At 40.6% G+C, this 131,107-nt stretch overlaps 5 protein-coding genes across 20 annotated transcripts; 3 read left to right on the top strand and 2 right to left on the bottom strand.

The window, feature by feature from the left end:
- Nucleotides 1-11,086: 11,086 nt before the first annotated feature.
- On the bottom strand, nucleotides 11,087-40,060 carry SH3BGR (SH3 domain binding glutamate rich protein). Of its 4 annotated transcripts, none has more exons than XM_053386745.1 (8): nucleotides 39,807-40,060; nucleotides 32,043-32,228; nucleotides 27,663-27,743; nucleotides 23,265-23,339; nucleotides 22,436-22,528; nucleotides 20,507-20,536; nucleotides 17,823-17,950; nucleotides 11,087-13,495 (listed from the first exon to the last, which is right to left on the bottom strand). In XM_053386745.1, the coding sequence occupies exons 1-7, from the start codon at nucleotides 39,882-39,884 to the stop codon at nucleotides 17,864-17,866; spliced, it is 630 nt and encodes a 209-aa protein (XP_053242720.1). In that variant the 5' UTR covers nucleotides 39,885-40,060; the 3' UTR covers nucleotides 11,087-13,495; nucleotides 17,823-17,863. The 4 variants fall into 4 exon arrangements, with proteins under 4 accessions (XP_053242720.1, XP_053242722.1, XP_053242723.1 ...); XM_053386747.1 differs by having other exon boundaries at nucleotides 11,087-13,488; XM_053386748.1 differs by having other exon boundaries at nucleotides 39,840-40,056.
- A 2,061-nt stretch (nucleotides 40,061-42,121) lies between these two features.
- LCA5L (lebercilin LCA5 like) lies at nucleotides 42,122-59,382 on the top strand. 8 transcript variants are annotated; one of them, XM_053386739.1, is made up of 8 exons: nucleotides 42,122-42,252; nucleotides 43,059-43,814; nucleotides 47,824-48,350; nucleotides 49,839-49,976; nucleotides 51,288-51,381; nucleotides 54,421-54,521; nucleotides 56,573-56,702; nucleotides 57,159-59,382. In XM_053386739.1, exons 2-8 carry the CDS (start codon nucleotides 43,391-43,393, stop codon nucleotides 57,911-57,913), a joined length of 2,169 nt encoding a protein of 722 aa, XP_053242714.1. In that variant the 5' UTR covers nucleotides 42,122-42,252; nucleotides 43,059-43,390; the 3' UTR covers nucleotides 57,914-59,382. The 8 variants fall into 8 exon arrangements, with proteins under 8 accessions (XP_053242714.1, XP_053242715.1, XP_053242713.1 ...); XM_053386740.1 differs by having other exon boundaries at nucleotides 42,122-42,339; XM_053386738.1 differs by having other exon boundaries at nucleotides 42,122-42,368.
- On the bottom strand, nucleotides 58,740-67,818 carry GET1 (guided entry of tail-anchored proteins factor 1). Its single transcript, XM_053386750.1, has 5 exons — nucleotides 67,309-67,818; nucleotides 65,254-65,419; nucleotides 62,115-62,182; nucleotides 60,797-60,911; nucleotides 58,740-60,300 (listed from the first exon to the last, which is right to left on the bottom strand). The coding sequence occupies exons 1-5, from the start codon at nucleotides 67,429-67,431 to the stop codon at nucleotides 60,227-60,229; spliced, it is 546 nt and encodes a 181-aa protein (XP_053242725.1). The 5' UTR covers nucleotides 67,432-67,818; the 3' UTR covers nucleotides 58,740-60,226.
- Nucleotides 67,819-68,062: 244 nt separating this feature from the next.
- HMGN1 (high mobility group nucleosome binding domain 1) lies at nucleotides 68,063-73,438 on the top strand. The gene is made up of 6 exons (XM_053386735.1): nucleotides 68,063-68,274; nucleotides 68,807-68,827; nucleotides 68,929-68,958; nucleotides 69,055-69,105; nucleotides 70,832-70,963; nucleotides 72,304-73,438. Exons 1-6 carry the CDS (start codon nucleotides 68,260-68,262, stop codon nucleotides 72,349-72,351), a joined length of 297 nt encoding a protein of 98 aa, XP_053242710.1. The 5' UTR covers nucleotides 68,063-68,259; the 3' UTR covers nucleotides 72,352-73,438.
- A 5,821-nt stretch (nucleotides 73,439-79,259) lies between these two features.
- BRWD1 (bromodomain and WD repeat domain containing 1) lies at nucleotides 79,260-126,782 on the top strand. 6 transcript variants are annotated; one of them, XM_053386728.1, is made up of 42 exons: nucleotides 79,277-79,584; nucleotides 79,804-79,862; nucleotides 80,031-80,060; nucleotides 80,259-80,318; nucleotides 84,152-84,302; nucleotides 85,753-85,851; nucleotides 87,531-87,691; nucleotides 88,501-88,722; nucleotides 90,245-90,345; nucleotides 90,658-90,728; nucleotides 91,168-91,268; nucleotides 92,770-92,810; nucleotides 94,664-94,762; nucleotides 96,599-96,749; nucleotides 96,898-97,032; nucleotides 97,719-97,847; nucleotides 99,014-99,239; nucleotides 100,380-100,565; nucleotides 100,996-101,179; nucleotides 101,695-101,788; nucleotides 102,781-102,921; nucleotides 103,245-103,330; nucleotides 104,158-104,350; nucleotides 105,323-105,421; nucleotides 106,020-106,127; nucleotides 107,443-107,567; nucleotides 107,657-107,739; nucleotides 108,797-108,908; nucleotides 109,513-109,574; nucleotides 110,806-110,961; nucleotides 111,191-111,311; nucleotides 112,375-112,500; nucleotides 113,584-113,659; nucleotides 114,734-114,775; nucleotides 114,955-115,089; nucleotides 117,507-117,659; nucleotides 118,064-118,233; nucleotides 118,943-119,172; nucleotides 120,075-120,239; nucleotides 120,755-121,630; nucleotides 122,309-123,193; nucleotides 124,313-126,782. In XM_053386728.1, the coding sequence occupies exons 1-42, from the start codon at nucleotides 79,428-79,430 to the stop codon at nucleotides 125,350-125,352; spliced, it is 7,641 nt and encodes a 2,546-aa protein (XP_053242703.1). In that variant the 5' UTR covers nucleotides 79,277-79,427; the 3' UTR covers nucleotides 125,353-126,782. The 6 variants fall into 6 exon arrangements, with proteins under 6 accessions (XP_053242707.1, XP_053242703.1, XP_053242702.1 ...); XM_053386727.1 differs by having other exon boundaries at nucleotides 79,278-79,584; nucleotides 120,746-121,630; XM_053386729.1 differs by lacking the exon at nucleotides 114,734-114,775 and having other exon boundaries at nucleotides 79,278-79,584; nucleotides 120,746-121,630.
- The last annotated feature ends 4,325 nt before the right edge of the window (nucleotides 126,783-131,107 follow it).

Raw genomic sequence — 131,107 nt, 5'->3', positions numbered from 1 at the left:
CCTTTGCACCCCATTGTTACCTGCATGTTAGTATTGACACTTATTCTAGTTTCATATAACATGGCATTCCTTACAATTCCACAGGTCAAGTAACGTGCCCCCAGAACCTTCACACAACTGTTGAGGAATCAGCTTGGAGATAATGGCGTTCGACCACAAGATTTATTTAATGTCATGTCAATTGTTCTCTTTACCTTGAATCAACTGTTTCCTTTCCTAATAATTTTTCTCCTATGAAATGCCATTGTAGGAAAGAGGTATCCCTGGAACGCCCTCTAGTGACGTACCAGCAGCTCCCCAACCCACAGTGAGAGGGACCTGTTCCTTTGATTACCTGTTCCTTTAATTACCTAGGGGCAAGATGCCCTATTGTTCTTACTTCCTCAGGTCCTGTGTGGATTCCAGGTCGCTGTATCCATCCCTATTGGCCAAGACTTGCGCTGACACCAAGGCCTGCAGAATCCCCTTCCAGACTTTGCAAGGACCATGACCCTGATTCCGCCTCTACAGGCTCAGCAGCCCCGTGCGAAAGTCTATTGCACCCGTCCTCATCCTCGAAAGGCTGAGGGATGCCCGAAGGCGACATGGGGAATGCTGAAGACCTTGACCTCTGATGCCAGAACTCAATTTCAGCATCATGATGTTCCAGAAGAATCAGAGACTTTTTTAGTAGCTCTAATTACTCAGCTACATATGAACTCTATGCTGATTTTATATGTATATTATTTGTCTTTTTTATACCTATTACTCAATGTATCTATCTTCCCGCTGACATTTATTCTAGTCATAGCTATAATATGTGAATGCGTTTAGCTAGTTCCTACTGTCTCATTTTTATTTTTATTTTGAGTGAAACATATGATATACACACTGACTTAGGAAATTGTATGATTCCAGTTAGTACACAGCTTTTCACATGGCACATGCCACACACATGGGAAAGTGGTTTTCTAAATGGATTTCTAAAGGTATCATTAGTTATACCAATCTCCATGATTGGGGAACAGTGACACAAAAGTTACTCCTGAATGCAATCTCGTTATACACACCTAGAGTTGCAGCACCGCCAGACACCTCTTGTGCTCAGATTGTGAATTGCAGTAAGAAAGCAACTCACTATCTGGACACAGGAAGGTCAACTTGGAGTTGTTCACGTGTTCAGCAGATTGCTTTTAATTATGCTCATGTACGCTTACCAGATAGCTGGGTTTTCACGTGTAATCAAATAAGTTATAACTACATTTCCGCAAATTTATCTGATGCTCAATGCTGCCTCAACAGACTAACATGGGTTATGCCTAGTCGCTCACTTTTAGAACAAAACAGGCAGCAGCACTCAAAGCGCCCTCAACATCATGCAGAAAGATTAACAGACATGTGTGACTCCAATCTACAGCTTTTTTCCAAAGCAGAGTATACTTCCTTGGCTGCTTTCTTAGTGGGAGTCCCTGCTTTGGCTATATACAATGCTCGCATGGGTGCTCACCTGGCCAGTTCTTTGACAAAATCTCTAAATCATACCTCACGTGCTTTAGCTCTTTTAAATCAAGAACAGAAGATTTTAAGAGAAGCTGTTATTACACTGAAAGTTTCTGCAGACTGTCTCTTGCTACGCCAGCATCTAGGATGTCAAGTTGTGTCTAATCTTTGCTGTTTTAATTTGACTGATAATAGTTACCATGTGCAAACTCAAATTGATCAGTTGCAAGCACTAGTACACAACATCACACAGGATGTTCTTTCCTCCTGGTGGGACGCTTTGTGGTCTTGGTTACCACAGATTGGGTGGTTTCGAACCTGGCTCATGTATGGTTTGCTAATCATTGTTGCCTTAATTGGAACTTGTTGTTTTTTACAATGTATCCCTTGCTTATTCTCCCTCTGCACTACATTTTTTCCACGCCTTCCTTCAGGAATGTCTGCTAGAGATCTTTATGTGATACAGAAACACATGCAGGCAGATGATGATGATACAATGCCTCTCCTCTCTTAAGCCTTGCTGCACACAAATAATAAATAAATAAATAAGGGTGAGATGTAGGGGTCAGATGGGATTACCATGAGGAATTATAAAAGATACATCAAGCCATCGTGTCCACGATGAAAGCATTGTATTGACTGGGTTTGATATATTGACGATAATTTCTGATTAAATCCCATAAGATTCTACATTTGTGCCCTTTTCATGCCCTTTTGACTCTACTGCCCATTTATCTCTCCTCACGTCACGTACACAGCAGTACACAGCAGTTGCTTCGCCAGGCAGGCATCCTGTGCCATAAAGATAGTGGGCAAGTTACTTTGATGTAGTTTCTTATATATAAAATCTTAAAATGTTAATCTTGGAGCCAGGAAACAGATCTCACATGAAGGGGATAGTGATCTGGTCTTTCTGGCCATCCTTCTTATCATGTTTATTTCTCAGCTCTGGGGTTGCCAGATGCACCCCTTTCTAGTTCTCAACTTATTTACCACAAAATATATGCATGCTAATTAGTGTTGTAGTGTAACTTTTTCACCACGTGGGGTATGATGAAATGCTCAGAGGAAATATGATTGGTTCTTACGAGCACTGTGTAAAAGATTATTTTGCTAATAAAATGGCCTGGTGAGGGGTGTGGTTTACGCCCTTTCTCCGAGAGCCTTGCTGGTCAAAGCCTCGTGTCTTGTTTTTAATCAGGGTCCAACCCTTCCTTTACTTTGCGAACGCAACAATTATGTACATGTTTTACAGTGCATCAGAAATTTAGATCACAGAAAGGACAATGGAAATAAGAGCAAAAAATAATCATTTTTTTCTTCTGTGATTCCATAGAATTAGGGTTCAGCACCTCAATGGAATACAAGGGGAAAGCCTGTAATTCTCTTGAAATTAATTTGTAATTAGTTTGAAGACTGGACATTTATTATGAGGTTGATGTGAAGCTGACAAGAGAAGGGTCAGAGATCAGCTTTGCCTGAATGAAGTCTCAACTTCAGTCTCTAGCATCTCAAGTTAGGGCTGAGGGAGGCACCTGTTGAAACCCTGGCATGCTGCGGTCAGTCAGTGCACTGCTGTCTACACCAGGGATGAGGAACCTGTCTGTGGTCTTCCAAAATATGGCTGTCTTCTTGCCAGTCCAGCCTGTATGGCCAACTGTCAGGGATGACTGGCATTTGAGTCTAGCAATGTTTGGAGGGCCCCATACCTGTTGAAGCAGCTCTCCATGCTTTCAGCTAGATAGACTAATGGTAGGTTTGATATAAGGCACTTTCTTACGTTCCTGTGGTATTGTTCACTTTGCACATTTTTAAATTTTTTTTTTAATTTTTAGTTTACAGTGGTACCTCGGGTTAAGTACTGAATTCGTTCCTGATGTGTAACCTGAAGCACCACTTTAGCTAATGGGGCCTCCTGCTGCTGCTGCGCTGCTGGAGCACAATTTCTGTTCTCATCCTGAAGCAAAGTTCTTAACCTGAAGCACTATTTCTGGGTTAGCGGAGTCTGTAACCTGAAGCGTATGTAACCTGAAGCGTATGTAACCCGAGGTACCACTGTACAAAAATATGTGCATTATCTCCTTTAAAGTTGTGTTTTCTACAGATCAGTTTCATTTGTTGTGAGACATTAGTGTTGCATACAGTGTTAGATTAGGAAGAAAAGAGGGGAGGGGAATGGTGAGTGGGCTGGAGTCGGGTGGCCCTGCTTCTATTCTTCTACTTAGTGTATCTATGGGGTTTTGTGTCAGCATCACGTGTGGGTTCTCTTGTTATTCACTTGTTGTACAGTCATACCTCGGGTTACAGCTGCTTCAGGTTGCGTTTTTGCGGGTTACGGACCGCTGAAACCCAGAAGTACCGGAACGGGTAACTTCTGGGTTTCGGCGGTCGTGCATGCGCAGAAGCGCTAAATCACACTTTGTGCATGCCCAGAAGTGCCAAGTTGCAACTCACACATGCGCAGACACGGGTTGCGAATTCTGCGGGATGCGAACGTGCATCCCACGCGGATCACGTTCGCAACCTGAGCGTCCATTGTATTTCCTTGGTGGTGAGAGAGGTTGGGGGTGGCCTAGGGTATGGTTGTTTATTTTTAATGCAACAGTCACCAGGGTGTCAAACCAAGGCCTTTGCCTGAGGCAAAGGATAAAATGGTGTGTCATCCTAATTCTATCAGTCTTGGAACTAACTGGTGTGACAGTTGCACTAATCACTTGAGTGAAAATATTAACAAACAATCTGCAACTGGCTAAATGAAGAAAATATACCGTAACTATCATATTGTCACAGATTGGCACAGATTTATTTTTTATGCAAGCAAAGATGAAATGCAGAACATAGACATCTACCAGAAGCATGAAAAACCTTTTGGGTGCTATAACCATTGTGGACTTGAATTTTGGTATTTCCTGATGAGTTGTACCAACAGATTTATGATTTTGGTTCGTGCATTGGATTGGGGGGGGGCAGTCAATTGATTCCATATTAAATCTAAATAAGAAATGCCTGAAACAGCCGCATCCTGGAAGGTTGGAAACCAGAAATTAATAATGTGGTCAACTTTTGATGAGAGTATCAGGGAAACTGCAGAACTGTTTTGGTAAGTTAATCGCTCAGACACGTTCTATTTAATTTGAACACTATTTTATTGTTCTTTCGCAAGAGTTCTGAGAAAATAAGAAATAAGGTTAGGTAAGCATTCAGTTTATTTACCTTAGGCACAGGTACCCATTTGCAAATGCCAAACCAGCAGAGATAGAAGGAAAAAGAATCCATCTACTTTTAAAATGTCTGCTTTTAAAGCATCTAGCTAGAGATGAAGAACAGAAGAATATAAACAGCTGGGGTAGAATGGTCAGACAAATGTGTGTTTTTTGCCACAATGGAAGCAAATGTATTTGAATACATTCAATTTATTTTTTTCCATGCCCATGTTAGTTTTTATTAAGTTGTTTGAAACAAAAATATGCATGGCTGCTTATTAGAATTTTTCCATGCCAAAGATGAATGTTTCCTGGTGGTTCTTAGGCTACAGAAGTGGACTTTCAGCAAGCTTTTAACCTAAGATTCCTGGGTAAGCTTAACAGTCATGGAATAAGAGGAGAGGTCTTCTTGTAGATTAGGAATTTATTAAATAGCAGGAAGTAGGAATAAGTGGACAGTTCTCCAAATGGAGCGATGTCAAAAGTTGAGACCCCCGCTGCCAAAGGATCAGTATGGGACCTGTAGTTTTTAACTTGTTCATAAACAATCTAGAGTTAGGGGTGAGCAGTGAGGTGGTCAGGTTTGCTGGTGATTATAAACTGTTCAGGGCATTAAAACAAGAGATTGCAAAGAGTTCCATCACTGTGTGCAGTGATGGGTGGTAAACCAGTGAATGCAGTTCAATGGAAACAAGTGTAAAGTGATGCATGTCAGTGCAAAAAGATCTCAGTTTCATGTATGTGCTCATGGATTCTGAACTGGCAGTGACTGTCTCCCCCAACCTGCTAGCCTCAGATGTTTTGAGCTTTAAATCCCATCAACCATCCAGCATGGCCAGGGTGGCTGGGACTGATGAGAGCCATAGTCCAAATTAGCTGGATGGACCTTCAGTGATATAGACCTTCAGTGTCCTTGTTTTGGTTTTGAACAGGGAGTTGTTTCTAAAACACATTTGAAAGTGAAGTTCCGCAGTTTACCTTCTGTTTTGGACACATGGAAATTGCCTCTGAGAATCTCAGGCAGTCTGTTGAGCTCTTGTTCCATGTAAATAACAGTTTGATTGTGCCCGTTTAAATCATTCTTGATCCTAAAATAATACCAGGTAGAGACAGTTGCCACTTTCAGATGCTCAGAAGGGAGAGGTCTGAAAGTGTCTTGGAGAGGGACAGCAGGTTCTGCTTCCGTCCTTTGCATTCCATCACATGTCTACAACGTATATGCAAGTGGAGGCACAGAGCTGGTGTATGGTGGAGCAAAAGAGTGTGGTGGAACTTATGACCATGATTCTGCCCTGCCATATTTATTGAACACCCAGAGCCCAACCCAAAAAGGACTGCTGTGGTGGAGTAGTTAGATTGGGCAAAGAGGATAATCCCTTGGATGCCACTCTGCATGTCCGGTGTGCCCTGCAAGGCATATAGCTTTACATGGAACAGTTCTAGGATCAACCTGTATTCCACGCTGGGGTTCCTTGAGGACATGGTGGTATGCAAACTTAATAAAGGCACACATTTTTAATGAAAGCTCCATTTGTCTAGCTAATGCCTAGCTAGACAGAATTTTCTCGCTAACACCCTGTGAGAGTAATTAAGCGTGTCAAGGCACACAATTTCCTTGAGTCGTCAGGCTCAAGATATGCCAGTGCTAATATTGCACAGAAAAGCCTTTGTTGCACAGATTAAAACTCCTGGGATGGAAGCCTCTTGGATAGTGGGAACTGCTTTCCTTGCGACAAAGTAGTTTTCATAGTAACCAAGCTCATCAAGCATGCTTGCTTCATAATAAAGGCATAAAGGAGAACCGTGAGGAAGCAAGCCAAGTTGTTGAAAGCAAAACTAAATACTAGATAAATGTCACACCAAGAGGAAGTGATTGCAAGAACAAGCAATTATAAGTGTGTGTGAATAGTGACTTATTTTTTAAAATGAATATTAACTTATTTTTGAAATGATGAAAAGCTGTTCTGCCCATTTTTGCATTGTATTGCATTGTCCATTAATTGCTACGGACACACATGGTCACAGATAGTCTCAGAACTATCACCTAGAGTACCTTTTAAGTACCCCCAGCTCTCCAGCAGTTAACTGTGCCTGGCAATATATAATTAGCCATGTTGAACAAAGATCACAGTATTTGCGGATGGAACCTCTCCAAGCATATCAACCTCAGTCTCAACTGGAAATAACTGGAAATTAAATAGCAGTAGTGATAAGACTGGACACATCTTGTACTGTTTCCAAGGGGTAATCTAAATGTACCCTCCATACATTTAAAGCACATGGCTTTCCCAAAGAATCATGGAAACTATAGTTTACCCCTCAGTGAGCTACAGTTCCCACCACCCTTAACAAAAAAACAGTCCCCAGATTTCTTTGGGTGAAGGTATAAGCTTTAAATGTGCCTTGAAAACAAGGCCTGCTGAGAACAGAGAAGATACTTAAATTTTGCCAGGGATTTCTTTATTTCATACCATTTCCTGGAAAGAAGCTTTGCAATTAGCAGAAAGATATATTATAACAGAAAAGGTTAGTTTGACCTCAAAGCTGGTGGTTCTGTCACTGCCCAGAGAATGGGGATGGCAATTTCTGTGCATTTGTAAGTAGTAACTTGAAATAACTTTGACATGTGAATGAGGTAGTAAATCAAAGGGTAAGCGCCAGGCATGCTAATGAGATTATAAAAATTGCAAAGCAAGAATGACGGCAAAGGAGTGTGTGGGGTCTTGTGTAATGAACAAAACTTTTTTCCCCAAGAGGCCATAGGCCACTAGAAAAAGGAGCTCTGAAAATGAATCTCATAGTAACATTTCCCTCCTCACAACTTTATCTTTGCATTACTTGCAGGAGATATCCACTCCACCTCCCAGTCCTTTGGTTCTTGGCAAAAATCCCTGCAGTTTTTGGTAATAACATATTTAAAGGAACAAGCCTCAATATAACTGTTGTGATTCTAACTTTTGTGAACCAATGCGCAAAATACTAGGAAGCCTTTTCAAACTGGGTGGTGGCTTTTGGCGGGTGAGGTTTATTTCCACCAGCATACATGGTATAGTGTACTTCCTGCTTCTACATTTGTTTTTTGTTCGTGTTTTTTTTTTAAAAAACACACCACAAAAACTCAGGGACTTTCCAATAAATAAACAAGACAGACCCTCCTCTCGGGCTTACAGTCCAGAAGAACTGACACAAAAGGAAAAGGGGGTTGGGAGCATGGAGGGGGAAAAGCAAACTCAGTAATCAATACCTAAGGTCACAGTTGGGATGGAAAGAGTTCAGGTAGCCTGACCTGGAATGACAGCTGAAGGAGAGAGCAAAAGGCTGCTGGCCAATAGAATGTTGTCGCTTCTCTTTTCTGCCTCTGTGCTCCACCGTGATGGAATGGGTGTTGGTAAATATATCCTTTGCTGTGCAGGCATCGGTCTCCCCTCCTTTTGCTATGATTACAGAATCATAGAATTGCAGAGTTGGAAGGGACCCTTACGATCATCAAATCCAACCTCTTGCAATGCAGGAATCTCAACTAAAGCATCCATGAAAGATGGCCATCCAACCTCTGCTTAAAACCCTCCAAGGAAGGAGGGTTGACTACTTTCCGAGAGAGTCCTTTGCACTCTCAAACAGCTCTTACTGTCAGAAAGTTCTTCCTGATGTTCAGTTGGAATCTTTCTTGTAACTTGGGATACATTGGTTTGGATCCTACCATCCAGAGCAGGAGAAAACAAACTTGCTTCATCTTCCCTGTGACATCCCTTTAGATATTTGAAGATAGCTACCGTATCTCCTCTCAGTCTCCTCTTTGCCAGACTAAACATACCAGCTCCCTCAACCGTTCCTCATAAGGCTTGGTTCCCAGACCCTTGATCATCTTGATTGCCCTTCTCTGCACATGTTCCAGCTTGTATATCTCACTGAGCCCATGGAAAACAGGCAAGTCAATGGGCTGTATGTAACTAGGTTCTGCTCAGAGAAGGCCCATTTAAGTTAACTGAGCTATGCTAGTTCTGTTTGTTAATTTCAAGGGATCTGCTAAGTATGACTAACACTGTCTACAATCCACGATGACCCAAAGAAGCAGAAGACCTTGGAACTTTCAAGGATGATAGAGCCATCAGACCAAAGGTCTTGGGACAGGAATGCAGAATTTGTTTGAAGCATTACTAAAGACCATCTGTGTGATATTTCTGTTGGTATATGTCAGTACGAGGCTGCATGGCTGGCAAATATTCAGACAAGTAGGTGTTTGCATGACTTATGAATGATGTTTCTGGTGTTCTGGACAATGATACAGTGCTGTTTTATGATGTCTGGCACCCTAAGGCATTTTCATAAGGGGGAAAGAATAACAAGAACGGTCCCACAGCCCCCAATTCCACCGTGGCCAAGATCCAAATAACAATAGCATTTGTTCTGTGTGCCTAAGAGGGTCTTGGGCTTGTACTCATTGAATAGTAACCATTCATGCCACATGCAAAGGCACTTTTGGCCCTAGAAGGACTTTCTAGGACAGTTTCATATGCATTCCAAATGCAGGATGGAGGGGGTCTGCCCTTCAAAGAAAAACTTCACAAATCAAGCTTGCCCAAAGTAATTTTTAGCTATTCCAGGCCAGGTGTATAGCTTTATTGAAAACATTTGGAGTCTACATATACTTCCTGCCTTACTTCTTGTGTTAGCGTGCATATCTAATAATAAAAGGTAAAATAAAATAAAAGGTAAAATATCTAATAATAGTGGGTTTTTTGTTTCATTTTGATGTAATAATCATAAATAAATAAGAATAAAAATGTACACCCCCACCACTGAGACCATTCCACTGTAACTATCCAACCTCCCAAAATTTGGACACCTCTTGCAATGGTTTGACTCCTTTCCATTTTAACAAAACAACTATCTTCAATATCTCCTCAAAATCATTTCTCCTGTGTATTCCCCATCTTACCTTAATGACACATGTTAATTTATCATTAATAGCTATATTCCACACCTTTTTATACCATTCTTCCATTTTATATTCTGCTTTCCCCTTCCACTTCCTAGCTATCATAATTCGTGCAGCTGTCAATAAGTTTGTGAGCAAGTCCTTCATAGCCTGCGAACCTTCCACCCCATTGTAAATTGATAATAATGTTACCTCTGGACTTCTGGTCAGCTTTAACCCAGAGATTTTTGTTATCTCCTTGAACACCTTTTGCCACCACACGTGAACATAATTCCTGGTTTCCTGGAATCTCCTCCAACATAACACCAAATATTCCTCATTTATTTGATTTAATCTGACTGGTGTTAAATACCATCTCCAAACTGATTTATAATAATTTTTATTCTTTTATATTGTTTTAAAGCTGCTCATGACAGCAGTTATAGACCACACAGCAAGGCTCTCTTTCCTCCATACATAAAGTTTTTGAGTTGTGAGGTTTTTATCTTTATGGCATCCGTGCACCTGTTGTTTATGAATTGATTCTGTTGAGTCTGTAAAAAGCCAAGGTCACAGATCTGAGATATAGCTGGGCTTCCAGGCAGTTTTTCATTCATCTTTCTTCATTCGTCTTTTGTTGTTCTTCAGTTATGCCTCTACGTTTTGAAGCTTTTGACTGTCACTGGGGACCCAGTGATGCAGTAACTATGTTCTTAAGCAGCTGAACCTCAGTAAACAACAACTGATGAACTTTGCTGCTTCTTTTGTGTGTTTGATTGGACACAGCACTGGATTTTCTTCGCCTACTGTCCATGTCTGGGTACTCTGTTGTTTTTTCATGCCCATAAACTGGAGGTGTTTACCCAGGCATGGAGCCAAGGTGGTAACTGGATTTTGCACCAGCCCAGACACGTCATATCTGAGCAGATATTTCACTGCTATTATTGAAAAGTGGATAGGTGCAAGAAAAGTGAGATTTCAAGGGGGAGGGGGGAATAGACCTGTGCTTTTTAACTTGTTTATAAATGACCTAGAGTTAGGGGTAAGCTGTGAGGTGGCCAGGTTTCCTGTTCATACTAAATTGTTCAGGGTCTAAAAGAGACTGTGAAGAGTTCCAAAAGGAACTCTCCAAACTGAGTGAATGGGCAGTAAAATGGCAAATGCTGATCGATGTAAACAAGTGTAAAGTGATGCACCTTAGCTCCATTTTCAGCCATTGACATCTCCAGGTAGGTCTGGGACTCTCCTGTTTGAAACCCTGGAGAGTTGCAGGGCTGCCAGTGTGGACAGTAGTGAGCAAGATGGACCAATGGTCTGGTCTGCCTGTAAGGCAGCTTCTTGTCTTCTTCAACTTTCTCAAAGCAAACATAATGTAATTCTCTTCAACAGAGAAAGAATTCCCTTGAGATTTTCCCAAAGTAATTTCAATTACGAGTGAATGTTTCTTTCTTTGTCACGTGAAAATAAATGAAAACACAGACAGGAGGATAGAAAAAGGTTTTGTTTTTTTTAAGTACACTGAAGTCTCCATCAGCTCTTACACTAACACAAAGGCACTGTGGGAGGAATAAACAAAATAACACAGAGTGCAGTCATTACAGACAATGTGGTTGCCAATGTGGTTTGGCACCTGTATGCTGCTAGTAGCTCAAGTCAAAGGCAGGCAAATGTGTGTAACAAAAAAGGGAAAAGGCTAGAACACCGTCACACTTGGTCTACCAAGTCTTTAAGTCCTGGGCCTTAAAGTGTATAGCCAAGATTATTATTTTTTTAAAAAATGTTCAATGTTGCCCCCACATTTTACAATTCAAGCTGATTATAGACAGTGTACAGCCCATGATAAACTTGTGCCAACCCAACCCCTGCTACTGGCAGTGACAATTGCTTTTGTTTTTGCCAAAATAATACTCTCCGGCACTGGAAGTTAACACATAGCGACTGTATACTTGAGGGCTATAATGACTCCCAATGACCAGGACAGATAGAACTATCCATCGGAAAGCAGGAACTTGCAATATCACCAACTGATGCAAAACAAGAATAAAATGTTTATTTGGAGGAGTTAAGCAGAGCTAATGTAAACCAAGGCTGTCCTAGCACCTCTAGGATAAATTATGCAATGCTTTTGCCATAGGTTGTTCAATGAAAGTGCTTAATGCTTCACCATTAGAGAAAGAATTAAAGCTTTCCTTTGGCCACAATCCACTTATTGTAACGGAATCTCATTTGATTCCAGTGAGACTATCCTAGAGTAAATGGACTGTTGAGCTATAAGCCAGGTTTGTATTGTGGTCTTTATTAAAAGCATAAGTATTCCTAAACAAGGCTTTGGCACTTCAATAACTAGTATTTAAAAACAAACATACGCCAGCTATAACTGCACGAAAACTGCCTTGCTAGAGAGCTGTCAGGTTTTGCCCCCGATTCACAAATATAAGCCACGTGTCCAACTATCATAATCATCTAGGCCAAGCTAGAGACGACTGCCAAGGTCTAATGGCGCCTGGAAATTCAACAGGAGAATCCAGAATCAGGGACAAACTAAATGTGATGAGTAGGAACTCCTACGTTTTTGAAGTGTTAGCAGCAGTTGCAGTGGCCCAATTTGGATCAGAGCCACTACACTGGGAAGTATTTCAAACCCTTTCCCCCATCCTATTTTTCCAGTTAAAACCCCCATCCCACATAACTGGGCAAAGCATACAGGCAGCATGTGTGAATCTGTACATTTTGCCCAGGAGGGCTAATTGTGGTAGAGGGGGGAAATCAGAAAAACTGCACAAAAGAAATGTGCTTTTTTTAATCCCATGGTCTCAATCCAATCCCTCCTTGCTGCAATTGTAATTGTTTTTAATTGGGAGATCCTATGCAAACGTCTCATGCATCTTGTCTAATTTCCTTGCTGTTCCCATCTGTAGCTGCCAACATAAATCAATCTGCAATAAAGCATATGCGGTATTTTGATGCTTGCTCTGTATACACTCTTACCATAATGCTAGAACGAGCTTTTTGACGGCGCCTGTTAATTTCCTTAGGGTTCCCACAAAAGAATTTCCCAATGGAGTGCAAGTTTCTCGCAGCCTACTGCAGTTTTCAAAATAATTGCAAGAGAATTAAAAAATTGCCCTGCATCTACTGATTAGTTGCAGTTCTTGTCCAAATATACATCACAAGGAGAGCTGAAAATAGCTTTTCAGTGGCACAAGGGGTGGGTGGGAGATAAGTAAGCAAATATCCTCAGAGTCTGTTGAAAAGCTCTCTACATCCATGAACAATGAAATAATGAAAATAAAATCTAATACTGTACAGGGCTATCGCAAAAATACAGACTCAGGAAGGCAATCAGTCACAGAGAACTTTTTCTTAAGTGAAGGCACCATGCAGGCTACAAGCATAACTTTGAGTTTTCTTATTTACTATGATAAATTAATGCCTGCAGGGAATAAGCAGATAGTCAACATGAAATGTGCTTTATTTCAGTTGCTGTACATTAAAAAGAATACTGACTTCAAAGGCTAGTTTAGAAACAAGCAGGTCATTATGGTACATACAGGTGGAGCTTCCTTGCAGGTTCCAGTTCCGTTCCGCCTTGCCATCACCTCTGAGCCTTGTCAGCATGTGCCTGGCAGGGCACTAACATGGAGAGAGAAACAATCCCTGCCCACAGAAACCTACACCCTAAAGTCAGACCCACAGTGTTCCTTGGCCATCAAGTTCTGAAGATCTGAAGACCCATTTGACACAACATATAAAGATTTTCCTGCGGGGCTGCTTGATATCTCAGTGACATCTATGCCGATATCTGGAGTTGGAGAGTAAAGCCAATGGTGTTTTCGTGGAGGGGAAGTGATTGCTTTTATCTTCACACTGCAGTGATGCCATGGGCTTCTGTTTCCTGTGGGGGCAAAAAAACCCCCCAAATTTAATATGTTGCCAAGGGTTCTCCCTAGCGAAAAGAATGCACGCGGCAGATAGCTAGCTCTTTATTGTGAAAGCTGACACTTTTACAGTAGTTTCCATGGCTATGAATACTGCTCCCTCCACCGCATGTACACCAACCTAGTGTCTCTGCAGCTATTCCCAAGTCTGCACTCTATAGAGCAGTTGCAGCAACAAGGACGCATGTCCCTTCCACCAGCTTATGTATCTTCCTCCTGTGGGCTGTGCACATGCAGTCAGAGACTATGCCTGCTTGGAAGCTGCCTCTGCTCTTCTCATTTCAGTTCTCTCCTGGTTCTGGGAGACAGTGGTGCAGGAGAGGGCGGGGAAGCACCCGGCCCTTTCACTTGCCTGACCTGCCTCTTCCTCCAGTGCCCTACCCTCCAGCTCTGAAGCTTCCCCTGCCTCTGAACTCTTGCCCCCTGGCTGGTACAGTTCCCCACAAATCACTGTCCCCCTCTCCCAAGTCAGACTCCAGCCCCCTTCCCCTGCTGCACACACATCAGTGTCCTGCCAGTCCCTGACATATATTTGATGCAATACATCCAACATCAGCTTTATGCACAAAAGGACCAACTCAGCTCCAAACAATCAAGTCCAGGAGGTGGGGAGATGGCTTGTTTGAGATGGGGCTGTGTTTCCCTGGAAGGAGAAGGTTCCTAGCTTGGTAGTCCTCCTAGATTCAACACTAGGGAACTGGAAGCTCAGGTGGCCTCAGGGGCTAGGAGTGCCTTTTACCCAGCTATGGCTGGTTTGCCAGCTACAAACCCTGTTAGTCATGGGTCAAATGACGATCTAACATCAGGTTACCAGATTTTTTTCAATGAATCCGGGGACACTTCATTGAAATGAGTCGGAATGATAGGATTTTGTCAGGGGACTGATCTGTAAACCTGGGAACTGCCCCCGGGAAATGGGGACGTCTGGTAACCTTAATCTAACAGCACTGCTGGAAATTAATTTTAAAATGGTATCTGATCATAAAAAGAAGTCAACAGGCAGTGCAGACCGTATTATGTTTACACAATCAGAATGACTTTCCTGTCATTGACCAAGTTCTTTTTTGAGAGCTGACTTAATATTTCTGTAAAATATTAACCTGATGTTCCAGGCGTGTGTGCCAGGCAGTGTCAAAAGTGTGCTTCGCTGGACCACCTGCTTGCTTTTACAACCTCATTTTAAAACACTAGATGGCATTAGTCTGCCAAAGGACTGTTTTGATTGGCAACACAATAAAAAAAATGCACACGCCACAAACACCCAATGACAGCATATATTGTGCTTAAGTGCACAAAAGTAACTGCAAGGAGGAAGTATACCTTCTGTTTATTTATATTAAGTCTTTGGGTGACCTGACACTAATTCTGTCACATCAGGGCTTCAGTGTAAATTAAGATAACAAAGATGTTGCAATTCTGGGTGGCAACCATGTGAGATTCAACCATGACATTTATGTACAAAATTAAGACTGATATGACACATACATAAAGTCTTATTGATTGCAAAGAACTAGGACTTGGGAGAACCAGGTTCAAATCCCCACTCCATCATGAACCTCAGTGAGTTACCTCGGGCCCATCCCTCTCTCAGCCTCAACTACCCTCTCTCAGCCTTAACTACCTCACAGGGTTGTTGTGAGAAAAGGTAATATATAAATGTAATCAAGAAATAAATAGAAAATTATTTGAAAATGCAGTTCTTCCAGTATATCCATGAACTGGGTGCAGGTTGAAGGAGTATATTGATTAATGTTGAGTAGCTGGACAGAAAGTCATTGGGATCCATGGATTACTTCAGTGTAAATGGTTGCAGAATGTATTCATCAGAGTACGAATATGGAGCTTCTTTGCTGATTTAAAAAAGTACATTCTGTCTCAAAACGCCCCTCAAACTTGATTCATACAATTCTACAAAAACTCTCTTGTTTAAAACTATGGAAACAAAATGCTGTTAAAAAAAAAAAGCCAGGGAAGCAAGGAAAAAAGAAATTTTGGGTGCTATATCAAAGAAAGAAAATGAATTAGGAAAAAACCCCAAATAAACAATCAATGAAACAGGCAATCAAATTATTACAATCACAGTATTCAATGATAATCAATGAAGAAATAACATGGAAAGTTAAAAAAATGAAACAGAAATTCTTTGAGCATGCAAACAAACCTGGAAAATTGTTAGCATTGCAATTAAGGAGAAATCAACAGAAGAATGATATAGGTAAAATTAATTCCAATGGGATAGTTTTAGATAAAACAAAAGAAATAAGGGAAGTCTTTTAAAAATATTTTCAGAATTTATACAAAAGAAGAAATGAAAATGCAATCAACATACAGGAATATATAAAAAAGAGTCATCTGCCAAAGATAAAACAAGAAGAGATAATATTTTTAAATACACAAATAACAGATCAAGAAATCGCCGAGGCAGTAAATCAAATAAAGGTGGACAAATCACCAGGACCAGATGGATTATAAGCAAAGTATTATAAAAAAATTTAAAGAACAGCTTGTAAATCCAATGAAAGACATAATGAATGAAGTATTAACAGACAGGGAAATTCCAGAAACATGGAAGGAAGCTTATATTACTTTGATTCCAAAACAAGATACAGATTTGACCTTGGTCAAAAACTATAGACCCATTTCATTATTGAACAATGATTATAAGATATTTGCTAATATTTTAGCTAATAGATTGAAAAAGGTCTTAAATGTTTATATACATCCAGACCAAGTGGGATTCCTTCCAGGTAGGCAGATGAAAGATAATATAAGAAATATCTTAAATGTAATAGAGTATTTAGAAGTAAGAAATGAGAAAAAAGCAGCAATAATGTTTATAGATGCAGAAAAAGCATTTGATAATATATCTTGGGATTTTATAAAGAAAGTGATGGAAGAAATGGAATATGGAGAAAATATTATAAAAGGGATAGAAGCTGTATATACAGAACAGAGTGCAAAACTAATTATTAACCAGGTGATAACGAACCAATTCAAAATAGAAAAAGGAACGAGACAAGGATGTCCGTTATCACCTTTATTATTCATTCTGGTCCTGGAGGTTTTGAGCAGAAACATAAGAGCAGACAAGCAGATTGTGGGAATAAAAATGGGGGGGAAATGAATTTAAGTTGAAAGCATTTGCAGATGACTTGGTAATCACAGTTGAGGAACCAAAACTATGTCTCCCTAAGGCTTTAGAAAAAATACAAGAGTTTGGGCGAGTGGCAGGATTTAAATTAAATAAAGGAAAGACAAAAATACTAACAAAAAATATGACAGAACTGGAAAAAGGGAATTGCAGGAGATTATAAAAGTAGAAATTTACAAAAAAGTCAAATATTTAGGAATCTGGCTTACTAATAAAAACTTAAATTTATATAAAGACAACTATGAGAAAGTTTGGAATGAGATTAAGAAAGATTTGGAAATTTGGAATAGAATGAATCTCTCCTTGATGGGAAGGATAGCAGAAATAAAGATGAATGTACTACCAGCGGCAATAATTATATTGGCACAAACTTGGAAGACAGAAGAAATACGAACGAAAGAACAATGGCAAGGGAAACTTATGTAATATGCAGAACTGGCAAAACTAACAGAAAAAGTACATGAAAAGGACAACAAAGGCTATAAAAGAGAATGGGAACCATTTACAACATATATGAAGAGACAACATAAAGAAATGGACTCATTGGCAGGGTTTGAGTAAACAATCACAACTGTATACAACAAAAAATAAGACTATATGTATTGGGGAAATTTTGGGGAAACAATACATAGGGTATAAACAATACATGGAAATAAAACAAAATGTGAGTATGAGGGAAGTCCAGGGGAGAAGGGTAGAAATATGAAAATTGTTAAAGATATATTGTTAGAAGAAGTATACATGGAAAAATCAATAAAAAATAATTATAAAAAACCCTATGGAAACAATCCAGATAAATAACCCAGTTGTTTACACTTTTAGCCCCATCAGTTTCAACAAGAGAGGAATATACGTGTTTCTCTGCCACTAGGAATGATGGAACAAAAGTGGATTAAATTAATTGGCTCATGCTCTAGTTATCACCCATTAATGCTATATAAATCCCACCCAATGTTGGAAAAATAAATGAAGGCATGTAAGCAGATTGTACACCTACTGTTGTCTGCTTAAAACAAGCAGGGAAAATATTATCTATTCCCCCTTTGAGACAAATTAAGGTTTTGGTGGCAGGGATTGAAACTATCAGGATTTTCAGGTAAAGGCTGAAATGAGGCAGCTGTCAGCAAACTTACCTGAACAGTCTTCTGAAGGAAAAAGTCATAATAGAATTGTACTAAGATTCTTCTTCTTCCTCCTCCCCCTCCTCTTCTTCTTCCTCTTCTTCTTCTGCCTCTTCCTCCTCCTGTGCTGCCTCTGTTTCCTTATTTATATAAAGGAGAGAACATTCAAATATGGGAAGGGAAGGAAGCAACTACTGAAACAGTAGATTAAATGTGAGATGCATATTGCTCCCTCAAAAAATGGGAGAAAGCACCTTATACTGCAATGCAAAGTCTGCTACAATTTTAAAGGTGCGTGGGCAGAACGTAGTCTCCTGCTCACAGATCCTTCTATAAAAGGTGGGCTATTTTTCTGACATAAATCATGTGTAATTCTCCGAGAAGGAAAAGCTCAATTTGGAGGTGGGGTGCATACTCCATTTGCAGCCATACTGTGTTGCTAGAACATTTCATTTTTCTAAATAGAAATACAAGCTTTTATAAAAGCTTAATGCAGCTGAATGTTGAATTCTTTACTACATTAACGCATGCAGACAAGCCACATTAGATTTAATGATTAATGATCAAAGAGCAGAAGCATAATTCAGCCAAACTAATAAACTCAACAGTTTATGCCTTCTTTCTCTAGTGTCTGGGTGTGTGTGAGAGAGAAAGAGTGTATACATCTTAGTGAGTGTATGTGGCTACAAATCAGAATAATATTGTTCAAGTTAGATTCTGATCTACTGTTTTTTTTCTTATCTGTTAGAAGGAAACAATAGCAAAAGCTATTCTAGAGTAAGGTTACCAGATATTTTTCAATGAATCCAGGGACACTTTTCAACTTCCTACTAAACAGATGGATTTTGTCGGGGGACTGATTTGTAAATCCAGGGACTGTCCCCGGGAAACGGGGACGCATGGTAACTTTATTCTAGAACCTACTTTCCCTATTCAGAAGGCAGTATTTGACTATTATCTACACACCACACATAATCTAGCCTACATGTCTTTGTTCTTCCATCACCTAGCAAATTAATGAAAAGGGCAAGTTGTGCTATTGTGTTGCTCCTATTCATTTCCACAGCATTCACATAGATTAATGCATGGGCATTTGTGGTAGATTCTGCCCCATAGTGCACTGGTAGTCCTAGCATGAAATATCACTGAGGCATTGTCTACATCAGAGTGTCCTGCATACTCAATGTGCTGCTGAAGCACACATCTGAAAGGGAACCAGTTTACCCAATTTACCCTGCCTCCATTTTCTCCCCTTTCCTCTGTTGTTTTATTACACAGTTTTTTCTAGATTGTAAACCATTTTAGACAGGGACGCATTCTCTCATTCTTTATAAAGTTTCATGTGCATGGATGGTGTTATATAAATAAGAATGACCATAATGAGGAAAGAGCAGAGTATTACCGTATTTTTCGCTCTATAACACGCACCCGACCATAACACGCACATAGTTTTTAGAGGAGGAAAATCCGTAGGCATGCCACCCGTAGGCATTCCCTCCATAACACGCACAGACATTTCCCCTTACTTTTTAGGAGGAAAAAAGTGGGTGTTATGGTGCAAAAAATACGGTAAATTGTGTGGCACCTTCTGCATTTTTCCACCAAGAGAATTCCATCATCCCCACAGTGATATAAGAATAGGATGCACCAAAACATTGTTATTCAAGTTATGTGTCCAAACTCACAAGCAGTTTTTGTGGCCCAATCTAAGGTTATGTCCCATGAAGAGTACAGCCAATACCAACATATGACAATATTCCACGTAGGAAGGCTGGGCATGTATGCCCTCATCTCCCTCCCCAGTTTAAGCCCTTCCTCTTGTCACACCATTTCTCTGCTCTAAATTCCTTCCTCTGGAAGCAATTTTGGTTTGAAAAGAAGAGAAGATGAAGAAGTAGGTCACTGTTGCTTGCATTATAGCACAGAACTTGCAGGGTGCCCCTAACAATGTCGTTAGCAATCCTCTTGCACCAACCCTAGAATACCAATTTTATCTTAACAGCAGCATTAAGTCTGCAGTGGACTTGTACTAGGAGGAAAAAATGAATCCAGAAAGTAAAAAAAGGCAGAAGATGCATGCAGATGCATTGCCTAGGTATAAAACAATATTTGATTTTCACAAAAAAATTATGGTTAAGATTTGTAACGAAAACCCCAGGAAATAACCTCAATTGGTTTTAATAGTAAACACATACAACACACAAGGCAGGAGTTGGCTGAGAAGCTCCAAGCCAGAGGTCTGTTCCTTTAAGGAAAGTCTGGCGCAATAGGGATAAAAGGTCTCCACTGAGCTTCAGGCCCAGCAGGTTGTCTGTTTGGAGCTATCCAAGGTCCTTCAATTTAGCCTAAAGCTACCTGCTACCTGACTGATTGACAAAGCTACACCTATGTCTCTGATGTGCCCTGTGCAGGTGTGTGCAAGCAGGCATGAATGTCCACATAGTTACATAGGTGCACCAAGTGCTGCCTGGGTACATCAGTTCAAGCGCATGCCATTTTGCTCTGAGAAAATGGTTAGAATGAATTCCTTGGTCCCAGAAGTTAAACAGGCCCAGACATAAATATTCTTTGCTAGATGCCAGTCATAACTTGGTTTTGTGATTCAGCTTGGGGGAAGAGGGTTGTCAAGCAATGCTTTACATTAGTCAGCAAGCAGACAAATCAAAGTGCAGACTACAAGAAGTTTTTGAGCGTACTTCTGTCACTGGCTGTTCTTCGCCTTCTTCCTGCAACTGAGAAAAACCATCCCTTAAAACAGACTAATAAAAAAGATCAGATAGCAACCAATGACAAAAAAAATTCTATTGAGAAAGACTAGGATCTATTATACAGGAGGGTCTATACATGTTTGTTCAGAAGAAAGTCATACTACTAGAAAGTCATACTACTAAAGAACGCTGCAAGGCATAATGTTCCTTTCCCCCCTTTATCTTAAGCACACAAAGCAGGGCTGAATCAAAAATTAACTGAAGATAACCTTCTGGCACTTTTTTTTCAGCTGCTCCTGATCTGTTGGGGAATTCCAGTCCTCCCCTAGAAAACGCTTGGCAAATATTTGACCATTTCACTCTCCATGGATTTTGGGTGCAACTATAAATCAAGCTAATATACTGTTCAGTGTCATTTTAACACTGTTACGAAGGAAGAAATTGGCTTTGACCTTATTCCTTCCCATTCTCCTTTCTTCACCCAACAATATAAACAAACAACATAATTTTATTCAACATTGAGTGAGCCAAAAATCTCCCAGAATAGTATTCTGTGAGGGGGGGAAATGTGTTGGAGAATTTCAACACCCCCCCCCCTGGACATTTGGCAAAACTCCCTTACCTGCCCAATTTTGCCTCCCCCAAATAGCCCATTTTGGTTCACCCCCAAAATAAAAGTTAGAAGAGGAATGGCAGGGGAATGACAGCAAAGCAGAATTTTTTCACCTCTCTCGATGGCCCTCACAAAACAGTGAAGTGCCCAGCTCTTGCAGAATTCTTTTTCCACCAATGAGAAGAAGGTCTGGGCAGCATGAAAACACCACATAATAAATGCCCAACGTCTTAATGAAAACACTTATATTCAGTGGTGTCTGTATCAATAATCACCAATGGCTGTGAAAAGGATAGATGTTTAAGAAACCTTTAAGATCTGACTGCCCAGTGAATAACTTTACATCCAGAAAAAAGCACCTGTCTGGGACTTTGGGATTTTGTTGCTGGCAAAAGATACAGAACATCTGTGACAGCCATTCAAAGAAGACAGGTGCAACTGAGAATACTGACACACACACACACAACCCCAGATCCCTCCTTCTGCATACATGTGCATCATAACCATTTTGACTCTGCATTTATCCATTCCATGGCCCCTGCAGGGTCAAACCATCAAAAAGAGTTCTTTTACAAGTCTGTTAATATGCAGAATCATCCTTTTCACTCGCAGAAATTACATGTTTGCTGCATTTCTATTGCAGTGGAATTCAGAGTCATCTCCATGTTGTCTTATTTCTCTAATGAGGTAGCAGCTGCTGCTCATAGTTTTCATTCCTCTCCAAGCATGCGGGCAGATACACTGAAAGCGACACTTCAGAATCAGCTGCTGGTGCCTGACTATAAACGTTTCTGTGAGGGGAAGCCGATTGTTACTCAGCAGAAAAGCAGCTGTGGATGGTTAAGCAGCAGGAGAATGCCGCTGATGCCCTGCTGGGGAACCTGTCGCCCTCCAGCTGTTGGTCCTCACAGCCACCCGAATGAATGCAATCCTTATGCAAAATTTAGAAGTGTAGAAGTGCAACCTGCAACAAAATGTTATAGTGTTTCCTCTTCAGGATTCCAACCACTCCATTCCATTACTCCCTCCCCACTAAGGTTTTCTCTTCTGCCCTCACCCCCAGGAGTGAGTCAATGGTCCCTGGCTACTGAGCATTGCGCTGTTCCCCCCCTCCTCATGATTTTAGGAAAACTTTTGCAAATCTCAGAGCTCACCCCATAAGCTTGCCAATACCTCCCTCTCACATGTTGGTAGTGCTGCTTTGGCTGCAAAAGCAACGGATGGCACTCAGAGCCTGGATATCAGAGATGTGAAGGACGCTTTGAACAAAAATGGCAAGCAGGAAAAAAAGAAAAGGAAATGACCTGTTCTTCTGTTGGCACTTCAGCAGAATCAGCTTCTGCATCCTCTTCAGCGTTTGCCTCATTCTCCTCAGTTCCTTCTGTCTTTTCAATCTCCTGGCAACGGAGCAAAAAAGAAAAACACAAGTAACATCGCAGAAGAGAAAATCAATTTAAACCAAAGAAATCTAGGGTGGTATTCAACCAACATGTCCTGCCAGTGCAAGGATTTCTGGTCCTGCAGTTAGATTTCCCCCACTGCTCCCTTCATGTACACCCTCCCCAAATCTGCTTCAGATGTTTGGGAGAACCCCCAGAACAGATTTAAGGGGTGTGCAGGGGCAGGAGGGGGAATATTCTGTTGCACATGCAGAAATCCTTCCTGATGGAAAATTCACATACTGCTACTCCAGATTCATTCTTCACCTCTGAAATGCATTTGGCAAATCTCATGTAATTGTGCTCGCTGGATCATTGTTAACTTTCTCTTTTAAAAGTCAAGCTATTTTCCTGCGTTTTTTTAAGCAGAAATGTTGCGGCAAGTTCAAAACGTTTAGCTCTCATGGGTCATGCTGTTCCTTCCGTATTAGGGATGGGGATGCTGCAGCCACCCAGATGTTGTTGGACTCCAAGATGGCCAAGGGTCATGATGGGAGCTGCAGTCCAACAACATCTGCAGGGCACTGAGTTGGCAAAGGCTGATGCGATGGCCAGCCAGGCAATCTGAGTCATGCTGGGGAATTGTTGGCACTCACACAGAGTTTCTGGGAGATGGCAACATGGCTTCCAAAAAAGCACTTAAGTGATTGTTGTTATACAGAAAGGTATTTTTTTTTAAAAAAAAATGCATTACTTCTTCAGTTTTCTGCTCTTCTCCTGAAACTTCACCATTTGGCACAGTCGGTATCTCCTCGGTAATCCTTCCCTCCTGTGATAAAGAATTCAAACAATATTCAGAAGTGGAGAGGGCAAGTACTCTGTTTGAATGTTTCACTTAGGGCTTATGTATTGTTGCTTACTTTGAATGTCATTATCTGTCTAGGTTTGTCAGGGTCTTGTGTCATAGCCATGTGAGTTGTTGATTGAGGAACTGAGACTGACATGGGAGAGGCTGCAGAGTGGTTTATTGAGCTTGCATATTTGATTTTGGTGTGTTCACTAGGTAACAGTGTGTTTGAGTAGACCTGAGTGGAAAGTATTTTAGCTGTAAATAAACTGTTAATTGTGTTGGTGATTACATAGTGGGCTGAGAATATAACTATATTTGTTTCTTTTTCATTGTATGAGTGACTGGGAATGTTGTAGGGTGGGAAAAGTGAATTTCCGCCCTCTTTTCCTTAGCTGACAATTGCGTGTTTAAAAATTGAGGAAATAATATTTTTATTTTGTTTTGTAATTTTATTCTACTGCTTAGATTATATTTTGTTAATTATGTTTTGAATGTGTAATTTTCATTGTAATTCTGTAATTGATTGTCATGTGTAATATTTTATTCTGATACTTAAAAGGATGCCCTGTACTGTTGTCAATTGTGCCCTAGTATTTTCTGTATTTGATCGTTATTGATGAAGCTGTTTTAAACTGTTTAGAGATTCTGCCCCACTCCAAATACATGGTATATAAATTGTCTAAATATAAGTAAATAAACAAACCATGTAATGTGCATTTATACACACACTTGCATGTTTAAATTCTGTTTCTTTTTGTTTCTTGAAAAGTCATATAAAAACATAATAGGATGCTTTCAATTCCATCAACACTGAAAAGCATCAAAGGTAGGCAGCAGTGGTTAAGAGCAAATATCTATGCCTAAATTATTTTAATAAAGCATATTTATTGAGTAGATTGTTTCATTAAGTGAAATGATTGCTCATTTCTTTCAGTTTCATATTAGAAGAACAGAGTATGATCATTAACTGGCAAGGTACTCTGTTTTCTAATTCATTCAGTATAATCAAATCAAAGGGTTGTATCCAAAGCTAGTCATACCCAGAGTAGACTCAGTGAAATTAATCAACATAACTAACTTAGCTACATTCATTTCATTGGGTTTACTCTGAGTAGAACTTGGTGTATGGATACAACCCAAAGCAAAGGTTTCTGCATTGGCATGCAAGTATTTTTCAGTACTGTATCATTTTCTGAGCAGAAAAGTAGAAGCAAACAAAACAAGTAAGTTGTTTGGGGGTGGGTTAGTGTAGGCATGATCTTTAGGGTCCCCTCCCAGCCCATGATTTCATACCTCTCAAGTGGGATTCTGCAGAAAAAGCAGGCTTCTAAAGTGGTTCAATAATTTAATGACTTTGGCCAAGTCTGTTAACTATCGGTTGTAAACAAAGACATTTATTACAAAGACACCACGAGCCTCTAGCAACAGCGGCACATGACAGGGAGCAACAACAGCACCATCATTGTGTCCACCAGCAGGGGGGCAAGGCAAGGGGAGCTCTAGGTTGGTGGTTTCACACACCTGCAGGCCACCAGAAACCCCGCTGACCTCACCAACACCTCACCATATCCCTGTCCTGGTAAGTGGCAGAGCCAGTCTGCTTCTCCCCTCATGTACCCCTGCTGGCCTCTACTGACCTTTGCTCCAAGGAAGTCATATGCAAAGTACACACTGAGATCTCTTGCTGCTTGGAGATTGGTGTGCTTCCATATGCTGTTATTTTCTACCATAATGAATATATCTTTCTTAAAAATAATAATCATAAAGCTGATTATAAGCAAGTACAGTGGTACCTCGGGTTAAGTACTTAATTCGTTCCGGAGGTCCGTTCTTAACCTGAAACTGTTCTTAACCTGAAGCACTACTTTAGCTAATGGGGCCTCCTGCTGCTGCTGCGCCGCCGGAGCATGATTTCTGTTCTCATCCTGAAGCAAAGTTCTTAACCCAAGGTATTATTTCTGGGTTAGCGGAGTCTATAACCTGAAGCGTATGTAACCTGAAGCGTATGTAACCCGAGGTACCACTGTAATAATATCAATCCGTAAGATACACTGGTACCTTGGTCCTTGAACATAATCCGTTCCGGGAGCTCATTCAACTTCCGAAATGTTTGAAAACCAAGGCGTGGCTTCCGATTGGCTGCAGGAGCTTCCTGCACTCAAGCAGAAGCTGCGTCAGGCGTTCAGCTTCCAAAAAATGTTAGAAAACTGGAACACTTCTGGGTTTGTGACATTCGGGAGCCAATTTGTTCGTCAACTAAGCTGTTTGAGAACCAAGCTTCCACTGTACTTTAATGTTATAGCATTTTGAGTGGCTGCCTCTTCTGTGGCTACTGATCTTATCACTTTAAATAGGTCTCCAAAACTTTCATAGTATTTTTTTTTAACAACTTATCTCATTGTGTATTATGACATGGACAAAGTGAGGGTGCATTGCTGTGCATTAATAGACCAAAATCAAGAATCTTGACAACAGAGATGTCACTCCATCCTTTCAGCACAGCCAGCTGCCCCACAAGGCCACTCTAGTTTCAAATTACATATTTGCATTAAAAGGAGGGGGGGAAATCTTCCTCTAACTTAGTACACCAGCTTGGTGACATATCAGATTACTTCTCAGGCAGTCACCAGGAGCTCTTACAACTTCTTTTTCTAGACTCCTTTCCCTCTGTACATCCTACAGCATGTTTTGTCATTCTCCCTTTAAGTATGCCATGCTTTGAGAAACTACGGGGAGTCACAGTTTGACTTTGGAAAGATTTGTTTACATAGTAATTTTTTCAAGGTCTTTGCTCCATTCACACACATTATAAGGTAGCTTACATACAGGTTTCAATTCCACAAAGGGCATTGATCGGGGAAAAGATTTGGAGTCCTTGCACATCTCCTTAAAATATATAAGCATTTTTGTGTGAATTTCTCCCAAATATACACATTTCTGTGCAGTTTTCAGTGTGATTTCCCCTAAAATAATGCATTTGTGTATGTTATTTTCATTAATAGATGCATTTTTATGGCTACTTTAACCCAGGTTACATTTTTGTAAACATTACTTGGAGAATGGCATTGCAAAATTCAGGAAAGTGTGAATGTTGAAGGCTAGCTGTGTTGCAGTTCTCATATTGTTTCAAAAAGTGTGAATTAGGTAGGTTTGCCTTTAGATGTGAAATGAATTCAAATTATCCCCCATCCCGACCTTCAACATCTTACTTTCAACATTCTGCTGCCTGCTTGTCCTATACATGGCTTGGCTTCTGCTTCAGCTGGAAGTAGGCCATGTGCTAGAGATCCTGAGATGCAAGTATTTTGTTGCTGTAGCTCAGTGACATGGTTCATGCTTTGTATGCAGGTGGCCCTATGTTGAACACCCCACTAGGGAAAAGCTCATGTCTGAAATCCTAGAGAGGCACTGCCAATCGGTATGAGCAGCAGTGTGTTCAGAAAAGCACTGGAGTTCCTCATGCAGAAGCAGTTTTAATGTTGACTAACGTTGTAGAGTAATGCTGCCTTTGGGACAGAACAGATCACATGCCCAGTGCTGAGAGTCTAAGAAATCGAGAGTCATGGGCTGTGCATGCCTATGTGAACCAAGGATTTGGTTGTTTTGTACAATGAACTTTCTTTTGCAGAAAGATACAGGGGGCTCCACAGAACTTGCACCATGAACTGTGATGATATGAAGATCTGGTTAATCAAGTTTAAGTGACCAAGATCCTAACAATTTGGGTGATAATAGAAAATCATGCCACATGGAGACAGCCTAGTAGTGAGAATCTCACTTAAAAGCAAAGTCAAGGATTAGATGGACCAGGTCATATAGCTTCTCTGAAATGGAAATTCCTGATATTTCTGTATTATTGTTATGTGTGGAGTAAAAACCCAGAGCCTCTAATGAAGTTTCCTATTAAAGCCATTATTGCTTTAAACTAGCAACATTTCAGAATCTTAAGAAGTTCCAAGCACAGTTATTCAGAACCTGCTCTGCTAAAATGAAAGGGGCATTCATTCAACTATAATTGTTTGCTGCCATATTCAGTTGGGTGCAATCCATATCCCACTGAACGCAATGTTAAAAAGCAGGATGTACTCATTATAAATTAGTGCAAATGGGTGGCTTTTGACAAATTCATAGCAAATTTTTATTGCAAGATCTGCATCAATTAGTCCTTAAAAGCTTTTTAGTCTTGTGCAAAGACAATTTTTAAAAATTGCATAGCAATCTACCTTGTTTTACATGCTGCATCAGTGTCTAATTCATCACTAAATTAAGATGAATAAGTCTTGGCAAAGGTTATAAACGTACCGATGAGCCTGGTGGAGGTGCAAGACCTAGGAATGAATAAATAATATTTTCTTCTTTTGCACAGAAAAATGAGTCAAAATCCTAAAAAGGGAATAGAAACACACAAACATAAAAAAATTAATAAGAAACATAAGATTCTTCAAACCTATTTAAAATACTGAAAATAGGAAGCAAAATTAGTGCTATACATGAGGTCACAGTCCTTCTGTAAATGCTAAGTATTGCTGTTTTGACAGTCAGCTAGGCATTAGAGAAAGATACTCTGCTAATGCTCAAAAAGGTTATTTCCATGACTGAGTTATGGAATTCAAATCAGGCCACAGTACAAATTAAACCATTTTCTTGGCATGGATAAAAACAATGAAAGACAGTCTTTTTAATGACTGCTGTTTTTTCCCCTTCCAAAGTGTGATTATCTAAGCAGACTCACCTGGCTGGAAGTGAACCTTTTTGAAATTAATGGGTATTACTTTTGAGTAGACATGCAAGCAGTGTACATGCATGTGTGAACCATGATAAAAAGCTACAACTGTTTGTCAAAATGAAATATCACAAACACTGCTCCACCCCTTTCCCTCTCCTCTAACGCTTCTCCCCCCCCCCGCCCCTTAAGTCCTGGGTATTTCCCCAGGCAACTTGGTTACTTGGAAAGTTACTTGGAAAGTTGGGTGCTCCCTGATCCACTTCAACATGCCTTGTTAACAGCGTGACGCAACTCGGTAACGTGAAAGACTATCGCAAATCACCCTGATTTGCCTTGTTATTTGGGATATGCATAGAGGCAGTGCACACTCCTGTCGAATGCCACTTGCTGGGAAATGACGATGGAAAAGGGCTACTGTCCTCCTATGTGGCTTGGTGGCTTCAGAAGATGCATCAGGTTGGTCACTGTGGGAAATGCGATGCTGAACTATAAAGGCCTTTAGTCTGACTCAGCAAGGCTCTTCCTATGAGGAAAGGGATCTGTTTAATTCTAAAGCTCACATTGTGAACTTTTGTCCAGGAGAATGTTTTCATATTTTCCTAGCCACGTACTTAAAAGCAAAACAAAATTGTTCTTCAAACATCCTTACGTGTTCAGTTTTGGTATTAGCCAAGCAGCTGTACTAGGAGAAGGACTGTGAGTAACATCATGGGAGAGATGTTTCCCACTACCTCACCTCCTGCTTTTGGATGCCTTATAAGAAGCTGCTTCAGGAGAGAGACTGTGAGTAACGTTATGGGATAAGCTGCTGTCTGAATGATGGAATGGGGCAATGATTCTTTGAGGAAGCCAAGGCCCAGACATTTGAGCAGACTCACTTGTTGTGGGCATAGCAGCAGTGGTTAGAACATCTAGAACCAAGGTGAAACTTTTCCCACTCCCTGGTTACATGTATGCATTTGTAATCCTGATAGGTTGTTGTTTTTAACTTGCTGTGGCATTTGTTACATATTGCTGCTTTTATTGTTTATTACAAAATTATTCTTGTGGTCGTTGGTATTGTTTACATATTGTTGTTCCCATTCTTTGATCAAAATTTCTGTTTGTTTTTAGAAAGGTGACATGCAAATAAAGTGATTAGGATGACTTGCCATGTAACCACCTGTTTTCAGCTTAAAGATTAAGAAAGAAGGGGACCATTCTATTCATCCAGAGCAGCAGGACAGAGATACTGCTTGTCTTTAGGTAGGTAGGTAGGTAGATACAGGCCATTTTATTTTTTATTTTTAAAAATTGTTTAGAGGCTGAGCCCTCCCTCTGCTGGACTCTTCAAGAATTGAAGCAATCGTTTAGCAATAGGGAACATGTGGTCCTCCAGATGTTGTTGGACTACAACTCTCATCAGCTCCAGCCAATAGTCAGAGACGATGGGAACTGTAGTCCATCAACATACGGAGAGCTGAATTTTGCTCGCTCTTATATTACTTTTTTAAAAAGAAAAAAAAAGCTTATGTTGCAAATAGCAAAAAAGCTCCCCTCTCCACTCGCAATAGTTCCTTGGTAGTTCGTAATCCGTTTTTGTCCATTTTGGCCCTCTTCTGTAGCGCACATCTCCACCATTTCTTTTTAAGAGCAGCCAGCCTGAAAGAAGCCATTGCCCACCGTAAGGAGATCCTCTCTGTGCCTTTTGGCTACCTTCTCCCCATCGTAAGGGGACAGGGTGCCATTATGTTGGTGCTGCATTGGGGCTAGTGCAAATATTGTACTAAGAATATAAACTGGTCTTTCTAATCATCTGGAAAGGCCCTCAGACGTGTACTTTGGTATGTCAACTGCTTGGTGCCTAAAATAGCCTTGTGCAGAGTCAGAGATATTGTATATTACTAATTTAGAGTCTATGCAGACGTTCGATAGCAGCTGCTCTTTGGCAACGTATATTCTACTATGTAGTTCTCTATGGAACTCTAATTCCACAGGTATGCGGAAAAGTGAATGTTTCAAAGTGGTTATTTTTTCATTGGCTCATATTAGTTTTTAAAATATGTTCATTCCTTGGTGGTTGCTTTTTTAAAGGCCAAATTTCTGAGAAGATGCCTGTGTGGAAGCACCCTTAAACAGGTGGCTAAACAACACATCTTGTGGAAGTGAATTCCATGAATTTTCTCCAGGGCAAGGCAGGGTGAGATGGCCATTACAGGTGGCCAATGAGGAGGGCTAGGGAGAGGTCAAAGATTTGAGCATCACACAGTTTGCTTTGCACCTCCTAACTGAGCCTGCTCACTTCGGATGCAGTAGAACAAAGGTGGGAAACCTTTGGCTCTCCAGATGTTACTGAACTACAACTCCCATCAACCCCAATGAGCATAGCCAATGGTGGCACATGCTGTACATGTTGAAGTAGGATTGTGTGGTTGGTTTCTGTGCATGGAATAGGGACCAGTATTTATACTGATTTTTGCCTCGGGTTGAAAAATGTCTTTGGCCAGCTCTGATATCCTTATAGGTCTGTGTGTGAAAGAGCTAAAGTATGTTGTACATGTTATAAAACACAGTAAAATTTTAATTTCACATTCAGGACCTGGACAATTCCTGAAAGGATCAGTTGCACCCCACTCCCTTTGACATTTATCATAGCTCTGACCCTAATTCTAAGAACTCAATCATATGTCAGAACATCTCTTCCATTTATGATTACATTTTTCGTACTCGGCTTCTAAATCAGCTGTTTGTATCCCATCCATTTGAATACTTGTTATGCACAGGATGTGCATAAAGAAGAGGTTGGTCGAGAAAGCTGATGCTGTTTTGAAATGTTCTCCTACCTAATGTGAAGCTCCCTCAGGGGCAAGCCACACAAACAGCTACTATGGAGGCAGCTTTAAACTGTCATTCCTGGTTGCTACAACCACGGTGCAAGACATTTCAGAAGGAGTGGATGCATAAAATAATCAGATCCATGTGTTGAACTACTGCACATATTTATTTATTTCCACTGAGTTTGAGGGATACAAATTGGAGTAATGCCAAACAATCAGCATTGTTTTTCCTATAGCCTGGAAGTATTTGATGGAAGGTAAAAATACTTATGGAATCCATCAGCTGTACTGTCGTGGGCTATGCTCTTACTTACAAAATGAATTTATTTATGGAAACTCTAAAATTTAGTTGGTTTATTTTAGGCTGGCACACAGGTACTGCTTCCAAACCCTTATGCATGGATTTGCTATTGAGATCTGATGGCACATTCCCTACTGCAATCCATCCTAACTTCAGTATGAATTCATCCCTCTACTCCCCTGGAATTAGATGAAAAGGAGTGTGTTTATCAATGTCACCCTTCCTTACCCCCCACAACAACCTCTCCCAGCACAGGGATCATAATGATGGTAAAAGGACCAAGAACATTAGGCGTGCTCCCATTCTGTGTGTGCATAGAAGGTTCATTCTCTTAGTGTTTAATAGCCAGAAAATGCACAAACCAGTTCTTTCCAGTGTTTCTCCCGGAACAGTTCCTTTGCACAGCAATAATAAGTGGGGTGAATGGCGGGGGTGAGGGAACAACTTGGAGCAGCTGTCTATTTTAACACACACACCCTTTGGAAGCAATGTGGGGGCAGGGGAGATCTGCCCCTCTCAGGGGAATGGGACATCTTTGGATCCAATGGATCCTTAACTAGCACCAACCCAATCTGATCCCACCTTATTTCAGGACCCTAAACTTAGAGCCAAGGGTAGTTTTCTGTCCACCAAGCTCTTCCGGGACACAGCAAGGACCTCTGTGATGCCTATGCTATAACTTAAACCCGAACCCAGAACCATCTTGTGCAAGCAGTTCACAAAAGCGGGCATAACATTAATGCAAACAGAGGACCAAGAAAATGTTTTGCAAACTTCATGAAGCAAATCTGTACATTTTCTTTAAATCCCTAAACGTATTACACCTTTACACTTCTTACCCCACAATACTGTTCCTCATTGAATATTTGTGGAGGGAGGGGGATTCCATTTTGTGGCTTCTTTTCACCCGGAACATTCTCTCTCATCCATTTCCGGTTGTCTTCATCACAGGCTATGTCCAGTTCCTTAAAGTCAATCTTGTTGGCCTCTAAGAAGCCCACCACCTCTTGCTGTTTCTTCTTAATCTGGTTAGAAAAGAGAGAGAAAAATAATTTGATATTTCATAACTAAACTTAGTGGATATATCCAATATATTAACCCAGTGCCTTTTTTTCCTAAAAAAATGTTTAGGGGTACTTTCATTTTGACTGAAGAAAATCACTGGGAAAGGAAATGAAGTCGCTATTGAAAGTGGTAACAACGAAACTGACCAATCACTGTGCTAGATTCCAACTCCTACTTCACACATTAAATACTCGCTTCCGTCTGAGACTCAGGAAACACCGTGAAAGGAAATGAGGCCGCCATCAGGGGTAGCAACAGAACTGACGATTCACTGTGCTAGAGAAGAAACTAAACAATTTTAAAAATGTAGTTTCTTCTCCCGTTAGATTCACAAAATGTTTAGGGGTATGCATACCCCCTGCATACTGTATTAACCTGTATTACAGGGTCACCAACTTTGGAGAACCAATGGGCACATTTTGAGGAAGTGCTGTGATGGCAGTCACAAAATGGCTGGTGTTGGAGCGTAGAATTAACATAAAATGGCACCCACATATAAAAGACCAGAAAAATACCTACAAAATGGTGCAGACATGACCTTGCATCAGTTCCCCTATCAATGCCAGGTAGAAAGGCACCCACACCAGCCACCATCATGCTCACTCACAGATAAGCTCTTTGCACCTCTCTGCTGTTCAGAATGGAAGTTACGGTTTATCTCTGAACTTTTTAAATGAGCTAAGATTCACCAAGCCTGTTATAAGCAATGCTAAAGTTATGTTTTGATTTTTACCCATTTGTTTTCTCTGTAATATTTTTTTGTGTTTTAGCTACTGTAAATACCAAATTTGCTTTAAAAAATCCCTATAGTTTAAGCGTGTTCACCTGAAGCGTGTTCCCATTCTTTTGCACTGTGGGCAGAATCCACCACCTTCCCAGTGCTAAAGGCCAAGCAAGATGCTCCCTGTGCATATTTCTTAGCATGTACTTGTGCTGTTGAGGTCCCATCAGGCATAAGGAATGTACTGTTAAAAAGCAGGTGCATCTGTGCAGCCAGTCTCCTAATTACAGCAATATGAAAAAGGTTTGTAATGATGGCAGATTCCTCAGCCAAATTCAGGGCAGGCAGCCACTGCGCAAATTCTGCTAATAACCCTAGACGCCAACTAAGTACATGCAATTTATTCTGAAACAGCACCGATCTCCTTGCCAACTTTATAGCAACTTAATTCCATGCTCAAATGTCATTTTGAATGAGGTCACAAAGATAATTTTTGCTTGTGACTCCATCATGCAATTTAAAATCCAATCTCCCCTCAGCAACACGTGTGAATGACAAAACTGATGAGGTCACGTAAGTAGCGTAACAGATTACATGGCTACATCCAAACATTTAATCCCCGCCCGCCCACCCCCCGTCTTTCAGGGAATCTTGTCCATCACTACAAACCTCTGGTAAACTTCAAAGAAGCCCCAGCATCCTTCAGAATACAGTTTGAAGCCACTGTTCTTTCAGAAGGAATAGCACCTCCCCCTCAAGAGCAGGGTCACCTAAATGTATGGAAGGTGGTCAGGATATGCAGCTGATCCTAAAGTTCCAGGTGAATGAGGAGCCATGAGGGGAGAAAAAAGACCATTGATACACGCAGAGACCATTGGTACACTCACAAAAAGAGAACACAGATTAGCCTAAAATTTATGTATGTATAAATGATAATTCAGAAATAATTACTAATTTAAACAGAAACACAATAAATGTCACCATAGCGGGCAAAGCTGTGACCAGGTAATTTGTGTATATGCCCCGTCTGCCTGGTCAGGTGCTAATTGTTAATCTTCAGAATCTCTGCTCTCCCTTCTTACGGTTCTTTATGTTTAAACTAGGTATGGACTGGACAGCCCTTCAAATAGAGGACGCCTTACAACAGAGAACTATTTACTGTAAAGTAGGACACACATCTACCCTAGGTGTCTGTGTTGCTATTCTTAAGGGAGGCAGAGCCATGGGGTCTTTGAAATTGAGTTTTTTGCAGCAGCAGGGAGGGAATTTAACATTGGCCTTCAAAGCTGGTGTGTTTCTTTGCTTTGGCACAGTGGAAAAAACCAATGTATGTTTGACTATGTGCTGACACAGAATTACCTGTGCTTACGGTTTCTGTTGTAGCTTCGCATGGGATAATTTATCGGGTTTCTTTTATTTAATTATGAGTTCAAACCTTAGACGTGACCAAACTCATCGTTTTGTTTATCCCTTGGAAACCAGTGGTCTACTAAGATTAAAACAAAAACTCAGCACATCGCTATTTCATCAAACTCCTGCTGTATAATAAAGTCAGAGTTTCAGTACATTAGATTCTATAGAACCAGAGTTGTAAGGTAATCAAGACAATCGACTGTCATCTAGTTCAACCCTTTCCCAACCACATAGATCACAAGTTGCCAACATGGCACCCATAGATAACGGTGTGCTTGCCAGTACCCTCTGTACTTTGGAGGGTATCCCCTCAAAAACCACAATGCACAACAGATTGTTTGCTCTTCCTGCTCATTTCCTGTTTACACTGGATCAACCTCTCCATTGAATACATCCCCCTAAACATGCCCATGTTTCACTGGATGCCAGGACAGGAAGTACATGACTGATATAGGTGCTTATTCCCCCACTGATGAGGCAGCTGGTGAGGAGAGCATGCCCACACTATTCTGTGCTCCTATCTCCATTTCTTCTCTTTCATATGTGGCATCCATTATGCCATGAAATGATGTCACAGCAGGCATTTTTTGTTACACATCACCCAAACATTTTGTGTTATGTGCCACACCTATCACCACAGCCATTTAATGTTATGCAACAACCCCCACAGCATCCATCTTGTGAGTGGTGCCCACAGCACTTCCTCAAAATTCCAAATGTGCCCCCTGGTCCCGGAGGACTGGCAACCCCTGGCATAGATTACACTACAGAAATCAAACCATATTGTGCTCCAAGGCAGAAAGGGGGTTCTTTGCAGAAAGATGCTTGCAGAGCACATGGTGTTTGTGCTCCTCTCTTAAGTGTTGTGAAACCACACCGTTCTTTTTTTAAAAAATAAAGATTTATTATGTGCTGAGAGTGACAGTGTTTAGGGACACGATGGGGGAGGGTTTCTTTTGAAAGAATTTGGTGCTTCAAACCTTAAAATACTTTTAAAAGGTTATTTGTAGTTACTTGTTATTGTTTTATATTGTGCCATCAATTTGTATGGCAATTTCCAGAGTAACATAAAAACAAGCAGCTCCTGTGTCAAGGAGCTTACAGTCTGAGTTTCAAACAGTGGAGGATCACAAAGGAGGAAGAGAGAATGCAAGGAATGTTAACAAGCAACACAAAAAGAGGTAGATGTGACTGAATGCAGATTTAGACTTCATTTTGATGGAGAGTGAGGACTAAGGGTTACGCTAAACACTTTATCGAATCATAGAGCTGGAAGGAACCCAATGGTCATCTAGTCAAACTCCCTGCAATGTAGGAATGAAGTTATGGTGAACTTGTGATTTTATTCGCCCCCTCATGTGCTCGATTGTTATTTTCCAGCATCTCAGGACATGACATCCTGTACGGCACAGCAACAGAAATTATGAAAAACTAACCAACTCTACTAACTTCATTCCTGGAGACACTCCAGTGTGATACTAATTATTCCCTTACAGCGGCAGAAGCAAATAAAAAGGGTCTTTTGTTATACTATCCACAAATTGGCATAAATCTTTGTGGCTTTTCTTTTCATGTTCCAGTGTATTTCTGAAAGTAAGGAAATTCCATCATTCTCCTTGTGTTTTGAGCAGAAATTAGCCGGCAGGAATTTTATATCACAAACTTTCTCATTCGAGGAAGTTCTGAATGGCTAGATTCTACTAGTCACTAGAATAATTTAAAAAGTCATTAAAATAGCTGCTTTCGAAAAGCTAAAAGGCAAACCTCAGTTCTGGTATCTGAAGAAAAAAATTGACTTGGAATAGAAGCAGGTGCTCTGCAAGAAATGCAGTCCATCCACACATGTATATTTTAACTCTATCCCTTCCTTGTTTAGACTTCTAACCATTTTCTTACATTCTAAGCCATTGTTTATAATTCTCAGTTTGTATTTTTAACTCAACATTGTGCCTCACAAAACAGGGGTAGGAGGGTTTCATCCAAAGATTGAAACTTGAAGTTGCCTTTTATCACTGTAAAATATACTATTAGTAGGCTGACAAGCTTCTTTTTCAAGGGATTATAAAGTTGTATAAGAATGATTCTTAAGTGATCTTGCTGAGAAGTAAGGAACATTGAATTTATACTTCATCCTTGGCCCATAGGAAAATAAAAAGACACACACCCATTTCCCGAACAGTGAACTGCATGAAATCAAGATTGTCAACAACATAATTCACCATCTATTTGAGTGGAAAGACTTGGATTTCTCAGTTCGCCCTTTAAGCACAAATAAATTGTTTTAAATCCCAAAAAGCTAACCATAAAGTGGACTCAAGTAAAATGAAGAAGAAGAAAAAGCCATATGGTGCTTCTATCACAACTCAGTATTCAATATCTAGAGTAACTCTCAGGTGACAGTTAAACTTTGGAGCAGAATGTTATGCACTGGTTATGCAAAACACCATAGATAACAAGGCAACTTGTGTATAGCAAGTGGGACAGAATGATCCTAGTCTGCCATACTTGCCATAGATGCACATAATCCATGTACATTAGTATAGTACTGGAACAAGATTTGGGAACAAGATTTACAGCTCCATGCAGTAAATAAAATATCCTCAACATACTTGTTTAAAAGTAAATAATACTGATTGCAATGGAACTTCCTATAAAGTAAATGTGCATACAACAGGGATGATGATTTCAATTTCACTGACCTTTTGTGGATTCTGCTACAAATATATTAGATAGGTATACAAATTGTTGATGCAAAATGTTTGGGCTAGTAGTTGTTCAGTGCATAGTTAGCATTGCTTGCATGTATGTGTGTTTAAGCTGCTTTTGAGGTTGTGGTCATATTGTTTAAAATGTTATCTGTATTGTAAAAAATACAACAGAGAGATGTGAAATGCAGGTGGTAGTGAGAGTCACATGAATTTGTATAAAGTGAAGTACCTTTAAAATGCAAACCACTCTGAGCCTTTGGGGGAAGTTATAGTATACATGAAGGGACACGGGTGGCACTGTGGTCTAAACCACAGAGCCTAGGGCAGGGGTCAGCAAACTTTTTCAGCAGGCGGCTGGTCCACTGTCCCTCAGACCTTGTGGGGGGCCGGACTATATTTTGAAAAAAGAAAAGAATGAAGTCCTATGCCCCACAAATAACCCAAAGATGCATTTTAAATAAAAGCACGCATTCTACTCATGTAAAAACACGCTGATTCCTGGACTGTCCACAGGCTGGATTTAGAAGGCGACTGTGCCGGATCCAGCCCCCAGGCCTTAGTTTGCCTATCCATGGCCTAGGGCTTGCCAATCGGAAGGTCGGCAGTTCGAATCCCCGCGACGGGGTGAGCTCCCGTTGTTCGGTCCCTGCTCCTGCTCACCTAGCAGTTCGAAAGCACCTCAAGTGCAAGTAGATAAATAGGTACCGCTCCGGCGGGAAGGTAAACAGCGTTTCCATGCGCTGCTCTGGTTCGCCAGAAGCTGCTTAGTCATAATGGCCACATGACCTGGAAGCTGTCTCCAGACATACACCGGCTCCCTCAGCCTATAGAGCGAGCAACCACAGAGTCGTCCACGACTGGACCTAACGATCAGGCGTACCTTTACCTATACCTTATAAAAAGGTAAAGGGACCCCTGACCATTAGGTCCAGTTGCAGACGACTCTGGGGTTGCGGCGCTCATCTCGCTGAAAATAATGGAAGGATGGTTTATAACAGGACCCAGATGCCTATGATAAATAAACAGGAGTGTAACAGGAGGCATTTAGGGTGCAATCTTAACATCAATTACCTGGCAGGAATCCCCACTGAAGTCAATAGAACTTACCCCTGAGTAGACATGGTTAGGATGGTGGTGTTAGAATACTATTCCTATTTAAAACAAAAGTGCTAGGGAATTCAGTGAATTAAAAATGCCTTCTTAGACTCTTATACACACCCCAATTCACACTAGTAAGAATATGCTAAGCCAGTAAGAGGAGTCTGAGGTTCTTTGTCTCCATATCCAATCCTTTTCTGACTGTACTCATAACATGGATCATATATACTACTGGAGGTATTAAGTTCTGCCACATATCCACTACAGTGGAACAACTAGGGTTGCAACCTGCTTAAAGAAATTTAATTAATGAATCCTATTTGTTTTAGTTGATCAATCTAGCAATTTCAGGTTTTTTTTTTAAAAAAGTACATTTCTAAACCAAGAAGCTTTACCCCACAATCCTGTGCATATCCATTCTGAGGAAAGTCCCACTGAATTCAATGAGTCTTAGTAAATATAGGACTGCAGCCTCATGCTTGGGATTACACTATAAGCACTGCATCCTAATTACAGGTGTGGGACAATGTTATATTTGCAGGTGGTGAGCAAATGGCATCATCCATTATACACAATCAAATGCAAATACGATTCTCTTTGAAGTATATTGGGCCAAATGGAAGCTCTGCTACCCAGGTGCTAAAGAGAGCAGCCTGCAGTTGCGGAGAAGACAAGCTTTTTCCATTTAGTCCTTTTCAGTCCTTCTGCTCTGGAAACTTCTTGAGGTTGTGTTAGTGCAAGCCAGTTAGCAATGCAGCCTCGGAGCTATGTGCAAGCAGCAGTCAGTTTGTTTAGAAGTGTCACTGTGACTGATTGCTCAGCCAGGGCTGCAATTTGAGCTCATGTGGGAACTGGATATAAAAGGAAACAGTTCATGCCCAGGTCCCACCTTCCAAACTTCTCAGCTTCAGCCAGCATAGCTGTTCTGATCACTTAACAGTAGGCATGCTCAAAACTCAGGGTAAGAAAGATTTAAAATGTTAAGATGGCAGTGCTAAGATAGCATGTGCTTAATTTTTGTGCACATGAGCAGTGCCCCTTATATAGCAATATTTCTCAAAAGAAAAAGTCTACACACCACAACCAAGCCTGATGATCATTATTGTTCCAATAGCAAAAGCAGAATGCTTTAAAAAAGAAAAAAAGAAAAGAAAGATCTGCAAAACTTGCTAAAAGGAATATGTTGTGCAAAGGTTGTTTTTTTCACTGATGTGCAGGCATGCACAAAGATGTGGCATTATTCCACAGGGCAATCCTACTCAGAAGAATGTCCCCGTGAGTTCAAGTAGGCTCACTCCTGAGGAAGTAGAGTATTTCAGCCTCCGTGTTTCTCTGCACCTTAAATCAGTCGGGAAGATTGCGGTGCGCCTCCGTTTAAATAATAACGGACACGTGTCGGTCAGTTTCGGTGGACTCAAACCCGCTTCCTGAGATGCATTAAGCTGTTAACTTCAACTGCAGCTGCAGACCAATCCCATGGCCCTCCTGGATTTGCAAAAAAACCAGAAGACACCCAAGACGGGCCATTCGGTACGTATGTGCACCACGCCCCTTTCCTCGTCAACAAAGTGCTTCCCAAAGCTTCTGGAAGCTCTTACCCGTGGGAACGTACATCGCCTGGCTATACCTACCATGGTAGACCCCGAGGACGTCGCTACGAACACTTTGATCACCATTCCGACGACACCCAGAGGGAACCCGCAGCAAGGGGAAACAGCAGCAGCGCGCCTTCCGTGTCAGCTCAGGCGCGAGAAGTGCAGCGCGCGGCCCTCTTTGCCCGGAGCAGAGCGAGGATCCCCGCAGAATCACAGCGACTCCTGGGCTCCGCTGGTTCCCTGCCGTTCCTACCCCACCCCCCACCCCGCTCCGCATCAGCTCATTGGCTCCAAGGCATTTGGGGAGCAGACGGGCCAGGGCACGATTGGCTGGTAAAAGTATCCATTGCAGGAGGACTTGCACCTGCCCCCCGCGCTCGTCGCTTTAGATTGACCGGGGGACAGCCCTTAAAAGGCCAGGGACGGCGGTGCACCAATCCAGGCAGGGGAGGGCAAGGCGGCGAGGGAGGGCCGGGAGAGAGGAGAGAGACAGCTATGTGGGGCAGCTTTTTTCTCAATCGGCTTCTTCTGCGTCCAAGGGCCTGCGTATACCCTCTTGTCAAAGCAAGGCACGTCAGGTTCTGTACAGGCAACCGGGCAAAACTTTCGGGTTTGTGTTTTTCCCTTTTCCCAAAAGGAGGGAAGTAGAAACTATGAAAGCTGCCGCGGAAACAAGAGTTCAGGTCCCAAGCTTGCTCATTTTTAAGGCGGGTTGCAAACCCGGATCCAAAAGTGAGAACAACACTAAAAGGAATGAGGTAGAAGGGCCATTGAAATGCGCTGGCTTCTCCTCCATGGCCATTGGTCCAGTGATCGGTTGTTTATTACACACAGTGGATTTTAGGACTGCTCCCATAAATGGCCAGGCCAAAAAAAAGAAAAAGAAAGAATTGGCATGCATTGAGATGAGGTGGATCCTGCACCCTGACCTGCAAAACTCTGGATGAAAAGCATCAGAATGTAAAACTAATGTGGACCCTGCTTCCTCCAAAATCTCAAGTTTTAGTACCTTGTATAACTCTTACTAAACATGCCCTTTTGAATGGTGTGTTCTCTCATGGTCCGTTCTCTCTCTGTGTGTATGAGAGTGATGAAAAATGTTTTATGGTTTTATTTTTACCAAAAAATTAGACATTTGACAGTTTCAATAGACTCTCGATGCTGCCAGCAACGTAATTACTTATTCCAAAACAAAGCCCAGTGACATTTCTCCAAACCACGTATTTGAGAAAAAGAAACCTATCCAGATTTCCACTCATTTCAGACAGCAGAGATGTCAAAGGCATAGCTGTCAACTTTTCCCATTTTTTAAGGGAAATTCCCTTATTCCGAATAGGATTCCGCGCAAGAAAAGGGAAAAGTTGACAGCTATGGTCAAAGGGAAAGAAATGTAATCGTCAGCCACTCTCGCTGGGCCTGGCGGTGGGACAAAGAAACCCATCGGCAACCTGCTGCCGCCGCCGAGTCTGAACCAAAGGGAACTGCAGCTCCCTCTTCTGCCCATCCATAGGCGCCGACTCCATGGGGCTTGAGGGGGCCCGAGCCCCCTCAAAAATTCGTTTGGGGGGGCTCCGCCCCCCCAATAATCTCCGGCGCCCCTCCAGCAGAGCGCCATCGCCGCCCCTCCCCCAGCCCAAAATGCACAGGGGGGGCGGGCTGCATGCCTCCTGCCCTCCCTCCCGAGCAAAAGCTCCACCCAATTTCCTTTGGAGCTGATTAATAGGCGCAGCACGCTCTCCCCTATTCGCTCACGAGGAGGCGGCGCCACTTTATTTGCATATTCATGAGCTTATTTATTATTCATGAGCTTTCCCGGGCCCCCCCAATATTTTTTATAAGTCCGCGTCGCTGTGCCCATCTCACCCCACCTGGGAAGGGAGTGAGACCCCACCTAATTATTGTTGTTATAAGGAGAGCAGAACTTTGGTTCCCTTGCCCCTCCAGGGTCCAGCGGCGCATGAAGTCGAGAGAGAAACTCCCCCTGCTAAAACACACACAACGCATTGTATTGGGTGCCACTCTCTGGAGTCTGCCCCTTCATTCGACAGGATCCTTTGCCCTAGTTGGACAGAAGCCACGTTGGCTACCCTACACCTGGAGAGTCCCTGAGAGATGGGTGATACTCATCACACTGCCCATTAGGAAAGTGCGCGCTTGTTTTTGGGTGAGATCGCAGAGGGAGTCGATCTCTCGAGTCGATTTACTTTTCTCACTGGTGGGGGCGGGGTGGGGGACGGATAACTTGGGGCCTCTGCTGCCGGGATAAAACAATGAAACCTTTGCGCCGCTGTGGAGAAGGGGAGGCGGGCTGGGGGCTGCGCAGCGAGCGAACGACGAGGCCCTTTTGTCCAGTCCTACAAGTCCCATGACGCTCGGCGAAGTTCTGCGGTTGCCACAGTAACGGAGACCTGAAAACAACTCCTTCCGCCCATGTAGCCCAAGGAACCAGGTAGCGTGGACAGAGGAGCGGCGGGGTGGAAGCTTCTGTCTGCGCGCGGGAGAAGGGAAGAAGCCTAAGCCCTGAGCTGCACAGGGAGTAAGAGTTGCTCTTGATCCTGGCTCTGGGTAAGAGAGGTCCAAGAAGGTGAAGGCGGAGCACGTGGGGGATCATAAAGCGACTGTAGGAGGCGCGCTCCCTCGGGGGGCAGCAGATCTTCCCTTCTCCTTCCTCTTGAACTTGCCGGAATTGCTTCTGTCGTTAATCCCCCGCGACTCCTCCAGCCCCACCAACCAGGAGAGGGGGGAGCCACCCGCAGTGAGATTGCAGCCCTATACCAGGGCTCACTGATCCCGTGGCGCAGTGATCCCCCAACATTTCCTCTTTTATTTAATTTTTGAAACTTTTCAGAACGTTTTTTTTCTGTTTTCCTTCTCCCACCACTATTGTCCCATGTCGCTTCTCAGTGCTTCCTCTCCGCGCTTGCTTTGTCCTTGCCTTTCTCTGAATCTCTGAATTCAGCTTCATTTATATAAAAGTTGCATAGTAGAGGGCTCAGCAAGTTAAACATGTTTTTAAACGTGTAAGTGAAAGGTAATTCATACAGTTAGGCCAGGGGCCTTTGGTTCTTTGCGGGCTTCTGCAGTAGCAAAGGGTGACTTGCCATTCCCCTTTCTCAGTTTAATTGCCAAGACTAATGCTGTGGCTGCATGTGTTTGTCTGGAGGTAGTTTGGGCCGATGCAAAATTTTCCCATGCAAGTTTAAATCCTTTGCATTACAATATATAAAAATGTCAATACTCTTCCTTTTGTTTTAGCCTTCTTAGTTCCTTGAGTGAACTCAGAACTCAAGGAATGTTCATGAGGAATTGCAGTTCGTGGATGACAATGCTAAGAATATAGTCTATAGTGCAAGCACATCACATCGTTGGAAAGTAAATTATATAATAAAGGTGACAGAAACTGTGAAGATTTATTGGTGCAGATTTAGAGCAAACTACTTCCAAAGAACAAAGGATGAGGCCCTGAGTAAGCAGTGACAAAACAGCATAATTTCAAATTCTGACTTAAGCACCATGTTCTTTTTGTGGTTTTCAATATAATTGACAATCCTCTTGACTTTGATAGGCTGTGGATTTCTAACAATGGAATGATGGCTTCAGATGACTACATTCTCCATTTTGTAGTCCAAGAAGACAATAAATGTGAACAAGTTACAAAAAGTAGGAGTCCAAGTGATTCTCCTAGTAGGGTCTGCAAGAGCACCCAAAGCAAATGCAGCACTAAAGTTAGCCACTGTAGTAAGTGTTCCAGTCAGTGTGGAACTTTTCAGCTTGACTATTCCAACGACTTCAACCAGGATGTTTCAAGAAGGGCTAGCAGCAGTAGCAGCAGTTATTCAGAGCAGAACAGCTGCAGAAATTCTCAGGTCTACTATTATGAAGATTTTCACACATACTCTTCAGAAACCCCTTGCAGCAATGGCAGTGGATACAGCAGTATTTTAGAACAGCCAGAAACCAAAGAGGAGGAATTATCAATGAAAACAAAGGAAAATGGTCACCAAGCCAAAGGTAAGAAGGTGGTGGACCACACTGATCACTGCTAATGTTAGCTTACTGTTGACAGATTATGACAGAACTAATGAAGACCATGGCTTTGCTGGAGAACTGACAGTTGTGCTTCTCCATTTTTATTGCTGAAGTGCCCCTTGTTCAAATGCTATATTTTTTTGGAAACCACTTGTCTGTAGGAAGAAGCATTAAAAAGAGGGAGAGTAGGGCGCAGAGGAAAGAAAGGCAGGGCAAAACCAGATGGAAAGGAGAGTTGAAGTCAGCTAGTGCCTGCTTGTATGTTGTGTTTTGCTGTATAACAGCTCTCCATCCCAGCACTAGTATTTGAGTTGGCAGTCTGTGGGTGAAGTTCTGAGGCAAAGTTAACCTTCAGCATTACCTTCAAGCTTTGTAGTTTTCGTGTGTGCAAAAGAGACAGAAAAGAATTGAAAGCATTATGAATGAAAACAAATGATGGCAATGGCATAGTAAAATCTATAATCCACCATTTTAGAACTACCTGTTACCTTGAAAAACGTGTGTGTAAAATTAAGAGATATGCCCTAAATATATTTTGCAACACTCCCTCTTCCAGCATCTGCTCCAAAGAACGTTAAATCCCAAATGAAACTAATTGAATTACTTGAGGGAAATTGCTATGGTTTCTTCTCCCTTGAAAGCAAAGCTCTGAACTGTTGGAAAGCAATAAATGAGCATAGTCCCGGTAACTTTATTGATTTCACACCTGCTTCTTTCGATCATGCAATGTTTTCAAGCAAAAGAGAGAAGCAATATGTTTTTATTTGCTATGAAGGCATACTAATCCATATCTAGCCCACCTTCCTTCCTTCCCCATCACCCTGCAATGTAATGATAATCATGCCCTTCTCTTTCTACCTTTGTCTAGGCAAACTTCCCCTGTATTCATCCATTCTATTTTCCACCCCAACATGTCACTGCCCTTGCTCATTGTTTCCCTACCACAATCACAGTGTGCTTTGCATGCTATGTCCAGAGTTCTCCCCAGACCCAGCATCAACACATGGCATCCTCAGACACCTTTCAGAACAGGGTGCACCACTGAAACCTGGTCTGGGCCTCCTGTTGACTACTGGGGGTCTGGGACCTGCTATTTGAATTTGCCACAATGCCCCCAACATAGTATGGCTCTGGGGCACCGTGGGAAATTAAAATGGCAACCCTAATTAGGGGTACGGAAGCCACCATTTTAATTTCCCACAGTGCTCTGGAGTGATGCTAAATTGTGGTGATGTATTGTGAAATATTAAAATTCCCCTACCCAGACCCACCCCCTGGGAATTCGACATGAATGGTGACTGCAACACACTGATGAATGCCAGGTAATCATGTCCGGAGAACTTAGATACAAGCCATCAAACCTGGAGCCAACACTGACTTTCTGTTCTTGTACATATGGGTATATATAGGAATGTAGATTGCATAGACCTAAATAAAGCTTCATTTATGGACATGCACATTGCTTTAACTTTTCTGAATCTGTGCTTTACTCTAAAGGAGCTGAATTCCATGCAGCTTACACTATCTACTGTCGAATGAGCATGATGCCCATTAATTAAGAAACGCTGTTTTGAAAATCTGTAGAACCTGTAACTCTTTGAAAGAAGGAGTTACACAAAAACAGTGTTTGAACATCATAGGGAGCTAAGGCATAGAACATGGGTAGGCAAACTAAGGTCTATGAACAGAACGTGTTGAAATGGTCTGCAGACTAGAAAAAAGAAAAAAATAACAATTTCCGAATAGAAGTAAAATATGTTTACAATTCCAAGTTAAAAAAAGCAAAAACCTAAAACTGAATTTTGTATTGGATCTTCACTAAGACAACTAAAAATTGAAAAGAAAATGTTTAAAAATGAAATTAAAATAGAGGGGATACTTGTATGGATGTATTCCCTCAGAATTCAGAACCCAAATCTCTTCTTTTCTGAGTTTAGGGACCTTTACCTCCAACGAGGTTAACTTACTGATTAGTTCCTTGGAATGGAAAGTTTGTTTTGTTTTTCTTTTGCTTTCCAGGACTTCATATTCCTTAGTAAGGGCTCTAGACTGTAGTGTTTGGCGGGGCAGAGTGGGATGGAGCGGCTTCCCAGCGCCAGTTTCACTTCTGGGTACCAAAAGTGGAAGGTGGGAAGGTGGTTCAGTGCAGCAGCGCAGGTGGAGCTAGTCTGATGCTCCCTCGCCTCTCTGCCTCGCCTCTGCCCCTCTCAATAACCAGCAGCGTGGCTGCTGTTGGGAAGCCAGGTGAGCAGTGCAGCTACCCCCCCACACACACACCGCCTGCCCCACTGCTACTCACTTTTTCGTTTTATCTGATTTAGGAATGTGGAGAAATGCTCTGTGTATCCATTTGCATTTTGCGTGCTTTTGAAAACATTTCTGTGACCTCTCACGTCGGAGTGTAACTGCCAACTTCGAGGCCTTGTTCAGTTACTGTGTTTTGCAAGCCTGTTTAGCAGTAGCTGCTTACTTAGAGACAGCTTCTGTTCTTTTTAATATAGCATTTCAATATTGCTATTATTCCAGCAGGTATTTTAGACGAAGTATGCTTCTATAGTTTTAATTGGTTTCCATTTTTTTTTAACTTTCTGTATCTTTTAAAAAACCGCTTCAAGTTAAGTTGTGGTTAAGCAGTATATAATTTTTTTTAATAAATAAATATTTTTTAAATAAATAAATAAATAAAACAAGATGCCATTCAGAAATATATGGAGGCAAACCCTCCAAGACTGCTGCTGCTCCACAGATGCATAATTTGTCTTGGACTAGTATTCCCAGATTTTTTCTCCGGTTGAACATTGATGTCACCTGTATGAAATGGAGTCAGGTAAAAGCATTCCAGTATTCTGTGGGGAATTTACAGGTATTATGCATATTAATGCTGACATTTTGCACATGCTAACAAATGCACAATACGCTTTCTTCAAATACCTGCTTGTAGAACACACTGCCCATTGAAGTTAGGCAGCTCCCTTATTGTACATGTTTCATTGGAAGCTAAAAACTTATTTCTTTTTACAGGCTGTCACAGAATGATGACTTATAGGCAATATCAGATTGCTTTTTTTGAGAACTGTTATATTTGTTATTAATTTTTGTATTTTAATGGATTGTTGTATTTTAGCTATGGTCTTTTGTAATGTTTAGAAGTTTATAACCATCCCAGATAAATACATTTTTTTAAATGTGCGTAATATGAATGGGTCCCTGCAAGCCTCAGACTTGTGATCCTTCCTTCCCCACTTCCTGCACAGCTGCACAGTAGAGTTCAGAATCTTTCATGTCTACTTTTGTGTCTGGAAACTGTAGTTAACCACAGTTACTTATATTGTTAACATTAACTATGGTTAGTTTAAAACAAGCCAACCATGGTTTCTGCAGCTAGTTTGTTTGAATTCACCATAGTTAATGCTGACCACAGTTCTGGCTCTGAGCAACATAGCAAGTTTTGGTTAACTAAAAGCAGAACTGAGAGCTACTGAACTCACAATCTATGGGAGGAGGAAGGTATGCGAGAATGAGGCAACACTATGCCTCATTCAAAGTATGCTGATCCATCTTTAGTATGATGTTTGAACATGGCCACACACATTCACACATGCCTAATCTTTTAGTTATTTAAGGAGACATAAAGTGTAATCACCCGTATGGGTTGACACTCTGATTGTATCAGTTATACAATCTTTGGGGGAATTGCAGTGAATTTTATGATGCAATGAATACATAAGCTCAACATGTTTGAACAATAAAGTCTTTTGCACATTCTATCACTTCTTGAGGATGCATTTAACTTCTAGTAAGCAACTTATATAGAAATGACAGAAAACCTCTCAATGTTCTTGGACTCAAGCCCCATCAGCCGCAGCCATTGTGGCCAGTGGTCAGGGATGATGCAAGTTGTAATCCAGTAATATTTGGAGGATCACAGGCCCCCCATCTCTGTTATATGGATTTACATTCTCTTACTCTCTCTAGTCTTATACCATTTTAGCTTGTTTTGTTCTTAATGTAGGGGGTAAAACACTTCCTAAGAAGAAACAGCAGCAAAAGAGCTTTTTCAATACTAGCACTATAATCACTTCCCAGAAGAACAATGTAGCTTGCCGCTTATTGTCAGCCAGGCTTCACAAAGTTAAAGAGCTGAAAAATGAAGTGTCTGTTCTGAAGAAAAAACTGGAGGCATCCAACATGGAAAATCAGATCTTGAAGCGGCTTCAATATCGACATTTGAAAGCAATAAGTAAATACGAAAATGCAGAGACTAATCTGCCTGATCTTCTAGCAAAACAGTGTGGTGAAGTGAGGACTCTCAGGGTACTTCTTAGGAAATCTCAAGAGCAGGAGCGCAGTGCGTCCAAGAAACTTAGAGAAGTTGAGGCACAACTACTAAAGACAAAAGATACCTTACTGGCATTGCAGAAACTTTCAGAAGACAAGAATCTCGCAGAAAGAGGAGAACTTAGACGCAGGTTAAACACCCTCACACAAAGAATGGAAATCGGTGATAAGAGAATTCAGGTACTAATGTGCAGTATATTAATGTGCAGTGTAACTAGAATTACAGCAAGAAATATCAGAGTGCTGCTAGATTTCTAATTAACAGTCCTGGCCAAGCTATTGTTCAGATGTGCAGGAGTTCCTGAGTGTGCTGAGGCTTTCCTATTTACCTTAGGGATGGGGACAGCTCTGTACACAGAACACCATAACGTACACAGGACACCTGCTCAGGCAGGAACTCCATGTGCATAACTACACACTTGGAGCTTAGGAACCAGAACAGCTTATTTCAAAGCTATTATTATCGTATTTACTCGAATGCAATGTGCACCTTTTTTGGCCAAACTACATTGTGAAAATTAGGGTGTGCATTAGATTCACATAAATACAGTAGTATTAAACCTTAGTACTTTCAGATTTTGTTTCATTTTAAATTGCAGTCTAGAGTTGTAGTGTTTGTTTTTGGTTTAGAGCCTTGTGAATGGGAATCAATAGTTTTTTTTACATGGGATTGGTCACTATTGCCCCAATTACAGACAAGGAATTGAGATTAACAGGATGGTTCTATACATGTCTTCTGGTATAGGATAGTAGCTTCACAAGGCCTGGGTATAGTTATTTAGAAATAAGGCCTATTGAAATTAATGCTCCATCTGAGTAAATGTGTTTAGACTTGGATTAATAGTGATTTGCCTAAAGCCACTAACGCAGCCCTGCCCTGCATCTTTGAGATGGGAAAAGAAACAGAGCAGGACCCATCAAATCATCCCACACCTTAGAGTAGTCCATCCTTTTAATACTAAAAGCAACTGCACAGCTCCGTATCTGCCAACCTGAAGTTTCAGGTATATGGGTCAGTCCACACTTCATGTTTGAGCCCTCCCTATTTTCTGCTTTGGAGTATGGAAGAAGAAACCCACTAAAGGAGTAGGAATGGCTAAAGAAGCTGATAGAACTGACTTAGCCTCACCATGTATTTTTCACTGACCCACTGTATTTATGTGGCTCTAATGCGCCATCAAATCTAATGTGCACCTAAATTTTCAGAACCTCCAAACCAAAAGGGTACTTGCTGGTGCCATCAAATCTAATGTGTGCCCTAATTTTTGCAGCATAATTTGGCCAAAAAGGTGTGCATTACATTCGAGTAAATACAGTATTTTCACTACTAACTAACTGCTATGGGAATGGAAGTTTCTCCTTCTAGATTTCAAAAGAGAGGGAGGGAGAGAATACATGATACAATATTTCTGATTATGGATACAATTTCCTACCACACTTGTTTACCATAAGCATACTTGTTGTCATTATTTAAAAAATAAAATTATTTTTAAAAGTAGTATAAATCACTGATATCATTAATAAGAATGGGGATTTTCATCTTTCCAAAGAAGTTTATTAAAATTTGCAATGTCTGTTGTAGTACTTTGGTCCTGTTACATTTAATATTGTATAATTCTCAGTAGGCAGGAGATAAAGTACATGGTCATGCGTTTGTAATATCTTTAGGTCTTAGAAAAGCAGCTGCTGTTGAATAATACCTCCTTTAGTCATCAGTTAGCAGTTGAGAAGAAAAAGACTCTTGAAGCTCAGTTGATTACCACGAATTTGCAAATGGAAATCAAGTCGCTTAACCAAAAAATCAAGGTATTTAAGCCTCAAGTTTATTTTACTATAAGAGAATTAGCAATTTATAGAGAGCATTTGCACATCTTACAATGTCTAGTACAGGTGAGGGGAGATGCTGCTTTAAAAACATGTATTCTACTGCAAAAATAAAAGTATTCCTAAGTGTGGCTATTAAACACTGAATGAGAGAACAGATTGGTTATCTGGTTTCTTGTGTTTCAAGTTTCAGACATTATAAGCTGTGAACGATAAAATATAGTGAGATTTTGTTTGTTTATAATTAGATTCATGGCCGCTTTTGGGTCACATGTCCTCAAAAAGTAGCTTAAAATACTATAATCATTATAAAAGGCAATACAATTAACAAGAAAATCAGTTCACAAATTGAAACTAAGATAGCAGCTAGACAAGATAAGACATTGGCAGGGATTTTAAGATCCTTGTCAAATTGGTGAGTTTTAGCCATCTGCCTGAAACTTTCTTTGGAGCAGGTTTGTCAAATCTTCCTTGGGAGGGTGTTCCACTGAATGGATGCGACTACATAAAGCTGCAGTGGTCCATTTGTAAAAAAAAAAGCTATAGCACATTTACAAGTAAATAGTTAATACTGTTGCACAAATGTCAGATATGAAGCAAAGATTGAACTAAATACTCACCAGCTTTGATTTTTGCTTTAGAAGTTACCCTTTTAGTAACTTGCAGTTCAACTTGTAGTGCCAAGAATTAGTGCTTTCAATACCACATTGTCATTGTCAGGAACAGCTGTGGTGCCATGGAGTCCCATAGCAAACGTAAAACAGGAATAGGGAACCTTTCTGGTCCTTAGGAGTCTCCCCGGGTCACACATGCTCCCCACTCACCAGGTAGCTCTGCTTTGTACCCTTCCTGTGTTTTTGCCTGGCTGGAATGTGTCCTGTGAGTGTGAAGAAAGCCTCCTGCACAAATGTTAAATTCCTATTTCTTGTTCTACCCACTTTTGCCTCTGATCCCGCCCACCACTGGTATGTGGCCCCCAGAAGGTTGTCCAAAAGAGAATATGGCCTTCGGATGAAAGAGATTCCCCCCACCCAATCTAAAAGGACATGCCGGATAGAATTCTCAGGGGCAATCTCAGCCAAACAAGCTCCATCCTTCTTTCGAGTAACAAGCGAAAGAATATTTGGCCTGTTGAAATTATGACTAAGCAAAGATGCTTTTTACGGAGAATAAAATAAGATGGTGCTTTATGGAAGATGTATAGTGAATTCAGCTAATTAGGCCACATAGATAATTGAGGTCCATATAATAAATTGTATTGCATTTTTTTAGCTTACTGCTGTGTTTTTATAGGAAAAAGAACGAGAACTTGGTGTGAGAAATATTTATGCAAATCGGATGCTTAAAGGTCAACAGGACAAAGGTGGTTCAGAGTCTCCCCCCAAAGGTAGCATAATGTTTTTCTGCTCATTTTTAATGCGGAATGTCGCTTTCATGTGCCAAAACTATATTAGAAAACTCTGCAGTATTTATTATTATTTTTAATGACTGCAATGTCTCCCTCCCTCTGACCAGCCTAAAAGAGATCCACTGATGCCTCTGGCTCAGCACTTTGCTGTACTGCTCACTAAAAGAGTGGGTGCTATCACTGGTGAAATCAAACAGAAAGCCCCAAAGGGTGGTGTTCCGGTGAGTGGAAGGGGCTGAGCTGTGCTGGGATCCACCAGATTCTGAGTCAGCTCCACTGCCAGCACATGATAGCACTGGGCCAATCTAGACCCACTCACTATGCCAGTCCCTGGCTGGTATAGTGTACAGGAGGTTTTTCTCTCCCCTGCTTCCCACTTTCTACCCTGGCTGGTGTGAGCAGTAGCACCTATGCTGCACAAAGACTGCTGTTGTCCAGCCAGGGTTAGGGATTGCTCTGCCATCAGCAACTTACTGAACTGAGGTTTCAGCAACAAATTCTAAATATCAGCAACAGTTTTGTATTTTTAAAAATCTCAACATTATTTTACAGTTTTTTCATAACTTTATGGCTTTGAGAATGATTGGGCTGGGGGTTAATCAGAAGTAAATTGGCTAGATTCCTGTGCAAGATTTAAAACTTGGTATCATTGTCATTCCATAAGAAAAGCCAATCCACTCTAGGTACACATTTAGGTACATAGCTCCCCCTAGTCCTCAGTCTGCAATTTCTACTGTCCTGATTAAGTGTCTTGGGTAAGCCTGCATTTGATATCACACCAGCAAAATAAGAGTGCCCATAATATCATTTCAATTTTTGTTCAGCTGCAGGTATTAATAGTACATATTTGCAAGATATGTCATTGCATTTTCCTGTGCTCTGTAATTTTTGTAGGGCTGATGAAATACCCAAATGCAGCATCAAATGTTTAATTATAACACAACAAGCTATATCCAACAGCTTGGTTTACAGTTAGAAATATGGAGATGGTACAGTAAAGCAGCCTGCATATTGACTGCAGCCCTCATGGAGCTGTCCCCTCACATTGGGTAGGGTTAACATTATAGCCCCTCCTGTTGACCAGTTAAAGCTCCATGAATACTACTGCACAATATGTATCTAGGGGTGTGTATGTGTATATATGTTTATCTATAGCTGTGTGTGTATGTGTGTATACACTTGCGAGCACACGTTTCTGTTTATTTATAGTTGCAATCCTATACTTACTTACCTGAGAGTAACACTCATTGAACTGAGTAGACATGTCTATCATTGTAAAGAAAGACAGCAATCTCCTGCACATTTTGGGGGGAGTAAGTCCAGTTATGGTGCCCACTTATGCATTGCTCCACCACAAGAGTATATGCACCAAACACAAAAAAGAAAAAAGGTGCACATTTGTATGTGCTAATTTATATTCATAGGTGCAAATTTAAAAGCCAATATAGTAGTAGTAGTAGTAGTAGTAATAATAATAATAATAATAATAATAATAATAATAATAATAATAATAATAATAATTTATTTATACCCCGCCCATCTGGCTGGGTTTCCCCAGCCACTCTGGGCTGCTTCCAACAAAATATTAAAATACAGTAGTCTGTCAAACATTAAAAGCTTCCCTAAAAGCTGCCTTCAGATGTCTTCTAAAAACTATTATATGTAAACTATTATAGTATGTAAACTATTATAGCTTACATTTTACAGAAGGCAAAGCAAATGATTTACCATTCAAATCACTTCGAATAAATTCTTATGCTAATGGGCATCCCCACACCATTTCTTCAATTAATTCAACTCATCAATTGCCACATAATTAGCCTTTGTTAGTTCAACTAAATAAAAAATAAATTGGTGTGATTCCCTGTGAGATAAAATGGCAAGTGGGTGGTCTTTTCATTCTTCCTTTTTGTACTTGATTAAGCCAAAGGCCGCTGTTCCACCATATGAACTTAAATCCCAACCGTGGGGGAACAATGTCATTTCTGTTTCCTTTCAATGGACATCAGAAAAAGAAATGGCTATCTCTATGTAGCAGAAGCTATTTCCCAGCCAGGGAAATGGCATTTGAGGTTTCAGTTTGTGGGGTAGCAGCAAGGTGGCAGAACAGCTCAGCTGCTGGCCTGCTTTTTGCTTAATTAAGTAAAGAAAAAAAATGGGGCCAGATAGCGAAGACCACCCACTGGCGAATTCATCTCATCTTGTATGTCCAGTACTGGACTAAGGCAGAGGACCTTGAAGTACCAACCTCTCTGAGGACATCTGAGATGAAACTAGCTTTGCTTGTGTGTGCAGCTCAAAGGTAGGTTTCTCAGTAAGCCACGAAACAAAAGTAACACCTTACTCTAGCTTTTTCAAACAACTTGGACTGCTTAACGTATGCCACACCAAATGAGTCCTTAAAAAGTGGGAAGGAGGGACTCCAGCTTCATGGAAGAGGAACTACTTTGCATGCAGAATCCCCAACATCCCCAAGTAGTACTGAGAATGCATTGTCTAAAATCCTGAAGAGCCACTGCCAGTTGGTGGAGACAGTCCAAGCAATTGCAATTCCTGAAGCATCATTGCAATGACCCAAACATCCAGTTGGGTGGTTGGCTAGGTTGGTAGGCTAGTGGCAGCATTTAGCATTGTAGCTTCCAGGCAGTCATATCTATAACATGTTATATAGTACCTGATCCTGGATGTTACCAGAACACAGATTACCATGCCCAGGCTCTCGCTACACAGTCGGCACATCAACCTCAACTGATGAAAGGTGCTTCATTCCATAGAGGCTGTGTAGGCATCCACTAACCCGACTTTTAAGGGGACGGTAATCCATCAAGAAAAGGCTGAATGCCATCTCCCTGAATTGATGAAGCATCTGCCAATAGAACTTTTGTCTCAGGATTGAATTTCAGTTTATTGTCCCATATTTAGCCCACCACCAATTCCAGACATAAGCATTTCATATTCATTTTTCAGGAGTGCAGAGGGGATACGTCTCAATATTTACTTCCTCTTGTCTTTTCATAGCTGTCAATGTCTCCAAGTCGGTACAAGTAGATGTGAATCTAGAAGCAACAGCTCTTCAAAAGCACGAGGCAGAGAAAAGTTCAGTTGTTTTTTTAAAAGAGGTATGGCAGATCTGAATTAATCCTTTTACAACTCTAAACCACTCTTGTTCATGCTGTATTGTGCCTTATAGCTTCATTTCTTCCTGCAAATTGCAGATTCCTTAACATACATTCAGTTTCCTGAATCATATTACAGCGACATTGTGAAAATAACATTGTCCTCATTGAAATAGGTTTACTTCATCATTGAGGTGACTCCAGCTTGCATGAAACATTGAGCCAAATGCTGGCTAGCGCAAACAAGCAAATATGCTGGTTCCTAAAGTAAGGACCATGGTGGCAGCTGCACTCTTCCTAAGCCCTGTGTGGCTGTCATGACCTGTGGCTAAGCCATGGTTTGTCTTTGTCTTATGATGGAACCTTGGTTCATGGTTTGTCTTGCTCCAAATAAGCCATGAGCTATAGGCTTCTTATTGGCTTGCCACTCATAGTTTTTCAGGGCTAATGCATTACTTGAGTTAGTGTTATGTGCAAAGCATGTGAACTGCCCTGAGACCCGTGGGTATAGGGTGGTATATAAATTTATTGAATAATAAAATAATAATAGGAAGAGGGACTCACTTTTCAGTAAACACGCTGAGGATTGTTGTGTTAGCTTGGGTAAACAAGTCCAACTGTTATAATTAAGGGCTAGATAAGACATAAGATATTCACAAGGAACCTAATGTTGTATTATTTGCTCTTGGCACAGCTGTATGAACACCCAGTGAAAAAAATCTGTGCAAGTGCCTCCACCATATATTAGAGTATGACTGCACCATCCTCTGCTTTGAAGAGGATATTGAGATAGTAATTACATTTTAGCAACAGGATAGTGAAGGGAAAAGGGGCTGTGAATTTAAATTGCCTTGCAGTTTCTCTTCACCACTCCTATGCTTGGTAAGGACATGAAAGAGAAACTGTGGACTTCTCATTGCATATCATAGTTTTTGTCCAGTTCCTAGATAAGAGCAGGAAATGACAGACATGTTTGCACTGCACACTTTTCATAGGTTGCACCACTATGTTGGGAGATTCAGGACAGGGGAAAAATACTTCTTCACATAGTGCATAGCAGTGATGGACAACAGCTAAGATGACTTTAAAAGGGTTTTAGGCAGATTCATGGAGGACAAGGCCATCAATGGCCTAGTCTTGATGGCTCTGTTTCCTCCAGTATAGAAGGCCTATATCCCTGGGTACCAGTCGCTGAGGATCTTGAGCAGGGGAGTGCTATTGTGATCATGTTCTATTTGTGAGCCATTGCCATCTGTGTAAGCAGAATGCTGACATAAACCTTTGGTCTGATCCAGGTGGCATCTTAAGTTCATACAACAGGACTTGTGAGGAAAGCAAAACACCCTCCTTGCCACTTTGTTTCTTTGATTTATGGTCAGAGAATCACAGGGGACAAGTCCTTGTTTTATTTAATAGACATTTTTCTACTCTGACTGAGCCTCTTGGGCTTGCTGATTGGAAGGTTGGCAGTTCGAATCCCCGTGACGGGGTAAGCTCCCATTGCTGTCCCAGCTCCTGCCAACCTAGCAGTTTGAAAGCATGCCAATGCGAGTAAATAGGTACCGCTGTAGCAGGAAGGAAAACGATGTTTCCATGCGTTCCGGCACTCATCACGGTCCTCCATGCTCCAGTAGCGGTTTACTTATGCTGGCCACATGACCCAGAAAGCTGTCTGTGGACAAACGCCGGCTCCCTTGGCCTGAAAGCGAGATGAGCGCTGCAACCCCATAGTCGCCTTTGACTGGACTTAACTGTCCAGGGGTCCTTTACCTTTATCTTCCTGTGTTGTGGACTTTAGTGTGTTGGGACTCATGTGATCCCATTCATTTTAGACCATCTCCAAACAAAGTATGAGGCTGAAGCCAGCGTACCCTTAAGCCTATGTTAATTTGCTGGGAGTTCAGATAGATTCTGTCTACTTTATGGAGGCAAATTAGGTCACGGATTAAGAACTGAAATCTATCCATCACTTGCTGCTATTCAAAGACATTCGAAAGCTACAAAGTGCAAATCAAACTGACATATATGTGTTTTTCTTTCTATTATTTCTTTAGGAGTTGACAACCAAAGATATTAATTGCAAAGACAAACTATGTGATGTGGATAAAGAGATGGAATCAAAAACAGAAGTTCATCAAAATCAAAAATTAACAATGCAACAGATTTCGAATATAGCATGCACAGGTATCTTAACAGTATTTCGAATCTGAGGTGTCTACAGATTTAGCAAATCTTTCAGCAGCAGTAGAGAGTTTTTTTTTCAGCCCAAAGGGTAGATTATCTTAGTGTAATACTCTTGAGCCAGGCTGGATGGGGCCAGACCCAAAAGGAACAGTACCAGACAGGCAGCCACTCATTTAACATATAAACACAATCATACACACTGCCCCTTCTGCCCTCTGCTCAACCTACCTCTTCTCAGCTCACACATGGAATTCAGCTAAGCAGTGGGTGGGGAGTTCCCAGAAGCTGATTTGCTAAGGGTGCTGATTCTGTGTTTAAGGTCATTTGTAGCTACTAAATCTATAGATGTGCCTGCAGTGTTTTAATTTCTGTCTGAATATAAAAATTATGATATAAAAATGTTATTGACTGACTTCTAAGAATTTTTACTGTTGAAATAATAATATTCTTTTGTAGAGTTATTAGGGGAAGAGATATGTCCAAATACAGAAAAACTTTTCAGATGTGAAAACCTAGAAAGACAGAAAAACAGGAGGGAAAGACAAAGGCTCAACTTGTTGAAAGAAGAGTTTGAGAAATTAAGGACAGACCAAGCATTGGAGTCCACACATGACATCCAACAAAAAATGAATAACCAGGAAGAAGTTGCAACTGAAAAACAAGAAAATGAGCCAAAACAAGTGAGCTGTGATAAAATGGAAACAGTAACACAAAGATACAAAACACCTTCCACATTAAAGAAACAGTATGTATTTTCAGAAGCTGTTGAAAATTTGCATCAGGGATACCCTTCAACAGGTCCACTGTCCAACACAAGCACCACCTGCAGTAGTAGACAAGTGAATAGACACCAGGGTGAAATAGCTGAGTTGAAGGCAGAAAATTCAAGCAGTGCCTATGACCCGTCATTTGGTAAGGTTACCAAAACAAGGCAAAAGGACACCACGTTGACGCTTGGCAAAGAACACATTCCTGCAGTATCAACAGAAAAGAAAACCACTCTTATGGAAGAACTCTTTGGTCCAAGCTGCATCTTAAAGGACAGTCACTCAAAACTTAATTTAAAAGAGGCAGTTAAGGAAAAAAAAACTTTGATGAGTGAAAAGTCTTATGAGATTTCACAAGTCAATGATGGTTTGCAGTGTGGCGATTCCAAACAAGCCCATATAAAGGTTTTCCATACATTTGCCTTTCTGGAAAACTTTAAATAATTACTGCCATAATTTAACAATATTTTCATCTTAAAACACACACAGTATATGAAAATAATTCATTAACTGCTGCAGACTGGGTCCCCCCCCCCCCCGGAAAAAGTTTCATTTACCATAAGAGGTAGACATTTTATATTCCATTGCAGGAAAACATGCATCCAAGTTATCAGTTTATATTTAACAATGAAATCATCATACTGCAGTGCATTTTTAAAAATTAAAATGAAGCACAATGACAGGTCTATTACTAGAGCTCTAAATAAGAATACACTGAAAAGAATTGCATTGAATAGGCATTGGTGGTAAAGCTTATTGGGGAAAAAGACAGTTAATGTGTATTTACAATAGAAAATGAGGCACTGCATAACTTTTTTCTTATTCCATTCCACAAAGCCTCTTAAATGAATGCAGTGATTCAAATTATCTACATGGTCCCAGTTAGGAAAGTGAATGCTTAGATGAAGGGGCCTTCAAATAGGGCGCTTTTGACCCATCCATGTTGATTTGTGTAATCTGATATAGACATAATGAGTGCAAGTTATGGGGCTATTGCCAGAAAGAAGAATGACAGTAAGGCCTATTTTATTAACTCTCAAATTTGGCCATCTTCAGACTACACAGACTAATTCATCTGTCTATACAAATTTCTCAGTGCAGGAAGATATGTTGGTTACAGTAATTTCTATGGTTATAATTGGATATCCATATTGTTTTTTACTATTGTAACTGAACCCCAAATATGGAAAACAGGTAAAATTCGAAACAGCCATTAAAAGCTCTTCTTCTAATCAAACATTCTTGGTAATTTAAATATTAAATATTGTGCTACCCACAACTTTGTTCTCTTTTATTTTCCTTCTTAGAACACAAAATATTGAACACAATTAGTACAAAGAGGTGTCAATATATGCAACAGGAGCCAGTATGATTAAACACAGAACTGCAACAATGTATCATTTCATCTGTTCCTAACAAATAGGAGATTAATCTTACTGCCATGATGTACCTAGAGCACTTAGGATCAGGGAAGCTGCACACCAGCACCACTATAGTGGTACAGTATTCTATTAAAGTGGCAGACATGGGCTCAATACAAGTGGGAGAGGAACATGTCTGCAGACAGAGCCAACAGATCACCTGGGCAGTAGAGGGAGCCATAGCATTGTGTTAAGAACTATATTATTCCCTACATGGGAATCTAAAAAGCTTTCAGTCATCAAATGGGTACAGATTTAGCACAAACCTATCCAGCAAGTTTATTTGTGTCAATGGTTGTTTGGAAATTTTATCTAACATGTAAGTTCTCACATCTCCTCCTTCTATTTCTTACACACGTGGCTAGAATAAAATATGCATCATGCTGAATTCTCTAAGCAAAAACACAGCATGTGGCCAAGAGGGGGAGAAACAGCCACTGTTGATTAAGGCAAAGACCCTTCCAGTAATATTTTGATACTAATCAAAATCTTCTTAAAAAAGAATCAGAGAAGGAAGGAATTGACATCAGGCAGATACAGTCAAAAACAGAATACGGGCTAGATTAGCTGGAAAGTTCCTGGCCATAAAAAATGTTGGACCTGTGTGCTTCCCCTCTCCTCATACCATGCCTTTAGGGGACCTGTGATTTCATAATAACTTACTAACCGGAATCTGAAACCATAAACTGATCCTCATTTTAGATCTTAGCCTGATGTAATGGGGAACTGTAGTTCCCATGATTGATGTGCTGAAGCTTCAATCCTGTAGTTCCCAGGATTGAATTGCTAAGTCGGTAGAATGTGGACTTGACACTTGTTCCTAGTTTAGTGAACTATGGTATATTATGTCTGTACTGTGGTAGTGAACAGTCAATCATAACATATTTGACAACACTGAAATTACAATAGAGAAACAAATGTGGACAAAATTAAAGGAACCACATTATTTTAAAAAGCTATTTTCCTTTCACTTTTAAAATGTCTACATGGCTTTAAAACCATTACATGCACATAGGCTGCAATCCTAACCTCACTTACCTAGAATTAAGACCCAATGAATTCAATGGGACTTACTCTGAGTAGCCATGGTTAGGATTGATCAACTGTCAATCTAAATAGAACTTATGCCCAGCACTGCAGGTTACAAACTGAAAAGAAACTTTACACAATACAATATATTAAAATATTAACAGAATGTTGTATTAAGATTTATTGATGCTTTATTACTCAATCCCAAACCCTGCCTGCTTTTCATAGGCATGTACATTCCAGATGGTACAATGTATGGATGCTGTATTTCACAAGAAACTGAGAAGTCTGCTGAAACTAGGAATCCTCAGCTGAAAGGGTGTAGCATAATGGCCACAACTTTGTTACAAACCACCAACCAACAAGTAATGCCAACACCACCTAAAAATAAGAAATACATGCTGTAAGACACTAGTATTCTCAGTAACTAAAACATACATATTTAAACGTGTAGGGACAAGAAATCAGATTCAGTAACAACACCAGTAGTTGCAGAAAACACTTGCATAAGGATATATCTATGAGATAACTATTGTTTCAGAAGAATTATATAAAGCCCAGTACCACTAGTATGTGTAATCTGGAATCTCTATGCAAATGAAAGATGTGGTTAGGTGTGTGGCTATGGGCATAATCCACTAAGTTCTTCCTTCTCCAATGTAAATTATGGAGTTACACAACAAACAGTGCTCTCACTGCATCTCTTATTCATTTTAACATGGTGAGCCAAGCATTATTAGCTTCTGCAACTATTCAGGAATCTGGGAAGGCAGAGGTGTGGCAATGCATTCAAAATCAACTCATATATAATATTGATAGGAAAGATATATGAAATTCCTGGAAAAGCTTGAGAAGCATTGAAATAATATAGGCTTACCTGCCACTCCTGTTGGAAAAGCTACTAAACGTTCTAGTGGAGCTAGCCATTTGCTTGGAAGCACAGTAACTGGTTCAGAGTAATACTTCCAGATTAATGAGATCATTAAGGCAGCCTGGAATTAAAACAATCGTTACATGATTATGCATGAAAACCTCAAAATAAAAGAGTTCTTGTTTACATCTAGCTGCGCAATCAGAATTTCTGATGCCTAGCAAGTGCTAGATGCCCATGTTATCCTTAAAAATAACCCACTGTTTAAAAAATCAATACAACTACAGTCGTACCTTGGTTCTGGAACACCTTGTGACTTGAACATTTTGGCTTCCTAATGCCGCAAACCTAGAAGTGAGTGTTCCGGTTTGTGAACGTTTTTTGGAAGCTGGATGTCCGACGTGGCTTCCGCAGCTTCTGACTGAGCGCAGGCAGCTCCTGCAGCCAATCGGAAGCTGCGCCTTGGTTTTCGAACATTTTTGGAAGTTGAATGGACTTCTGGAACAGATTTCGTTCTAGAACCAAGGTACAACTGTACTGTGACCTCAAAGTCAGTGCCACACAAAGTGAGAACCCTGGCCCTCGCCCCATATGAGGAACACAGCCTCTTCTTGATTAGTCATCAGTTCTTGGCTTGCACTGTAACAGCTGGGAAGTCTGCATTTTCTATGCTGGACTATTCAGAGTGCATGGCACTGGACACAGCTTCATGTGATTGGTTGCCAGATGAAAAGGCAGAGCAAAGGAAAGCCTATGGCCTAATTTTCACTCAGATGGTAAATCTGTGCTTGGACTATACATCTCTGGCATATATGAGCGTATCACATAACTGAATGCACCTTCATATAAAACAATACACACCAGAGAGAGTAAGTGTGTGTGCATGCGTATCACATAACTGAGTGCTTCTTCGTGCGAAACAATACCTGATTTGATATGTGCAGGGAATTTGTTTCCGAATATAAACATTGGATATTATGGCACATGGCTAAGGAATATTAATCAATTTTTAGTATTTATTAAATTTGTATACCACCTGTCATCTGAAGATCTCAGGGCAGTCCACAACAGAAAAGTACAACATGCAAATACAAAATCAATCAAAAACAAACCAATAACCCCCCTCCCATAAACACATTTTAAAAGTCATGCAAAGTTAATCAGCTGAACCCTTGGTTGAAGAGAAACGTTTTTGACTGGCGCCTAAAGATATGTAATAAAGTCAACTAGGGAGAGCATTCCACAAAGGGAGAGCCACTGCAAAAAAGGCCCATTCACATGGTTAGCTTTGAAAGGCTTCCATATATAAACCAATTTTACTTACCTGCAAAATGTAGAATACAATATTTATTACCCACTTTATTTTGGCTAGTTGAGCTGTTCGTGTTTTCACTGTTAAAAGAAACAAGTATGATTTGCATTATTTACATTAATAGGAGACATGATTTTACTTTCAACTGATAAAAATAACTTTTGTTTCCACTTTAAGGATGCTTGCTTCTTTAAAATTCAAATTCTAGAGGCTATGGGTGTATAATTAGAAACGAAAAATAAAAACTAGTCTCCGGCACCTGTTTCCTTGCTTTTTTTCAAAAACATTTTGTAGTTCACAAAACACGGATATAGAAATATTAATAACACAACACTATCATTGCCTTGAAACTGACGTATCAGCAGATCCCTAAGCTTGCTGTATTTACGGTAATATGTTGTTGTTGTTTAGTCGTTTAGTTGTGTCCAACTCTTCGTGACCCTATATGGACCAGAGCACGCCAGACACTCCTGTCTTCCACTGCCTCCCGCAGTTTGGTCAAACTCATGTTGGTAGCTTTGAGAACACTGTCCAACCATCTCATCCTCTGTCATCCCCTTCTCCTTGTGCCCTCAATCTTCCCCAACATCAGGGTCTTTTCCAGGGAGTCTTCTCTTCTCATGAGGTGGCCAAAGTATTGGAGCCTCAGCTTCAGGATCTGTCCTTCCAGTGAGCACTCAGGGCTTTCCTTCAGAATGGATTGGTTTGATCTTCTTGCAGTCCATGGGACTCTCAAAGAGTCTCCTCCAGCACCATAATTCAAAAGCATCAATTCTTTGGCGATCAGCCTTCTTTATAATTCAGCTTTCACTTCCATACATCACTACTGGGAAAACCATAGCTTTAACTATACGGACCTTTGCCGGCAAGGTGATGTCTCTGCTTTTTAAGATGCTGTCTAGGTTTGTCATCACTTTTCTCCCAAGAAGCAGGCGCCTTTTAATTTTGTGACTGCTGTCACCATCTGCAGTGATTATGGAGCCCAATAAAGTACCATATTTTTCGCTCTATAGGACGCACTTTTTCCCCTCCAAAAATTAAGGGGAAATGTGTGTGCATCCTATAGAGTGAATGCAGGCTGCGCAGCTAAGCCCAAAGCCAGAACAGGGAGATGGAGTGCTGTGGAGCGCTCTGTCTCGCTGTTCTAGCTTGAGGATGGCTGTGCAAAGCCTCCGGAGGGCAGCAAGGTGCCTGCACCCCGCTATCCTGCGGAGGGTCCAAGGGCTGTCCCCGAAGCCTGAAGCCTTTGGAGCGCAGCGGGAACTTGCGCTGCGCTCCAAAGGCTTCAGGGATCTTTGAGGCTGGCGGTGGGGGAAAGCAGTGCTTCCCCCCAATGCCAGCCCCAAAGAGCAGGTCAAAAGGAACCTGAAGCCTCCGGAGCCCAGAGGGAACTCCCACTGCGCTCCAGAGGCTTCGGGTTGCCTTCACTGAAGCCTGGAGAGCGAGAGAGGTCAGTGCGCACCGACCCCTCTCGCTCTCCAGGCTTCCAAGGTAGCTGCCTGAAGCCTCCAGAGCACAGTGGGAACGCCCCTTGAACGCACCTTGTTTTAGAGGGGGAGAACAAGAAAAAAAATTATTTTCCTGTTCTCCCCCTCCTATGGTCCGGTGCGTCCTACAGAGCGAAAAATACGGTAAAATTTCTCACTGCCTCCATTTATTCCCCTTCTATTTGCCAGGAGGTGATAGAACCAGTGGCTATGATCTTAGGGGTTTTTTTAATGTGGAGCTTCAGACCATATTTTGCGCTCTCCTCTTTCACCCTCATTAAGAGGTTCTTTAATTCCTCCTCACTTTCTGCCATCAAAGTTGTGTCATCTGCATATCTGAGGTTGTTGATATTTCTTCCAGCAATCTTAATTCCGGTTTGGGATTCATCCAGTCCAGCCTTTCGCATGATTAATTCTGTTTATAAGTTAAATAAGCAGGGAAACAATATACAGCCTTGTCGTACTCCTATCCCAATTTTGAATCAATCAGTTGTTCCATATCCAGTTCTAACTGTAGCTTCTTGTCCCACATAGAGATTTCTCAGGAGACAGATGAGGTGATCAGGCACTCCCATTTAAGAACTTGCCATAGTTTGCTGTGGTCGACACAGTTTGTGATGACCAGCTTTTTATCTTGACAGAATTCTGTTAGCCTTTGCCCTGCTTCATTTTGAACTCCAAGGCCAAACTTGCCAGTTCTTCCTTTTATCTGACTCCCTACTTTAGCGTTCCAATCCCCTATAATGAGAAGAACATCCTTCTTTGGTGTCATTTCTAGAAGGTGTTGTAAGTCTTCATAGAAATGGTCAATTTCAGTTTCTTCAGCACCGGTAGCTGGTGCATAAACTTGGGATTACTGTGATGTTAAAAGGTCTGCCTTGGATTCGTATCAATATCATTCTATCATTTTTGAGACTGCATCCCAGTACAGCTTTTGACACTCTTTTGTTGACTATGAGGGCCACTCCATTTCTTCTATGGGAGTCTTGCCCACAGTAGTAGATATGATCATCCGAACTGAATTCACCCATTCCCACCCTTTTTAGTTCACTGATGCCCAGGATGTCAATATTTATTCTTGCCATCTCATTTTTGACCACTAGCTTACCTTTGTACATGGATCTTACATTCCAGGTTCCCATGCAATATTTTTCTTTACAGCATTGGACTTCCTTTCACTTCCAGGCATATCCACAACTGAGCGACCTTTTGGCTTTGGCCCAGCCGCTTCATCAGCTCTGAATCTACTTGTACTTGTCCTCCACTCTTCCTCAGTAGCATGTTGGACGCCTTCCGACCTGAGGGGCTCATTTTATATGCCTGTTGTTTTTGTCCATGAAATTTTCTTGGCAGGGATACTGGAGTGGCTTACTGGTTCCTGCTCCAGGTGGATCACGTTTAGTCAAAACTCTCCACTATGACCTGTCCGTCTTGGGTGGCCCTGCACAGCACGGCTCATAGCTTCTCTGAGTTATTCAAGCCCCTTTGCCATGACAAGGCAGTGATCCATGAAGGAGGTATTTAATATAGTCATGTTTTATATTATGCATGTTTTTTTAAAAAACATGTTTTTAAAAATACTGAGAACAGTACAAACAATCTAAAAAAATTAAACAGAAGTGAAAGTTAGGCTAATGATGCAAATATAAGTAGCAAGTATTTACCATGAGTCTTAAGTTTATCAGTCATTTTGTTAATCTTCCTTTCCAGTCGGGCATATCTAGCAAATTCATCCATCATACTAATGGTAGAAAGTTCTTGCTTCATGTTCTGAATTTCAGATCTCATTTGTGATTCCTGCTCAGCATCCTTTTGTAGCAATCTGGATATCTGACAAAGAGAAAGATGTCCAAACACCTGTTGATTCATCACTTTCCTCTTTTTTAAAAAAGAAAATGAATTTATTTGTTCTAAAACAGTTACTGCTTACTTCTCTCTAAGCAGTCTTTTAGTCCCTCTCCTAAATAGCTTGATCCAAGTACACTTTGAAGCGTGCCCCAAGTTATTTAAGTTCAATGTTTTGTAAGCAGAGGCATCCTAGGCTGCCTTGCACCCTTGACTAGGAGTTACATCGGCACCCCATTCCCCCCACCCTGCCCTCATGGAACAGAAACTCAAAAAGGTTTTCTTTCATGCTCCGCCAGTGAACGCTTCTAATAGTGTGCGGGCAGATGGACTCCTAACCACTGTAAGGCAGAAAGGAGAGGTGTGATTTTTGTGCCCTTCCTGCAGGGTTTGTGCCCTTGATGGGGGCCAACCTAACCAACTACTAGGTATGTCCCTATTTGTAAGTTTATCGGAATTTTAAATGAAAAGCAATGAATAATCTCCTAGAAAGAACTTTGCTAGCAGTCTACCTCCTTCCGAACTCTTCAATATATCATGCTTGGACCAGAATGTCCAAACGCACAAAAGCTAAAGGCTGTGTTCTCAAACTCTGAACCTAAAGATGAATGAAGCTACCTTTTAAAAAATAATAATAATACACCCCTACCAAGGGATGGGTGCATCGATTTCTAGTCTGCCACTTTTGATTGTTTCTGTTCCATAATTCTGTTCCATTTTTTACATTGATCCTCTTTTAAAGTAAGTGTTTTAATACTATGTTAAATTATGGGTATTTTCTCTTAAAGCATGCATACATTTAAACTGCTGAGAATTGTGTTGCAATTTGGCAGGGGCAGTGTGTCCTGTTTCACTACTTGAGGCCAAATGGGAAGTACCGCCTGCTGCTACCATACCTGCTGCTGCCAGATATTGCCTGCTGTGCTGCTGCAAGGTGCCAATTTCAGGCAAGATTGCACCAATTCTGGGTGAGATTAACCCCAAATGGATGGAATCTTGCCCAAAATTGGTGGTGCTTCTCCACCAATGGCGGAAAAAGCAGGGCACGGGGGAGTTTGGGGGGTTGGGTTCAGTTGCTTGAGGCAGTGGCTTCACCCTGCCTAATGGCTGTGCTGGCTCTACAATTTGGAGAAAAGCAAAATTCACCAAATAGCTAGGAAGGTGGCAAGCTATTTCCATTTGAAAGACATGCCTGCTGCATACTTTTTCCGCTGACTCCAAATCTGAACCTCACAGCCAAAGAATGTTCTGTTGTTATTATATTTATTTATATCCCACCTTTTCCCCAGAGTAGGAATCAAACAAGGCAGCTTGAAATACAGCTTCCATCCATAAGGCCGTTTTATTCCATATACTCTCTGCCCTGAATGCCTCCAAGTGCAAGCAATGTAAATGGCTCCGACAAGATGATCATCTGACCTCTTATTTTTTAAATAAAACAACAGAACAGCCACATCCATCACCTGGATAGCCTGCCTGCTAATCCAGAGTGACCTCGCTGCTTCCGTACTTGCGAGAACGAAAATGACTTAGGGTGGCATTGACGTTTCCTCAAAATAACCTATAGAAATTAATTGGCCTAACTTAAGACATGTTCATTAATTTCAATGGGTCTACTCAGAGTAAAGCTCAGTGTGCACTAGGCCCACAGGGAGACTCCCGAGGAAAAATGGGCGATAAAGATCGGGCCGTCCCTAGCGATGTCGGCGGCTGGGCTGGGAGACGCTCCGCTCGACCCGCCCCGGCCGACCATTCGGCCCTCCCCTGAACTCGGGCCCCAGCTGGAAGGCGGCTGCCCTCCCCACCCAGGCAGAGCGAGGGAGGCGGATCGGGGCGCCGTCGCTATGGGAACCCGGCGGGCTGACGTCACTTACAATGGAGGAGCAAGAGGGCAGGAGGATTTTGAGGAGGTTACACAAGAACACGGAGCTCAACACGAGGAACCAGGCGCCGTCACCCGTCACGTCTCCCGTCTCCACTAGAACCTCCTCGTCCATGTCTCAGGCCGGACTGGACGGGGGGGGGGCGGGCAGAGGGAAGGGGAAGGAGTAGAGACACGCGAGGAAGACGGAGAAAAGCGGCTGCCAGTCTCCCGCCTCCGCCAGAGAAGAATAACGGGGTGGGGGAGGGGGAGAAGGAACACTACAGAAAAGGCTCGGGCTCGCGGCCGCTTCTCAAACTGCGCAAGCGCACATCCTCCCTCTTCACCCCCCCCCCACCCCCGCCCCGTGGTTTGTGCCTCGCTGGATTTTTTTTTTTTCGTAATAACAAGCGCGGTCGCTGAGCTCACGCGCTCCTGTTATGTGTGCGCACGCGCGCACATGTCACAGTTACTGTCACCCTCTTGCCGAGACAGCCTATCAAACCCGCCCAGGTGGAGGGGAGCAGCCCGCCTCCGCCTCTTCGACTTAGGAACGCATTGAAGTCGACGGGCCTCTCCTTATGGGTGGGACGGACTGTTGTGATTTAAAAAGAGGGCGCGCGAAGTGGGCTCGTCCAATAGGGACGCGCGCGCCTCGGAGCGGGGAGGGGGCGGTGCCGAGGAGTGCGTGCGCCCGCGCTTCCCCCTCCCTTCCCATCCGGCTGGATCCTGTTGCGGTGCCGCTGGCGCTGCTGGGATGGTCGCGGGAGGAGAAGGGGGGTCAGACGGGCGGGCGGGCACACTCTTGGTCTGTGCGCAGGAGTGAGAGTCGGACTTCCCAGTGGGGCTGGAGTAAGGAGTGCCAGCCGCCGCCGCCACCGCTCCCGCCGCCCGACGATAGGGAACAAATAAAAGCACAAGGGAAAGCCGAGCGCCGTCGTTCGGCATCGCCGCTTACTCCGCCATGCCGAAGAGAAAGGTTGGCGACGGGCGCGCGCACACTTTAATGTGCGCCGAGAGCGCGTACTCCCTTCTCCCTCCCCGAGCTCCTTTACCCTTCTCCTTCCCCTTGTAAATGTAATATATTTAGATATAAAAATATAGGCGAGCGGGCTGTCCTTTCATACTGGGGGGGGGATTCTTTTTTTCTGCGACGACTTCGTCGTGAGGGCCCAGTTTTCGCGCTCCTATTCTAGAGGGGGGAGGGGGCGTGACGGTTGTAAATGGCCGCGAGGTTCGCCGAACTGCGGCCTGTAACGTCTCGCGTGCCCGTTCAGTTCGGGCAGCCGAGGAACGACCGTCGCGCAGGTTCAGGAACGTCTAGAACTTTTACGCGGACGTTGGTTAAGGATACGGCCTCAGGTTCGAATTCTCGACACAGCGGCGGGAAGGGGGGGGCGTGTGCGCGGTGACGTCAGGGCCCCTGGACGGTGTAAAGCAGGCGTTAATGCGCATGCGATGTTTCGCTCTACCGCCCCCGTTCCTATCTAATACTTTATGTTCCATTGCAGGTGAACGCCGCTGAAGAAGAGGTAAGTAGGAAACATTTGTATGGTATTTTAAAGGATCCAGGAGGATTGTTAGTATTAAGCAGACCATTAATACTGTTTTCTTTTGCTTTGGTTTGCTGTAGCCAAAAAGGCGATCTGCACGCCTGTCTGCTGTAAGTATAGAATTGCATTTACTTCTTATTTACCCATTATGTTTATTGTGAATATTAGAATCAAAACGTAATAATTGTGTGGTGTTTCTCTTTCAGAAACCTGTCATTGCCAAAATTGAAACCAAACCAAAAAAGCCAGCTTCAAAGGTAAGAGGTTTGGGGAAGGGAGACAAACAAGGTGTCTGAAATCCTTTTTGGAAGCTGGCTGAAGATATTATTTCATTGTAAAATGGAGCAATGTTACTACATCTCGGCAGTAGAAGCAGGAAACTACTTTGGGACTCAAGTCACGATCGAAGTGTGGTCACCCTATGGGCCACATTCCACTAATGGTGAGGCCAAGGGTGGAAGCTGGCATGGCAAAATTCATGCCCATCTGTCCCCCGATACAATTCAAGGTTCGGTACGGGAAAGATAAAAGCTGGGGCTCCCAATTGTCCATATGCAGCTGCAGCTTGAATTTGGCATGTTTTCCTGCCATGCTACTTTTGGGGGTTTGGATCCATTCAGGAATGATTAGGAGCTCCTGAACTTACCTGATGTCTGCCAAAAGTAGCATAGGAGGAAAAGGTGCCAAATTTAAGCTGTACTAAATTCAAGTCACAGCTTCAAAAGGATTTTCATTTGTTGTATTTGTACACCGTTTTCCCACAAACTGAATCATGCTCAAAGTGTCTTACAACAAAGAAACGGATGCATTTAAAGCAAGCAGTACAAAAACAATTTCTTAGTAACAAAGCAAAACAAAAACATAGTAACGTAAATTTATGTGGTAGCTACCTAGTGTAGGATAGTGGTGAAGAGTTTTCTGATGAATTGTGCCTTGGTCATGAACTCACTAGCTGGGCTTGGCCAAACTAATACAGTATATTCTCATTCTTTCCCTCACCTTGGTAGCATGGGGATAATATTGTACAGAGTTGTTATAAACATTGCTAGTATATTGTATGTTCAAAATGTTTCATATACCAAAGTGCTCACTTTTCCCTGTAGGCTCTGAGGCTACTTCTCTTGGTGGTTTCCCAGCTATTTCCTCCCACCATTCCTCTCTAACCAGTCCACGCATCACCTGAAGCAACCATTTTGCTTCAGCTTCACTGAAAAGGGCAAGAACATCAGATTAATTCTATTTGGGTCTAAACTAACTGTGTTATGAACTCAGTTGCTGGTTTATTTGAACAAATAAATAATAAATCTACAGTTTAAGAAAATAAAATAATTTTTTTGGGGGGGGAGAATCCTTATCCAAAATATCTAAAATCAGTTTACACAGGAAAATGGAGGGTGGTATCCAATGCTGGGCAAGACCTATTTTAGTATTCCATATAGACCAGTGATGGCCAAACTTGGCCCTCCAGCTGTTATTGGACTAAAACTCCCATCATCCCTAGCTAACAGGACCAGTGGTCAGAGATGGTGAGAATTGTAGTCCCAAAACAGCTGGCGGGCCAAGTTTTCCCACTACTGATATAGACTGATTGTAGTACAAACCTTGGAATAACTAAGAACAGCCTGATATGCTCTCACCATGCTAACAGCTTCATTTTTTCCAATGAATGATGCTTTGCACCATGCATAGAAATATATGCAGTGATTCCTGGTAATGTGCTAAGACAACATGACACTAAAAGAGCACTCTTTGGGGCTAGATGCAAATATGTGAGCCAGCATAGCAGTCCTGGCACCTTAGATCTTTCCAAACATGTTTTAATATGATTAAGACCCGTGCTTTTTCTGGGACTACTCAAGGGTGCACAGTACTGGCACCTTTTTTGTCCTGGAAGAAAAGTACTGATTAAGACCACAAATCTTCACATTCTGATGAATGCGTTATTTTAAAAGACTAAATGCTGATTGTCTTATTTCATTGCAGGATAAGCCGGAGGAAAAGAAAGCCCCAGCAAAAGGGAAAAAGGGACCAAAAGGTAAACAGGCTGAAGAGATTAACAATGAGGAAGTAAAGGATAACTTGCCTGCGGAAAATGGAGAAGCAAAAAGTGATGAGGTAAATTTTATGGCTTTGTTGTGTATTCTATAGTTTTCTGGTTTAAATTCAAAATGGCTGTTTTGACTTAACTGGCAGAGAGAACGTCCCAGCATTGCCTTGTATGGATGTTGCATGAGGACACTTAAAACAAATTTAATATCCCTTTCCACTATCCCAGAGAAAATATTTATATTGGTAAAGGAGGCTAATGAGGTAGGAAGAAGTGGAGGAGGAGTTGGCATTGGGTTTCATGCCTCTGTACACCTGTTTCTGGAAATTGCAAGTGGGGAAAGTGCTGTTGCACTCTGGTTCCGCTTGCGGGCTTCTCATAGGCATTTGGTTTGCTACCATGAGAATAGGCTGCTGGTCTAGATAAGTCTTTAGCCTGATTCAGCAGGGATTTTCTTACTTTGGGTTGCTATGCATTTTAGTAAATTCTTTCATCTTCCACTAGCATCTTTCAGTAGTCACACTAGTGGATCTGGCATTTTTTTACTACTAATATTCCCAGTCCGGGCTCTTGCCATCCTGGATGATCGGGCCAAGTAGATCAATCAGTTCACCAAACATATGGCGAGTAATATAATGAGTTTCTATTCTACATTGAATTTTTATATCATTTCAAAAGTAAGCATATACTTAAGATGTTTTATTTCTAAACTAGTCAGAAACATCATTGTTATGAAACACACAACTATTTCAAGTCCTTGAATTTAAAGTTACTCTGTGCCAATTGAAATGAAGCCTAAGGACAAGCCTTAACCTAACATTTTAAGTATAAGTTTGAGTATTTGGAAAGTTCATCATGCATTACAAAGTTCTGCATGGAATTTGTATTGTCCAGTAATTTTATGAGTAAATGTATTCTTTGTTAACCACAAAATAATCTTTTAGCAGGATATGAGTGCAGAATGAGTATCTTTGATGTGACTATATCATAAGAAAGCTTGATGGATTTTTAGTGAAATTAGTATGGAAAGCAGTACTGAGCATTCCTGAAAATCCACAGAAACAGAATAAGATAACTCAAACTATGGCTGTAAACTGAAATACCATGATGGAATATGAGGTTCATCAATGTGGGGCTATGTGTTCAATATTTTACTGTAGATAGACTATTAAAAGCAATGTTTTTCTATTTGTGGATTGTATATATTAATCCTTTGTGGCCAGTCACTCTCAAACTGGTTGATAAAAATGTTTTGGCTCTGTAATAGCACACAAAAATTATGTTGATCCTAGCTTTCATGTTTAGAATACCAAATAGCTTTTAAAACAATGTTTTAATAGTCCTTGGGTTTGAACTTTGAAACATATGTATATAACCATTGTTACGTTAAACTTTTTTCTTTTTTCAGGCCCCAGTATCTGATGCAGCAGGAGAAAAAGAAGCAAAATCTGAGTAACATCTTGTACAAAGTCTCTTAATCAGTGGTTTGTTTGCCACCATCTTGTACAATTCAGAGGAATATTTTTATCAACTATTTTGTAAATGCAAGTTTTTTAGTGGTTTTAGAAAAGACATTTTTTAAGCATGAGGGGATCCCTCCCTCAATATCCCATTTAACGTAGTTTTGAGTGTAAATGCTTTGTTTTTAAAAGGTAAAAATCATGTACTGGTTGTCTCTCTATATAACCAGCAATTAATGGAATGTTAGATTAAGGAGAAATTTCAAAATATTGATTACTTACAGTGCTATCCTATACATGTTTACTTAGAACTAAATCCCACTGGTTTCAGTGGTACTTATTCTTTAATAAGTGTGCATAGGATTGCAGCCTTAACATTCCAGAGGCCAGGGTGGGCAACTTGCAATTTACATGTGGCCCTTTAAAGCTATTTTTATGCAGGACTTCAGTTACTTTAAATTTAGCTTTGTTTCCTTAAATTTTTAGCCTTTACAAATAAATTTGAATATATGATGGAAATATATGCCCAGCATATGCCAGTATCGTCCCCAGAGGCAAACAAGTTGCTCACACCTGCTGTATACTGTGGGATGGTTTTTGTAATTGTTAAAAGAAGCATAGCACAGATAAAACGTTGACATGGTGACAAGTAGGAAAATGTCTTTACACTTAACACGTATCCCCCTCGATTTGTCATCAGTAGAATGCTTCCTCAGAAAACCCAACTTGTTCCCTGGTGTTGGATCTCCCAAATTTGTTTTATCTGTGACAAGAGTTATTTTTGGTAGTGGTAGTTTATTTTTTCAACAGCTTTGTAACGTGTTGTGAACGGTTGGAAATCTGGGTGTGTAGTGTGTGTGGTGTTCAATTACTGAGTAGATAAAATTTCTGGTTAAGCAGACATGACTTTCACATGACAGTATTTGAGACACTGGTACTTTTCTACTTTGAATTAATGGTCTATCAAAGAAGTCATAATTGTCAGATGACTGGTTTACATTCAAATTATTGGAAGAAGAATCAGTACAAATAGTTAATGTCTGTGGTTCATCAAACAAGATCCAATAAAATATTGGTCATAAACATTTTGTGAGTGTTTCTCTTCGGCTTGACTGAAAATTAACGGATGTAGATTTTTAAAAACAAGCAAACGTGCAGTTGTATTCCTATAACATAAGCTTTCACTTTAGTGAATGAAATTTCAGTAGTCTATGGTTTTATAGCCATCCCCAGTATCTGTTGTATGGCAGCTTAGGTATTATACGCAATGTTTCTAGCCTTTTTTTGCATGGAAGGAGAGTTGGAAAGATAAAGTAATGAAGAAACTCCATTGATCAAACACACAAAAGTAAATGTGGTCCTTAACCTTTGCTTATCTTTGTTTGACTCATGAGTACAGCATTGCTGAAAATTTGTTAGCAGCAGGCTCTTCTAAGAAGTGAAATTCACGTGACAACAAACTTGAAAACTTTCTCAATGGTAGAAACTTGCCTATATTCCCCTTTATTTATATCTCCTCTCTTTATAGTCCATATAAGACTTGAAACAACTACCGAGATCAATAATAAGACAGTCTATACCCTCAGGTTTACAATCTAAATCAACAGAAATGAAAAAGGGGGGGGGAGCAAACATCACAATTTTAAGAATTTCTAAAAGTCCTATTCAGTAAATCAAAGGGATTTATTCCCAGATAAGTGGTGTTAGGATTGCAACCTAAGGCACTAGTTCTTATATCAACAGCAAAAATGAAAATGGGTCCCTCCCCTGAGCTGATGTGTTTTCTTGGTTTCCTAATCTCTTCTGTCTGATGAAATGGCTGCTGCCTGACAGGTGACATTTAATGGAGTGGTAAGCCTGATGGAGCTAGCTTCTCAGAGCTTTAGTAAGCACTACAGTTTTGCCATTATGTGAAGTTCTCAGAATCCAAACAAATAGCACAAACTTAGGAACACTTAATACTCTACTGAGAACTCCTTTTTCAGTAAGACAGGATCAGTGGCACAGAAAGCATAGCTGCTATTGAAATATGTGAAGGAGAATGTTTGCCCTGTAAAACTTGTAGGTAAGGAGAACAGATGAATACAAGCTTGTTTTTAATATCCTGACATAGAAGCACTGTGAGTCTTCTGTCCACCATAGAGATAGTTTTTTGCTAGTTGGATAGGGGGATGGGACTTGTAAAGAGATCCAACACATCTTAACAATCATAGATAGTGACACATCGAAGAACAAGCCTTTAAAGCCAAGACTTGCCAAAATATCTCTATTTTAAATGTGGGTTTGGCAAGGTATCTAGTATAGAGCACCCTCACACCCTGATAATTCATGAGAAATTGGTGCAAGCAGTTAAATATTTCCACAGAAACTTACTGAGGCACAGGAAGAACAACACATCCAACTTGAGTGACACCAACTTCCATCAAGACCTATTGCAAGACGAGTTCACTTGCAATCAGTGAGCCATCTGGAGGCTTCTACTACAATAGGCTATTAGAATATGAGTAGTCAGGGACTGTCCCTCTGGAAGCTTTAGCAGCACATGCAGAAAGGAGCTTCAAGCAGCTTGGCTAGAAGCCAAGTCTTACAGAATCTTGTCTTCTAGAATCACATTTGAAACCATCATGTCTTGGAAAAAATGGGGAACACCATGGGAAAGCCTATGTGAACATGGAACATGGAAAGTCAACCAGTCCCAGGAGATTGAAGATCCATCAGGTGAAATACACTTTTGCTCTAGATGGAGTACTTGAGGGGGGGTGTTTATTGTCAATCAATGGAGGTGACAATAGCCTCCACTGGTGTGGTTCTCCCTCCTGCAAGGCTTTCCTGAAGGTTCCAGGTGCTCTCCCCCCCCCCCGAACCATTCTTTTCTTTCCTGTCAATTTATAGTCTGCCCTGAGTACTTTGCATAGTTCAAAAGGAAGGCAGAAGTGACCCTGATTATGGCCAATAAGGGTCAAAGACTTTCCTCAGCATACTGTGAAATTACTGAAGTCAGTACCAGAGGCTTCCTCTGGACCTCTTCTATACTCAGTCTGCTTGTCACTTTGAAATTCTTAACCCTGAAATTCTTAAACCTTTATTGACATACACAATTCCAATAGGGTTCGGTACAATAAAATCACTCCTCAAAACCTGCATCTTACACTTAAGTTAATGTACAATATTCACGAGTCCTCATTGCGTGTTGCTGAAACCCGGCTACTATCTCCATCTTCTCCCCATCCTGATTAAATGTAAGGAAGGCTACTGTACATTTGTTGGAATGCCACTCCCTAGGGCCTAGAACAACCAACTGATAAACCTAGGGTAGATCAAATAGATACCAAGGGCAGTGCAAACAAACGTGTGACTGATTCGATTTGTCTTATGTCCACAGGCGCATTGTCTCGGAGTATTTTCAGGAATCTAGTAGTGTGGGATTTGTGAGGACCTCAGCAGCTACAGGGGCGTTGCGGTTAAGGAGATGCTGGTGATGTTCTTTCCAGCACAATGCAATAGCTTGTTTATCTTTTGGAACCATACTATACATCACAAAATGTCAAATAACCAACAACAATGCTAGAAACATAACATACAGCTTAACTTTAAGAATGGCAGTAGCTACAAACTACACATACGGTAATCTTACTGAAATTAGAGTCCTCATACATGACCAAGTCTCGATTGTGTATTCTAGAGCTGCAGTACTGAATAGTGTTTCTCCATATAGGCCACAATCTTCTCTGTCAATGGGTGGTTATTAATTTAGGCCTGCCTTGCAAAATAAATTTTCATAAGTTACTAGCCCACAAAAGTTGTTATTAGTCGTCCTGCCTGTACAGGCCTATTCATGGTGTGTTAGATCATGCCTTATTTTATTTAATTTATGAATCTCCTAAATTATTGAAGCAATTTCACAAGAAAGAATAAGGCAATACAAACATCCACAATAAAAGATATAAAACAATGTCATTTATCAAAATGTTTTCAAATTCAATATAGATACCAACTGGGATGAAAATCACTTAGGTGGCTTGTTGAAAGATGGAGGTTTTCAACAGGCACTGAAAAGTATATGCCTGGTATGTGGGTGTTCCAAGGGGTAGGTGCCACTATGCTAAATGCCCAATTCCTACAGAACCAACCTGCTGATGAGGTATCTGCATGAGGCCCTCTAGTGTGGTTGGGTATATAAAATGTGATCTTGTAGGTATCCTGGTGCCAAGCTGTGTAGGGCTTTTGTACACCAATGCAAAACTAGAATATTAACAGGTCCCACCCATGCAACCTTTTTACACATTCATTTGCAACAAAAGAGGAAGTATTATCGAGTTTTCCATTTTGCCTGAACCAGGAAACCATGGTAAGCAGCTTCAGAACAAGCCAATATATGAACCCAACTTCAAATCATAGATTTAATGATAATAATTAAGTGTCCTGTTTCTATTTTCTGATTAGTTTAAATCAAATTAGTAAGTTAAAATACCTCCCCAAAGCGTCCCTGGATGGCAAGGAAATCTTTCAAATGACTTGCCAGCTGCACTGCGTGTGGAACCTTTGAAAACTACCTCAGTTAATTATCTTAATTGGTCCAGCACCACAAGTTGTATTTAGGTTAATTACCATTCTCATCTTCACACCTTAATCACTGATAATAATAGATTTTTTAGCCTGGATTCTTTTATATACATATTGTGATAAATTGTTGGTTTGGAACAAGTTGTGGAATGCCTTCTCATTGTTTATATTTTGGTATCAGGTATACAGGCATCTTTTTGTGCCAGCCTGGGTGGTGGATGAGAACTGAATACAGTATCCTTCCCATTTTAGTTGTAGTGTTGTTGAGGTTTCTCTTGATTCTGTTTAATTTATAGTCTAGCAATGTTTATGTATTCCATGATTTGAACTGGGAAGGGTGAAAATAAAATACTTTGTGACATAGTAAGCTTCCTGCTTAGAAGGCTTTCCCTGTCTGATTTCACTTCTTACCACTGGGCAGGGAGTAGATATTTAAGATACTCTTTTAGGCAGCAACTTATGACATCTTAACTAAATAATCCTCTATGGTGTTAGATATAGGCTTAAATGGTCCCCACTCGTTTGTGTGTCCTGATGGGCAATACTAATTCCATAACCAGCTTTATCATTTCTTCTTGTGAATGTAACTTCTAATGTCAGCCTTGGTTTGGTTTTTATGTGTTTGTCTTATGAAGCTCAATTTTATTATTTGGGTTATATGGAGAACATTCAAGCAAGATTCTAAAAGAAACCAAACAAAGGGTGGGAAACCACATGCTCCAACTAGGCAAAACACTTACAATGCCCCTACCAAATAACACAGGAAAGTAAAAAAATCAGGCAACAACCCCCCTCCAAAACCTGAATTGACTTTTTTTTTTAGACAGGCAGGGATGCTGGTATCAGAGGCAGCCACAGTGCTCACAGACATGACGCTGGGAACTCTTGAGTCCAGAACAAGAGCACAACCATGTCCTTCCACAAGAGATAGGACCTGTCAGCGATGTAACACAAGTTGCCATTGGCTCTTATTTAAGGTTGTAATGCTACGCATGCTTACTATTACTAGGAAGTCTTATTGAATAGAGTGTGACTTTGGGGAAAATATATAGGATCAGACTGCGCTGAGTTAAAAAACGATACTAGTAGTAGGGATAATTCCAGAGAACCATCCGAAAAGCCCTATCAAGAAGTATACTTGTGTTGTTTTTATGTAGTACAGGCTTTGAAGAGTAAGTAATCTTTTCCGTGAACCGCCCTGAGACCTCCGGGTATAGGGCGGTATATAAATTCAATTAATAATAATGATGGATTGTACCCAAAGAACTAGGGCCAATTGAATTTTAAATTCCAGAACGTCAATCCCATACCTTTCCCCCTCTTCTTCACACATTTCCAATGAATAATTTGTTCTTTATTTGTTTTTGTTTTAATATGTTACGGTTATTGTGGGGTTTTATTTAATGATCTGCTTTGACAAGGCAGCACACAAAGGATTCAAATAAGGCTGCAATCCCATGCGTGTTTACGTGGGAAAGTCTAAAATAATGGGACTTCACACTAAACCGAGGCACTCCCCAAACGCTCCTTTTATTTAGGGAAGCGCCAACATTTTCCCCTTGGAAAAGAACAGCCAGTCCACCATTAGCGTTTGTTTTGCAACCGATCCGCACTCTTCCTCGCTTAATTGCAGACCTAGAAACATTTACCTGGGAATTAATGAACAAAACTCTCCTTAACAAAGGGCGACTTATCTCCATACGTAAACCTGCCTACTGATTTTCGCCCGCACATTGTGAAAGACCCTGACCAGAAAAGACATAGGGCGAACCAGGGGAGAAAACCTTGACAGATTCGCATCAGGCTCTTCGGGGGATTATCTGTATGAAAATGGCGCATTGTTTTTCCGGAAGAAGGTGCCTCTGTCAGCGCCGTCCTACATGTCTCTGGAAGTAAGCCCCACGGCACGTACGGACTTACTTCCAAGTAAGCATGAATAGGCTGGCGCTGCAGGAGGCAGCCAAGCGAGCGCTCTCACTTCCCTACAACGAGGGGCGGGAGGAGCCCTTCGCCGCTCGCTCCCATCCCTCCCCACTTTAATTCTCCACGAAGCCTCATCCCCAACTGCCAAGTCGAAAATGGCCGCATCTCCTTCCGCGCTCAGCCATCACAGCCTTTCACCACCAGCACCACCTCACGTAAAGCAGCCTCTTTACTACACGACGATACATGAGTGGCGTTTCATCAGATTGCGGTCTCTGTGTGTTTTTTTTAACTTTTAAACGCAACCATTTCGTTCGCTTCAAAGGGGACTATTTCACCCCCCCTTTTCCTTTCCTATTACTATCCACTCCGCCCCGCCTTTCCTCGGAGCTACGTCAGAGGCGCGCGGGGTGCCTCAGCAGTAATGGCAGCGGGGCTGGGCAGAGATTAATGTAGAGCGCGGCAGTGGCGGCGTCGAAGGGTGGTGCGCAGACGACGGACGTGCGCGCTCCCGCCCGCCGGACCTCTCCCTCATACATACAAATAGAGCGAAGGCGCATGGGGGAGGGGAAGCGCTGATAGGATTATGTCGAGCCAGGCCTGGGCCGCCGCCGCGCCAGACAGAGCCCTCAGCCCTAATCTCCTCCTGGCAACAGCGGCCGCTGCGGATATGGCCGAGCCCTTGCCGGCCTCCAATTCTCCTTTGGGCGCCGGCAGCGGCCCTCTGCCGCTCATTGAATCAGGTAATGCGAAGAGTGAGCGCCGGCTTGGTGAGGAGAGCGAGAGGATGGAAGAGCCGGGCGAGGCGAGCGCTCGCCGTCTCCGCCGCCATCTTACTGAGCCTGGTTATGAGTTACAGTCACCTAAGGGGGATCCCCCAACCCGCCCCCCCCGCCGCCCTCCCCATCCCCCAACGAAGCCCGGCTTCGACTTCATCTCTCCTCTTTTTCTCCTTCTCGCAGAACTGTACTTCCTCATAGCTCGGTTCTTGAGCACTGGGCCTTGCAGGAGGACGGCGGAGGTGAGTTGTTCTTCGCCTGCACCCTCTGCACTGCCCCCACCCCACCCCCGCGAAGGGCGGCTTCATAGCGCCCCCCTTCACTTTGGTCAGAAGCGGCGCTTCAAAAAGCAAACGCGAACAGAAAACCTCCACCAGTGCCAAATACCAGCTTCTTTTTTTCCCCTACAGGTGCTAGTGCAAGAACTGGAACAGTACCAGGTCTGTGAGACTACTCATTTTTTAAAAAAAACAATTTCCTTTTATGCCACTCGCTTTTACCCCGCTTTTTTTTATAATCCCAATGTCTTTTAGAGATGGAAACTATGCCATCTGTGCAAGTATTTGTAACAGCTTTCTTTTGTGCCCCGTTCGCTCCAATTCATCTGGCTTTTCTCTCCTTCCCCCTTTCAATTTTAGTTGCTCCCTAAAAGATTGGATTGGGAAGGAAGAGAACATTGCAGAAGTTATGAAGACTTGGTGAGACTTTTGTTGTTTAAAAAAAGGAAAAAATCCAAACAAGATTTGGATTGTTGAGGGGGGGGATCAACAGTATTTGCTTTTTCAAACTAATCGTGATATTTTTCATTCTTTTAAAAGCCTGTGTTGTTTTATGGAAGGTATTTATTATTGTGCTAGTCAACAGAAGCCATAAATGGGGACTCTGGGAACAGAGGATGTTGTCATCTTAGAGAGGAGGCGGGGTGTGTGTCATCAGGGCTTGTTAGGATAAAGCAGTCTGAAAAAGAACCTTTATTTCTTGGTTTCTACAGAAGATTTGCTAAATAACCTTAATCTGACAATATTTTATTGTTGGTTACCCCAAAATATGCTTTCCTCAGAAGATAAGAGCTGGCTTCCACTAGAGGGTTGAGTTGTTTAATGGCTTCAAATTTACATTGAACCTCTTGGATTAGGATTTAAATAAGTGTTCTGAAGATTCAGTATATTTTTAATGGATGCTTATTATTCTCTTCACAACAAATAACAAGCTCTTCCATGTGGCCTTGGAAGCTGGTGGGGAAATGAGCAGGACTTGAAATGCTGTACTGTAGGGTCAGACTTTTGCATCTGCTTTGTTCTTCAGCAGCTCACCCTCCTCCCTCCAAATGTTAGATTGTTAAAAGCTTGAATTGCTTAAAAAATTATTATACACCACAATCCTAAATGTATTTTTTTAAGTACCATGGATTGTAATGGACTTTCCTTCATTTAGTATTCTTAGGTTTGCACTGAGTTTCATATGGGATTCTTTATTTTTGGAAGCTTAGATGTGAATTATAAGAGGAAACATTCCTCTTTTAGTTGAGAAAAATGCCACTGGAATTTTTAATGTGATGGTAATATGACATTTTCAGTTTTGTAGGATTTCTAAGTAGAGGTGCATAAGATGAGCTCCCTGGTTCTCCAGAGGTGGTGAACATATGGCATAGAGGGTTACACTGGGACAAAACTGTTTGTTATGTTACATTGATACAGGAAACAGTTTTTGCTGCATGAGCAGCCAAGCCCGAGTGAGGACTGCAACATATTATTGTGAAACATTGTGTCCCCCCCTTTTAAAAAAAAGGCTACTTTGCTTGCATAAAAAATTGACATTACTCTTTGTTTAGTTTAAAATGTTTTTAAACAATTCTGTTTTCATGTCTGTGAGTTTGGGTCTGAAAAGGAAATGATAGATATAATTCAGTCAGTTGAGAGAAATGGAAAAAGTTTTCATAGATTTTAAATACTAAAAATATATTGCTGCTGTACTACATTAAATGCTTACAGAAATATTAAATGGATACCTGCAAGAAAATTTTAGTTGAGTAAATGGAATATCTAGAGCAGGGGTGCCAACTTGAATAAAATATTGGGGAGGGGGCACAGGTAAGCCCTGCCCATCATAATCAGTTACGAGGCACAGTGCACACACATCATTTGAATGGCAGTGCCCGTCAGTTAGGGGGCGGGAGAGAAGAGACCTCTGCCCCTAGGAGTTAGCACCTATGGTCTAGAGCAGTGTTTCCCATATGGCCCCCTGGGAGGCCCCAGGATATTCCAAGGGGGCCCCAGGTGAAAATCGCGTAAATGGGGGTTAGCAGCATGAGGATAGCCATAGAGGGTAGTGAGAAGTGGAAGAAAAAAATCTTTTTTTTAAATAACCAGGCAATCAGGATTTTTTATTTATCTGCTTGGCCAAACACAAGCAGGTAAGGGGGTGGCCCACCAGGGGCAGAAATCCACCTCAGCCCCATGCCGAGCGGGGTGGTCTTGTGCTGCTGACTTGCATCTAGTAAATAACTAAGTGCCTACTCAGAAGAAAGCCACACTGAGTCCATTGGGCCTGGTAAGCTTGTGTGGGGCTATACGCAGCCAGGGGTCCTCTGAACGATAAGATCTTTTTCAGACAGGTCAGTGAGGACCACTTGCTTTTAAAAATTCTCCCATATATACAGAATTCCCTGTGCACCTTTTGGACAGTATCTGTAGGATTTCCCCTCTGTGTCAAACAACTGGGGTAAAATAAGTGTCGTTTACTTTTTACAATACATGGAAGTACCTTGCTGTACTATACTGTATTGTTTTAATTAGTGTTTTTATGGAGCAGTCGAGTAATTTCGTTGTCCCTGAGAGGGGGCAATGACAATAAAGATATTATTATTATTATTATTATTATTATTATTATTAAGATAGATCTCCCTCAGGAGGTTCTGGATTTTCCTTTCTTGGAGGTTTATAAGCAGAGGTAGGATGGCCATCTGTCATGGAGGCATTAGCATCCATGTTTTTCTGCTTCAACAATATTTTATTATGTTCCTATCATTCTATGTAATTGTATTTTGTATAAATTATAAAAATTATAAATAAAACATGTTCTGTTTACAAACAAAACATTTAAATAACTGCTTTTCTACCGGTAGGATGGGGGGCAGGACATGGGCATAGCCAGGATTTTATTTAGGGTGCAGGCTTTGGTTGGGGGAGGCAGAACTTCAGATTTGTATTGATTTTTACTTATTGGGGGGCAGCTGCCCCCTGTCTCCCCCCCCGGCTATGCCCATGGGGCGCCACAGGAAGGAAACAAGGTGGGAAGGTGGCCATGGTAGGAAAAAGGTTGGGAAACACTGATCTAGAGAATTGCACCTTGGAACAGGATTCAAGATATAACATCAGGATCTTTTGGGGGGGGGTTAAGTTGTTTGAGAGAATAATGCATTGCTCTAGTTTAAAAGTAATGTGCATATAATATGTATTGTTTATATAATTGTGTGGTTTTGGTTTATCTTGTTCTTGTACTTACAATTTAACTTCATTAGATTTCATGCTAGATGAAAAATGGGAGAGGTTATAGTCAAATTAAAATTGATGTAATGAAGGTGGAAGGAGAAAGCATGGCTTAGTTACTGCAGGCCTGGTTGGTACCTCATTTAAGCCACAGTTAAAATAAACTATGGATCATAAAACAAAATTCCTGTTCACTGCAGCAGTGCTGAGGACTGGGGAGTAAAAAGTTGTACGTACAGTGGTACCTCGCAAGACGAATGCCTCGCAAGACGAAAAACGCGCAAGACGAAAGAGTTTTCCGTTTTTTGAGTCGTTCCGCAAGACGAATTTCCCTATGGGCTTGCTTCGCAAGACGAAATGTCTTGCGAGTTTGTTTCCTTTTTCTTAAAGCCGCTAAGCCGTTAATAGCCGCTAATAGCCGCTAAGCCGCTAATAGCCGTGCTTCGCAAGACGAAAAAACCGCAAGACGAAGAGACTCGCGGAATTTCGTCTTGCGAGGCACCACTGTAGTTTGATCTTCAAGAAATTTAAGTGAATGAGAAAGCTCATAGATTTAATAGTCCAAAGTTAAGTTGGACTTACATTTGCAGTATAATACAAAACACTAGTTCATCTACTTGTTTGCCATTCAATTTTTAAAGTTTCTAAAGTAACTTGTAACTACAGTAAATAGTAGCAAAAAAACAAGAATTGAAATAAAATGCAAAACATTGGAATAAAAGCAACATTGAAATGATTTAGTTAGCAATTAAAAGCGTAGATCTTTTCCAGAACAACATTAAAGTAAGCACTGGGAGAACATCCTGTGTACAGTTCCTTCTCCCTAGTTTGTGAGTATACCTGGAGGGGGCCTCCAAGGATTACTTTACTTATTAGGAGTTTGTCAAGCGATTTTAAGCAACAGTGAAATGATGTCAAGTTTGTTTCTTGCTTTTTCTCACATAATTAATAAATTACTAATTCTAAAATGTTTAGCTTATGTAAATAATTGTTATTTTTGTATTAGGTTATATTAACTTGTTTTAATCCTATTTGTGTGTTAGGTCTTGTCTAACAAACATGTGGCTCCTGATCACTTGCTGCAAATTTGCAGGCGGATTGGCCCTATACTGGATAAAGAGATTCCACCCAGCATTCCGAGAGTGAACTCTTTATTGGGTGCAGGCAAGCAGTCCTTACTGCGAACTGCAAAAGGTATATTTTGACTTTTTAATGTGGCTTGGTGTGTTCAATTCTAGTGACTATATATGAACCTTGCATTGGTACAAGTATGTACTGAAACTTCCAAGACTAGGATGCATGAACTTGTCACCCATTTAATACATGCTGTCCGCACAGATCCATCTTTGAGCTCCTCCTTTCACAGACATAGTGGTTATTGATATTTTGGTTTAGAGGTTTATTCTAGGAGATCAAAAGAAAACCTTATGTAGAATACAATTATCTGCTTCAAACACAGACATCTGAGATCTTCAAATAAAGGGTGGTATACATTTTTTTCATGGGGGTGGGATTACAAGTCTAGTTATGTAATACCATCTCCACAAAAAACATTACTTTGAGTTTTTAGTGTCATTTGAAGCAGATTCTTAAGACATTAATAGTTAATATAGGTTCTCCAGAGACAAGTGGAGGGAGAAAATTGTTACCTTCCCTTACGTATGAAAAGAAAGGGGACCAGGTTTCAACAAAAGTGTCTCTTTGTAACTACCTTTCTAAGTGTCTCTTTGTAAGCTACCTTTCTAAACCCTTAGTCATTCTGAGATAGCCACATCCCAAATGTTGTTGAACCATACTTCGAGGGGTAGCTCAGCCTGAGATTTATGAAATTATGTTATCACTAAATGCATGACCATCAGTAGAAAGAAAACTTAAAGCTGTTTCACCCTAAGTGCAAGTACAGCACCATAAGTTGCTGTAGTTGTAACAGTTTTTTTTTTTGGGGGGGGAAATATGAGTGAGAAACCTATACATACTTGGCTGAGAACCTGTGAAGTGAAACTGCTTTGTACATTGCTTATGTTTCTCCTTGTATTACACAACTGCTCTTTCCTCATTTTTCTTCTCACTTAAGAACACAAGGGTAGCTAACAATGCAAAACATCTTCGTATAGCAGCTCATTTGTGTATATGTTAGTTGCATCTCTAGGGATAGCTAATGGCCAAGAGCTTCTTTGTATACTAGGCACAACTGTTTATTTTCATAAAGTGAAGAGGAAATATCAAGAATAAATATTCATAATTGGAGAAATGAGTAGAGAAATAGTTAAGGAACATAAAAACAGGAAAATGCAAAATCAACCAAGCGAGCACAGTGAATGTTCATTTTAGTGAATGATCAGAATACCGTATCCTGCAGTCAGGGGCTGGCGCTTGGGATTTGTAAAACAAAAAACTCTTGAAACCATTGTGCTGTAACTAATGCTTGATATAGAGTGTCCCCAAAAGTACAGGAGTCCTTAGTTCAATATGTTATTGATAGAGCAATTGATAAAATACTAAAGGTAGGTGTAACATGCTTCTAGTTAAACCAGGCCATTTTTAAAAAGTGAACTTTTAAAGCATTAAGGACTCTTAAATTTTGAAATGGTGTTTGAATAAATGTTCTGAGTAACTCTGCATTCAACTGAAATGCAATTTGCAGATTCCAGAAATCCCATTTGGAAAGGCTCAGTCATTGCTACCCTTCATAGAGGAAGACCCCCAGAAATTCCTGTTAACTGTGATAAAGCACCAAGTTTTGGTAAGTTTATCTTTTGCTTATTAACCTACTATGTTCTCTGATTTTTCACTTCTGGTTTCTTTGTTTTGTACTGACTGTTTTGTTTTTTGTGCCCTGCCACAGTAGGGGTAAGAAACTGAAACTGTAAAATAAGGAAATAATTCATAGCATGAAAGATGGGAACAAACTATTACTATATGTTCACACTAATGCTTATATATTAAAATAGCTGGTGTTAGTTATGCTGAACTTTACTTAAAAGTAAAATAATGGGAGAAGCAACTCCTACAGGGTACAACTCCTACAGCAAGCATTTTGTCCTTTTCCCAGCTGTTTATATCATATTATAATATACTTCTGCAATACCACATAGCCATTTAAGGTGGACAAGCCATTTAAGGTGGACATTCCCCAGAGGCTCATGGAGGACAGCTTTAACACTGGGATGGCTCCTCTCCTCTAACTGGGCAGGCAGGGTCAGATGTACAGTGGTGCCTCGCAAGACGAAAATAATCCATTTCGCGAGTCTCTTCGTCTAGCGGTTTTTTCGTCTTGCGAAGCAACCCTATTAGCGCTATTAGCGGTTTAGAGGCTTAGCGGCTATTAAAGGCTTAGCTGCTTAGCAGCTAAAAGGCTATTAGCGGCTTAGAAAAAGGGGGGGGGAGCGAAAAAAATCGCAAGACTCGCAAGACGTTTTCGTCTTGCGAAGCAAGCCCATAGGGAAATTCATCTTGCGAAGCGCATCGAAAAATGGAAAACCCTTTCGTCTAGCGGGTTTCTCGTCTTGCGAGGCATTCGTCTTGCGGGGCACCACTGTAGATGCTTGCTGGAGGATTTCACATTCTCCTGTCTTTTGAGCTTGGCACTGACATAAATCAGTGCCTAATTTCAGAGACATCCCCCTTATTTTTCTTGTTTTTCTTTCTCTTTCAATTTCCCCTTATTTTGAAGCTTCATTCCATTTTTGTTCTGGTGGACCCCCCCCCCCCCAATTTCAACAGGAGAGGAGGACAAAGGCAGGCCTAGCTGAACCTGGGAGAAAGAGCCACACAGCTCTTTGAGGAAAAGTTCCCCCAAGCCCCAGGCTCTCTAGGGAGCAGGAAGAGCTGCACATCTGGTTACTGTGGTTCCAGCAGGTTCCTTCTTCCTAGCTGATGTGCATGGCAGTGCAGTAGCAGCAAAGGGCTTCCCGCCTCCCATATCATGGGGGAATACATGCCTCCACAAAGTTTATGCCTTTGCAGGTGAAAGTGAAACATGAGTAGGGATTCCTGAGAAAAGTGGTAAGGCCTATTGCCTATTTTTAATCATGCCACAGTGCACATAAAGAAATAGGTGCATCGTGCATGCAGGTGGCCTTTGCCACCTAGAAAGAAGGAAAGATGATGGATAAACATTCAGGAATTTTTATTAGTTGAAAAGCTATGAAAGGAAGATATTTGTGATAGCTCAGAGTATATTCCAGATCCTAACCCTAGTAGCATCTCCAGTTCAAAGGATCAAGCGGCAAGTGGTTCTGCCATGAGATCCCTGAGAGTTGCTGTGTCAGTAGACTGGGCTAGATAGACAAATAGTTTGACCTGGTGTAGGGCAGTTTCCTATGTTATTGTTTTGAAGTGATTACTTTAAATTCAGGTTTACATCGGCATGATGACTTTTTGAAAAATCCTTAATGAATGTTTGACTTATTTCTCTTCTAGTGGAAGTAAATTATGCAAAACAGTTGACCGGATGTACAAGATCCAGTTCTATATTCCAAGGCAACATGTATCAGCATATGAAGATGCACAGAAGAATTCTTGGTCACCTCTCGGCAGTTTACTGTGTGGTATTTGATAGGACTGGACACAGGATATTCACTGTGAGTTTCTGTGCATTCTGAAATTTTGTCCCCTGTACGAAAAAGTGAACTGTAGCAGAACCATCCATCTTTGTTAATGTATTTTACATGCATTGAGAGGTAAACAACTACTTCTGTGACAATTGTTCACTTACTCTTTTGCTTTTTGATGTCTGTCCCTTGAAATTATTTATATTTTATTTCTCTAAAATAGATGTGTATTTTTGCTGAATTTATATTCTGTTCTGTTTAGAGTGGTTTTGTGTAGAATGCTCTACAGATGTAATGTTTTTAAAATTTTCAGTTTTACCCTGACCCTGGAACCTTATGGTGAAGGCTGGATTAAAAAAACTTACAAAATTAAAAATAATATTATAATTATTTATACACATGTAAAGAGAAATTTCTGCTTTTTTGGTGGATAACACTTCTGCTTTTTAAAAGTGGTTTTGCTCTTGAGTTACTAAGCACTCACAAACAGTAATCAGACATGTAATACATATTTTAGTGTGTTCTGTCACACAGCAATATTTTTGTCTACTTTCCAGTAAAGCAGCATGGTAAACTTCATGAATGATAAATGAATAGAAAAGAAGCACCACAACAAATAGTGTTTCTCTTGCTCACTTGTTCTTTGTTTTAGCTAGACTGATTCATAGATGATAATAATCAGCAGTATTGCTACTAATTTATCTCAACTGAATTTTGGAATTCTTGATGCTTTTGTATGTGGGTCTTTATGTCTGTTTGTTTTGCTTATTTGTTTTTAAGCATATTTCAGACTTCTCTAATGTGCCTTTCAGCTTAAAATGTATTTTTTCTCTCTTTAGGGGTCAGATGACTGTTTGGTTAAGATTTGGTCCACACACAATGGCCGGTTACTTGCTACACTGAGAGGCCATTCAGCAGAAATTTCTGATATGGCGGTAAACTATGAAAACACAATGATTGCTGCTGGCAGTTGTGATAAAATTATCAGAGTATGGTGCCTCAGAACATGTGCTCCGATTGCTGTTCTCCAAGGACACACAGGATCAATTACATCTTTGCAAGTAAGTTTTTAGCTAGCTGGATGTTGCTTGTTTTTGTGTGAAACATGTGCGCTAATGTATGCTCCAGTGTTTTTAAAAGTTGAGCCTTTTTCTACTGTACTTTGGACACTAATTTATAAGTTTTCTGTAAAATGAGTCAAAAGCTGTTTATCCCACTGTGAATTATTGGAGATTCGGTAAACAACCTGTATTTTGTTTTGCTTGTATCTTCAAATAAAATTATACAGTGGTACCTTGGTTTATGAACTTAATCCATTCCAGAAGTCCATTCTTAAACCAAAGCCGTACTTAAACCGAGGCTCGCTTTCCCTAATGAGGCCTCCCGCCACTGGTGCCCTTCCACCGTTCAGCTTCCGTTTGTAGACCGAGGTAAAGTTCGCTAAACGGAACACTACTTCTGGTTTTGTGGAGTTTGTATACTGAATAGTTCGTAAACAGGGCTGTTCTTAAACCAAAGTACCACTGTACTTTTAAACATCGATGAATATAAGTTTGGGAAATCTAAGTGAAATTGTTTACATATGAGCAGACTGTCAATTTTTGCAGCGTTCAGTACTAGATTAGTTTCCTCATAGAAGATTAAATGACAGGAAACTAATGCATATGTTATGCATCAGTTATGCAGCTTCCAGCTCAAAAGCTGTTGGCACAGTGGCAGTGCATGTGTTTTTCCAGGTGTTATAGCACTTGTACCTGGTTTTTCCACAACTCCCACCTGTGTGTATTCAGTAGCAGTGACACATGTACTACCGATTGATGTGTAAAGAAGTCCTTTATAGTGGCTGATAATACAAAAGCGTTCATTATGAGACTTAAGTAGTCAGTTCTAAGGTACAGTATTCACTGTCTCCTCTTGTACTAGTATTGTATTATCATGGTTTCATTTTTGTTTAGTTTTACTTTCTGATATTTTGCTCAGTTTTATTCATGCTCAGCTTTATTCAGTCACATTGTACATCATTATACTATGTCTTATTCTCATAGTATAACATTAGCATTGTATAAATTATGCATGGTGTATGTGTATTAATGCCAAGTAAATATACCGTATTTTTTGCTCTATAAGACTCACTTTTTCCCTCCTAACAAGTAAGGGGAAATGTGTGTGCGTCTTATGGAGCGAATGCAGGCTGCGCAGCTATCCCAGAAGCCAGAACAGCAAGAGGGATTGCTGCTTTCACTGCGCAGCGATCCCTCTTGCTGTTCTGGCTTCTGAGATTCAGAATATTTTTTTCTTGTTTTCCTCCTCCAAAAACTAGGTGCGTCTTGTGGTCTGGTGCGTCTTATAGAGCGAAAAATACGGTATGTCTGACAGGTTATCAGTTTATATCATGCTTGCTTTAAGTGAAATTTAACATTTGATGTTCAATAAAAATACTTTTGAATATTTTGTAGAAGATGCATTCAAAGGAAACTTGGCTTAAAAACTGAAAATAAATTTTAGACAGTGAATGTCACTGCATATTGTTATCTTGTTTCCTTTAAGATGCACAGTAACTTTCAATTGGTTTTAAACTTGCAGTTTAGTCCATTGGCCAAAGACTCAGTGCGCTACATGGCTTCCACAGGTGTTGATGGAACAATTTGCTTCTGGCAGTGGGATACCATGTCTATGAAATTCAAGTATGTAACCATCTTTAAGTTCTCATGATGCAAAGCATTTTAGTTCTGTCAGATCAAATTTTATATTGTGACATAGAAAATAAAGTGTGAGCTTCAAAACAGGTAATAGTCTATTGTTATCCTTTTCTTGAAAATATAAAGCAGTATAGAAATGAAATAAATAATACTGTTGAAGTAAGCAAAATAAAAATGATACTGCAACTGTTCTGCAACATATAGATGCATGAAGAAATTTGAAGCAGGCTGTATATTTGTGGAATTCACTGTACTTTTAAAAAAATGTATTTTTAAAACCTGTTTTTGTTTCTAAAGTAACCGGCCACTGAAATTCACGGAAAAACCTAGACCTGGAGTTCAAATGCTTTGTTCCTCATTTAGTGTTGGTAAGTATACATGCTAATGAAGCAGGTTGTTCTGTCTTCAGTTGAGAAACCATAAAGATTTTTATTTTACCTTTGCTAAAGCATGTAAATTAAAAGTATTACTTCTTACTGTGATGGTAACGTACCTTCTTCATATATTATACAGAATTCAGACTGTATGGCTTTACAAATTAAAAAGGTTTTAATTGAAGTAGAATACCTTTTTAGTTGTTAAGCGTTGATGGCTATGTAGTCATCATCATCTAGACATAGACTTTCAGTGTTATAATAAGTAGTTATATTAGTTCTAGAAATAATGAGTTGGGTCCAGATTAAGCTGGTTGGACTTCAGTCCTTTTGCAATCAGTGGGACTTAAGTGCAACTAACCCATTTGGATCCAATCCATATTTTTAGAGCTTTCTGCCTGTTAGCATTCTAAACGACTGTTTAAATTTTCAGGTGGGATGTTCTTAGCAACTGGAAGTACTGACCATGTTATCAGAATGTATTACTTTGGTTCTGAAACACCTGAAAAAGTTGCAGAGCTAGAGAGCCATGCTGTAAGTAATTCAGTGTTAAATTTAAATGAACTTCTCTTTACACACACACACACACACATACATACACACACATTGAAAGAAGCTGTTGTAAAATCTGACTGATGCAGACTTAAGACCTGATCTTAAAATCCAGGTTACTGCTGTTGACATAATTAGGAGGTGGAACAAATTGTACTGTTAACAGATTGGTTCTGTTAAAGGTTATGTGTGAACGTAAAACCTTAATCATAGCACAGTGGCCACCTTTTATACGTTCAGAATCTCAGCTTCATAAGTCAGGAAATGCAAGCTTCATGTACCCTTGCATGCAATGGCAGAAAAGCCAGAAAACCAAAGTTTAACTATAGCTTTCCATTGTGTCTGAACCAGGAAACAATGGTTAATTGCTTTTAAACAAGGCAGGATCGGGAAGCCATAATTTAAATTTGGAATATTATGTGTACCACTGGAAGCACCATTTCAAAAAGGATTATTTATTATTTAGTTTCTTAAATGTTTTATAAATATCTATACATTATAATGTTAAAATATTCATAAAGTATTCCACTCTAAGAGAGGGTACATAATTCACTGTACAACATACACAACCATAAGTAACCAGCACTAATCTTAAAACAATAAGCAGAGCACAATATTAGACAGCAAACGTAACAGCATGCAAATACCTGAATGAAGTCTTGACCTGATACTGGAAAAAAAATGTAGAGTTGGTGCCACATGAGCCTCAGACAGGAAAATGTTTATAGCTTGAGTGCTACCATAGAGAAGGCCTCCTCACATAATGTACAACTTCTAAAGGTGAGATACAAAGGAGAGCCTCCCTAGAAGGTGTTAATGCAGGCTGAACAGTGTACTGAGACACAGTCCAAATTCCACACCGTTTAGGGCTTTATAAATCATCAGCAACACTTTGAAATTAGACCAGAAAAGTATTTGTAGCCAGTGCATTTATTTTAAAACCTGTGTTGTAAGGCCTCTGTATGTCTTCCCACTTAGCAGCCTGGCCCCCATATACGGTAGCAACTGCAGCTTTTGTGTTGTTTTCAAAGGCCGTCCCATGTAGAAAGCATTACAGTAATCCAGTTAATGCAAGGTTACCATTGTGTAGTTCACTGGGGCACAAGAGCAGTAGGTGGTAATTACTCTCATGCTCAGTTTCCAGACAAATCTGGCTGACCACTTTGGGAAACAGGATGCTGGGGTCAATTAATGGATATTTGGACTAATGTAACAGGGCTCTTAAATTATTGGCCCTACTCATAATTCAACTGGAGAATAACCAATTCTTTCCTATACATGGACAGTCCCATTTGTTGGCATCCATCTGTCCCAGGAGACAGTGGAGGAGTGTGCCTTCGGGGGTGAATTCAAAACACTGGAGAGTTACAGTCCTTCATCTTTAGAATTAATATTCCTTTAATTACAAAACAGGAGTGGAGTGACTTAAGCATTTAATGGGCATTGTTTGCGTTCTGTTGTAACACAACTTTCTCTCTTGTAGGACAAAGTTGACAGCATTCAGTTTTCTAATAATGATGACAGGTATGTTACACTGAGAGATGCCGAGTGGAAAAACCAGTAAACTGGAGAGTCCTAAGAAAATCTAGCAATACTGTAAAACAGAAAAACAGTTTAGACCAGTATGGAACAGAATTCACATTGGAGTTGAACTCCCACCAGCCCATCTAGCATGGCCAGTGGTCAGGTATAATTTTTGAGCCCAACATCAGGAGTGTACGGGTTTCCCATCTTAGTTACAATGCAGACTTACATATAGACCAATGTAGAATTTTTAGTCCATTTCTTTCTCCGCACCAGTTCATAAGAAATTGCCTTATACTTAACTGGATGTTGCTAAACTCCTGGTTTCTTCACATTGAAGGTTCATTTTTTTCCTTCACAGCATGGTCTGATTTTTATATTATAAATCTTGAGGAATGTTATATTTCATGGCTTTTGGTAGCTTCAAGACAGCGTAATTGACCTAATAATGTTTTGGTTAATTGCTATAAATGCCTGATAAATTCCATGAAATGTTTTCCCCCTTTTTGTTCGTTTTCCTACAAGTCAAAGGTAGCAATTTTGCAAGGAATTAGAGGAGCATGACTTCAATGTCATTCACACAAAGTTACTTTGAGTGTAAGACAGGGTTAGGGAGCCTGTGACCCTCCAGATGTAGGGCTCTAGTTCCCATCATCCCAGACCATTGTGCTGTGAGGATGGTGCTGATGGGAGATGTAGTGGCACCCGCCCTGTGGAAGGCCCTCCCACTAGATGTCAAAGAGAAAAGCAACTACCAGACTTTTAGAAGACATCTGAAGGCTGCCCTGTTTAGGGAAGCTTTTAATGTTTAAGAGGTTATTGTATTTTGATGTTCTGTTGGAAGCCGCCCAGAGTGGCTGGGGAATAATAATAATAATAATAATAATAATAATAATAATAATAATTATTTTATTTTATTATTATAGCCCAGCAAGATCTGGAGGGCCACAGTTTTCCTGCCCTGGTTCAGGAAATAGTATGTGTATGAAGTCTTTTGATCACATATACTAGATTGGTGTAGGAAAGCACTGGATGTGCAGTTCTAAAAAGTCTAGAGATCCCTCCCAGCAACACTCATTACCAGACTGTTTTGCACCCTCCTTTAGTGTTTTTGCCAGCAATTGCCATCACTTCCCTCAGTGCAGTAACGTATGAACTTGATGCTCTTCTCTGACACCCATGCTTAGGCCCCACTCAGGAATTTTCTTTTGCTTGAGAGAAATCACACAAGTGAGATCTTTTGAGTGATTTCATGGAGCAAGTGGCTTGTTCATCTCTTAATGGGGCGTGGGGTTACCCTTCTCCTGAGAGTTGCCACTGCCAAGCTATGAATGAGGATGGAAATAATTTATAAAGTAGTGGATGAGGAAACATCATGGATTAGAAAGACCAGTGGGATTTTTGTGATTATGCCCTGTGGTACAGAAGACTTTCACTTTTTTCTATAAACTGCTCATGGCAGCTGTTTTCAGCTGGTACCCACAACACTCTTATCTATGGGCACCTCAGTTTTTTTTTACCAAAACAAAGCACAGAAAAAGATAATACATTGATTAGGGTGTTAGGAGGGTCTTGTATACATTTTGTTGTAACACAGCACTCTTTTACTCTGGAATGTGGTGGGGAGTTAGATTCACTTCCAAATTTTCTGATTGCAAAGCTGACTCTCTCCTGTGTCCTTGGGAAATGTGTTTGAACTGGTTGGAGGCAGCCTTTGGAGAATAGTGTTCTCCAGTCATACCATTTTTGTATATGCAGTATGCATATTTAAAACTTCTGAAAGGTGCCTCTTAAATCTGAACACTATGCTTATCTTTTATATGTCACATAGTATCTTTTAAACTTATGCCAAGGTTCATAAGTGGCAGCAGAGATGGAACAGCCCGAATATGGCGCTTCCAACAAGCTGAGTGGAAGAGTGTTTTGTTGGACATGGCTGACAGGCTATCTGGGTATGTGTAGTGTATTTCATTTATATGGGGTATTAGCATTAAGTGACTATGAAATTTACTGTATTATTGTAATATATAGTTACCTTGTTTAGTCGAATGAAAGCTTCTAAGTAGGGTGGGAGTGTAAAGCTTGTTTTTGTTGGAAAACAGTCATGAATATGTTTACCTGCTCTAGTGGTAAAGTGGTATATCTTGCAAGGAAGTATGCTTAGCTGCTCTAGTGGTAAAGTGGTATACCGTATTTTTCGCTCGATAACACGCACCTGACCATAGCACGCACATAGTTTTTAGAGGAGGAAAACAAGAAAAAGAAATCTGAATGAAACAGTGGATGTATCATTTTTGTGCTTCATGCTGTGGCCACAGACATGTGATTTGACGGTGAGTTTGGGGTAGCCCAATGCAAAAATCCTGAGAATCCATGTCGATCTGTGCTTTGTAACCACGTTTTTGCACCATTGCAGCCCCAGGCAACAGTGGGTGCATGATTTTTTTTTGGTGCAGGCTGTAGCCATGGACATGCTATGTGATCTGATGGTGAATCTGGGGTGACCCAATGCAAAGATCCTGAGGATTTGTGTGGATCCATGCTTTGTAACCACGTTTTTGTACCATTGCAGCCCCAGGCAACAGTGGGTGCGTGATTTTTTTGGTGCAGGCTGTAGCCATGGACATGCTATGTGATCTGATGGTGAATCTGGGGTGACCCAGTGCAAAGATCCTGAGGATCCATGTGGATCCGTGTTTTGTAACCACGTTTTTGCACCATTGCAGCCCTGTTTTTGCATCAGATCATTGCTATGTGATCTGATGGTGAATTTGGGGTGACCCAATGCAAAGATCCTGAGGATCCATGTGGATCCGTGCTTTGTAACCACGTTTTAAGTGGGGAGGGAAGGAAAAACATAGAAGGGACAAGGAGCACGAGAGGGGTGTGTGGAGAAGCAGCTGGCTAAGAATGCAAGAGAGGGGTTTAAAGGGGGGGGGAAAGGAAGGCAAAAGTCCCCCCCCAAGCCAGCCCTCTCTCTCTCTCTCTCCTGCATGTTTTCTGCTGCCTGCGAGTCCCTAGACGCAGCAGCAGCAGCACGGAGCACGGAGAGGAATTAGAGGGAAGGACGCTCTGCTTTCCCCTCTGCTTGCCTGGAGGGGAGGGGATTTGCCTGCCCTTTGTTCCGTTTGAGCAAACACAGTAACGAAACAGAAGAGGGTGGGCAGTAAGACCCTGAGGCAGAATGCAGGAAAGCAGCAGCCTCCTCTCCTCCCTGACGGCGCGATATGATTTTTGCCTGATTTTTGCCCCGTACTTGGGACAGTCAGCTCCAGGGACCACACATTCGCTCCATAACACGCACAGACATTTCCCCTTACTTTTTAGGAGAAAAAATCTGCATGTTATAGAGGGGAAAATACGGTATCTTGCAAGGAAGTTTTAGTCTTTAAACTGCTAGTGTGAAGTAGGAACACCCATCAAAGGAAAGGGAAGAACCACCCGGCTTCTGCTTGCTTATTTTCCTCATTTTCTGGCATCCTCTATGCTAATCTGACACAAACTTGAAAGCGCTGTTACTGCTTCATTCCGTTTCCAGAGCAAGGAGTGCCTGTCATTTTCTAGCACACCAGGGTAATTGATGCTGCTGCTCCTGCTCTAAAATGTTTGTTTCAATCTTTTCTGTAAACAGATTCCCAATATAATCTGACACTTGCGTTTCAAGAAGCTTAAATTTAAATTTTCACTTGAATAGTTTGTTAGATCTCTAGATAAATACTTTGTTTAACTTTTTTAAAAAAATGTTAAAAATTCTAATGTATTGAAATGGTTTAATTTATTTGCAATAGTGATTTGTCTTCAGAAGAGGACAGATATATGAAGCCTAAAGTGACCATGATAGCTTGGAGTAAAAATGATAAGTTGGTGGTTACTGCTGTGAACAATCATCTGCTGAAAGTGTGGAATTCTTATACTGGGCAGCTTCTTCATGATCTCACAGTAAGCACTGATTCAGAATGTGGCATTTTATATAAACATAGATCAAATATTGTATTCTACATTCAGTCTTTTAAAATAAGAATTCCAGCTAAAATAAGAATTCCAGCTAACTTCAAATGTAACATCTCTTTCTACTCCTATTCCAAAGGGACATATGGATGAAGTGTTTGTTTTGGAACCCCACCCATTTGATTCCAGGATTATGTTGTCTGCAGGCCACGACGGGAACATTTTTATCTGGGATATAACAAAAGGCATTCAGATAAAACATTATTTTAACTTAGTAAGTATTATTAGTCTTCAATCAATTTGTGTTCATTTTTCCATTATGTTAGGTATTTATCCACTTGTTTGAACTACTGTGACAAAGAGCTACATAACTTATTGTCTCCTCTACTTACGAATGCGATCCATTTCGGGGTGCCATTCGCAACCCGAAAAGTCTGTAAGTAGATACGACACTTGATCTTAGCCAAAAGGCCGAGAAGCGATTGAAAAGTCCGTAAGTAGAGCACTGCTACTGCGTGTGCACGAAGCGCAATAGAGTGCTTCTGCGCATGCGTGAAGCACGCGCGGCGAACCCGGAAGTAAACACTTCCGGGTTTGCTGCATTCGTAACCTGAAAAGCTGCAATGTGAAGCAAACGTAACACGAGGTATGACTGTAGAATTAAAAACGCCTTGTACAGCATTTATTTAAACACTGGCCTTTTGTTATTTGCTATCATAAGTCTCTTGAATATTATAGTTGTTTCTAGTTCTAAAATTGGTGTTCTGTTTCCTATTGGTATTTTTTTGCTGTGTGCCAAATTATAAAATTAAGATATTCATATAGACTAACATAGTGCACTGTAGTAAGTGGCAAGTGTTGCTTGTTGTTCATGAAGGAGACACTTTCTCTAATGAAACATTTGTCAATTGACTGCTTTAAAAATATCAAAATACTTGTAAGTTCTGTGTTGTTATTCAGATTGAAGGACAAGGACATGGTGCTGTCTTTGACTGCAAGTTTTCATCAGATGGACAACACTTTGCCTGTACAGATTCTCATGGGCATCTATTGATATTTGGCTTTGGTTGTAGCAAACCTTATGAAAAGGTATTTTTTCAGTCTTTCTCAATTATCATCCCTAGAAAAATTAGTAGTGTTAATAAATGTATCTCATATTCAGCCTTTATTTCTTTTGAGCTTGTTGATTTCTGCTTCATGTGTACTGTATGGTATAGACAATCAGTCTTTGGGCCCACTTCCAGTGTAACCTTGATTGTTGGGACAGTGGATAAGCTTGAGTGCTTCCTTCTCTTCTTGCAAACCTTGCTTGAGAGGTGTGTCTCTGATTTGTTAAATCAATTTCTTGTTCTGTCCAAAACAGGAAGTGGCATTTGAGTGCTGCCTACAAGCCTAGTTTCCAATCCTGCTTTACAGCCATTGATTATTTGATTAAATCACATGTCACTGGTTTGGTTAGCTTCAGAAACTGTGGTTTCTAATTGAAATCTGCTTTTAAACTGAGCATATGCGCCAGAGTGAAGGGGATGAGGAATTGCTCAAGCTCATTACTTATTTATGCTTCAACAAACCGCAGTGTGTTAAAGCTGCCGAGTTACATTTGAATCAAGCCTCAGTCAACTAAAGCTTCATTTGATAAATGTGTTAAGATAAAATTTAATCAGAGGGGTTAAGACAAGGGCATGCTAAAAAATAAAGATCATTTTGATTTTTGAATAAAGTACCGAACTGTTGAGGTTTTAGCTAGTCAGTCTGGTATTGTTCCAAACTTACCAAATCCAGTATGGTTCCTCATGCTGAACCTATATTCTGCAGTTCTATACAAAATTGTCACCCTATTTGTTAAAAATACACTGTCTCGTGGGATATTCAGAAAATAATATTCAACTGGGAATTTTGTTAATGGATAACATTGTATTTCATGGAGTTAAAACTTGAAAAAAGGCGCTACAAAAAACAGAATGGAGGAGGAGGAGAACTCCTACTAGGTGTTAGAAACATTGGTTTGGGAAACAACATTGAGTAAACTGTTTTAGCTCAATGAAAATAAGACCTATGAAGACCCTCTGCTTCTGAGGAAGTCCAGTGTGTTTGAAACATATTGGCTGTTCCTCATAAAACTAATTACAGCATTCTGGCACCAACTGGAGGCCTGCCTCACCCTTCATCCTTCTGGTGTACTCAGTTTACTATAGTATTTAATGTCATTTTCCTCCCTGCAAAGTTGATTATATTTAAGTTTCATTTCTTTCTAGATTCCTGATCAGATGTTCTTCCACACTGACTACCGACCACTGATTCGAGATTCTAACAATTATGTCCTAGATGAGCAGACTCAACAGGCTCCTCACCTCATGCCCCCACCATTCTTGGTAGATGTGGATGGAAACCCTCACCCAACAAAATACCAGCGGTTGGTACCAGGAAGAGAGAATTGTGCAGATGAGCATCTGATTCCTCAGCTGGGATATGTAGCAACAAGTATGAATGGCAGTCTTCCACCTCTAACTTTGATCTCATGATAACACAATACAATCCATACTGTAGTCTTAAGTAGTTATGGTGTTTTGTTTAGGGTATGCTATGTTAGTTATGCCTTCAACAAACACTTTTTGGATTTTTTTGTTTTGTATTGTGCATTGGTTAACAATGTTGTTTCTTAATACTCAGTGCTTTCCTTTTGAAAAGGAATCAGGTCTTAAAAACAGACAACTTTATTTGTTGATATCTAAGACGGTATTTCTTAATCATTTACTTGAGATCTCGGGTAGAAAATCAACCAAGATATAAAATTTTCTAGTGCATTATTTTGCTGCAGAAATTTTTCCATTTCCTAAATTCATTAGTTGCAATGAATGGATGCCAATTGAAAATAAATATTGGACAGTGGACAGTTTAAGCTTATTGACTAAATACAAGTAAAATTAATATGCTAATTGGATCACTCTCTAGGGCAGGTTTCCTCAAACCTGGCTCTCCAGATGTTTTGAGACTACAGTTCCCATCATCCCTAACCACTGGTCCTGCTAGCTAGGGATCATGGGAGTTGTAGGCCAAAAATATCTGGAGGGATGAGTTTGAGGAAGCCTGTTCTAGGGCGTTGAAGCTTTTCTGATGCAAACTCAAGAAATTCCAGTTCAAAACTCTCTGGAAAACCCATATCACTGCTTGAGATAGTTTTTCAAGTTCTGAAGTAGGCACCAATTTAGATTGCTCTCCAAAATTATAAGAAAAAGGGTTAGGTATGGCCAAGGATACTTTCTCCTGGCTTTCTTTTTAAACTAGTGCATATAAGTTCTAAACTGTGCTTTTGAACTCTGGAATGTAAAAAGCAGCTTGGAGATTCTGGAAGGCACCTTCTAAGCAAGAGTCTTAAGGAGGAAATTGAGAGCTTTTAGCATCTCTAGATCCTAGCCATGGCTGCTAAAGACCTCCGTTTCCCATTTATTCAGCAGAGTATTGACTCATTCAGAATGACTGAGAGCAGGCAAAAAAATAACAACATAAAATGTAGAGGATTTTGTATTTTAAGAGATTGGTGAGAATGGGTTCAATATTCTGACAGTTGTTCTTAATTCTGAAATTGCTAAATGTGTGTGCTTTTCATTTAAATTTTGTAAGGTGATGGAGAGGTCGTGGAGCAAGTAATAGGTCAACAAACTGCTGACCAGGAGGAACCGGCTTTGGAACCTAGCATACTTGATGGCATGATTAGACATTTACAGCAACAGCAAGACCAAAGAATTGGTTCAGATCAAGACATGCTTCCACCTGGGCCACAAAATGGAGATGAAACAGCTAGAAGAGGTCAGTGCTTGCTTTGAAGATTAGAGGGAAATTATAAACTTTTGCTGCTTACTAGTATCTCTGACATAAAACATACTGATGTATCATGGTATCACATTACAGGTCAAAAAGCCAATTTGGGACACCCATCTTGTCTCTCACAAAATGAGAAATATGGCTGTCTCCATAGTATCATCTCTTTTATATAACTTCCTCCCCTTTGAAACATGACTTGATGCCTATCATTACTGTTTACTCCACCTTTGGAAGTTACTAATTTCCAGCTAGAATGTGTAGATATTTTGTAGTAAATACATAAATCTCTTGGGTCATCCAGAAGAGTACTTGGTCTGAAATCTACCATTATTCAGTAGAAGATGCAACATGCCAAAGCTATTTACTGCTGGAATGTTTTTACTTCGTGTATTTTATGAATATCTCTTTCCTTTAGATTTCCGGAGGCCAAGCTCTGATATCCAGTCCCCTCCTAATATTGGCCTGAGACGTAGTGGTCAAGTTGAAGGTGTGCGCCAGATGCATCAGAATGCTCCAAGGAGTCAGATCGCTACAGAAAGAGACCTCCAGGCTTGGAGACGGAGAGTAGTTGTTCCAGAAGTGACACCCAGTATATTTAGGTGTGCAGGCTTACTGAACTAAAGATTGTTATGGAAGCAAGTTATAAGTATTCATACATTTAATTAAAAATTTAGGCATTTGAGAAATATTTTTTCACTTGGTTTTAAAGTATCATTTCCTGAAGACATCATTTGATCAGCATAAACATACTGTTTCTGGTCTGTTTACTACCAGTTTATTCCCTTGCCATAACTTTAGAATCCAGTTCTCTTGTAACCTTTCATGTTCATACTATTAACTCTAGATTAGAGCCTCTGGGCAGGAGCTATAACACTGCTGTTCTACATGCTACTTAGTTTTATTTCTGTTCTGCTTCTCATCCAGTCACTGCTGCCAAAGACCAGCATTAATTGAAACACTAGCCTGTCATTTTTACATAGCATAAAACTGGTGTATACATGCATCAGCTTTCCTTCAAACCAGAGTTAGCAACAGAACTGTATACTGTAAGTACTTTACCTTTCACTGATGTGATTCTGCTTTGTCTGACAACTGTTTAAAATGCATTTTTCAGAAATCAAATGGAGTATAGGGTTGCAAAAGGAGAAGAAGAGAAACGCATATATACAATGGAACAAAAAAGGAAGTTATATCATTCATCAGAAAAGGTAGGAAATGTAAAATATAGAATGTCTTATGAGTAACATGAGGGTTCACAGGTTGTTACTCAGAGAAGAGATTTGAATGCAATAGAACTGTGTGCAAAGCTTGTTGAGTGACAGAGTTGCAGCAGTGAATGTACAGTGGTACCTCGGGTTACATACGCTTCAGGTTACAGACTCCGCTAACCCAGAAATAGTACCTCGGGTTAAGAACTTTGCTTCAGGATGAGAACAGAAATCACGCGGCAGCAGTGGGAGGCCCCATTAGCTAAAGTGGTGCTTCAGGTTAAGAACAGTTTCAGCTTAAGAACAGACCCCCGGAACGAATTAAGTACGTAACCAGAGGTACCACTGTATACATTATTTCCTCAAATCTCTTCTATGCTCTTAAATGACTTCTTCACATTTCAACCAGGAATAAATGTTAGAGTCCCTGGCATCTCCAGTTAGGACTGGGAAGGACCCATATATGGAACCCTGGAGAGCTGCTGCCAGTCAGAGTAGGCAGTGCTGAGCTAGATGGACCATGGGTCTGATTCTGTCCAAGGCAGCTCCATCTGTTCTAATGTAGATACAATAAAAGCGAAAAGAGATGATAGCACTCAAACACCTGAAGGACTGTTGCATAGGTTGCTTGTTCTTTGCTACCTTAGAGGGCAGGAGTAGATCAAATTGACCTAAGTTACAGGGTAAATTTCAGTTGAATATTGGTAGAAGCTTTTTGACACTGGTTCAGTGGAACCAGTTGCCTAGAAGGCTTGTAGGTTCTCCCATGTTAGAGGCCTTCAAGCAAAGTTGGGGGGTGCCCTGGCTCTGGATTTCCTACATGAGCAACTGGCTAGACTAGATCACTACAAAGCCTCCTCTATGATACTGTGACTACTTGAATGTTTTTCACCTAGAATTTGACAGATTAGGTTCCTTGTATCTCCTTTCCAGTAATTTGTAATGCATACTTCCACCTCTAACTTGGCTCTTCTTTAATGGTCCTAATTCAGAGTGACTCAGAAGATTCACTGATACAATCCAAGAGAAGGCTTTATAGACGCAAATATGCTTCGTATCAAGCACGGAATAAGATTGAACAATCTGATTCTTCTAGTGAAGATGGAGATGGAGGTTCAGGATTCATTGAACAGGTGACTGCTCCGATTTCATGTTAGTAATTAAAACTATCAGAAATTCTGATTTCCATTTGTTTGTTTTCAAAGCCCTAGCTTTTACCAACAAACGCAGGGTAGATACAATTAGTATCACTTAGATACAATTAGCAGAGCCCCCTTCAGTGGAGATAATAAGTAGGAAGCTGACATTTCAGTGATGCATTTTATTGTGTTGTACTATGTAATCAGTTCTTTCTTAAATATCGTTTTCTTTTGTTGTAGTTTTGTAAATCTTCAACCTCGTGGTGATATAAGAGAAAGAATGAACAACTCTAAACATTTTCCCATTTTTAATCTAGGAGGCAGAAGAAAGTGATGGGATGAATTTGTCTTCCCATGAGGAAGAATGGAAGAGTGACAGCAGAACCAACAGTGATAGTTCCAGGTAAAATCTGTTTCAAGTATCAGTTTGTGATGTTTGTGAGCCTTGGCAAAACTACATTTTTCCTTCTGAAAGTAACTTTTATGGGGGGGGGGGAGATTATTTGTGATGCAAGTAGATGATGTGCTGGAAATAATGCTGTTTGGTGTTTAGCAGCAAATTAAGGGACGCTGAAAAGTCAAACTTCCCAGATTATTAGATTTTAATTAGTACCTTGCAGTACAGTGGTACCTCTGGTTACAAACGGGATCCATTCCAGAGCCCAATTCGCAACATGAGCAGAACGCAACCTGAGCAGACATGAGCAGAACGTGATTCGCTGCTTCTGCGCATGCGCGTCACATAATTTTGAGCTTCTGCGCAAGTGGCAAAACCCAGAAGTAACCCTTTCCGGTACTTCCGGGTCGCCACGGGACGCAACGTGAAAAGATTTAACCTGAAGCGTCTTTAACCCGAGGTATGACTGTAATATCAATGATACACCCTCTATACTGGGATGTTTCTGTGTACTCTGGTGGAAAAAGGGAGAGAGAGGCTATCTCTTCTGCAAACTGTGTTCAGAGCACCAGGAGATGTACTGCCAAGAAGAGGGGAGAAATTGCCCCCTCTTTTAGAACTCTATGGTTCCTCATTGTAGTTTGAATGTTTGAAATTCTATGTACGTGACTTTATAGTGTGCCAGTTACAGAACTACTGTTGAAATTAACATTGTCAGCTCTGAATAATATCCAACAAACTTTAAAACTAGTTCAAGTGCAGTCAGTTCTGAGCTAGTAGAGATCTCTAACTTGGCTGTGTGTGTTTCCCCTCCCCCTCTTCCCCCCGCCCAGTGACTCTTCAAGTGAATATTCTGATTGGATTGCTGATGCAGGGATTAACCTTCAGCCTCCTGTAAGAAGCTCTCGGTGCAAAACTATTAAATACTGTAGTTCTTCTGAAGATGAAGTACCACTAGGAAAAATGTCTACGCGAAAGAGAAAGAAAAAAAGACGGAAAAAATACAAACCAAAACAGCATGAGGAGGTAGTGATTCTGGTTTTTGTCAGTTTTTAGATACACCCAATCAGTTAATGTGATTTAGATTTTTCCCCCATGCTTTGAAGACATTCTAAAAGTTATTAGTGTATTTTTATGAACAGAAGAGCACAGGAGCATTTCAATCCATGACATGAATATTGTAATGTCCTTGTTGATTCATAATGTTATTCCAAACCATGGCTTAGCTTGAACAAGGAAACATGCTTAAAGGTAATTGCAGCCCTATTTAAAGTGGGCCTATCCACAGTGATACAAACTTTGGTTACAGCCAGGTAACACTGCTGCAGGGATGAGGATCCTGTGGCTCTCCAGATGTCACTGGAGTCTTCCCATCAGCCTTAGCCAGATTGGCAAATGGTCAGGGTTGTTGGGGTTAAGTCCAGCAACAAGTTGGTTTGGAAAATTTACCTGGTGCAGAAGGATACAGCCAGAGCACTTGTGGGAGCTGGACCTTGATATCTTATAAGACCTATTCTGTATCAGTTGGCTGACGGTTCATTTCTGGGACCATTTCAAGAAGCAGCTTTTTGTCTTCTAAGTTCTAAATGATTTGAGACAACATTATCTGAAGCGTCACCTACATCTGTAAGAGCCTGCTTAAGCATTAAAATCAGGAGACCCTACTTTCTGGTCTGCCTTTGAGACCTGTTAGATGGATGGAATAGAAAGGTTAGGGCTTGCCCTGCACCTTTGGCACTCCCTCTTCAGGGATTTGCAAATGACCTCATCTCTGTAAAAACTCTGAAGTGTCCTTTATTCAAGGCTGTTATTGGCTGAATTGTGCTGTACTTGGGGGGGGGGATAATTAGCTGCTTATGGGGGTTTGTGTTTTGTTTTGTTTTCATGTGACTTAGAAATTTGTAAGCTGCCTTGAAAGACAGATTAAAAACCTTTTAAATAAATTAGCAGTCATAACGCTGTGTTATAATTTGGGTAATCCTTTATAATGATGCACAGGTGAATGCACCCCAGCAGTCCTGGGAAGTTCAGCCTCCTGATTGGATAACAGATGTCAGACTCCGAAGGTCTCCTTTTGTTCCACAAATGGGTGATGAGGTAAGGGAATTTACACTGAATCTAAGCTTGATCTGGTAAAAGTAGCATAGCTAGCCTCAGTCCTGTGATTTGCTATGTCTTGGAAAAGTAGCCATCATCCACAAGTAGCAAGCTATGCTGTGGTGGTGTTCTCTTGCAAGGAATATTTAGCTTTTAAAACTACAAAAAGGAGCAGCCACCTAAAAAACAAAAGCAAAAAACAGAAAACAAGCTTGGATTGGGTACTAGCATGCCAGGCCACATGCCCAGCTTTCCCCATTCTGTCTTAAAGGGTTTCTGGACCTTGAGGCAGAAGCGACATGACTTGTTTGCATGTACAGCTGATGTGAATAGCGGCATATCATAATTGGTCCTTGTGCTCAGCTTTATGCTGTGAATGGAAGGAGGAGAGTGTAGGAGTGGCTGGTTTCCTTTTCCCTCTTTCCATTCGACTTGGATGACTATGCAGTTTTGGCATGGGGAATTGGTGAGTGAAACAGCCAGTGGGTAGCCAACCCCCTGTTAATGTAGCTAGCCTTGTAAGTAAATAGTGAAAATGTTTCTCAGTTAAATTAATTTTGAATTTCATTTACTGATTTAAAAAATTCATTTTTGTTAGGCAATATATTTTCGACAAGGCCATGAAGCCTACCTTGAAGCAGTGAGGAAAAGCAATATTTGTCAGCTGAATCCTCAGAAGGAACCATGGAGAAAAATGGTTCTTAGGGTAAGACTGGTTTAGCATGGGTATTTGCATGCTACAAAGTACTTTACAATTCTTCTCATTGGTCCCTTAAAGGAACCAGTAAAGTAGGCAAGGATGAGGCAGAGGTGAGCCTAGTGAACTTCATACATGAGTTGTAGAGCCGGAAATGTTTCAGAAAATGGGCAACCCAAATTATGAAAGGGTTGGAGTAAGTTACCTTCTTAGTAAAGGTTAGAAAGTTTGGGGCTTTTTAGTTTATAGCTCAGGAAGACTTTGTTGCTTGAGCAAGCCTCAGCTGGAACCTGAAGTCCTTTATAGTCCTTCCTGTCTGAGAGGATACAATGGCCAACCTGGGCAGAGTCAGTCCAATTTCACAGCAAAATGAGAAGGCATTTCAGATCTGCTTTACTTAGAAGTAAGCCCCACTGAACTCTCTCGGACTTACTTTTGAGTACTCATGCACAGGTTGCACTATACATCTTAAAATAGGTAGCCCTTTTGGCAAGGGGCTACTCAGAAACACGGTTACACAAATTTATGGTGTGACTGTACATTGAATATTGTTTACAGTTCTGGTCACTTCCCTTAAAAAAAGACAATGTAGAGCTAGAAAAGGTCCAGAAAAGGGCAACCAGATGGATCAAGGGAGGTGATAATGTATATTTTAAAATCAATATAGGGAAAGTTTGATTAGAATCCAAAGAACCACAAGCAGGAAGAAAATGGCGGTGTTCCACTGCAAGGTGTAAAATAGTCCTTCCATAAGTGGAAAACACCTGCTGCACCTTTGGATTTAATATCTCTGCCTTCCATTTTCCCCTGAAGTACATTTATCTTAATCTGTTCATTTATAGAAACAGAATTATGCCTGTGCTTTTGAAATGGCCAGTGTAGCAGAGGATTGACCCTTAGGAAGCTTAAGCACTTGGAAATGACTACAGGTTACATAGTGTTTTGCTTCTAGGGTTGGGGAAGGGCCATAGATCAGTAGAGCACCTGCTTTTCATGCAGAAGGTCAGTTTCAGTCCCTGAGATCTTCACGTAGGGCTGGGAGAGAATTCTAGAGAGCCACTGCCAGTCCTTGTAGATAGTAGTGAGCTAGATGGTATGACTCTGTTCCTATGATTTGAGTTTTGAATAAGTTGCCCAGTGGGAAATCTAGTAAAATATACCTATCAAAAATCTAAACTTTGGGTTGTTTTTTTGTAAGGTTATGAACTGTCTTAAGTTTGTGTTATGCGCATTGCTGCTGGACTTTGTTTCTATTCACACTTCATATACTGTGAATAATTGCACTATTATTAATGGGATTCTTTATTATATGTCCATCTGTTAGGAACAAGAATTGGTAAAAATTGTTGGGATACATTATGAAGTTGGGCCTCCTACACTATGCTGCCTTAAGCTTACCCTTATGGATCATATTACAGGACAGCTTCTAGACAAATCATTTTCCCTCAAGTATGTATTTTTTTACCCTTTTTTAAAAAAATGCATAATGCAGACAGTCTGTATACATTTGAAGACTAAGTTTTAATTTTTTCTCCTAGATACCATGATATGCCAGATGTTATTGACTTCCTTGTGTTAAGTCAGTTCCATGATGAAGCACGACAAAGGAACTGGCAACCTAGTAAGTCTATTTTTGTAATACTGCCATACCCATGTGCCACCAAGCATTGAAACTAGGAAAAAATGAAAGACAATTTAGAACGATTTGCTAGCTGAATCATGGGGTGGTTTGTTGTTATGATTGTAGGTTATTTCTTTATAACTGATAGGAATCGAATTTTAATGTTACAGGATCAATGATTTTTCTTTTTTTTAAAATATATTTATTGAGTTTTTCCACCTTTATACATTAAAAATTCAAAAAGAAAACAAAAAAGTTAAAAACACATAAGGTTTACAATCCTTATTTTCAATAACATATTTCCCTGACTTCCCCACCCCTCCCCTTCTTATATTCCAATTCAAATTGTTAATTCAACAAGTTCTTGTCCCCAATTTTTGACCTTTTTATATTTAATTCATTTTTTTTTAAAAAACCAATTTTAACTTATAAACATCAGTGCTCATTCTTAAAACTTTATTCTACAGTCGACCCAACTTCCCTTCCACAAATTCCCCAATTTTCATACTGATAACAAAACAAAATAAAAAAAACAGATTATTATTCTGCACCCTTTGGATTCCCAAACCCCACCCCACCCTTTCCCGGTTTCAATCCCCAACAAATGTCCATCAGTCTTAGTCTACTATCAGCCTAGAGACCTCACGTCCGAGGCTCTTAATTCTCTCTCAATTCCTCTCTGCCGGTTTTTTTGGTAGTCCTTAATATTAAACACCAGATCTCGGAGAAGCTCTATCCCGATAGGGTCCATATTTCTTCCAGCCAGACCTCCATACTTAAAAGTGGAGCCTGAATCTTGTTTCTTACTCCTAGGATCAATGATTTTTCAAACTTTGCAGTAGTGTTTGAATTCAATAACTGTTATAGATAACGTTGATAGTCTACAGATTAAACCTGTGTTGGATCATGTGACTGTCTTATTGTGTTGTGATTGACCATTTGTATAGTGAATGAAACACAGTATTTTAATAGTCACATGTTGCATGTGCAATCCTAGACTAGTTTTAAAAAAAGTTAATGCGGAAGAACTGTATAGCATCTCATGTCTTTCCTACAGATGATCGCTTTCGTTCAATTATTGATGATGCCTGGTGGTTTGGAACAGTCCTGAGCCAAGAGCCATATCAGCCACAATACCCTGACAGCCCCTTTCAGTGTTACAGTGTTAAGTATGTGTTTTTAGCATGGTTATTTGTCTTTGATATTGAAGGTTGCCTTAAAAACAAAAGAGCATTCGTACCTTAACTACTGTTAGTAACCTTTCGAAGGCATGTCAGTGTTTATAATGAACCTAAAGAGGAGGAGGAAAATGAACTCTTACGTTTACCTTTTCCTTTTCTTCTTTGGCTTTTGCATTGAGCAAGAATGTAGATGCAGAGGCAGGCCACAACGCCAGCTTCCCAGCAGCAGTGTCACTGTCACTTATTAAGAGGGAGAAGGACTTGGAGGTTGGGGCTGTGCACGTTTATCGGCAGAGCTCACCCAGTGCTCCCACCAGTGCATCTGCACTGATGTTTGTATGGAGCATGTAAGACAAAAGGATTGTGACTCTCTGAAGTTAAGAGTGGGAGGGTGCAGAGCAACATAAACAGGGAATTTTAAATATATTTTGTTGTTCCCTTTCTGTAATTCTTTCACCATGAGCAAGTTTCCTAAAATCTTTTACCTTAAAATATAACATCAAGTCTGATCATTACTGGGGATTATTTCTGTTTGAAAATACCTTTACATATCTTTTAAAATTATTTTATTTTTGCTTATTTTTTTAAATAGATGGGACAATGGTGAAACTGAAAGACTTAGCCCATGGGACATGGAGCCTATTCCAGACAATGGTATACAAAAATCAGATGATGTCATTTTTTCTGGTTGAACAGACAGACAATAAATGGGTTAGGAGGTCAATAAACAATTGTGGGCTTGTGGGCTTTTGTTCTTCTGCTGCTACCCTTCGGGGAACATAGATGTGAGGGTTGGGCATTGCTAGTTTTTCAGAAACCAGTGATTGAGATTCATGGACGCACCAGACACTTGCGGGCCTTTTTGTCCCTGAGAGAAGGTAATCCACAAAGTTATGCAGTGATGAGCCTGAAAACAAATGTGTACATGAGTTTGCTGTGCTTGCAGGTATATTCTCACTAGATCTGGCTAGTAGATTTTGTGAAGGATCACTACTTGTCAGCATGCGTTCTTATCCCCCGATTTACAGGCAGGAAGATTTCCTGTCTAAACTAAAGATTGGCATATTTGCTCAAGATGGAGCTCCACCAGTAGTTATGCTTTGCAATTATTTAGCAGTTAAGCAGGTTTTGTTTCAATAGCCAGATTTATTATACATAGGCTAGAGCAGGGGTTGGATAGTGTTTTCGAGGTTACCAGCATGAGTTTGACCAAACTGCGGGAGGTAGTGGAGGACAGAGGTGCCTGGCGTGCTCTGGTCCATGGGGTCACGAAGAGTCGGACACGACTAAACAACAACAACAAAGAGCAGGGGTGCCCAAACTTTTTTCAAAGATGGCCAGATTTGATGAAGTAGTTGTTGAGCTTTTTTTAGGATTGAAGTTCCTGAACTTTTTTTAGGATTTTACCCCAGGACATATAATGCCACGGGGGCCGAATTAATTCGATCAGCAGTCCAGATTAGGCCCCCGAAACAGACTTTGGACATGCCTGTGCTAGAGTTTTGGAGCAACCAAGCCCTGGTTTTACCTTATTTTACTTAACTAAGTATCAGATAATTGGACACTGATGTGTTGCCTTGCCCTTTAAGCAAGTGGGCAGCTTACATTTTAGCTGTTGCCTCTATACTGTATCTAGTCTTAAAACAAAGGACCCGTTGAAGTATTTGCAGAACTCCAGATCTAATTTGGACACCTCTTTTAAGGGAATTGATGTTGATAGATCCAAACCTGGATATTCAGTGAACAAAAATCAAACTTACATTATTGTCACGTGCCTGGCTACCTCTGACTTTAAAAGTTTCTATCATAAGAAGTGTAATTTAATGAACTTACTGCATTTTGTTTTGTTCGCCTAATGTCTCCTGTATTGCTTGAAAATAACTAGTTGATCAGCCTGTGGAACTGGGAGCTAGTGTTTCTGTGACTGCTGAAGAGATGGCAAAATTATTATACAAACCTCAAAAGGGAGAATGGCAGGGGAAATCCCAGAGTGAAGAATGTGAACGGATTATCCATGGAATTGATCAGCTTTTGACACTAGGTATGTATCTAGAAATCTGGTACCTTTTCCCCATCATGTTTGTGTAGTGGATTAAAAACTTTGGATTCATACTGCAAATACTCAGACTGTGTTCCTGTCTGACAAGCTTTCTAAAAGGTTGCTTAATCTGTTTTTAATTTCTGAAGGACTGTATGTAAATCCGTGATGTATGTAAATTGAATACATTACTTCAGATGCTTCAACTGTTGTTGTTATTTATTTATTACAGATATTTCAGCAGCATTTGCTGGCCCAGTTGATCTGAATAGGTATCCAAAGTACAGTACAGTAATAGCTTATCCAACAGACCTTTGGACTATCAAAATGAGACTTGTCAACAGGTTTTACAGGTTGGTCTGTGACTGCACTAGAAGGATGATAGCATATCCGTCTTATAAAATTGCTGAAAAGTTAAGCCACATGTAATATTGCATATTTTGGAAATCCTTGGTACGCTCCTTTGCTGAGGTACAGTTCAGATGAGGCAACATTATAACTTCAAACAGGAATTGGATGTTTACTACCCTTAAAATATGGCAGACTTTTGGTTTAGCTGCAATACCACAGTTTTCAGTATTTCTAAATAGCTTTTAGTTACCTACTCATTTAGAATTTAGCATAATATACGTAGTTCACCTCTTACGCAAGGGTTAGGTTCCGGAGGTCCAAGTGCATGCACAAAAACAGGTAAAGCCAGGAAGCCCTGGAAAGGGGCCCTCTGCAAGGTGGATGGCATCCCTGGCCTTGGGGAAGTGATGCAAGTGCTCTAGGACTCTGCAAGAACCCTTGCTCCGCCTTCCTAAAGCCAGGTAAGCCTGCAATCACAGAATTGTGTGGGATAGGTGGAGAAGGGGAAACATGGAGTGTGGGTTTTCCTTCCATTCATTCATTCATTCATTCCCTACCCACCCATGCAAAGCTGTGATGGCGTAAGATGCAGGTTACCTAAATACAGATGCCTGACTGGATCTTTCCTTTCTAGCACAGTGAGAAATAAGCTGTACATGGGAGGGATTTTCTGGTGGCTTGAGTGAAGATAGGGTCACAGTTGTACTATCAAGAAATAGTGGATACAGAATATGTAACTGATAAAAGTAAGCACAGGGTAGGTGGTGATGGAAATGGGAAATAATACCTTCAGGAAGTTTAAAAGTGTGAAGTGTGAATGACACTGATGCACTTTTGCATGAAATGATCATTGTTAAAGAAATTACTAGACTACTGACATGAACATGGAGTATGTCTGGATTCAGTAAGAATAGGACAGTAGCTTGTTAAAACTCCATGATAAATGAAAAGCAATATTTTTTCTACTTAAACATTTCCAGTTTTAGTGACTGAACATTTCCAAATCTAGTTGTTATATGATATTTTTCTCCTGATTAAAACTAATCTGTTTACTATTAAACATAGGAGGCTTTCTGCATTGATTTGGGAAGTAAGATGTCTTGAGAGCAATGCTCGGACCTTCAATGTGCCCAACAGCACTATTGCTAAATCTGCTCAGAAAATCACAGATCAACTCTTAGAATTCATTAGGTAAGCAATATTTCAGGATGAAATATTTTTGGTTTTTCGTTGCTTAAAAGGTAATCAGAATTGTCTTACTTCTGGTCATTGCTTATGACCGTGGTTTACATGTCAATGTTCAGAATAGATACAGTATTCACGGAAGGCTCTTGCCTTCTGTAAACAAGAAGAGGAAGGGAAACATTTTTTTTTGCTTTGCTTTTTTCAAATTCTCCCCTTTTCCTGGTGAATTAGCCACACAGCCATTTTGGGATTCAAGTTGCTTTAGCAGCCCAATCAGGAAACCTCTGATTATTTTGAATGTTCCTCTTTTCTCTCTTGCCATCTTCTCAGCTTCATTTTCCTGCCAGCTGGGCTCACTCCTTCTCTGTCTATTGTGTGTGTTAATTGCTTCATTCTTCTTTTGTCATTCTCTTTCCATTGCCTTTTCTCTTTATGGTATCTTTCTTCCTTTTCATTTTCTATCTTCTGGTAGGTCCCAGCTGTGGCTGTGTGGCTAGTTTGCCATGAAAATGGAACGTTGGTCCCCATGAAGGGGGCTTTTCTGACAGACAACATCACACAGCCATGCTGCAGCCTGTAGTCATTTGCTCACTGGGGCTACACAGGTCTGAAACACAAATATAAGACAAATAACAGTACCTATTTTTCTGGTGCTGTGGTCCAATTGTAGAGGTATATTAACTGAGAAGATCTTTGGGGCTTGGCCAGAACAGAAACTGAGAAGACTGTGAGAGGGAAGGAGTGTCATCTTTAAAATAAATCAGAGGTTTTCTGTGAGGACTCCTAGAACAACACGAACCCAGCAGTGGTTGCTGTGTTATCTACCAGAAAAGGCCCTTTCACAGTAACTGAGCAACATTCTATTCTTTTGTAGATCCTTTGCCACTTCCTACACTATTTCAAAGAGTCCCTGAACCCTCTGAAGTAGATTCATGAGTGTGTACAGGGGACTGCACACAGAAAGGGAAATCTGCTAAAATCACCCTGTTTTTCATTCAAGAAGCCTCTAAGGGTATTAAAGAAATTTCCACAAGTGAAGGCAACAGAACAAGATACAACTTATTGTAACATTACATTTTTATTTTCCAGGAATCCAGATTGTACAGATATTTTTGAGTTGTGCATTGCAACTAACAATGGGGACAGCATTGATCCTGATTATCTGGTAATAAAACCTTATTTCTACCCTGCCTAGATAGCTGCTAGCTCTTCCCGCTTCAGTGATATTTTATTAAGCCCTGCCCTTTCCCTTCACCCTATTAATAATAGTAGAGTAGGCTCAAACTTGTAAGTTCATTGAACAGCAGGGTGGTGTCTGGCGCATTTTCTCTAAATGACAACCTAAGACCCCAAACCCTTGAGTGGAGCTTTCTAACAAAATATTGCTGTGTAGAGTTCTATTTCAGTTACTTCTATTCAACTGCTTCCCCACAATAGTTGGATAGCATTTTTGTGGGATGGGAAGGAATGAGTATGTGGATCTGCTGATGTCCAATCCAGCTACATCAAAATATTGTATGAGCAGTTCTCACTTCTGTATCTGGGGACATAAATTCTCAGTATGAACCTGAAAGTGTCCTATCTAAACAATGTGGTTTTCTATCCTTTTTTATCTCTGCTGTATCCTGCCCCCCACCCCCATCAGTTAACATTCTGTGGTCATGGGGTCGCCATTGGGGTTTCTGCCTCCCTTGCCTTGCCTTAGGTTTTCCCCACAAAGACTTGAGGGAGTTGCCTCTTAGGTGGTGGTGGTGTTTTGTGAAGATTTGTTTATATTCTGGCAACCTCCAGAGTCTGATGGTGAGTAGTTTTGGATAGAAAAGCACAGGAGCAAAAAACATCTGAATCAGTATTAGAAGGAACACTCTAGATCAGGGGTAGGCAACCTAAGGCCCATGGGCTGGATCTGGCCCAATCGCCTTCTCAATCCGGCCTGCGGACGGTCCAGGAATCAGCATGTTTTTACATGAGTAGAATGTGTCCTTTTATTTAAAATGCATCTCTGGGTTATTTGTGGGGCCTGTCTGGTGTTTTATATGAGTAGAATGTGTCCTTTTATTTAACATGCGTCTCTGGGTTATATGTGGGGCATAGGAATTCGTTCATTTCCACACACCCCCACCCCCACCCCCAAAAAATAGTCTAGCCCACCACATGGTCTGAGGGATGGTGGACCGGCCACGGCTGAAAAAGATTGCTGACCCCTGCTCTTGATGAACATTTCTGGTCTGTTTTGTAGGATGATGAAGAGACTGATGTTCCCAGAGCACCTTCGAGAAGAGTAAGTCTGTTTACCTTGACAACAACCTTTGCCCAATCTGTGAGATAGTAGCAGGATTTTTCCATAATACTCCTACATTATACAGATGAATTCTAAATCCTGTGTCCCAGTCTATCCTAAAGGTTTGGCAGTCAGTTCTTCCATGCTACATTTAGAAATACTGTGTTTCTGTTTTAAAGAGTCGGGGCTTGAAGAGGAGACTCAGCTATGATGAAAACACTTGGAAGAAGCAGTGTATGGAACTTGTTAATCTAATTTTCCAGTGTGAAGATTCTGAGCCATTTAGACAACCTGTTGACCTGGATCAATATCCTGTAAGTTCATATCATTATCATCGTCAATATCATTGACGTTCATTTCATATTGCATTTCCAACATTCCTATTACTATGAAAAGAAATGGGCAAGAGTTTTCTTGAGTAGCTTAGGATGAGAGAACCCACACACTCCAATGTCAAATAGTTGCAGAACTGTTTCCAGGGTTCTAACTGTTAAAGTGGCAGGTGGTCCTACCTAGCCAATTCCAGATCAGTCAGGTGGAATAGTGACTACCATTTGGCTTTATGTTAACAGTGACAATAAAGTAAAATAGAATTTGTGTTCAACATATAAGCAGGCTTTGAAATCCCAATCTTATTTATTCTGAGTACTGTAAGGCCTTGAGTATTTCATGGACAATGATTAATGTCAGTTTTGGATGATTATTGATTTAAAATATATCCTGCTTGCTTCAATATATCAAGGTGATTAACAATAAAATTAAAACAATTACAGTGGTGCCTCGCAAGACGAAATTAATTCGTTCCGCAAGTTTTTTCTTCTTGCGAGTTTTTCGTCTTGCGAAGCACGGTTTCCCATAGGAATGCATTGAAAATCAATCAATGCGTTCCTATGGAAACCGCCTTCAGACCAGGTCCGGGGACAGTCTGTCCCCTGACCTCTTCTGAAGGCTGGGGGGGGGGGACAAGGGTTTTTCTTCCCACCGCCAGCCTTCAGAAGGCTGTTCTGAAGGCTGGCGGTGGGAAGAAAAGCCCTTCTCCTCACCTCCCACCCCGCAAGCTCCGGGGACAGGAGGGCTTTCCTCCCGACCACCAGCATTTTAAGATCGCCCGGGACAGCGGAGAAGTCTCCACTGTCCCGGGGGCTTTTAAAATGCTGGGGGTCGGCAGCGAAGGCTTCGCTGCTGCCACCCGCCAGCATTTTAAGATCGCCCGGGACAGCGGAGAAGTCTCCGCTGTCCCGGGAAGGCAGGCGGGGGGGAGCAAAGACTTTTGCCCCCCGCCGGCCTTCAGAAGAGGTCCAGGACCTCTTCTGAAGAGGTCCAGGACCTCTTCTGAAGGCCGGCGGTGGGCCAAAGTCTTTGCTCCCCCCCCGCCTGCCTTCAAAAGCCGTCGGGATAGCGGAGAAACGCGCTGCAGGACCTCTTCTGAAGGCCGGCGGTGGGCGAAAGTCTTTGCTCCCGATGGCCAGCATTTTAAAAGCGGTCCGGGATAGCAGGGAAGCGCGCTGCGCTTTCCCGCTATCCCGGACCGCTTTTAAAATGCTGGCGGTGGGGAGCAAAGCCTTTCGGCCCCCGCCGGCCTCCCTGGACCTCTTCTGAAGGCCGGAGGGGGGCGAAAGGCTTTGCTCCCCACCGCCAGCATTTAAAAGAGGTCCCCGGAGATTTCCCTATGGGCTTTCTTCTTGCGAAGCAAGCCCATAGGGAAATTCGTCTTGCGGAACGACTCAAAAACGGAAAACTCTTTCGTCTTGCGAGTTTTTCGTTTTGCGAGGCGTTCGTCTTGCGAGGCACCACTGTATAACACAAAGCAAAACCACACTAAACCAGCAAAATGAATTTTGAGAGAATAAAGACAGCATTAAAACAATTCATTTAAAACAATCATACCTCAAAAGTCTCACTGAAAAGGAAGATTTTAGTACTTTAGTGGAAGGCCATTAGAATGAGCTCAAGAGGGACGGAATTTAATAGCTTGGGTGCAGCCATTAGGAAGACCCTCTGTGTGGTCCAAACAAGATGTGTGTTGAGACATATGAGAGGATCTCTGTTGAAGGTCATGTTAGGCAGGCAGGTTTATACAGGAAAAAGCATAATTACTCTGATTTAACCTTATCATAATCAAAAGTAGACCCACTAAAATCTATGGGGGTCAACATTGAATGTGATTCAACCCATTGGGAATATTAATTTCCAGTCCTGTCTAGGCCCGCTAATGTTTTTAAATGTTTACAGTGTTCCTTCAGATATTCTACAAAATTAGTCCATTCTTTTTGTCCTAGGCCTAGAATAGCACTGGTGATTTAGTTAGGGTAAAATTTGTAATAAGGGAGATGAATAAATTAGATAAAGATAAAGATACAGAAAAGATAATAGGTAATGAGGGAAACCGGGGAGGGGGGGAGTCTGAGGGTTGAGAACCTCCAAAAGATAATGTTTTGTTGTGTTGATATGAATGTAAAATGTAAGAAAAAAAAATCCTTAAAATAGTTAAAAAGGGAATATTAATTTCCAAATCTGTGTTCAAGATGCTTGGCCAAAGTTGACAAATATAGTTGTTTCTTTTCAGTCCCTAGGAAAATGTATGTTAAAGTCACTGGGATCATTTAGCACAAAGTGTGCTCCTGTTTTGTTTTCTTTTAAATGGATTTCAGGTTTACATATCTGTGTATAAGAAACTTCACCCCATTCACCACATCTTAAATAATCGAGTTATTTGGATGTCTTTATTTAGGACTACCGGGAAATTATAGACACACCGATGGACTTTGGGACTGTGAAGGAGACATTAGAAGCTGGGAACTATGACACTCCAATGGAACTTTGCAAAGATATTAGATTAGTATTTAGCAATGCTAAAGCATACACTCCAAACAAAAGATCCAAGGTAATGTTTCTCTGCCATTTACCTAATTTGTGAAATCAAGGGGGAGAAAGGAAGAAAACAAGTGTCCAAAAAGAAACTGATCACCCTATATGTTATATAATTGCAAATCCTGTCTCTGAATTAAAGGCTGCACTCCTAAGTAAATTTGCATAGGATTTCTGCCTTAATGAACATATTTCATTAAACTAGATTTTTTTAAAGTGTATGGTCCTGTGTTGTGTGTAGTAGAAAGTACAGTTAGTACATAAATCTTTCATAATTTTTGTTCACTGCTTGAATATTTTGTATTAAGCAGTTTATAAACTCTTAAAATAATAGTAATAAAATTTTACAATTGGATCACCAAATGCAAGTGTCTTAAACTTTTTTTAAAAATAAAAACTAACATTTCTTTTGCAATCTAGATATATAGTATGACATTGAGATTATCTGCACTGCTTGAGGAAAAAATGAGGAGAATTATCTCTGACTTCAGAACTGGACAAAAATACAATGAAAGATTGCGGAGAAGTCAGAGGCACAATAGGAGGCTGCAAAGTCGAAGTAAATTACAGCAATCTACCAAAACACTCAGGTAAATCTTCTTCAGTCTGAGGGTGTTCTTCATTGGCAAAAGCTATTTGAGGATGTGATTGAGATGTGAATATTTCAGTCCTGTAATGCACCCTTGTCTTAGAGGAGAAGTAAAAAGGCATAGGTTTGTGCTGCTAGATAAACCATGTAAATCAGTTCATCTGATTAACTTGAGGTTTTTGACTGATGGAAGGAGCATAGTTTCAGTGTAGTTTTGGATACTTTCAAAGGTTGTGCAATGGGAGTTGACCTCCTCCTCCCCCCTCTCCCCTGAAGATTCTCAAAATCTGCTCTGGATTCTGGCATATAGTGCTTCTCACATGTTTGATATGTTGAGGGACATACTACTACTATGTTGAGGTACATTTCTACTAAAATGAGCTTTCAAGGTAATTTCATATTAAAAGAATATAAAATGCCAACAGAATTTAAAGGATTTAAAACTTAAAAAAAAATATGACAAAAGTGCAGTGCTGCTATTATACTGGTTAAAAGGTTTAAATATGATAAAATGAACATGTACATTGCTATGTTATAGGTGAGGCTTTCAGTTTGAGTACTTTGCATTGATTGTGTTGCATATTAAAATTAACTGAATACTCGTTAAGAAGCATTTTAACGAGGGGAAAAGTACCACTGAAATAAAACTTAATTTTATAAAATGCAACCATATTCATGGACTGCATATTGTTTTCCTCCTGTTTGTCAAGAAATGGAAAGCAGAAGCAGTGTAAATCTCAGGGTAAAATTCAGTCTGAGCCAGAAGATTCTTCTAACCAAAATACCTCAAGCAGAAAGTCGTGTGTTACAAACCATAAAATGTATGCTGGCACCTCCAGCCGCAATGTTGCCGGCATATCTTCTGATTCCGCCTCATCATTTGGGAAAAATGCACGAACAAGGAGCACATCTGTAGCACACAGTTCTGCATTGTCATCAGGTGAGTGATCAGTTTGTGGGGAAATGGTTAAAAGAAACTTTTCTCTCTAATTGTAAATACACCCTTTGTCTTGCGGTTTAAAATTGCTCTCAACTCAAGCAGACATAACCTTAATGATATTAAGGTAATCAGACCATCCATACAAAATTCTGTCATTTTCTAGGTATTCTTACCTTTGGCATATTGAACTTTAATTTTTTATGCTGTACATCTTTTTGTGAACTGTAAAGTGGAAGTGCAGCTTCACATTTCTTAAATGTATACTTCTTCTGCATTTCTTAATGTACTTTGTCTTTTGACACAAGCTTTTGGCCATGTTGCTGAGCAGATGGGAGATGCTTTAGAATGTTGAGAACGGAAAAATAGAATTTGATTGACTTAAGAATACCAAGAGTAATATGGAACAGTTTGAACGCATTGTCATATCTGCAGTTCCTAGACATTAGAACTGAACCCTGTGATCATCATCTGAGGCCTTTCTTCATGTGCCCCTCCACGAAAGGTCTGGAGGTTGCAACATGAGAACGGATCTTTTCTGCGGTGGCTCCCCATTTGTGGAATGCTCTACCCAGCGGGGCTCATCTACTGCCTTTATTACATATCTTTAGATGCTAGGCAAAAGCTTTTCTCTATAGCCAGGCACTTTGACTGATTAAACAATCTATGGCCTTTAAAATGTCTTTGTGGATGTGGGGTTATTGGTTTGTTATTTCTTTGTGTTCTTATTTTCTATTTTTGTGTTGTAAACTGCCCTGTGATCTTCGAATGAAGGACTGTATACTACTACTACTACTACTACTACTACTACTAATAATAATAATAATAATAATATAAAATATCTTTGAAGAAAAGGGGAAATCTGTTTTGAAGTCTTACTAGCATACAATTATTTACCTTTCCAGAAAGTGAGCTGGACCACTCAACAACAGCTTCATCTTCAAGTAGTTCAGAGGAAAGCAAAGAAAGTTCTGCAGAAATCTCATCCCCTATAGTACATAATGGAATATCCAGGAAAAGAAGTGATTTCAGAGTTACTAGAAACAGAGTCTATCAGCAAAAGCAAATGGGTAAGAGTAATTCAGCTAATGTTCATTGCAGAAGTTGGGTCACTGCTTCCATTATTCCCAAGTGTATAGTTATGAATTTACTTTGAAATCTACTTTAGATTGGCACAATTGAGATCCTCAAGGTATCTTAATGGCAACAAAAATAAAGAAATATAAAACCAGCACATAAACAATGTTTCTAAACTATCAAAAACAATAATATTAAAAGCAATAATCCTGGTAGATAATGGAGATGCCATAGTGCACAGTAGTATACAGTTGCTACTCAAATGGTTATCCAGAATATTGAGCTTTAACTAGCTTTCTAAAAATGCAAGTAACTCTGGCAGGTCTGCCTGGGGAAAATGCTCACCTAATGAAGAGTTTCCAGGGAACACATTTCATTCAGTAAGCGGGACCTGTGTGTATTGTTCCAGAGCTTTGCATGGTTCTGAGCTTAGTGACAGGCAAATTGTACACATTTTAAAATGTTCAACATAAGTAAACCTCCTCACTTTTGTGTCTAGCTTATCAAGAGAATGGAAATAGCCAAAGAACTACCAGAAAAAGAATATCTGAAAGAGAAATGGATAATTCAAAAGAGCTGTATGAGACTTTTTGTAACAGATCTGGAAGGCACAGAAAAGTTCCACGTAGAAGTGCTACTGTAGCAGCTAATAAATTAAGACTGATGAGTGATGTAGAAGAGGAGCTATCCAGTTCAGAAAGTGTTGGTATTGGAGGCAAAAACAGAAAACTGCCTCATCGCAATGCTTCTGCTGCAGCCAGAAAAGTATTGCTAAATGACTCTGAGGAAAGTTCCATACAGTCTGAAAGTGACAAGGAAGTAGAAGAATCTAACCGAAGGAAAACCTTCAAAGCTGGTTCAGGTGCTGTTGCTGTTCGAAAAAAGCATGCTAGTGAATCTGATAGTGGGAGCTCAGATTCTGAAAATAGTGTGCAAAAAACACTAAAGGGTTGTCACATTAATGGCCAGAAGCAGTCACAAAGAGCTACCCACTGTGCATCTCCAAAAATAAAATCCCCTGTTGAATTTTCAGAAGATGACTCAGAGGATGGGAGCATTGAGAAAGCTTCTTACCAGTTACCTTCTGCATCCAGAAGTAATAACAGAAATATCTCTGAGGCAGATTCTGAACCAGAGAAATGCAACGGTTTAGAAAAACAAACCTGTAAAAGAGTACCAACTCATTTCAAGAAAGCTAAGGTATTAAGTGACTCGGATGAAGGACTGGAGTCAGGGAAAGAGGATGAGCGTGTCACTTTTTCAGAGAGCAGAGGGTCTTCTAAGATGTCAAGACTACCCAAAGATAGCTCCAGGTGCTCATCTGATTTAGAGTCTGGAACTGATAGCAGCAACTCAACAAAAAGAAGGAAAAACACCAGGAAAGGTGATGTATTTTAAATGTATAAAATGTGATTTAATGCACATTCCAGATTTAAAAAGCTTTTCCCTTGTAGCTGCTCTAAGTGAAACTATCCAGTATTCAGCAGAGTTTGAATTTTGATGAATAAAATATATCTAGATCATAATCTGGGATTTAAGCAGCACAACAGTTCTCAAGATAGCAATCCTGGTTGCTCCTAGTCACTAACTATTGCAGGCATGGTTGATTTAAAAGACCTTGCTTAATTGAATTTTGTTTTGAAGTAGTACATGCTATGTAATATTAAACTGAAGATATAGAACTTGTTTCTTAAAAGTCAAATATCTGGGGTGCTGTCCAGTTGCGGCATCCTACTGATACAAATGGAACTTCTATTTCTCCCTGAAAACTCCTCTCCTAAATCTGTTCTTTAGAAGCCTTTGAGAACACTTTGTTAGCTCAAGCACTAAAGTTTGTGGAACACTGAGTGTAACATGGGGCTGATTTGTTCGTGTGGATGTGGATTAATGACAGGTGGATTATATCTGACCGTCAGATGTATGCATGTACTAGCTGCTTAACTTTAATAAGTAGTCTGTAAATGTACAATTTTTTCAATGAAACTAGCTTTTGTTAATGTTTAATATTGTGCTATACATGCCAGGTCTGCTTTTATATAATAATCTTTGCATGCCTTTATAGAATGTGTCATCCAAGAGAATGGGTGCAGACGTTCTGCCAGGAAAAGGAGGCATGAAAGTGATTGTCAAGAAGAGGGAGTTTATAAAATACAAAATAGCAACCATCACGGTTACCGAAGATTGCCTCGTAAAAGTGCTACTGTGGCAGCTTATAAACTGAGGAACATAAATGATGTGGAAACCAGAGGCTTTGAAAATGATGAAAAGCTGAACCATCACAATGCAGTTTCTACAACTAGGAAGTCAAACAGTTCAGGGGATGGAGACCAACAGTCTGAAGAAAAAAATAGGAGATATAGCAGAAGAAAGTGTCGTCAGACTGAGTCAGCTGTTTCTGCTAAGAGATATGATAGTGAGTCTGAAAATAGTTCAGATTCTGATAGTGCTTTAAGAAGAAACAGGCATGTTAAAGCCCATGGGCGCAAGCATAGAACTGTTTGTGATGAATCCCCTAATATAAAACCCAGGGTGGAAGTTTCCGAAAATAACCCCAAAAGCCATATGCCAAAGGGCAGAAGTCTTGATAAACCTTCTATATATTTGCATAGTACTGTAGCCAGTTATGAATCTGAACTAGATTCTGAGTTAGACCAATGCAGTGAGGAGGTTAAGAAGAAGCATGACTCTCGGAAGACTGTAGATTCTTCTAGTAAATCAAAAGACAAAAATCGCAGCAAAGCCACTGCAAAATCTGATGTAGAACATAGAGAGGATGGAACAGACTCTCTGCCAGAAACCAAGGAACTTTCAAGAAAGCCCAAATATAAATCCACAGTGGACTCCAGTTGTACTTCTGATTTGGAAATTGAATCCTGCTCCAATAGTAGTGATGCCACAACAGAGCAACACAAGAAACAGAAACGAAAGAGAGAAGCTGTTAGAAAAGGTAATGTTTCTTGTACTAATATATTTTAAATATATATTTTAAATATATAATATAAATAATATATATATATATATATATATATATATATATATATATGGTAAGGCTAACACTGTTGGGAGCCAATGGACCTCTTAAAGCACTAGCTGGAAATAAAGTGCAATGGCTTGTGTTTAAAATATATAAGGTAAAGGGACCCCCTGACCATTAGGTCCAGTTGTGACCGACTCTGGGGTTGTGGCGCTCATCTCGCTTTATTGGCCGAGGGAGCTGGCGTACAGCTTCCAGGTCATGTGGCCAGCATGACTAAGCCGCTTCTGGCAAACCAGAGCAGCGCACGGAAATGCCATTTACCTTCCCGTTGGAGTGGTACCTATTTATCTACTTGCACTTTGAGATGCTTTTGAACTGCTAGGTTGGCAGGAGCAGGGACCGAGCAACAGGAGCTCACCCCGTCGCGGGGATTCGAACTGCTGACCTTCTGATCGGCAAGTCCTAGGCTCTGTGGTTTAACCCATAAAGTCTGTTTAAAACAGTATCAGCATTGCAAAAACAGTGTCAAACATAAAAACTATTGGGGTATGTAGAACCCTACAGTATTTATAGAAGAGAAGGCAAAACAAACAAAGAAAATGCCTAGGTGAAATACTGAGCTTTATAGAAAATGGCAATGATCTGGTGTACTGAAATAGATTAAAAGAGTCTCCTTATTGGTCAAAATAAGAAATAAGTTTTGCAAGTTCATCCTGAATGATAAAGAATTAGAAAGTTAAAGAAATGCATGCCATGCTAACAGTGTAGTCTTATGCATGTCTACTCAGAAGTAAGTTTCATTGAGTTCCATGCTCCTAGGGACGTGTGTATGGGATTATTGGTGGGTACTTGCTGCCCTAGGCAGTGTGAAGTGTTTATAACATTAAAAGTCTGCTTAGAACTTTCATTATTAAAAATATTTTAATGGTGCTTAAATTTCACAGTTGTACTGTTATCCTATTTAATAGAGTTTGGTTTTGAATTATTATATATATTATATATAATATATATTATATATATCATTTGTCTAAATGCACTCATTTCTGTTGGGAATAAAGTATTTTGAAATTTAAAACTTTTCTCTTGTAGAATCAACCCGAGTTATAAGGCAAAGTCCAGTATTACTCCGGAACAGGAAGAATTGCAGAAATTCTGCAGAATTGAATAGTGAAACGAACAATATCAAAACCCCTAATGGAAAGAAAATCCCACGCCGTAGTGCTACTGTGGCTGCAAGCAAAATCAAGCTAATTAGTGATGCCAAGGAAGAGTTCTCAAGTTCAGAAGTTAGATACCCTAAAAGCAGGTACAGAAAATTGCCTCATCGCAATGCCTCTGCTGCGGCCAGAAAGATGATATTGGATGTTGCACCTTCACCCTCTGAAAGTGAAGCAGAACTAAAGGAAAGTGAGCTCAGACAGAAACAGTTTCAGACCTCCTCTTACAGAGCTAAAAAATCTAGCAGAGAACCAGAGCAGAAGCATTTGGACTCTGAAGTAGAAAGTGTAGTGGAACAAAAGAGCAGACAGAGCAGAGCCCCAAGGAGACGGTCTCTCACACCTGTGCCTAAAACAGTTCCTAAAAGGAAAAAACGCGCAGTAGAATTTTCTGAAGATGAATCCTCCAGCAGCATGTCTGCAGAGCACATAGATTCAAGCCAGCCACTACTTTCTGATAACCATAATGTTTCCAAATTGGAAAAAGATGATAGTGATAGAAATATGAGTACGACAGAGACTGGAAAAGGAGAGAGAAAACAAAGAAGTTATTTGTCAAAAAACCGTGGAACTTCAAGGAACTCAAAACCGGAACCTGATGGCAGTTCCAATTATTCTTCTGCTTCAGAATCTCAAACAGACTCAAAAAATATTGACAGTAGGAGAACTAGAAAGACAAAAAAGAGGAAAAGGAAAGCCATTTCAATAGATGACACTTTAAATGATGGCTTTTCTGAACCTTCCAAAATACCGCAGAGAAGGAAACGGCCAAAAGCGAATGAAGAGAATGATTCTGAGGAATTGGACTATACCAAGTATAAAAGAGGGAATCGACGTTCCAAAATTAGAACTAGAAATGGGGGCAGGAGAACTGTAAGATATGCAGATGATGAAGATGACTGTGAAATGTAACCTTGACAGGAAAATCTAGCCCACTTTCCTTTTGCTAGTGATACTAGCAAGACGTTGAATCTTCTCTTCCTCTAATTCAGGGAATATATTTATATTTTTCTATGAAAAAGTTAAATGTGGAGGCTCTCCTTTTCATAATATGACTTGCACATGCCTGCCTATGTAGCAGCATTTAGCACATATGCCAAAATGTGCCTCATTGTAAGGGGCAAACTTTTGTCTTCAGTGGTATTTTGCTAAATATAGTAAGTGGTGGGAGGGGGCTGAATAAAACATTAGGCAAACACAGCTTAAAAGCTGTTTGTTTAGACAGTATTATGGTGCTGCAGACACTACCTATGTCTTACCATATTAGCGTGTTTAAAGAACAGATGAATGAACAGCCTGGCGTTTTAAGAACCCGTATATCAGTGACAGACTAGCCTCTCATACTGTATATTGTAAACAACTTAAAAGTGGTTACTGATTTAAAAACACACATCAGATATATGATAAATAGGCACCCAAAGTAACAACCTGTTAAAATGAGTGGTGCTATGGATTTCTGAAAAACACAGCTTGAACTAATCGGTAATTAAGGGGGATAAAACACTTCCTGATTTTATAAATATGTCAATAAAAAGCTTTGCTGTCAGATATGTGGCTTCCATACTGTAAATTTGAGACCATTAGAATACAGGTGACCACTTGAGCCTAAGATTTTTCTTTGTGTGAATTTTTGTTACAAAACAAGCAAAAACTTAAGTTAGGCTTTTTTTATTCAAAATGGATTAAAACTTTTAATGCTCAGAGTGCTAGTATTTAAGGTGTTTTTGCTAAAGTTTGATGCCTAATTCCTTAAGATATAATTATTTATAACTTAGATAATTGGTGCACTTAAGCCACCCCAGCTCCTGATTTATTTTTTTTCAAAGTAAAGCACCTTCATGTTGGTGGTGTTTAGGTTGGCACTGTTGGAAACAAAAGTAATTTCACTTCATTATTGTATATCAAGAATGGAAGTAAATAGTAATACCACCCCATTTGGATTACCTTCTCTAGGATGTTATTTAAACTTCTTCCCCTTCCTGGGAAGTGATCTGTTTGCTTTGTATGACCCCCATTTGTTCTAATTCTGTGAAAATTCTGTATAAGTATACCAGGTATTTAATTTGTCTCTGTGGGTTTCTTGAAGTTTTATTTTGATAACTATTAATTCAGGGTTGTATGCGGGTTGTTGTTTTTTTAAAAAATGAAACAAAACCCTGAACTACTGTCCTAGAAAGCTGGTTTTTTGTCTTCCACTTCTTGATTTCTCAAGGTAAAACTCTGGATAACATGGTTTGTCTATTAATAAAAGACTCCTAGTGATCAAAGTTCTTTATTTTTGTATGTTTAGTTAGAAACTGTACTTGATATGGATAAACTTGCACATTCTGTGTTTAAATGAAGCTTCTTTGGAGTAGATTTGTTTGTTTAGAATCCTTTCCTCCTGGCCATATGAAATCCTAGTTTCTTCATTCCAAAGTTTTGCATAATGGTATGTCTGTGACCAATCTTCCATATTAGTTCAAGTAAATGACACCTGCCAACCATTCATTGTAGCTGCCAGAGGGGCCAGATGCCCCAAGGGTTCTGATGTCACTAAAGTAAAGCATACATCAAGAGTTGCAAGCTTGTGGATTATTCATAGAATCATATAATTGTAGAGTTGGAAGGGACCCTAAGGGTCATGTAGTCCAACCCCTTGCAATGCATGAATCTCAGCTAAAGTATCCATGGCAGATGACCATCCAACCTCTGCTTAAAAGCCTCGAATGAAGGAAGATACTTGTCAATGTCCTTAAATTCTGATGCCCAGAACTGGACACTGTGTTCCAGATGTGGCCTGACCAAGGCAGTATAGCGTGATACTGTTGCTTCCTTTGATCTGGATACTATGCTTATGTTGATGTAGCCTAAAATAGCATTAGCTTTTTTGCTGCTACATCACAATGTTGACTCGTGTTAAGCTTGTGGTTTACTAAGACCCTAGATTCTTCTCATATGCTCAACAGGCAATCCAAATGCCCCCCGTCTTACATTTGTGCAGCATTTTCTTGCTGTCTTAAGTGTAGGGCTGACATTTGTCTCTATTTAATTTCATTCTGTTAGTTGGGGTCCAGTTCTCCAATCTGTTAATATCTTGAATCCCGAGTCTGTCTCCTGCAGCATTAGCTACCCCTCTGTTTGGTGTCATCTGAAAATCTGATGAGCACCCCCTCAATTCCTTCATCCAAGTTGTTTATAAAGATGTTGGAAGAACAACAGACCCAGGACAGAATCCTGCAGCACCCCACTTGTCACTTTTTTCCGGGGTGACAAAGAACCATGAATGAGCACTCTCTGGGTTTGGTCAGTCAAGCAGCTACAAATCCACCTAATAGTTCCTTATTCTGCCCACATTTTACCAGCTTCTCTGCAAGAATATCATGGGGAAATTTGTCGAAGGCAGTACTGTAATCACAATACACTACATCCATAGCATTTATAAGTAGCTTATCACTGGTACACCAATCTGCCCCAGACTGTTTGGCTCAGGCTGACTCCACATATTAGTATGTGATGTAAGCAGTCCACTAGTAGTTTTTGGTAAAATGGTTTGTGTAGTGTACATATTTCTCTAGTTCATCACCAGGGTTTGTTAGGCGTTTAACCATTCTTTGCATAATTCATTGGTTAGTTTAAATATTGGCTGTAGCCACTGTTTAATATGTGACAGTCTTGTGCTAGGAACAGCAAAATGCTGATCTCCTATACATACATGGAAGAGTGCCCCACTGAGCTCAGTTTGTTTGAATAAGACATACATAGGACTGAAATGTAGGGAACTATAAGTCTGATCATAGGTTTGTTGGTATGGCTCGATTCCCACATGTGGAGTACATGATCAGCCTATTTGCGGTTAGGGCATTTTCACGCTAACACGAGACTATAATGAGATCATAGCTGTAATGCAGGTGAGAAGCTATCAAAATGTGTAACTACCAAAGAGGTAAATTTAATAACAGCAATGCTGGGGGACGGGGGACGGTAGTTAACTCATAATTTATTGTATCGTGAGGGGAAACGGTACAAAACACAGATGCAACATATGTTAAAAGCTTCCCCAATCTCCAGAATCACACATCAAATTTGGTTGCTCCTAAGCATGTTTAAAGCTCGCTCTTAAAAGATCTGAAAATGGATCTCCCATATCACATGTGGTTGCCAGCACTTTTTTTAATGAACTCTCAAGGGAGATAGGGTTGTTGGCAGCAGGTAGCTTGTAAATTACGGAATTCAATCCACAATTTTAACAAAAGGGTAGTGAACACAGTGCCTTCTAGATGTCGACTCTCAGGGATTCCAACTTCAAAAAAATAATGGGGTAAGCTTCGCCCTGCATAATTGATCACATGATGCATGCACACCATTTGAATGGCAATGCCCATCAACTTGGGGGGCAGGCCCCTTTAATATTTTATTGGGGGGCCCAAGCCCCAAGGAGTTGGCTCCTATGTTGACTCCCAAGTCCTATCAGTCTTAGCTGATATGGTCCATTATGGGCTGTAGCCTGCAGCCTCTGCAGAGGCACTATATGAGCTCCACTCTTCATTGACTGTTTCTGCCTCTAGGCAGAGCAGTTTCTCAGCTTCTATTCCCGCATCTAGTAAAAGTAATGCATATCCATGGTTTATATTCAGAATGTGTTCAAAAGCTGATATTGGAAAGAAGAAAACAATTGGATGATGTGAAAATGAGAGAGGAAAATAAGGTGGCATTGAGAACATCATAAGAGCTTCACTGCATTGGACTGAAGGTTCTGTTGTATCTCTTGACCTTAGGGAGAAGGTGAATTATAATTAATATAAATACCATTAAACATTTAATTAATTTTATAATGAATGATTTTAGAGTGTTGTTTGTGTTGTATTTTTGTATTGTTTTATTGTTGTTAGCCGCCCTGAGCCCGGCTTTGGCTGGGGAGGGCGGGATATAAATAAAATTTATTATTATTATTATTATTATATATACCAGTGGCTTTCTGGAAATCACCTGCTCATAATCTGATATTGAAAGGGATGTTCTCAGCCGAACTTGAAAAGAAGTCTTTCATGTTTGAAAGTGAAGAAAGTTGACCTCATTCTTTCATCCACATGTGGCCACCAGACTCTTGTGTTGTGGCCAGCCACAATGGCTTAACATGGAATTTGTGTTACAGAAATGTTGTTTGCTGAGTTTGAAACATATTTTAATAATTTTGTCACCTGAATGGTATCTTGATGGTCTTAAAATAACCAACTTAAGTTCTTCTTTGTATTTATTTGGAGCAGATGTTAAAAAATCTTTAGCATGTCTGACACATTTACGTACCAGTTAGCTCTTATTAAATGTGACCCTTGCCAAGTGACTTGGGAGTTTATTTCAAAGGATTGCAGTTCTACATAACTGGAAGCAGATAACTGAAGATGCATCCATAGCCAGATTGTTTTATATGTATAAAATGTACTATAACCTGATTACTTTAGCATCTAATATGTAGATTTTTTTAAAAAAAATCAGTTGTTCGTGCTAATTTATTATTTGTTTGCTGTATATTTTTCAGAATGCCAAATAAGAGTTGATCTTGAAAGGGGTGTATACTTCATTCAAATCAAGCTAGGGGCTGTACGCATGTTTGTGCCACATCTAAATTCATCCACTATGTTGCTCAGCAAACTCTTCATTTTTTATTTTCATGACTGGTCAGCCAGCTGCAGCCCAGCTGAGATACTCAAAGATAAAAATAAAGTTATCCTATCATGTAGTTTAGTTCCATAGTCCCTTCCAAAACAAACTACCGGTATTCAAAAATGTTTGTCACGGAATAATATTCTTTGGGGTGGCAGGGAGTGGAGAAATAGGAATTGGTCCTAGACCCTGATCTTGAGAGTTTCCCTATTTGGCAATAAGCTGCAGGAGCACTGCTGTACATGTGGATATCCACTTATTGCACAATGGGGAGAAGGAATCTGCTTGCCATCTCCTTAAATAAGTGCTAGCAACTTCCTAAGGAACAGGGACCACAGTGCTTTCAAATGCAGCATACATGAAAATGATGTCCAGAAAGTTCAACCCAGTCATATTCAATTTCCAAAGAGGAAATGTCTAAAAACAAATACTGTAGTTGAAAGGAAGTTGAAAGGGAGAGCCAAGAGCATCAAATATCTTCAAGATTCTTAGCAGTCATTCAATAGCACTATAATAGAAAGCGATACAATTCCTCCCCCAGATTTGGAAAGGTGCAAACAAGTTCAAGAGGATGCTAGGATGGTTAACAAGTAATGTAGAGTGAAGGAACTTGTCAAAGGCAAAGAGACTTTCTTGAAAAAGAGGAAGTCTTTCCCAAATGAAGAAAACAAGAAGAATGCAGCAGAACAAGCTGATGAAAAAATAAGGCAAGAAAATAAAATAATAAAGTGTGGTCATGTTGCTTTTTTAAAAGAAAAGAAAAATGCAAGTTTATTTAAATGCATCTGAAGTAGAAACTGGACAAAGACATAGTTGGATAGGAAAGGTGTGAATGACTGAAGGAAGATAGGGAGGTTGCAAAGATGTTGCAAGAGTTCACTGTAGAAGATTTTGGGCAGATAAGCATCTGAGTCACTTTTGTGAGGCGATTACCTTAATAACTGAGATGATTATATAGAAGCGACAAGAGATAATAGTTCTAAGGCTAACTGACAAAGTAAAAATAAGCAAGTTGCCAGGTCTG

The sequence above is a fragment of the Podarcis raffonei genome, chromosome 4 (genome assembly GCF_027172205.1).
Source record: "Podarcis raffonei isolate rPodRaf1 chromosome 4, rPodRaf1.pri, whole genome shotgun sequence".
In the NCBI taxonomy this organism is placed as follows: domain Eukaryota; kingdom Metazoa; phylum Chordata; class Lepidosauria; order Squamata; family Lacertidae; genus Podarcis; species Podarcis raffonei.
Note: the sequence above shows the minus strand (reverse complement) of the source record. Positions and strands in the feature narration are given on the sequence as shown.

Bases quoted from the DNA above. Each gene is read 5' to 3' on its own strand.
- SH3BGR (XM_053386745.1), bottom strand. From the start codon at position 39,884: ATGGTGATCAAAGTGTTCGTAGCGACGTCCTCGGGGTCTACCATGGTA. The intron at 20,537-22,435 runs GTCATTTCCTTT...TCTCAGTTGCAG, and splicing joins AAGTGCCAACAGAAGAACAG to GAAGAAGGCGAAGAACAGCC. The intron at 17,951-20,506 runs GTACGCTCAAAA...TATATAAATAAG, and splicing joins AAGAACAGCCAGTGACAGAA to GAAACAGAGGCAGCACAGGA.
- LCA5L (XM_053386739.1), top strand. From the start codon at position 43,391: ATGATGGCTTCAGATGACTACATTCTCCATTTTGTAGTCCAAGAAGAC. The intron at 43,815-47,823 runs GTAAGAAGGTGG...ATACCATTTTAG, and splicing joins AAATGGTCACCAAGCCAAAG to CTTGTTTTGTTCTTAATGTA. The intron at 49,977-51,287 runs GTATTTAAGCCT...GTGTTTTTATAG, and splicing joins CGCTTAACCAAAAAATCAAG to GAAAAAGAACGAGAACTTGG.
- GET1 (XM_053386750.1), bottom strand. From the start codon at position 67,431: ATGGACGAGGAGGTTCTAGTGGAGACGGGAGACGTGACGGGTGACGGC. The intron at 65,420-67,308 runs GTAAGTGACGTC...TCTCTTTGTCAG, and splicing joins TGCCCTCTTGCTCCTCCATT to ATATCCAGATTGCTACAAAA. The intron at 62,183-65,253 runs GTAAATACTTGC...TTCTTTTAACAG, and splicing joins TGATAAACTTAAGACTCATG to TGAAAACACGAACAGCTCAA.
- HMGN1 (XM_053386735.1), top strand. The intron at 68,959-69,054 runs GTAAGTATAGAA...TTTCTCTTTCAG, and splicing joins GATCTGCACGCCTGTCTGCT to AAACCTGTCATTGCCAAAAT. The intron at 69,106-70,831 runs GTAAGAGGTTTG...ATTTCATTGCAG, and splicing joins CAAAAAAGCCAGCTTCAAAG to GATAAGCCGGAGGAAAAGAA.
- BRWD1 (XM_053386727.1), top strand. From the start codon at position 79,428: ATGTCGAGCCAGGCCTGGGCCGCCGCCGCGCCAGACAGAGCCCTCAGC. The intron at 84,303-85,752 runs GTATATTTTGAC...TGCAATTTGCAG, and splicing joins CTTACTGCGAACTGCAAAAG to ATTCCAGAAATCCCATTTGG. The intron at 119,173-120,074 runs GTGAGTGATCAG...TTACCTTTCCAG, and splicing joins CAGTTCTGCATTGTCATCAG to AAAGTGAGCTGGACCACTCA.